The sequence below is a fragment of the Haematobia irritans genome, chromosome 4, assembly GCF_050003625.1.
Source record: "Haematobia irritans isolate KBUSLIRL chromosome 4, ASM5000362v1, whole genome shotgun sequence".
Classification (NCBI taxonomy): domain Eukaryota; kingdom Metazoa; phylum Arthropoda; class Insecta; order Diptera; family Muscidae; genus Haematobia; species Haematobia irritans.
In genome coordinates, this window is record NC_134400.1 from 180,494,660 (window position 1) to 180,632,252 (window position 137,593).

The 137,593-nt window shown below is 35.0% G+C and overlaps 8 protein-coding genes, 2 long non-coding RNA genes and 1 other non-coding gene across 13 annotated transcripts; 6 read left to right on the forward strand and 5 right to left on the reverse strand.

Moving 5' to 3' along the window:
* Positions 1-16,212: 16,212 nt before the first annotated feature.
* Positions 16,213-34,532, forward strand: LOC142234626 (uncharacterized). Its single transcript, XM_075305783.1, has 5 exons — positions 16,213-16,395; positions 30,207-30,610; positions 30,674-30,793; positions 33,251-33,575; positions 33,828-34,532. The coding sequence occupies exons 1-5, from the start codon at positions 16,237-16,239 to the stop codon at positions 34,464-34,466; spliced, it is 1,647 nt and encodes a 548-aa protein (XP_075161898.1). The 5' UTR covers positions 16,213-16,236; the 3' UTR covers positions 34,467-34,532.
* Positions 34,533-37,912: 3,380 nt separating this feature from the next.
* Positions 37,913-46,980, reverse strand: LOC142234523 (chitinase-like protein Idgf3). Its single transcript, XM_075305690.1, has 3 exons — positions 46,795-46,980; positions 39,666-40,235; positions 37,913-38,600 (listed from the first exon to the last, which is right to left on the reverse strand). The coding sequence occupies exons 1-3, from the start codon at positions 46,904-46,906 to the stop codon at positions 37,984-37,986; spliced, it is 1,299 nt and encodes a 432-aa protein (XP_075161805.1). The 5' UTR covers positions 46,907-46,980; the 3' UTR covers positions 37,913-37,983.
* Positions 45,633-46,714, reverse strand: LOC142234524 (uncharacterized). Its single transcript, XR_012721636.1, has 2 exons — positions 46,319-46,714; positions 45,633-46,245 (listed from the first exon to the last, which is right to left on the reverse strand). It is a non-coding gene; the product is annotated as an uncharacterized LOC142234524 (long non-coding RNA).
* A 15,912-nt stretch (positions 46,981-62,892) lies between the features above and the next one.
* LOC142233382 (chitinase-like protein Idgf3) lies at positions 62,893-71,313 on the forward strand. The gene is made up of 3 exons (XM_075304279.1): positions 62,893-63,044; positions 66,858-67,349; positions 69,987-71,313. The coding sequence occupies exons 1-3, from the start codon at positions 62,927-62,929 to the stop codon at positions 70,601-70,603; spliced, it is 1,227 nt and encodes a 408-aa protein (XP_075160394.1). The 5' UTR covers positions 62,893-62,926; the 3' UTR covers positions 70,604-71,313.
* A 6,003-nt stretch (positions 71,314-77,316) lies between these two features.
* On the reverse strand, positions 77,317-78,628 carry LOC142235201 (uncharacterized). Its single transcript, XR_012721827.1, has 4 exons — positions 78,477-78,628; positions 77,737-78,420; positions 77,571-77,672; positions 77,317-77,505 (listed from the first exon to the last, which is right to left on the reverse strand). It is a non-coding gene; the product is annotated as an uncharacterized LOC142235201 (long non-coding RNA).
* Positions 78,629-78,996: 368 nt separating this feature from the next.
* scny (ubiquitin specific peptidase 36) lies at positions 78,997-105,261 on the forward strand. Of its 2 annotated transcripts, none has more exons than XM_075307874.1 (4): positions 78,997-80,309; positions 95,670-96,406; positions 96,567-98,489; positions 104,338-105,261. In XM_075307874.1, exons 1-4 carry the CDS (start codon positions 79,895-79,897, stop codon positions 104,938-104,940), a joined length of 3,678 nt encoding a protein of 1,225 aa, XP_075163989.1. In that variant the 5' UTR covers positions 78,997-79,894; the 3' UTR covers positions 104,941-105,261. The 2 variants fall into 2 exon arrangements, with proteins under 2 accessions (XP_075163989.1, XP_075163990.1); XM_075307875.1 differs by having other exon boundaries at positions 78,997-80,303.
* Positions 105,262-105,584: 323 nt separating this feature from the next.
* On the forward strand, positions 105,585-110,860 carry LOC142236640 (ubiquitin carboxyl-terminal hydrolase 36-like). The gene is made up of 2 exons (XM_075307876.1): positions 105,585-105,724; positions 109,469-110,860. Exon 2 carries the CDS (start codon positions 109,529-109,531, stop codon positions 109,790-109,792), a length of 264 nt encoding a protein of 87 aa, XP_075163991.1. The 5' UTR covers positions 105,585-105,724; positions 109,469-109,528; the 3' UTR covers positions 109,793-110,860.
* Positions 110,861-112,013: 1,153 nt separating this feature from the next.
* On the reverse strand, positions 112,014-112,927 carry LOC142235882 (uncharacterized). Its single transcript, XM_075307134.1, has 2 exons — positions 112,378-112,927; positions 112,014-112,315 (listed from the first exon to the last, which is right to left on the reverse strand). Exons 1-2 carry the CDS (start codon positions 112,925-112,927, stop codon positions 112,014-112,016), a joined length of 852 nt encoding a protein of 283 aa, XP_075163249.1.
* Positions 112,928-118,225: 5,298 nt separating this feature from the next.
* vito (nucleolar protein viriato) lies at positions 118,226-119,270 on the reverse strand. Its single transcript, XM_075306199.1, has 2 exons — positions 119,037-119,270; positions 118,226-118,971 (listed from the first exon to the last, which is right to left on the reverse strand). Exons 1-2 carry the CDS (start codon positions 119,096-119,098, stop codon positions 118,260-118,262), a joined length of 774 nt encoding a protein of 257 aa, XP_075162314.1. The 5' UTR covers positions 119,099-119,270; the 3' UTR covers positions 118,226-118,259.
* Positions 119,271-128,046: 8,776 nt separating this feature from the next.
* On the forward strand, positions 128,047-137,516 carry Sf3b3 (splicing factor 3b subunit 3). Of its 2 annotated transcripts, XM_075308359.1 has the most exons (11): positions 128,047-128,205; positions 128,490-128,717; positions 129,082-129,447; positions 131,145-131,619; positions 131,683-132,017; positions 132,858-133,165; positions 133,359-135,359; positions 135,551-135,599; positions 136,684-136,743; positions 136,950-137,228; positions 137,413-137,516. In XM_075308359.1, the coding sequence occupies exons 2-7, from the start codon at positions 128,492-128,494 to the stop codon at positions 135,324-135,326; spliced, it is 3,678 nt and encodes a 1,225-aa protein (XP_075164474.1). In that variant the 5' UTR covers positions 128,047-128,205; positions 128,490-128,491; the 3' UTR covers positions 135,327-135,359; positions 135,551-135,599; positions 136,684-136,743; positions 136,950-137,228; positions 137,413-137,516. The 2 variants fall into 2 exon arrangements, with proteins under 2 accessions (XP_075164474.1, XP_075164475.1); XM_075308360.1 differs by lacking the exons at positions 132,858-133,165; positions 133,359-135,359; positions 135,551-135,599; ... (1 more) ...; positions 136,950-137,228; positions 137,413-137,516 and adding an exon at positions 132,328-132,426.
* Positions 135,390-135,475, forward strand: LOC142237327 (small nucleolar RNA Me28S-Gm3113). The gene has a single exon (XR_012722461.1). It is a non-coding gene; the product is annotated as a small nucleolar RNA Me28S-Gm3113 (small nucleolar RNA).
* Positions 137,517-137,593: the final 77 nt, after the last annotated feature.

Below are 137,593 nucleotides of genomic sequence, written 5' to 3' on the forward strand. Positions count from 1 at the left end.
TCAAAATTTTGTTTGTAAAAATTTCATTTCTATAGAAAATTTTGTCAAAATTTTATATTTACAGAAAATTTTATTTTTATAGAAAATTTGTCAAAATTTTATATCTCTAGAAAATTTTGTCAACATTTTATTCCTATAGAAAATTTTTGTCAAAATGTTATTCCTACAGAAATTTTGTCAAAATTTTATTTCTATGGAAAATGTTGTAAATTTTTTTTATAGAAAATTTTGTCAAAATTGTATTCCTATAGAAAATTTTGTCAAAAATTTTCCATAGATAATTTTGTCAAAATTTTATTTCTATTGAAAATTTTGTCAAATTTTATATCTGTAGAAAACTTTGTCAAAATGTTATATCTATTGAAAATTTTCTCAATATTTTATTTCTATAGAAATTTTTGCTCAAATTTTATTGTTATAGAAAACATTGTCAACACTTTATTTCTATAGAAAATTTTGTAATATTTTTATTTCTATAGAAAATTTGTCAAAATTTTATTTCTATAGAAAATTTTGTCAATATTTTATTTCTGTAGAAAATTTTCTCACAATTTTATTTCCATAGAAAATTTTGTCAAAATTCTATAGAGAATTTTGTCAAAATCTTATTTCTATAGAAGAATTTGTCAAAGTTGTATTTCTATAGAAAATGTTGTCAAAATTGTATTTCTTTACAAAATTTTGTCAAAATTCGATGTTTTGTTATTGTTGGTTTTGTTCTTTAATCATTTTTGTTGTTTTTTTGATTTCAGCTTAAAACCATGCATTGACTAAACTACAAGTCTAGCTTAACCAACAGAGGAAAAGAATGTTTGTCAAATTTGTCAAAATTTTAGATCTACAAAAAATTTTATTTTTATAGAAAATTTTCTCAAAATTGTATATCTCTAGAAAATTTTGTCAAAATTTTATATCTACTAAAATTTTTCTCAAAATTTTATTTGTATATAGAACATTTTGTCAAAATTTTATTCCTATAGAAAATTTTGTCAAAATTTTATTTCTATGGAAAATGTTGTAAATTTTTTTTATAGAAAATTTTGTCAAAATTGTATTCCTATAGAAAATTCTGTCAAAAATTTTCCAAATAATTTTGTCAAAATTTTATTTCTATGGAAAATTTTGTCAAATTTTATATCTGTAGAAAACTTTGTCAAAATATTATATCTATTGAAAATTTTCTCAATATTTTATTTCTATAGAAATTTTTGCTCAAATTTTATTGTTATAGAAAACATTGTCAAAACTTTATTTCTATAGAAAATTTTGTAATATTTTTATATCTATAGAAAATTTGTCAAAATTTTATTTCTATAAAAAATTTTGTCAATATTTTATTTCTGTAGAAAATTTTCTCACAATTTTATTTCCATAGAAAATTTTGTCAAAATTCTATAGAGAATTTTGTCAAAATCTTATTTCTATAGAAGAATTTGTCAAAGTTGTATTTCTATACAAAATATTGTTAAAATTTTATTTCATTACAAAATTTTGTCAAAATTCGTTTTGTTTTGTTATTGTTGGTTTTGTTCTTTAATCATTGTTGTTGTTTTTTTGATTTCAGCTTAAAACCATGCATTGACTAAACTACAAGTGTAGCTTAACCAACAGAGGAAAGGAATGTTTGTAAAAATTTTATATCTACAAACAATTTTATTTTTATAGAAAATTTTGTCAAAATTTTATATCTACTAAAATTTTTCTCAAAATTTTATTTGTATATAGAACATTTTGTCAAAATTTTATTCCTATAGAAAATTTTGTCAAAATTTTATTTCTATGGAAAATGTTGTAAATTTTTTTTATAGAAAATTTTGTCAAAATTGTATTCCCATAGAAAATTTTGTCAAAAATTTTCCATAGATAATTTTGTCAAAATTTTATTTCTATGGAAAATTTTGTCAAATTTTATATCTGTAGAAAACTTTGACAAAATGTTATATCTATTGAAAATTTTCTCAATATTTTATTTCTATAGAATTTTTTTCCCAAAATGTTATTGTTATAGAAAACATTGTCAAAACTTTATTTCTATAGAAAATTTTGTAATATTTTTATTTCTATAGAAAATTTGTCAAAATTTTATTTCTGTAGAAAATTTTGTCAATATTTTATTTCTGTCGAAAATTTTCTCACAATTTTATTTCCATAGAAAATTTTGTCAAAATTCTATAGAGAATTTTGTCAAAATCTTAATTCTATAGAAGAATTTGTCAAAGTTGTATTTCTATAGAAAATGTTGTCAAAATTGTATTTCTTTACAAAATTTTGTCAAAATTGTATTTCTTTAGAAAATTTTGTCAAAATTTTACATCTATTCAAAATTTTGTTAAAATTTTATTTCTATAGATTTTTTTTTTAATTTTATATATAAGAAAAATGTTGTTAAAATTTTTGGAAGGATATTTTCACTATTTGACTGGCATTTTATTACAACTTTTAAACACTGTGCTTATATCGTCCTTATCTCTGTTGTTCTATTGTATAAAACAATAGTCTTTCTTCTAAGGGGTTTGTGGTGGTGTACAGAACCTTACCTTCAAACTTGTTATAAATTACCACCTTGTAAGGAGGAAATGTTAAAAGTTTTCCAATGCGAATGTTTCTTTGTTACTTCAGAAACACTGGGTTAATATCATTAAAATATGTGTTGTGCTCCAAACACAAGTGCGAATACACGGTCAAAGTTCATTTGAGGGTGGTTGTCTTTGATTGATGGGAACGTATGATAATACTCGAAAGGCCGCATGCAACTTAATTATTGGATAGTAGATTACTTGATAACATAATGCATACACCACAGACGGACTGCTTCGATTAATATTAATAGTGTTGGTTGTATCAAACGAAGTTTTCCAATTAACATACGTTACCATGAAGTTTGCTGGGTTGACATAATCGATAGTAACTTTTTGAAGTTGATGATGGTCAAAATTATTAATTATAATTATTTCCATTAGATTTTCATCTTCTTCACCAATGTGGTACCACAATGGACTGAATAGTCTAAGTGAGCCTCATACATCGGGCTGCCACCTAACCTAACCTAGATTTTCATCTTTTTTATTTGATTTTGATTTTTCGACTTCTTCCAAATTGGGACAAGGCGATTTTGCATTTCAATAAGTTTGATTAGATTTTTCATTATTTATTTTCTTTTTTTTATACCCACCACCATAGATTGGTAACGGGGGTATAATAGGTTAGGTTACGTTAATAAGTTTATAATAAGTTTGTCGTTCCGTTTGTAACACATCGAAATATCGATTTCCGACTATATAAAGTATATATATTCTTGATCAGGGAGAAATTCTAAGACGATACAGCCATGTCCGTCTGTTGTAATCACGTGGCAAAAATGGGGCGTATCGGTCCATCTTTTGGTATAGCCCCCATATATACCGATCTCCCGATTTTATTTCTTGGGCTTCTAGAAATTGTATTTACTTTCCGATTTGCCTGAAATTTGAAATCTAGAGGTATTCTAGGACCATAAAAAGGTGTGCCGAAAATGGTGCCTATCGGTCCATGTTTTAAAGTATTCCGCCATATAGACCGATCTCCCGATTTTACTTCTTGGTCTTCTAGAAACTGTATTTACTATCCGATTTGCCTAAAATTTGAAATATAAAGTATTCTAAGACCACAAATAGGTGTGGCAAAAATGTGGAGTATCGGCAGATCTTTTGGTATAGCCCCCATAAAGACCGATCTCCCGATTTTATTTATTGGGCTTCTAGAAACAGTATTTTCTTTCCGATTTGCCTGAAATTTGAAATGTGGAGGTATTCTAGGACTATAAATTGGTGTAGCGCAAATGGGGTGTATAGGTCCATGTTTTGGTGTAGCCCCCATATAGACCGATCTCTCGATTTTACTTTTTGAGCGTCTAGAAACTGTAAAGGGTAATACGGTCAAAATTTGGTCAAGGGAAAACGCGTGTAAATCGGTTAAATCGTTTATTTAAAAAATCAAATTAAATTTCTTTTTCAAGTTCAATTAGTATAAAATTCAGGAGAATATTCAGTTAGGCTTTCGCTTTCCCAAATCCGAATTGCCGGGCCTCACGCTTGACACCTGCCATCAGATTTTGTACAGCCACCTTGTCCACCTTCTTCGCCGCAGAAAGCCAGTTTGCCTTGAACTGCTGCTCGTCCTTAGCAGTTTTTTTGGTCTTCTTTAGGTTCCGCTTGACAATAGCCCAGTATTTCTCAATTGGGCGGAGCTCTGGCGTGTTGGGAGGGTTCACCTGCACGTTGTTGGCGGCGTACCACTCCATGGCCTTTTTACCGTAATAGCAAGATGCCAAATCCGGCCAAAACAGTACGGAACAACCGTGTTTCTTCAGGAAAGGCAGCAGACGTTTATTCAAACACTCTTTCACGTAAATTTCTTGGTTGACAGTCCCGGAAGCTATGAAAATGCTGCTTTTCAAGCCACAGGTACAGGTGGCTTGCCAAACCAGATATTTCTTTGCGAACTTTGGCAGTTTTATGTGCTTGAAAATATCTGCTGCCTTTCCCCTTCCTTTTGCCGTATAAAACTCCTGTCCCGGAAGCTGCTTGTAGTCGGCTTTGACGTAGGTTTCGTCGTCCATTACCACGCAGTCAAACTTCGTCAGCATTGTCGTGTACAGACTCCGGGATCGCGCTTTGGCCGTCGTATTTTGTTTATCATCGCGATTTGGAGTCACTACCTTCTTGTAAGTCGATAGTCCGGTTCGTTTTTTGGCTCGATGCACGGTGTAGACGATACACCCAGCTTATTTGCGGCATCTCGGAGAGAGAGGTTAGGGTTTCGCTTGAAACTACCGGCAACTCTCTTTGTCGTCTCAGCGGCTTCCGGTTTTCGATTTCCCCCCGATCCAGACTTCCTGGCTGGCGACAAACGTTCCCCAAACACTTTAATTACATTTGTAACGGTTGATTTGGCAACTTTTAGCGATTTTGCCAGCTTTTCGTGCGAGTAGCTCGGATTTTCGCGATGCGCGAGCAAAATTTTGATACGCTGCTCTTCTTGCTTGGACGGCATTTTGACAACTGAAGAGTGAATTCCAAAATCAAAATAGGATCAACATTCTACACACACACACACCTTCAAAATGAGGGGTGTTCAGGTTTTTTAAATGCAAGATTGAAAGAAATACGTCAAGTTTATATTGACCAAATTTTGACCGTATCACCCTTTAAATACTGTCCCATTTGTCTGAAATTGAAAATCTAGAGCTATTATGGGACCACAAATAGGTGTGTCGCAAATGGGGTGGCCCCCATATAGACCGATATCCCGACTTTACGTCGTGGGCTTATACAAACCGTAGTTTTTATCCAATTTGCCTGAAATTCGAATTCTATAGGCATTTGAGAACCATTAAGATATGTGCCGAAAATGGTCGGTCCATGTTTGGGTATAGCCCCCATATAGACTGATCTCTCGACTATACTTCTTGGGCTTCTGGAATTCGTAGTTTTTACCCAATTTGTATGAAAATGGAATTCTAGAGGTATTTGAGGACCATTAAGAGGTGTATCGAAAATGATGAGTATTGGTCCATGTTTTGGTATAGCCCCTATATAAACCTACCTCCCGAATTTATTTCTAGGACTTCTAGAATCCGGCTGACCACAAATAGGTAAGCCGAATATGGTGTGTGTCGATCCATGTTTTGGCTCGACACACACCATAGACCGATCTCCCAATTGAACTCCTTGGGCTTCTAGAAACCATAGTTTTTATCCGATTTGCTCGAAAATGTAAATATACTGGTATTGTAGACACTCAAAAATCTGTATCGCGTTTATTTTTACCGGTTTATTTGGTAATATAGACCGATCTCTCCCGATTTTACTTCTTGGGCTTCTAGAATCTGTAATTTTTATCCAATTTGTCTGAAATTGGAAATCTAGAGGTATTTTAGAACCATAAAGAGGTGTGCCAAAAATGGTGAATATCGGTCCATGTTTTGGTATAGCCCCCATAAGACCGATCTCCCGATTTAACTCCTTGGGTTTCTAGAAACCGTAGTTTTTATTCGATTTGCCTGAAATTGTAAATACACTGATATTTTATACTCAAAAAAAGGTGTATCGGATTTAGTTTTTATCGGTCCATTTGGTAGGCCTCTATATAGACCGATTTCACTTCTTGAGGGTATAGAAGGTGCAGAGATTATGAAAATTGCTTGAAACTGAATGTAAAATTTTCAGATTTTACTTCCCAGCAAAAAAGCGTCGCCAAAAAAAGTAAAGAAAATGTTCTTTTTGGATCCGGAAGTGATGCAAAATTGATGCAGAAACGATGAATTTAACATGGGCTTGTCATAGGACGAAAGTCCTCCTTTTCAACAGCCGTTGCATTGAATTTGTATCACTTCTTTAGGTGTGATCCGAATTCAATGTTTTGGATGTAAATAAACAAATTCTGTTATATTTGTCAAATAATTAATTTTTATAATTTTTTTATAAGTTTAATGGATTCTAACGCTTGTCGGAAACGTTTGACTACAAATATTTTCAAAAATTCACAATTTTTTCAGATTGGAATTAGAATTTTTTTCGACAAAATTTAAATGATTTCTACTATTTTATGAATTCTTACTCTGTTTTTTACCTATTTGAAACAAAAAAATTAACCATTAAAAGTATGGAAGAACCAAATTATAAGAAATTGAATTAAAAGAACTTTCTGGGTAGTTAAAATAAAGAACATCATTGGGAGTGCATCTTCTGAAAATGCTTTTAAATTTGTGGCTTTGGAAGAACTTCCAAATTTTTTTGCTGGGTTCTCGTAATCATTTAATGAAATGGGGGTGAAAGCCCACTGTGTTTAGATTTCAAATCAAGGCGTTATTTCATCATTTTCTTGCACACTTACAAGAGATGTTTATGATTCCTCCAAAACTCAAACAAAAATGGTTCTTATAAATCCAGAATCTGATATAGTCTTCATAAAGGGTGATACGGTCAAAATTTGGTCAATATAAACTTGACGTATTTCTTTCAATTTTGCATTTAAAAAACCTGAACACCCCTCATTTTGAAGGTGTGTGTGTGTGTAGAATGTTGATCCTATTTTGATTTTGGAATTCACTCTTCAGTTGTCAAATTGACGTCCAAGCAAGAAGAGCAGCGTATCAAAATTTTGCTCGCGCATCGCGAAAATCCGAGCTACTCGCACGCAAAGCTGGCAAAATCGCTAAAAGTTGCCAAATCAACCGTTACAAATGTAATTAAAGTGTTTTGAGAACGTTTGTCGACAGCCAGGAAGTCTGGATCGGCAACTCTCTTTGCCGCTGAGACGACAAAGAGAGTTGCCGGTAGTTTCAAGCGAAACCCTAACCTCTCTCTCCGAGATGCCGCAAATAAGCTGGGTGTATCGTCTACAACCGTGCATCGAGCCAAAAAACGAGCCGGACTATCGACTTACAAGAAGGTAGTGACTCCAAATCGCGATGATAAACAAAATACGACGGCCAAAGCGCGATCCCGGAGGCTATACACGACGATGCTGACGAAGTTTAACTGCGTGGTAATGGACGACGAAACCTACGTCAAAGCCGACTACAAGCAGCTTCCGGGACAGGAGTTTTATACGGCAAAAGGAAGGGGAAAGGTAGCAGATATTTTCAAGCACATAAAACTGTCAAAGTTCGCAAAGAAATATCTGGTTTGGGATGCTGCTTGAAAAGAAGCATTTTCATAGCTTCCGGGACTGTCAACCAAGAAATTTACGTGAAAGAGTGTTTGAATAAACGTATGCTGCCTTTCCTGAAGAAACACGGTTGTTCCGTACTGTTTTGGCCGGATTTGGCATCTTGCCATTACGGTAAAAAGGCCATGGAGTTGTACGCCGCCAACAACGTGCAGATGGTTCCCAAGGACAAGAACCCTCCCAACACACCAGAGCTCCGCCCAATTGAGAAATACTGGGCTATTGTCAAGCGGAACCTAAAGAAGACCAAAAAAACTGCTAAGGACGAGCCGCAGTTCAAGGCAAACTGGCTTTCTGCGGCGAAGAAGGTGGACAAGGTGGCTGTACAAAATCTGATGGCAGGTGTCAAGCGTGAGGCCCGGCAATTCGGATTTGGAAAAGCGAAAGTCTAACTGAATATTTTTCCTGAATTTTATACTAATTGAACTTGAAAAAGAAATTTAATTTGATTTTTTAAATAAACGATTTCAACGATTTACACGCGTTTTCCCTTGACCAAATTTTGACCGTATCACCCTTTAAGTAAAATCTTTACATTTATCTTCGGGAAGTGTACTAGTTGAACTGCTCTGCTTGGGAGAATATCTGTCATCAAACCCCCCTGAAATTTCAAAGGAAACTATAATATTTGATTCATGGTGGTGGGTATTTAAGATTCGACCCGGCCGAACTTACTGCTGTTCGGCAGTTTTCACTGCTTTATTTTATTCACTATAAAAAGTTCAATCGATTTTGAAAAACACGGACTTCGAATTTCCTATTATTATTATTATTATTATTTTAGTTATTTATTTGTGACAGAAAGTCGATTTGAAACTTTTCTATTTCTTTCTCCTCTCCCACCATATTTTACATCACATCGCCAACAACAATATTGTTTACATTGCAAATGCTAATCTTTAGATAAACTAGTTCTGGTACAAAAATGTATGCTTCTAATGGTGTTCTACCATATACATCTCCATTTAGTCTACGAAAATGACAATGTGAAATGCAATGACTATGAACATTTTCTTTCATATCATTTAACGACACTTCTCTTATCTTAAAACAAGCACTTTTATTAGTCTTAAATAAAAATGATGTAAAGAGAAACAATGAGTGCTATATACACTGAAAAAAAAGCATACTCGGTTCCAAAGATTTTGTCTTTATTTTAAAAAATTTGGTATTGATTCCGAGCCAAAGAAGCGGAGAATACAAGTAAGGATACTTTTAAGACACAATTCTCTTTTAAATTTAGGTTTTGTGTACTTGCTTCTAGGAAGCAAATTTTAATTTTTCGCTTTCTTAGCTTTTGTCTGCATATGCTATCAAAGTCCTTTAAAAACGAGTTAACGGCAACTTTATTTTCCAAATTAGGACTCGACTTCCAGTAGAAATTATGCTATGTTTGAAGTAAAAAGCTTCTTTAAAATAAAGTTTTGAAAAACATGTCCTATATTTGAACGATTTTTTGCTTTGTAGTCAAGATGCAAAAAGACAACAAATTTAAAGACAATTTCATTAAATTTAAAGAATTTTTCTGAATTATTAAAGTCAAGTTGACCTTAGCCTATACATTTTTTCTTTCATGTTAAGATACCCATTTTTAAGTCAAATCACTTAATTATAAGGACAATATGACTTCATTGAAAAGTTTATCGACTTTTGGACAAGGAAAATAACTTTATTTTAGAGAAATGCGTCTTCTATGCTAAGCAAAATTTGTATTCGTATTTTAAAGACATGAAATCTTTGACCTCACGACAATATTTTTTTCAGTGTATGCAGAAATTAATGAAGATAGTGGATGTTAAGTCGACGTATTGAAGAACTACATTACAGGGATTATTCTGAACATTGTTTTTGGAATTGGTATTTTGGCCATTAAAGGGCTATGTGAGAATCCGAAACAGCTGTTTTCTTGCTAGTTTCAACTAAAATGTTCTTTTTATACCCTCCATCATAGGATGGGGGAATATTAACTTTGTCATTCCGTTTGTAACACATCGAAATATTGCTCTAAGACCCCATAAAGTATATATATTCTGGGTCGTTGTGAAATTCTGAGTCGATCTAAGCATGTCCGTCCGTCCGTCCGTCCGTCTGTTGAAATCACGCTAACTTCCGAACGAAACAAGCTATCGACTTGAAACTTGGCACAAGTAGTTGTTATCGATGTAGGTCGGATGGTATTGAAAATGGGCCATATCGGTCCACTTTTACGTATAGCCCCCATATAAAGGGACCTTCAGATTTGGCTTGTGGAGCCTCTAACTGAAGCATATTTCATCCGATCCGGCTGAAATTTGGTACATGATGCTGGTGTATGGTCTCTAACAACCATGCAAAAATTGGTCCACATCGGTCCATAATTATATATAGCCCCCATATAAACCGATCTCCAGATTTGGCTTACGGAGCCTCAAAAAGAAGCAAATTTCATCCGATCCAGCTGTAATTCGGTACATGATGTTGGTATATGGTCTCTAACAACCATGCAAAAATTGGTCCACATCGGTCCATAATTATATATAGCCCCCATATAAACCGATCTCCAGATTTGGCTTGCGCAGCCTCAAAGAGAAGCAAATTGCATCCGATCAGGCTGAAATTTGGTACATGGTGTAGGTATATGGTCTCTAACAACCGTGCAAAAATTGGTCCACATCGGTCCTTAATTATATAAAGCGCCCATATAAACCGATCCCCAGATTTGATCTCCGGAGCCTCAAATTTCATCCGATCCGGCTGAAATTCGGTACATGATATTGGTATATGGTCTCTAACAACCATGCAAAAATTGGTCCACATCCGTTCATAATTATATATAGCCCCCATATAAACCGATCCCCAGATTTGGCTTGCGAAGTCTCCAAGAGAAGCAAATTTCATCCAATCCGGTTGTAATTTGGAACATGGTGTTAGTATATGATCTTTAACAAGCGTGCCAGAATTGGTCCATATCGGTCCATAATTATATATAGCCACCATATAAAACGTTCTCCAGATTTGACCTCCGGAGCCTCTTGGAGGAGCAAAATTCATCCGATCCGGTTCAACTTAGGAACGTGGTGTTAGTATATGGTCGCTAACAACCATACCAAAATTGGTCCAACCACACAAAAATTGGTCCATATCGGTTCATAATCATGATTGCCACTAGAGCCAAAAATACTCTACCAAAATTTTATTTCTATAGAAAATTTTGTCAAAATTTTATTTCTATAGAAAATTTTGTTAAAATTTTATTCGGTTCATAATAAAATTTTCATCATTGTCAAAATTTTATTTCTATAGAAAATTTTGTTTATATTTTATTCGGTTCATAATCATGGTTGCCATTCTAGCCAAAAATAATCTACCAAGATTTTATTTCTATAGAAAATTTTGTGAAAAGTTTATTTCTATAGAAAATTTTGTGAAAATTTTATTTCTATAGAAAATTTTGTTAAAATTTTATTTCAGTAGAAAATTTTGTCAAAATTTTATGTCTACTTTGTCAAACTGAATTATATACGTATTGGATCGATCTTTTTTGATTTAATATATACCACGTATGGACTTACATAGAATTTAGAAGATGGTGTTAGGAGGTTTTAAGATACCTTGCCATCGGCAAGCGTTACCGCAACTTAAGTAATTCGATTGTGGATGGCAGTGTTTAGAAGAAGTTTCTACGCAATCCATGATGGAGGGTACATAAGCTTCGGCCTGGCCGAACTTACGGCCGTATATACTTGTTTTATTACTTACAAGCTTACAAAAGCATTTTGATCTATTGCATTCAGAAATAAAGTTATTCGTGATGGAATTCAAGCGTGATAGTGTGATTGATTAGGCTAGAAAACCAGAAATGGCCATCGTTAAAGTCCTCCTCCATTTAAATGAGAATAAACTTTTTGTGTCCGATGCGGCTAGTATTGCAAAACACACAAGACTCAGCACGCGTCAAAAAGTAGGTTCCTACCTTAATTTCTACCGCACTCAAAAAAAGATTTTTCTGATTCAATCACGAAATTAATTGATCCAATTAATTCTTTAATTGAAATGCCTTCAATCACGAAAATGATTGTATCAATCACAGTTTTAATTGGGCATACAAAATATTTGATTAAAAAATTAATTGATTTGAATTGAAAATTTCAATTAAATGTTTAATTAATTCAATTAAAACTTAATTGATGTTGATTGCAAAAATCGATTGGAAAACGCAATCAGTTTCTTTATAGATTTCATTGATTATATAGTTAAACGTTTAAATTAAATCAGTGAAACAATTAGTTGAGTCCACATCGATTAATTTTTATAACCTCCACCATAGGATGGGGGTATATTAACTTTGTCATTCCGTTTGTAACACATCGAAATATTGCTCTAAGACCGCATAAAGTATATATATTCTGGGTCGTGGTGAAATTCTGAGTCGATATGAGCATTTCCGTCCGTCCATCCTTCTGTTGAAATCACGCTAACTTCCGAACGAAGCAAGCTATCGACTTGAAACTTGGCACAAGTAGTTGTTATCGATGTAGGTCGGATGGTATTGCAAATGGGCCATATCGGTCCACTTTTACGTATAGCCCCCATATAAACGAACCCCCCAAATTTGGCTTGCGATTGCTCTAAGAGAAGCAAATTTCATCCGATCCAGCTGAAATTTGGTACATGGTGTTAGTATATGGTCTCTAACAACCATGCAAAAAATGGTCGATATCGGTCCACTTTTACGTATAGCCCCCATATAAACGGACCCCCAAATTTGGCTTGCGACTGCTCTAAGAGAAGCCAATTTCATCCGATCCAGCTGAAATTTTGTACATGGTGTTAGTATATGGTCTTTAACAACCATGCAAAAATTGGTCCACATCGGTCTATAATTATATATAGCCCCCATATAAACCGATCCCCCGATTTGGCTTGCGGAGCCTCTAAGAGCAGCAAATTTCATCCGATCCGGCTGAAATTTGGTACATGGTGTTGGTATATGTTGTCTAATGACCATGCAAAAATTGGTCCATATCGGTCCATAATTACATATAACCCCCATATAAACCTATCCCCCGATTTGGCTTGCGGAGTCTCTAATAGAACCAAATTTCATCCGATCCGGCTAAAATTTGATACATGGTGTTAGTATATGGTCTCTAACAACCATGCAAAAATTGGTCCACATCGGTCCATAATTATATATAGCCCCCATATAAACCGGTCCCCCGATTTGGTTTGCGGAGCCTCTAAGAGAAGCAAATATCATCCGATCCGGCTGAAATTTGGTACATGGTGTTGGTATATGTTCTCTAATGACCATGCAAAAATTGGTAAACATCGGCCCATAATTATATATAGCCCCCATATAAACCGATCCCCAGATTTGACCTCCGGAGCCTCTTAGATGAGCAAAACTCATCCGATCCGATTGAAATTTGGTCCGTGGTGTTAGTATATTGTCTCTAACAACCATGCCAAAATTGGTCCAAATCGGTCCATAATTATATATAGCCCCCATATGAGCCCATCCCCAGATTTGGCCTCCGGAGCATCTTAGAGGAGCAAAATTCATCCGATCCGATTGAAATTGGGTACGTGGTGTTAGTATATGGTCTCTAACAACCATACAAGAATTGGTCCATATCGGTCCATAATTATATATAGCCCCCATATAAATCGATCCCCAGATTTTCGGTCTATAGTTATATATAGGCGATCCCCAATCACACAAAAATTGGTCCTTATCGGTTAATAATCATGGTTGCCACTCGAGCCAAAAATAATCTACCAAAATTTTATTTTTATAGAAAACATTGTCCAAATGTTATTTCTATAGAAAATTTTGTCAAAATTTTGTGTCTATAGAAAATTTTGTCAAAATTTTATTTTTATAGAAAACTTTGTCAAAATTTTATTTCTATAGAAAATTTTGTCAGAATTTTATTTCTATAGAAAATGTTATCCAAATGTTATTTCTATAGAAATTTTTTTCCAAATTTTACTTCTATAGAAAATGTTGTCAAAATTTTATTTCTATAGAAACTTTAAACTTAATTATATACGTATTTAATCGGCCTTTTTCGTTTAATATATACTACGCATGGACTATGTGGTATATATTACGGTTTTAGGAAGTTTTAAAATACCTTGCTATCGGCAAGTGTTACCGCAACCCAAGTAATTCGATTGTGGATGACAGTCTTCAGTAGAAGTTTCTACGCAATCCATGGTGGAGGGTACATAAGTTTCGGCCTGGCCGGACTTACGGCCTTGAAGGGTGATACGGTCAAAATTTGGTCAATATAAACTTGACGTATTTCTTTCAATTTTGCATTTAAAAAACCTGAACACCCCTCATTTTGAAGGTGTGTGTGTGTAGAATGTTGTTCCTATTTTGATTTTAGAATTCACTCTTCAGTTGTCAAAATGCCGTCCAAGCAAGAAGAGCAGCGTATCAAAATTTTGCTCGCGCATCGCGAAAATCCGAGCTACTCGCACGCAAAGCTGGCAAAATCGCTAAAAGTTGCCAAATCAACCGTTACAAATGTAATCAAAGTGTTTGGGGAACGTTTGTCGACAGCCAGGAAGTCTGGATTGGGGGGAAATCGAAAACCGGAAGCCGCTGAGACGACAAAGAGAGTTGCCGGTAGTTTCAAGCGAAACCCTAACCTCTCTCTCCGAGATGCTGCAAATAAGCTGGGTGTATCGTCTACAACCGTGCATCGAGCCAAAAAACGAGCCGGACTATCGACTTACAAGAAGGTAGTGACTCCAAATCGCGATGATAAACAAAATACGACGGCCAAAGCGCGATCCCGGAGGCTGTACACGACGATGCTGACGAAGTTTGACTGCGTGGTAATGGACGACGAAAGCTACGTCAAAGCCGACTACAAGCAGCTTCCGGGACAGGAGTTTTATACGGCAAAAGGAAGGGGAAAGGTAGCAGATATTTTCAAGCACATAAAACTGTCAAAGTTCGCAAAGAAATATCTGGTTTGGCAAGCCATCTGTACCTGTGGCTTGAAAAGCAGCATTTTCATAGCTTCCGGGACTGTCAACCAAGAAATTTACGTGAAAGAGTGTTTGAATAAACGTCTGCTGCCTTTCCTGAAGAAACACAGTTGTTCCGTACTGTTTTGGCCGGATTTGGCATCTTGCCATTACGGTAAAAATGCCATGGAGTGGTACGCCGCCAACAACGTGCAGATGGTTCCCAAGGACAAGAACCTTCCCAACACGCCAGAGCTCCGCCCAATTGAGAAATACTGGGCTATTGTCAAGCGGAACCTAAATAAGACCAACAAAACTGCTAAGGACGAGCAGCAGTTCAAGGCAAACTGGCTTTCTGCGGCGAAGAAGGTGGGCAAGGTGGCTGTACAAAATCTGATGGCAGGTGTCAAGCGTGAGGCCCGGCAATTCAGATTTGGAAAAGCGAAAGCCTAACAAAATATTTTTCTTGAATTTTATTCTAATTGAACTTGAAAAAGAAATTTAATTTGATTTTTTAAATAAACGATTTCACCGATTTACACGCGTTTTCCCTTGACCAAAGTTTGACCGTATCACCCTTTATATACTTGTTTTTATTAAATTGTTAATTGGAACAATTAATTGTTTAATAAAACCGCGAAATTTTTCACTCATTTTTTTAACTGACTGACTCATTGTATCAATTAATTTTGATCAATCACCTTTTTAATTGATTTTGTGGTTTATTTATTATTAAAAAAATTGATTGTATTTTTTATATTTATACTTTTTTTCAGTTTTTTAACTGACTTACCACCATTTTCATGAAGCTCCGTTAGTGTTAAGTTAGCTAACCAACTTTTAAACCGAAATATAGACATATATGTCATCTGGTCTATATATTTTATATGCCAGTTAGGAGCTTAACTAATGGAAATTTTTCATTTAATGTTAACTGGATAAAAGATATTTGCAATTAACTTTCTGTTAACTGGCAGTTAAAACCTAACGGAGCTACATGAAAATGGCCGTTAGTCTTGTAGTCCGAGTTTGATTGTAAAGTTAATTTTTAATTAAAAATATATAATATTCAATAATTGACCTAATTGACTTAATGTTTCTAGTTTGATTAAAAAGTTAATTGTACCAATTATTTTCTTAATTTAAAAATTTTCAATCATTGACCTACTTGACTTAATTAATTAATAATTTTTTTAATTGAAAAAGTCTTCAGCTTCAATAAAATTTTTAATTAGAAATATTTTGGTGATATTTTTTTATGCACAATGGTCACCAAACTCAAACATATTTCTACTCTGTTTGTACATTCAGCTTTTCCACAATTAATTTCTATTTCTAATATTCTATGTAGTAAATTTACTACATAGAATACTCTATTCTATTAATTAAATTTTATTAATGTTACCAACGGAATATCAATATGAACATACCACTTAAGATTTGATACAGAAGACACAGATTACAAGTGATTACATGATGCCATCAAAAACTTATAAATACAAGTGCATTTAGGGTTGGAATCAGTTTTCGCGAAACTTTTTATTCGAATCAAGGGGAACAATGCCGTTCAGTTTTACAGACATTAAAAACTATATAGATTTCGATAAAAATACCAAGATATGGAAGGGGTTGGAAGTGGAACCCAAATATGGAGAGAAAGATTCAATTGCATCTGTAGCACTACAAGCTATGTTAAATGATCCAGACCATATAGGCCAGGTATTCATAATAAATCAATGAACAGCTGTTAAATTTATAAATGGATTGTCTATCGAAAACTACGATGTACTTCACATACATTTACGACTTAGTTTGCTATATATCAAAAACTCTGAAACCCCCCTAAAAAATAGTTAATTTTTAACAAGAATGGAACCAAATATGAAATATTATACATAAAATTTAATGTGTAATATAACATACACTTTCAATCACACGTTGAAGACGCTTATATTCTTCGACCTAAATAAAAGTCTTGGGCAAAATCGTTCACCGTAGTGATTCGGACTCTTCGTTCCTTTTGAACAAAGGAACTAGTTCCTTCGCTCCTTTTCGTTCCGCCTTTTTATATCACTGTCATCTACTAAAGACATACATGACATTGTTTGTTTATTTTGTGAAACGAAATTCGTGGACAATTGAAAGATACGAAAAATATGGAAAATTGAATAGAATTACTTCAAATAGTAATATAGTTGGAAAAAATAATGAATGAAATGGAAAATATAAGGAAGTAACTAAACTCCGAAAACCAAACTGTTTGAATGGGTCTTTGAATTTTATAATATTATACTCTGTGTAAAATTATTCACAGCAAGAAATTAAAAGATTTTTTTTTTGGTGTTTTGTGAAGGGACTGAGATGGAACTAATGATTCTATTAAATAGCAGCATATCGATCAATGATTTAATGAATTGGCAAATAGCTGCAGTCAAACAAAAGTCAAGAAATCAAACTGCGATACGCGGAACGATGGAGCCTAAATTGAAAATAAAACAAGTAAGGAAGTCTAAAGTCGAGCAAGCCGACTATATTATACCCTACACCACTTTGTAGATCTAAATTTTCGATACCATATCACATCCGTCAAATGTGTTGGGGGCTATATATAAAGGTTTGACCCAAATACACACATTTAAATATCACTCGATCTGGACAGAATTTGATAGACTTCTACAAACTCTAAAGACTCAAAATTTAAGTTGGCTAATGCACTAGGGTGGAACACAATGATAGTAAAAATATGGGAAACATTTAAATCTGAAGCAATTTTAAGGAAACTTCACAAAAGTTTATTTATGATTTACCGCTCGATACATATGTATTAGAAGTTTAGGAAAATTAGAGTAATTTTTACAACTTTTCGACTAAGCAGTGGCGATTTTACAAGGAAATTCTTGGTATTTTGACCATTTTTGTCGAAATCAGAAAAACATATATATGGGTGCTATATCTAAATCTGAACCGATTTCAACCAAATTGGGCACGCATAGCTACAATGCTAATTCTACTCCCTGTGCAAAATTTCAACTAAATCGGAGTAAAAAATTGGCCTCTGTGGTCATATGAGTGTAAATCGGGCGAAAGCTATACATGGGAGCTATATCTAAATCTGAACCGGTTTCAATCAAATTTTGCACACTTAACGGCACTACTAATTATACTCCTAGTGCAAAATTTCAAACAAATTCGGCCAAAACTCTGGCTTCTAGGACCATATTAGTCCATATCGGGCGAAAGATATATATGGGAGCTATATCTAAATCTGAATCGATTTCAATCAAATTTGACACGCATAGCTACAATGCTAAATCTACTCCCTGTGCAAAATTTCAACCAAATTGGGCCAAAACTCTGGACCGATTCGAACCGATCTGAACCGATTTCAATCAACTTTTACACACTTGACTATACGACTAACGGCCATTTTCATGTAGCTCCGTTAGGCTTTAACTGTCAGTTAACAGAAAGTAAATTGCAAATATCTTCTCTCCTGTTCAATTTAACTGAAAAATGTTCATCAGTTAAGTTCCTAACTAACATATGGAATATATATGCAAGATGACAGCTTCGTTCATAATACGGTTTAAAAGTTGCTTAGTTAACGGAACGCTAACGGAGCTTTATGAAAATGGGGGTAAGTGTTATGTTTGTACAAAATTTCAAGCAAATCGGTATAAAACTCTGTCTGCTGGGTCCATATTAGTGCATATCGGACGAAAGATATATATGGGAGCTATATCTAAATCTGAACCGATTTTTTCCAAAATCAATAGGGTTCTATCCTGACCCAAATTAGGAACATGTACCAAATTTGAAGGCGATTGGACTTAAATTGCGACCTAGACTTTGATCACAAAAATGTGTTCACAGACAGACGGACGGACGGACGGACAGACAGACGGACATGGTTATATCGACTCAGGGACCCACCCTGAGCATTATTGCCAAAGACACCATGTGTCTATCTCGTCTCCTTCTGGGTGTTACAAACATATGCACTAACTTATAATACCCTGTTCCACAGTGTGGCGCAGGGTATAAAAACAAGTAAGTAAAGTCTAAAGTCGGGCGGGGCCGACTATATTATACCCTTCACCATTATGTAGACCAAAATTTGTGTTACCGTATCAACTCCTTCAAATTTGTTGGGAGTTATTATCAAAATTTATATTCCCTATATACAAAATTTGTATTACAAATATTTATATCTGAAACGATTTGGAGACAATTTTTTGTACTTCTACAAAATCGCTAGCATTAAAAATTAAATCGACTAACACCCTGGGATGAAATATATGCATATACATATGTATTCGAGATATAGGGCAATTTGAGTAATATTTAAAATTTTTGCTACTCAGCAGTGGCGATTTTACAAGGATATTGGTCAAATCTCGCCAAGATATGTGGTCAATTGTGGGTTGTGATATATTATTTGGCCAATTCGGGTGATATTTCCCCAAGCCGGAGTTTTATTTAAAATTCGACCATTCTGTGAAAAGTTTGGCATTACAGTGTGTAGAATATGAATACGATATGGGGATATCATCACAGAATTTTGTGTAAAATGTGGTTATTTTGGCCATATTAGATTAAGATGACACACTTAAATAGCATATTAAATGTATTCACTGTGGAAACAATCGGATCAATTGGAGGAAACTCCCATTGAAAATGGGTCTAAAATATGAAACATTCTACCATATTTCCCCTACTCTGGCGTACATATATATGGGAGCTATATCTAAATATGAACCGATTTTGACCAAATTTGACATGCATACACCCTCAAAAAAAATCGCCTCTCTAACATATGTTCCAAACATATTTTGCAGGAAGCACATATATTATTGGATACTGCCGAAACATTAATATGTTTGTTTTATGTGAACATATTCTATTTTTGGAAGCATTTTGAGCCAAAAATATTATATGCTTGGAAGAATTTTCCACAAAGATTGTGCTCATTCCCTAACATAATTTTCACTTCCACGAAATTTTTTAGTTCTTGGCACCTTTTTCTGTAATACAAATAATGTTGAAGAAATTATTCAATTTTATAATTTTTTTAAATTTTACCTTTCGCCTGGACGGAGAATCGAACCGAGGACCATACAGTTTGTAAGCCAACACACTACCACTGAGCTACGTAGCTGTTATAGTCACCAGAAGACAATTATCGTTATAAGTTACATTTATATAGCATAGTTTGCAGCGCCCACGAGCCCATGCAAACATAACATTATTTAACAGAAACATACATGTGTTGGCAACGTGGAGCAGTGGTTAGCATGTCTGCCGTACATGCAAAGGGTCGTGGGTTCAATCCCTGCTCCGACCAAACACCAATTGTTTTTTTTTTTTTTTTTTTTTTGTTTTAATTTACGCATTTATATTTATACTATATTAAATTTTTATAATGAAACTTCGAAATGTGGGTTATTAGAGATTTACAGTCAGAAACAGTGCTTGATATAAACGAAATGGACTGAGCTTTTGGATAAAATATTATTTTTTTATTGCAAAAATAACATTTTTGTAATAAAAAACTGGTTTTGGTATAAAAGTTTGATATTTTGGAAGGAATTCAAAAACTCTAACAAAGGAAGAACGTGGGGTCGAGTATAAACATACATAAATAATTTTATAATATACACAAATTAAATAATATTTAGACTTAAATTAAATAATATTTAGACTTAAGCGTATAAAATTTTTGGCCTTATCATAAAGCAGTTTCCGAAACAACATATAAGCGGTTTCACAGAAATTGCTCTCTTTCGATTCTCTCGCTGTGTTAATTTGATATCTTTCGTCAACCCTCCCGGTTTTTATCTCTATTTCTTTCTCTATACTCTCTCTCTCTTTCGCTCTCTGAATAAAATATCACAACATATATATGTTTAATCGAAATTTGTAAATTTATATATGTTTACATTCACACATATAATTTTTATGAAACATGCATGCCCCAAACATAATATATTCTAACATATTAACATATGTGTTCCAAACATTTAGTGTTAGTTTGAGAACATTACATGTTTGCACTTAAATATATTGTGTTTAAAAATTGTGCCCGAAACACATTTTGTTTATATCGAAACATATGAAAAACATATTTTTCTAACAGTGTAGTTAGAATAATAATCCTGCTATCTCAGCAAAAAACGTAAATGGGAGAATAATTTTGGCCTCCGTGATCATATGGGTGTAAATCGGGTGAAAGATATATATGTGAGCTATATCTAAAGCTGAACCGATTTCAACCACACGCACAGAAAAACCATGTTTGTACATGGTTGCCGCATCCATTTAATGCTTATCTAGAGCATGTAATTGCCGCGAAAACCATGTATTTTGTCTTTGTAAAAATAGTTTTCGAGCGGAGAAAAATGTATGGTGGCAATAAGCATTTGAATGGTTCTCAAATACAGCAAACATGTTCTATCAATTAAATGATAGAATTTGAGACCATTAAATGGTCGGGAAAGTCATGTACCTGACCATTCAATTTTTTTACTTTTTTACAGGGAAAAAAGTATTTTTATAGGTTAAGTATAGACATGTCTAGAACCATTACATGGCCATAAAGACCATTTAAACTTTTTTTTCGTGACCATTTAATTTTTAACATGTTTGCAGCGAAAAGAATTTTATAAAAACATTGAGCAGGTACACACGATTTTCATTTGCGCGTCAGTCGTGTGTTGATTGTTTCTTGGAATGGACGGAGAATACGGATTTACTGTGTTTTGTGTTAATTTATTTATTCAGAAGTGGCACGTGGTTTTATGTGAACACAAAAAAGGAAAGTGTAATTGAAAAAATGTACCTGTTTTTGTTCTGCATTTTGCTATATGGTATAATTTATTTTTATTTGCAGTTACATGATGCCTGCGTTTGTACATTTGATGGGCACGATGTAAATATGGAATAATTACTTATTGTTGAAATTGAAATAAAATAGAGTGTGTAAAAATATATGATGTTTGCTTGAACGGCATTATAAATACAAATAAACAATGAATTGGTTTATAAATAAATAAAAACAAATAAATAAAGTTAATTTTGTGTTTTCTTTTCTCAAGTGGCGTCCTTTTTTCGACGATGAAAAAAGTTTTTTCATAAAGATCAAAACATTTTAGGTTGTGACCATGTTCTTTTAACTAGGAGAAAAATATTTTTAATGAATACCATAAAATTTTAAATCGTGACCATTGTCTTTTCATTCAAACAAAATTCTTTTTATCAATATAATAACATTTTAGATGAGGACAATTACATTTTTCTTAGAACCATGTTCACTGAGCCAACATGGTTGCAGGTTAAAATGTTACATGGTCGCCGCAAAAATAGCTGCTATCATATTATTTTGCTCTTCGAATATGATTGTGACAATCATGTTTCTTCTCTGCGTGCAAATTCAGCACAATTAACGATACTCCTTGTGCAAAATTTGAAGCAAATCAGGATAAAACTCTGGCTTTTGAAGCCATATAAGTGAAAATCGGACAAAAGATATATATGGGAGCTATATCTAAATCTGAACCGATTTCAACCAAATTTGTCACACATAACGATACTATTAAACGTACTCCTTGTGCAAAATTTGAAGCAAATCAGAATAAAACTCTGCCTTTTGAAGCCATATAAGTGCAAATCGGACAAAGGTATATATGGGAGCTATATCTAAATCTGAACCGATTTGGCTGATATTTTGCATATCTTACGAAAGCCCCAAAATATTTTGAGAAAATACGTTTATAAATACGTCAATTATGACCAGACGGTGAAATCAATAGTGATTGTCTTTGAGCCAATGTAAACCTCTGAGCCAAAACCATCATATTCTGACCGATGTCGACTTATCGGTATGAAGACACTAGAAAATAGAAGATTATTTTTATCTCAGATTTTTCTGTACAAGATAGTTAATGGTAACATAGATGCTCCAGATTTGCTTGAATTAATACAATTTAATATTCCATGCCATAATTTGCGTCGTCAAAACCTACTCTTCATTCCAATTCATCGTAGCAACTATTCATATAATGAACCAATTGTGCGTGCTTTAAAGGAATTTAATCGGATCTCAAATTTTAGGTTGGATTTTTCTTCTACATTATTTGATTTTTGTAAATCATTAGATATTATATATTTTTAGTAATAAGCTTAGTTTGTAAGGATTGTAATGCAAATCCAACTACTGAAATAAATAAATAAACTGCGAGCTGTACTTTGCACACACGGACGGACAGACAGACAGATGGACATCGCTAAATCGTCTCAGAATTTAATTCTAAGCCGATCGGTATACTAAAAGATGGGTCTATGACAATTATTTCTTGGCGTTACATACAAATGCACAAACTTATTATACCCTGTACCACAGTAGTGGTGAAGGGTATAATAAATGACAAAAGGAACGATGAGAGCGAAGAGATGGAAAGAGGATGGAACGGTTCACTAAAAGGAACTAGACAATCCTTCCTTTTAGTGAACCGTTCATTGGAACTAGTTCGCTCCAGAACGACACAAGACTACTAAATAATATCGTTGTTGCAAATACAAATGAAAGTGCGTGACGCGTGTACTGTGGTTGCTTTTCAATTTCTTCAACACAGCTGATTAATTTACCAAGAAGAAGCATATCAATTGTTTAGTGCCGCGACAAAAAAATTCGATAGTAAATATTTTTAATATAATAGCAAAATGCAAAAAAGCAAATGCGTTTTGTTTTTTTGCCAATACCATTGTAGATGAGCCGTTGGAGAGTAGTTCTTCTGACGACAATGAAGAAGTTACAACATTATTGCTTAGACGAAATGACCAACGGCGAGTTAAAAACTTTGTTGAGCATGTAATTAATTTGTACTCTGAAGTAGAAGTAAGATAAAAATATATAAAATCAAAAGTTTTAACAATTTCCCTTAGTTCGAGAAAAATTTGCATGTTAGTCGAGATTCTAATAATAGTTAATAATAATTGAAATATTTCCGCCAATTTTTATACCCTCCACCATAGGATGGGGGTATATTAACTTTGTCATTCCGTTTGTAACACATCGAAATATTGCTCTAAGACCCCATAAAGTATATATATTCTGGGTTGTGGTGAAATTCTGAGTCGATCTGAGCATGTCCGTCCGTCCGTCCGTCTGTTGAAATCACGCTAACTTCCGAACGAAACAAGCTATCGACTTGAAACTTGGCACAAGTAGTTGTTATTGATGTAGGTCGGATGATATTGCAAATGGGCCATATCGGTCCACTTTTACGTATAGCCCCCATATAAACGGACCCCAAAATTTGGCTTGCGGGGACTCTAAGAGAAGCAAATTTCATCCGATGCGGCTGAAATTTGGTACATGGTGTAAGTATATTGTCTCTAACAACCATGGAAAAATTGGTCCATATCGGTCTACTTGTACGTATAGCCCCCATATAAACGGACCCCCAAATTTGGCTTGCGATTGCTCTAAGAGAAGCAAATTTCATCCGATCCGGCTGAAATTTGGTACATGGTGTTAGTATATGGTCTGTAACAACCCTGCAAAAATTGGTCCATATCGGTCCATAATTACATATAGCCCCCATATAAACCGATCCCCCGATTGGGCTTGCTGAGTCTCTAAGAGAACCAAATTTCATCCGATCTGGCTGAAATTTGGTACATGGTGTTAGTATATGGTCTCTAAGAACCATGCAAAAATTGATCCACATCGGTCCATAATTATATATAGCCCCCATATAAACCGATCCCCCATTTTGTTTTGCGGAGCCTCTAAGAGAAGCAAATTTCATCCGATCCGGCTGAAATTTGGTACATGGTATTGGTATATGTTCTCTAACAACCATGCAAAAATTGGTCCACATCGGTCCATAATTATATATAGTCCCCATATAAACCGATCCCCCGATTTGGCTTGCGGAGCCTCTAAGAAAAGCAAATTTCATCCGATCCGACTGAAATTTGGTACATGGTGTTGGTATATGTTCTCTAATGACCATGCAAAAATTGGTCCATATCGGTCCATAATTATTTATAGCCCTCATATAAATCGATTCCCCGATTTGTCCTCCGGAGCCTCTTGGAGGAGCAAAATTCATCCGATCCGGTTGAAATTTGGAACATGGTGTTAGAATGTGGTCTCTAACAAACAGTCAAGAATTGGTCCACATCGGTCCATATTTATATATAGCCCACATATAAACCGTTCCTCAGATTTGATCTCCGGAGCCTCTTGGAGGAGCAAAATTCATCCGATCCGGGGTTAAAATTCGCAACGTGGTGTTAGTATAAGGCCGCTAATAACCATGCCAAAATTGGTCCATATCGTCTATAGTCTATAGTTATATAAGCCGATCCCCAATCCAAAAATAATCTACCAAAATTTTATTTGTATAGAAAACATTGTCAAAATGTTATTTCTATAGAAAATGTTGTCAAAATTTTATTTCTATAGAAAATGTTTTCCAAATTTTATTTCTATAGAAATTTTTTTCCAAATTTTATTTCTATAGAAAATTTTTTCCAAATTTTACTTCTATAGAAAATGTTGTCAAAATTTTATTTTGTCAAAATTTTATTTCTATAGAAACTTTAAACTTAATATACGTATTTAATCGGCCTTTTTTAGTTTAATATATACCACGTATGGACTATGTGGTATATATTATAGTGTTAGGAAGTTTTAAGATACCTTGCCATCGGCAAGTGTTACCGCAACCCAAGTATTCGATTGTGGATGACAGTTTTCAGTAGAAGTTTCTACACAATCCATGGTGGAGGGTACATAAGCTTCGGCCTGGCCGAACTTACGGCCGTATATATTTGTTTTTTTTTTGTTGTTTTTTTTTCGATTTTATATCAGTGTTGCACCTTTTTTGGTCGTTTTCACACGCAAACGGCGTTGTCATTGCAAGGGGTTTCGGCAACACTGTGGAAATACCATAAAATGTTGTACCATTTGTATGCAAAACTTTTTTCCCAAACGAAATCACCATTAAATACCCACCACCATGAATAAAATTTTTCCTTTGAAATTTCAGGGAGGTTTGATGACAGATATTCTCCTAAGCAGAGCAGTTCAACAAGTACACTTCCCGAAGATAAATTTAAAGATTTTACCTATGAAGACTATATCAGATTCTGGATTTATAAGAACCATGTTTGTTTGAGTTTTAGAGGAATCATTAACATCTGTTGTAAGTGTGCAAGAAAATGAAGAAATAACGCCTTGACTTGAAATCTTAAAAGCTGTAGATTTTCACCCCCATTATTTAAATGATTAGGAGAAGTAAAATCTGGAAACCCAAGGAGTTAAATCGGGAGATCGGTCTTATGGGGCTATACTAAAACATGGACCGATACTCACCATTTTCGGCACACCTCTGTATGGTCCTAAAATACTTCTAGATTTCCAATTTCAGACAAAATGGATAAAAACTACAGATTCTAGAATCCCAAGCAATAAAATCATATCTTGCACACCTATTTATAGTCCTAAAAAACCTTCAGATTTTGAATTTCACGCAAATTGGACAACAACTACGGTTTCTACAAGACCAAAAAGTAAAATCGAGGATCGGTCTATATGGGGGCTATACTAAAACATTGACCGATATGCATCTCTTTATGGTCGTAAAATAATTCTAGATTTCAAATTTCGTGCAAATTGGATAAAACTAAAATTGGGAGATCGGTCTATATGGGGGATATACCAAAACAAGGTCCAATATACGCCATTTTCGGCACACGTATTTGTGGTCCTACAATACTTCTAGATTTTCAATTTCAGGCAAATTGGATAAAAACTACGGTTTCTAGAAGCCCAAGAAGTAAAATCGGGAGATCGGTATAAAACTTACATGCTATCTTAAAAAATATTTCTTAACCTATCCTCGCAACAACTTATCTCCTAACTCATATATAAATAAAAACCCATTATAGATAACACTGATCGCTTCTCAAGTGATTTTGTCTTTGTGGGTGTCATAAAATTCATATGTTTATCTCTATTCTGGAAATCCCATGCATTAAACTCTAAATAAGTAATACACTAATAACTAGAGGTCTGCACAATTCCATTTGTAAATGCGGAGTACATGTGTACTTGCTACATGAGTACATCTATTTGAGAGAGTCGCAAAATAATTGGTACACATTTTGATGAACACCAAAAGCCACGAGTAACTTCTTGTTGCTACTCTGATGTCTTCACTACCAACAAGCACATAATCCTCTTTCTCTCTTCTTGGAGTGTACACAGAGTGATCACGTCGAGTATGTTGCGAGAACAAAACTTCATAGAGTACTCCATGTACCATGTGCAGTTTCAGAAATACAAAAAAAAGTTACTCTCCATAATATATGTTTTTGGTTTGTTTAAAGAACGACAAACGTTAAGGTAGGTGTGTGACATACATAAATATATGAAATATGTGAAATACATACATATCTATGATTAATAATAATGGAAAGTTTTGCTTCGCACATAACTGAGAAATACTTGTGGTACCACGTGAAGTGAAGAGAATCCATGTTGTACTTTTTCTCAAGTACTTACATTTGTATTGTTCCTTTTTTCGGAACACATATTGTTTCGGATAAGTACTTGGTGGTATTTGACAAGCAAGTGTTCTCTTCACTTCACTACTTGCGCTCTGAGAGAAAAACAGTGTATGTACTATATTCGACAGCGAATTGCTTACATGTAGTGAAAAGTTATTCGATGCAGACCTCTACTAATAACACAGTATGTCACACAAACAGAAACATCTAAACACAATTGATAGGTTATCAACAATATTCAACTAATATCCACGATCCTACACAGCTATGGACATATCTGATTTTCCTTCGAGAGCAACATGTGTTTGCTTACGATAAATGATGTTTGAGAAATTCAAACAGGGGACTATACCAAAACATGGACCGATACACACCATTTGTGGCACACCTCTTTGTGGTCCTAAAATACCTCTAGATTTCCAATTTCAGGCAAATTGGATTAAAAACTACGGATTCTATAAGCCCAAGAAGTAAAATCAAGAGATCGGTCTATAAGGGAGCTTTACCAAAACATGGACCGATACTCACCAGATTTCCAGTTTCAGGCAAATTGGATAGAAAAAAGTACGCATTCTAGAAGCCCAAGAAATGAAAACGGGAGATCGGTCTACATGGAGGCTATACCAAACTATGAACCGATACTCACCATTTGTGGCACACCTTTTTATGGTTCTAAATTACCTCTAGATTTCCAATTTCAGGCAAATTGGATAGAAAAAAGTACACATTCTAAAAGCCCAAGAAATAAAATCGGGAGATCGGTCTACATGGAAGCTATACCAAACTATGAACCAATACTCACCATATTTGGTACACCTTTTTATACCCTCCACCATAGGATGGGGGGTATATTAACTTTGTCATTCCGTTTGTAACACATCGAAATATTGATCTAAGACCCCATAAAGTATATATATTCTGGGTCGTGGTGAAATTCCGAGTCGATCAGAGCATGTTCGTCCGTCTGTTGAAATCACGCTAACTTCCGAACGAAACAAGCTATCGACTTGAAACTTGGTACAAGAAGTTGTTATTGATGTAGGTCGGATGGTATTGTAAATGGGCTATATCGGTCCACTTTTACGTATAGCCCCCATATAAACGGACCCCGAAATTTGGCTTGCGATTACTCTAAGAGAAGCAAATTTCATCCGATCCGGTTGAAATTGGGCACATGGTGTTAGTATATGGTCTCTAACAACCATGCAAAAATTGGTTCACATCGGTCCATAATTATATATAGCCCCCATATAAACCGATCCCCCGATTTGGCTTGAGGAGCCTCTAAGAGAAGCAAATTTCATCCGATCCGGCTGAAATTTGGTACATGGTATTAGTATATGGTCTCTAACAACCGTGCAAAAATTGGTCCATATCGGTCCATAATTATATATAGCCCCCATATAAACCGATCCCCCGATTTGGCTTGCAGAGCCTCTAAGAGAAACAAATTTAATCCGATCCGTCTGAAATTTGGTACATGTTGTTAGTATATGGTCTCTAATGACCATGCAAAAATTGGTCCATATTGGTCCATAATTATATATAGCCCCCATATAAACCGATCACCAGATTTGACCTCCGGAGCCTCTTGGAAGACCAAAATTCATCTGATTCAGTTGAAATTTGGTACGTGATGTTAATATATGGCCTCAAAGACCCATGCAAAAATTGGTCCACATCGGTCCATAATTATATATAGGCCCCATATAAACCGATCCCCAGATTTGATCTCCGGAGCACCTTGGAAGAGCAAAATTCTTCCCATTCGATTGAAATTTGGTACGTGATGTTAGTATATGGTATCCAACAACCATGCAGGAATTGGTTCCTATCAGTCCATAATTATATATAGCTCCCATATAAACCGATCGCCAGATTTGACCTCCGGTGCCTTTTGGAGATGCAAAATTCATCCGATCTGGTTGAAATTTGGTACGTGGTGGTAATATATGATATTTAACAACCATGTCAAAAGTGTTCCATATCAGTCCATCATCATTTATAGCCCCCATATAAACCGATCCCGAGATTTGGTTTTGTAGCCTCTTGGAGGAGCAAGTTTCATCCGAGTGAGTTGAAATTTGTGGATGACAGTCTCTCGTAGAAGTTTCTACGCAATCCATGGTGGAGGGTATATAAGATTCGGCCTGGCCGAACTTACGGCCGTATATACTTGTTATTGTCCTAATAAAATACCTCTAGATTTCCAATTTTAGGCAAATTGGATAAAAACTACGGTTTCTATAGGCCCAAGACCTCAAATCGGGAGATCGGTTTATATGGGGACTATATCAAAACCTGGACCGATATAGCCCATTTGCGAACTTGACCTGTCTTCAGACAAAAGACGAGTCTGTGCAAAATTTCAGCACGATTGCTTCATTACTGAAGACTGTAGCGTGATTACAACAGACAGAGGACATGGCTATATCGTCTTAGAATTTCTCCCTGATCAAAAATATATATATATATATATATATATATATATATATATATATATATATATATATATATATATATATATATATATATATATATATATATATATATATATATATATATATATATATATATATATATATATATATATATATATATATATATATATATATATATATATATATATATATATATTTTATACAGTCGGAAATCGATATTTCGATGTGTTACAAACGGAATGACAAACGTATTATACCCCCGTCACCATTCTATGGTGGTGGGTATAAAAACATAACGGCTTAATTTTCTTAATTTGTTTACATGTTTTTGACTGTCTAAAGTCAAAAAATTTTTAATTTTGACCATCTCTGTACATATATCCTTTTATAGTTAGGACTTATTACAAATCATATATATTTAATTCTTGTAGGACTATCTATCTGCCATGTCAATTGACCTATTACCAATACTTTTGTTATTTCTATTCTTTTCGCCTGCTTTCCATCCAGATATCCCATCAAAGTGGCAAATCATTGCGAAATATTGAAATCGCTTCCAAAGCCATTCAAATAGCTAAACATTTCGAAAAACTTCAACTGCAACAATGTGACATAATAGGCTTATGTGCTGCAAATACGGAATATACTGCCTCTTTATTTTTTGGAGCATTGGCTGCTGGTCTTTGCATCAGTACCCTGGATCCAAGCTATGACAAGAAGGGTATAAAAATTATATACTCCTGTACTAAACCTCGTCTAATGTTCTGTGATGGAAGCAATTATCATTGGGTACGAGAAGCCTTTGACGAATGTGGATTATCTGCAACAAAGGTGTTTACTCTAAGTGATCATATTGAAGGAGTACCAAGTATATTGGAATTTTTTGAAGAGCCAGCTGAAGAGAATCAATTTCGGTAAGTTCATGTGGCAGACATTTTAAGAATGATTTTAAACATATTTCTTTGCTTTTTTTGAAGGGTTCCACCATTGGAAAAAGGTGCAAATCAAGTGGCTGTTATTGTCTGTACATCAGGTACGACGGGTTTCCCCAAGGAAGTTTGCATATCACATGCAGCTCTATTACAGCTATTTGAAGCGTAAGTTCAATTATAACTTGTAAATTTACAATAACCGTAATTTTCCAAAAATTTACTCACGAACAGATTAATTTCGTGAGCTCACACGGTATTAGCATAAGATCGTAGTATCCTCATTTATTAACGAATTTTGCAAAAGGTCATCATCAAGAAATCACCTTAGAATAGGTTAGGTATAATGAGAGCTGCCCGATTCTATGTTTAGCTCAATGACAAAGGACCAGAGAATGAAGCCGACCCATTTTTGTCGGCGGCGGCTGACACTAAATATTTGCCTCCGGCGGCGGCGGCTTGACGGCTAAGCCGATAAAAAATTATCTATTCGGCGACGCAAAATTATCTATTATAAAATCAATTTGAAGTTTTCCGAATTGTAATGAGATTAGTTGTACAACCAATCCTACAATCAAATTTACATTTCATTCCATTTTTTGAAAACTATTATAGCAACTTGATGTAAAACTATTATAGCAACTTGATACTAATTCATTGAAGGTGGAAAGTTCAAAATTTTGGCAAAAACTATAACAAATATTATTAAATTTTTCTGATATAAATCAATATTTTAGATTAATTGGCGGCTAAATTTGAGTCGAGATGAGTCGACATATTCGGCGGCGGCGTCTACTGCTAAAAACTGGTCGGCGACGGCTAAAATCGGCGGCGCGACTCGGCGGATTCATTCTCTGCAAAGGACCTCCTTTTTATAGCCAGCTAGAGCGAATTTCCCCAACATTTGCCATAGATCAGGCTGAGACAAATAGATATAGGGTGGCTAATATGTAATGCAACAGCGTTTTTTTATAATGTTTTAATTTTATTGTTTAAGCAAAAAATTTCGATAATAACATCAAATTTTAGAATCAGTTTAGATTCGTTCGAATTGGGTACCTTCAGCATGAATTATGGCCTGCAAACGGCCAACAAAGCCTTAACTTCCTGCATGAAAGTGGGTCGCGACGGCGAAGCGACGTCTTGAGATGATCGACACTTTGGTAGTTTTTAGTGCCAACCTTACTCTCCAAAATGCTCCAGGCGCAACGGTCTAACGGATTGAGATCCGGAAAATTTGGTGGCCATTGTAGAAATGAAGCGGCGATCCTCCATTTTAAGCCATTGACGAGTCTGCGGCCGAAGTGTTTCCCTGCTCAGGGCTTCAATACTGTCTTTGGGACATTTTCCCGATAATATTCGGCATTGATTTTCACCCCACGGTCGGCGAATACGACTGGGAAGCTAACTTCTGTCGCTACGGAAGCTCGCACCGTTACCATCGGCGTAGCTTAAGTTCTGGCAAGTGAATCCTATCATTTTGTTTGTTCACAAACTTCTCAATTTGGAATGACTTATCATTGGAGAAAACCAAAATTGGTGACGGGCCACTTTCGCGTAAGCGAATCAACTCTTTGGCTCTTTCCAGTCTAATTTCTTTTGTGCATCGGTGAGCTCTTGCACTTTTTGGAACTTTAATGGCATTAGTCCAAGCTCATTTTTCACATGTTCTGGCGAAATGTTCATCACGTTTGAATTCCATCACGAATAACTTTATTCTTGAATCCTGTATATCAAAATGCTTTTGTTAGCTTGTAAACAATAAAATGAACTGTCACAAGAATAAAGATGTCAGCTGTCAGACGAGCATTGTAGAAATAATAGTTGGTAGCAATAAAATGAAATGAAAGAACGAAATTTGCTCCTCCAAGAGACTCGGAAGCGAGCCACCGTGGTGCAATGGTTAGCATGTCCGCCTTGCACGCACAGGGTCGTGGGTTCAAACCCAGTTTCGACCAAACACCAAAACGTTTTTCAGCGGTGGATCCCACCTCAGTAATACTGGTGACATTTCTGAGTGTTTTAAAGTTTCTCTAAGTAGTTTCACTGCAATTTGGAATGCTGTTCGGACTCGGTGATAAAAAGTAGGTCCATTGACATTGAGCGTAACATAGAATCGGGCAGCACTCAGTGATAAGAGATAAGTTCACCACGGTGGTATCACAGTGGACTGAATAGTCTAAGTAAGCCTGAAATATCGGGCTGCCACTATACCTAACCTAAGGTAAGCTAAGAGACTCCGAAATTCAAATCTGGCGATCGGTGGTGGTCCTTTATGGCCCATTTGCATTACCACCCCAGAGCTACTTGTGCCAAGTTTCAAGTCGATAGCTTGTTCCGTTCGGAAGTTAGCGTGATTACAACAGTCGGACGGACAGACATCGCCAGGTCAACTCCGAATTTCACCACAACCAAGAACACCTATACTTTATGGGTTCTAAGATCAATATGTATCTCAATGCGTTACAAACGGAATAACAAGGTAGAGGCTATAAATTTAGAGGAGTTAGAATTTATTTATTTGGACCAATGGTTTGGTCCAAATATCAAAAGATGTGTGAAATATCCAAAGTAAAAATTTACAATGAGGAAAAATTTACAATAATTTTATCACATTTTTTTCAGCGCCGAATTTCAAAAAAGACGATGGCTTTGCTTTAGTACTCTATTCTGGTTGACGGGTATATCAACACTCATCCATGGCACAATTGGTGGAGCAACACGTATTATATCGAAAAAAACATTCAATGCGGATGATTTCTTTGACATTGTCAAATGTCATAAAGTGGACATATTTATGGGTCCACCATCTCAGTTAGCATCGGCATTATCATCCAATGCGCTGGGTGCTAGTGATTTGTCCAGCCTTGAATATTTCCTCATAGGTGGTGGAGCTATATCATATGCTCTAACGGAAAAATTTCGAGAATATGCTCCAAATATCTTATTCTACACGCAGAGAAGGAATATGATCACCTCAACCATGTTTCAAGAGCAAAATGTTATTTTTGGATGGTGACCATGTAACATGTTTATGGCAAAAATGTTCTTTTCTCGCCAAAAATAATATGGTTGCCGAAATCAGACACATAATCTCCGAGAAAATAACATGGTTGCGACAAACATGTTACATGGTCACCATTCAAAAATAACATTTTGCTCTTGAAACATGGTTGAGGTGATCATATTCCTTCTCTGGGTGTATGGAGGCTATGCATCAAGTGAGACCTGTTGTTGTATAGCCTCGGGCGTATGTGAACCCAGCAATGCCGTTGGAATTATCGGTAAAAATATCGAAATAAAAATCATCGATAATGATGATGGCAAACATTTGGGACCCAATGAAACGGGTGAGATATGTGTTCGCTCGAAGTTACCCTGGGCCGGTTATTATAACAATCCCGAGCGCACCAATGCCATTTATGACACGGAAGGATGGATTCATACCGGCGACAATGGCTATTTCAATGATGAAGGAAAATTGTTTTTGGTCGATCGCAAGGCAGATATTCGAAAATTCGATAATTTTCATTTTTCCCCAAGTGATATTGAGAGGGTGATCAATGAATTGCCACAGGTGGCAGATGTTTGTGTCGTTGGTCTTGCAGATAGCGTTCATGGTCATTTGCCAGCAGCAGCTGTTATAAAACGTCCCGAAGGTCATATAAGCGAATCGGAAATCTACCAGTATGTTGTGAAACGAATGCAACATTTTGAATGGCTTCGTGGTGGTGTGTACTTTTTTGAGACTTTTCCACGTACTGCATCGGGTAAAACTATACGCCGAGAGGTAACCGAAATGTGTGAGGAGAGAAGGCATCGGAAACTTCTTGAATCATAGTAAAATGTATAAGTTTATCAACATTGTTTTAATTTTGTGAATAAAGGATTTCTTCAATTTGAAAAATAGTATCACTATTATAACCACTATTATAAGTTTGAGCATTCTGTGACACCCAGAAGAAGGTGAGATGGACACATAACAAAATTACTCTCAATTAAAGGTTTTCGCATGATGATGTATGAAACAAATAAAGTAAGAAAAGAAGACAAAACAATTGCAAGAATTAGACATTTAAGCTTCTACATCCGGTTCAAGGAAGCAAGCTGCCACATCTCTTTGCGCACGACGCGCAAAGAAATGTCTCGTGATATGACAATAATATCCAAAATTTGGGCAGATAGGAGAGGTAACTGTTCAAGTAGCACCAATCTGGTCTCTTTAGCCAGCCGGCTCTCGTCATCGCTGGTAGTATTCCACCCAGAACAACTCTGTAGGAAGATATTGCCTTCTAAACCGCTGCCGTGTTGGTAACCTCCTGGCATGGTTTGAATGGTTTACTCCTCTCCACTTTATCAGGTGCTAGTGGGTGAGCAGGTCGCAGTGTTACCTCACCGATAGCATTTTGAAGTCATGCTGCAGGTGCTGTTCTGGTGTTTTGGAATACAGACAGGAGCAATCCACAGCGCAGTATTTTATACGGTTTGAAGATTTCTAATAGATCTTTCGTTTTCTGCCAATGCCTTCAGGGTTTATACTCATGACGTTTTCCAAATGCTTTCCCAAAAGGAATACTTTTCAAACGTCTCACCATGAACCTTATTATTCTGCCCACGAATGCAGATATCAATCACCTGGTTCACCTTTTTGGTCCACTATGTGAAAATTGTTGCCGTCGATTTAGACAATGAAATCCCTAATTGCAGGAAGGCAATAATTAATCTTCACCTCAAGCACCTTGATGTCGCTACCCAATGAAACTATGGAAAATCGTCCGCATAGGTTATCCGATGAATATCTAGTGGTGGAAGATAAGCTTCTGCCATGTAAAAGTTAACAAGTTTATACGGCCGTAAGTTCGGCCAGGCCGAATCTTATGTACCCTTCACCATGGATTGCGTAGAAACTTCTACTAAAGACCGTCATCCACAATCGAATTACTTGGGTTGTGGTATCTTAAAACTTCTTAACATCGTTTTCTAAATTGTGACTTAGTCCATACGTAGTAGAGAGCCAGAATTGAAATATGGGGGTCGCTTATATGGGGGCTATATAAAATTATGAACTTGATATGGACCAATTTTTGTGTGATTGGGGGTCGATTTATCAGAGGGCTATATATAACTATAGACTGATATGGACCTAGTTGGGCATAGTTTTTAACAGCCATATAATAGCACAATGTACCAAATTTCAACTGACTCGGATGAAATTTGCTCCTCCAAGAGGCTCCAAAACCAAATCTCGGGATCGGTTTATATGGGGGCAATATATGATTATGGACTGATATGGACCACTTTTGGCAAGGCTGTAATATATCATACACTACCACCACGTACCAAATTTAAACCAAATCGGATGAATTTTGCTTCTCCAAAAGGCACCGGAGGTCAAATCTGAGGATAGGTTTATATGGGGGCTATATATAATTATGGACTGATATGAACCAATTCCTGCATGGTTGTTGGATATCATATACTAACATCACGTACCAAATTTCAACAGATTCGGATGAATTTTGCTCTTCCAAGGGGCTCCGGAGGTCAAATCTGGGGATCGGTTTATATGGGGGCTATATATAATTATGGACCGATGTGGACCATTTTTTGCATGGTCATTAGAGACCATATACTAACACCATGTACCAAATTTCAGCCGGATCGGATGAAATTTGCTTCTCTTAGAGGCTCCGCAAGCCAAATCGGGGGATTGGTTTATATGGGGGCTATATATAATTATTGACCGATGTGGACCAATTTTTGCATAGTTGTTAGAGACCATATACTTACACCATGTACCAAATTTCAGCCGGATCGAATGAAATTTGCTTCTCTTAGAGGCTCCGCAAACCAAATCGGGGGTATGGGGGCTATACATAATTATTGACCGATGTGGACCAATTTTTGCATAGTTGTTAGAGACCATATACTTACACCATGTACCAAATTTCAGCCGGATCGGATGAAATTTGCTTCTCTTAGAGGCTCCGCAAGCCAAATTTGGGGATCCGTTTATATGGGGGCTATACGTAAAAGAGAACCGATATGGGCCATTTGCAATACCATACGACCTACATCAATAACAACTACTTGTGCCAAGTTTCAAGTCGATAACTTGTTTCGTTCGGAAGTTAGCGTGATTTCAACAGACGGACGGACGGACGGACATGCTCAGATCGACTCAGAATTTCACCACGACCCAGAATATATATATACTTTATAGGGTCTTACAGCAATATTTCGATATGTTACAAACGGAATGACAAAGTTAATATACCCCCATCCTATGGTGGAGGGTATAAAAATGTGGGAAAGATGGTAAACGCCTTGAGGTACTGCTTGTTTATTTCTCCAGGGCGATGATAGGTTTCCTCTGAATTCTACATAGGACTGTCTGCCAGCCATATAGTTCGCCAACATTTGGTTCATGTCAGTAGGGACGAGTTTTCGATGCTCTCGAGCAGTCTGACATGGCTGACCCTAACGAATGACTTCTAGTACCACGATCCTGTTACACGACTTGGGATAGTTTAATCCTCTAATTATGTGTGCTGTAATGGCATGGGAAGCATTTCTTGTACTATGTACTTTACGGAATCCATGTTGATGGTTGCCAGTTGCAAAATTCTTTACAAGTCTGGGAATGAGTATCTTTGGTACCGGCGAGAGAAAGGATAGCGGTCTATACCTACCCATACTTCCAGACATCGGGTATAATGGGTAATTCCAAAGACAAATTGAGGAGCCTGCTCAAGTATTCATCGCCCAGTGTTCCCAGAGGCTTCAGCATTCGCACAGAAATTCCATAGGGGCCCATCACCTTGGATTGTTTTGCGCTATTGATGACATTGGTAACTTCGGCTGTGGTAAATTGTGGTGTAGTGCTTGCTCGGATACCACGAAGGTCAAGAATGGATCTCCTTTTCGCTCCATCACTCTCGGGATACTCATCAAACTATATTTGTAAAAACTCGCACATCTTTTCGGATCATTCACCGTCAAGTCTCCGAAGGTGACTGAGATCCCATCATCCCTTGTAGCCGGATTCAAGAGGGCTGTTAATGTTGACCACAACTTATATGAGTATGTTATGTGCCTATTATACATTGCTCCAGGTCTCTAAGTATGTTTTCCATTTGTGCTCTAATCTCTAGATTCAGTTCCCTGATTCTATGATCAACGAGGTTAGTACGACGGCACTCAGAGCGATTATACTAGCGGGTATTTTATATCGGTTTTGATAATTCATTTTTTTATTCTTTTACATATAAAAATAAAAAGTATGTGTTTTTTTAATAAAATATAAATTTTAATAAAATTTTAATAAAATTTAAAAAAAAATCCATGGAAGTCCACGTTTACAATAACTTATAACGGATGGTTTTCAATAGAGGAAATTTATCACCTGTACATTCACCACGGAAATCATCCAAGCTCAAATCGAATAATGCCATTCCACCCAAACCACGATTTTGTGCATGACTAGCCTTCTCTGTTACACTGGCCACATTTTCATATGTGACCATCAGGCCATTAGCTCCCTTAATCTCCATACCACGGTAAGCGTAGTTACCAAATGTTTTGTCCTCAACATTGGTCATAGTTTTCACATTTTTACACACTTCCGACCAACTCCACAAACCTCGCTTATGGGTTCCAGAATCGCCGGATGCGGGTCCATCCAACGATGAAACAATAGGAAATCGATCACTTTTTAGGACTTTCTTAATTTGCCATGTTCTTCCATATGCGGGAATGCCCAATATCAATTGTTTGGAATTAGCTCCTTGCGATAACCAATATTGTATTTGAGAATCTACATTGGCCTGGGGATTACGAACTTTGTTCTTAGGTGGAGCTTTTAGGGGAGCCAAATAGTCAGCCACCTTGGGAGTGCGGTGAGGAGTGCTAAAATCAAAAGCAGCCAAATTGACCAAGTCCACATTTCCAATAATCGAACGAACATCGTAGAATTCTGAAACAGAGATTTATTTTAGTAGGTGGAAAATTGATATTGTATTAGGTGGGTTAGATTACATTGAAATCTCTTTTACGAAGGTGCGCGATAATTACTAAGCCAACGAAATGGGAACAAACATTGGCGAAAATTTGAGATTTATTCTTTAATTGAGCCAGCTATGCTCCAAAGATGATGACTTTCATTTCACAGCCATGAATAGGTCTCACGGATGCCAATCGCCCAAAATTTTGTGCAGGGTATAACCCACGCGATTCTTCACCTATTGTCTCAGCTATCTCGGTGGCCATATTTGCCACAACTGGATATAGCTGAACAAGGCCCGACGTGCGACTAACTATTATGGGACTTTAAAAACCAGGAGAGGAATATCGTCGTACTCAGAAAAATATATTTACTTATTCAATTGTGAAATTAATTTATAGAAATTGATTCGATAATGTAACTGATAGTATCAATCACAAAAAGTATACTGGATAGATCCAATAAACCAAATGATCGGGTTTACTTGCCACTTGAATATAAATCCGTTGGACTTTTGCCTCTGAGGCATTTCGGAGAGTAAGATTGGCACTAAAAAATACCAAAGTGTCGATCATCTCAACACGGGAATGGCGCTTCGCCGCGTTTGAAGGCGAAAGGTAAACCATTCGAACAAATCTACACAAATTCTAAAATTTGATGTTATTTCCGATATTTTTTGCTTTTCAATAATAAAATTAAAAAAATAGTGTTTTACTTTGTTGCATTACAAATCAGCCAGCCTGTATTAGTAATACATGATGTTAAAATGCCCTTTCGAAAATTTCATTAAAATTGAGCCAACGAAAGTTTTCAATGACATAATGAAAAATTTTCTTTAAGACAATGAACAGGTTCATAAATAGGACGTCATAGTTCATTATTAAAAAGAAAATTCATTAGAATAACGAAACGTTTCAATGTATTTACGAAATTATTTCGAGATATTACAAAGATTTTTTCTTTCAGTGCAGGCTAAGTACTTATCGACCGGGAGAGCGGCAAATTAATATATAATCCTCTGTTAACTACCATACTTACTGCTTGCATTCACATTTGGCAAAACGGTCAACGTTAGCATCAGTTTATTTTCACTAAATGTCCTCCTCAATTCACGTATCAATTGGGACATTTGAGCTTTGACTTTCTCTTGGTGTGGTTTTTTGTTCTTTTTGTTTAAGCCAAGATTACTGGATACCTTTGATGTTACAGCATTCTGAATTTTATTCCATGTTCCCACAAATTTCGAACGTTGTTTCATAACCTTTTCTGACGGCAATTGATAGGCCAAGTCCAGACCATCGAATTGATAGTTACGAACCAAACTCTGAGCAGATTTGGCAAAGGCTTGTTGTTTTCCTATATCGGCATTTAAAAGTCCATAGTATTTTTCGACTTTTCTTAAGTCTCCATTGCCACCTAAACTCAAAAGGAATTTAACATTGGGAAATTTTTTCTTCAATTGTCGCACTTGTTCAAATATGGGTATTTGTCTGCTATCCATGGTTACCACATCATAAGATTCATCTCTGATGCCAACATAGCCGTATACAACATGAGTACAAAGTTGTAAGGAGGTTTGTAAGTCGTTGATGGTGAAATTTGCGGTACCTAAAAGAAGGAAAAGTCAATTCAATGAGATATTCTATGAAATCCCTTGTGTCACTTATAGACAAATGGAAAATTTGTCAAAATGTATGCAAAGTATGGTTATATCGAACAATGGTTAACGAGAAAGGTGATGAGAAGTGGGTCCATTACGTCAATCCTAAGCGAAAAAAAATCATATGTTTAGGTTAGGTGGCAGGCACACTTAGACTATGTTATTCAGTCCATTGTGATAACACAGTGGTGAATTTCTCTCTCATAGGTTTACCCCGGCCATGCCTCAATATTAAATATCTATGGAATAAAGCTTATGCTGTATATGGTATTTGGTGGGTTAGGTATAGTGGCAGACCGATTTTTCAAGCTCACTTAGACTATTCTGGCCATTGTGATACTACTGTGGCGAACTTCTCTCTTATCACTAAGTGCCAGTGTTATCAGTATTTTTCTGGTTCTGGTCCCCAAACAAAACTTTAAATTAAAATTCTTCACAAAAATCCCCAATACATTTTGGGCAAGTTTTTATGATAAAAAAAATAAAGAAATAGGCTCTGCTATACAAAGTAATTTAAAGATAAAGGTTTTGTGAAACAAGCTTGCGTGCTACAATAAGATTAAGATTTCGAAACACAACATCAGGAGATCGGTGATCGTCTTTCAAATCCTCTAGATATGAAAATGGATGTCACTATGTATTTTTGACCGAGAATTTTCATCTAAATACTCAAGTAGTAAAATTGGGTGGTTGATTAATATGAAGGTGAACCATCTTCATCATTTGTGTAGTTATGGGATATATTGTTCAAATCAGTGATAAACACTAATTACACTCAAAAAAATGTGACCCCACATTGCACTAAAACCAATTTGATTCATGATGAAATGGGATTTACTTTTTATATTTTTATACCCTAAACCGCATAGTGGTCAGGGTAACATATAATAAATTTGATCTGGCAAAAAATGTGCCTACCAGAAATATTGATTTTATATATATAATATATACCGATTAGGGTTTTTTTCGGGAACGGGAATTTGCTATTTTTTCGTTCCGGGAATTCCCGCACTTACTTCCCGGGAATTTTTATACCCTGCGCCACACTGTGGAGAAGGGTATTATAAGTTAGTGCATATGTTTGCAACACCCAGAAGGAGACGAGATAGACACATGGTGTCTTTGGGGAAAATGCTCAGGGTGGGCTCCTGAGTCGATATAGCCATGTCCGTCTGTCCGTGAACACATTTTTGTAATCAAAGTCTAGGTCGCAGTTTTAGTCCAATCGACTTCAAATTTGGCACAAGTATGTGTTTTGGCTCAGAATAGAAACCTATTGATTTTGGAAGAAATTGGTTCAGATTTAGATACAGCTCCCATATATATATTTCGCCCGATATGGACTTATATGGCCCCAGAAGCAAGAGTTTTACACTAATTTGTTTAAAACTTTGCACAAGAAGATCAATTAGTACTATAGTCAAGTGTGCCAAATTTTATTGAAATCGGTTCAGATTTAGATATAGCTCCCATATATATCTTTCGTCCGATATGGATTAATACGGTCCCAGAAGCCAGAGTTTTACCCCAATTTGGTTGAAATTTTGCACTAGGAGTACAATTAGTAGTGTAGTCAAGTGTGCCAAATTTTATTGAAATCGGTTCAGATTTAGATATAGCTCCCATATATATATTTCGCCCGATATGGACTTATATGGCCCCAGAAGCCAGAGTTTTACACTAATTTGTTTAAAATTTTGCACAAGAAGATCAATTAGTACTATAGTCAAGTGTGCCAAATTTTATTGAAATCGGTTCAGATTTAGATATAGCTCCCATATATATCGTTCGCCCAATTTACACTCATATGACCACAGTGGCCAATCTTTTAATCCGATTTAATTGAAATTTTGCACAGGGAGTAGAATTAGCATTGTAGCTATGCGTGCCAAATTTGGTTGAAATCGGTTCAGATTTAGATATAGCTCCCATATATAGCTTTCGCCCGATTTACACTCATATGACCACAGAGGCAAATTTTTAACTCCGATTTAGTTGAAATTTTGCACAGGGAGTAGAATTAGCATTGTAACTATGCGTGCCAAATTTGGTTGAAATCGGTTCAGATTTAGATATAGCTCCCATATATAGCTTTCGCCCGATTTACACTCATATGACCACAGAGGCAAATTTTTAACTCCGATTTAGTTGAAATTTTGCACAGGGAGTAGAATTAGCATTGTAGCTATGCATGCCAAATTTGGTTGAAATCGGTTCATATATATCTTTCGTCCGATTTGCACTTATATGGCTCCAAAAGACAGAATTTTGCCCTGATTTGATTTAAAATTTGCACAAAGTGTACGTTTTATAATATTGCTAACTGTGCCAAATTTGGTTGAAATCGGTTCAGATTTAGATATAGCTCCCATATATATCTTTCGTCCGATTTGCACTTATATGGCCTCAAAAGCCAGATTTTTGCCCTGATTTGATTTAAAATTTCCACAAAGTGTACGTTTTATAATATGGTTAGCTGTGCCAAATTTGATTGAAATCGGTTCAGATTTAGATATAGCTCCCATATATACCTTTCGTCCGATTTGGACTTATATGGCCTCAAAAGCCAGAATTTTGCCCTGATTTGATTTAAAATTTCCACAAAGTGTACGTTTTATAATATGGTTAACTGTGCCAAATTTGGTTGAAATCGGTTCAGATTTAGATATAGCTCCCATATATATCTTTCGTCCGATTTGCAAATATATGGCTTCAAAAGCCAGAATTTTGCTCTGATTTGATTAAAAATTTGCACAAAGTGTACGTTTAATAATATGGTGAACTGTACCAAATTTGGTTGAAATCGGTTCAGATTTAGATATGGCTCCCATATATACCTTTCGTCCGATTTGCACATATATGGCTTCAAAAGCCAGAATTTTGCTCTGATTTGATTAAAAATTTGCACAAAGTGTACGTTTAATAATATGGTGAACTGTGCCAAATTAGGAGTACAATTAGTAGTGTAGTCAAGTGTGCCAAATTTTATTGAAATCGGTTCAGATTTAGATATGGCTCCCATATATACCTTTCGTCCGTTTTGAACTTATATGGCCTCAAAAGCCGGAATTTTACCCTGATTTGCTTCAAATTTTGCAAACGTATGGTTAACTGTGCCAAATTTGTTTGAACTCGGTTCAGATTTAGATATAGCTCCCATATATATATTTCGTCCGATTTTCACAAAAGCCAGAGTTGAAACCTGATTTGCTTCAAATTTTGTATATATACGCCAGAGTTGGGTAGAATGTTTCATATTTTAGACCCATTTTCAATGGGAGTTTCCTTCAGTTGACTCGATAGTTTCCACAGAGAATATATTTAATATGCTTTTTGAACTAATTGCACGCAGAGAAGGAATATGATCACCTCAAACATGTTTGATGATTCTGAGGGGTGTTGAGCTGTTAACTCGTAATACACCCGAGTTTTTCCGTCGATATGTTACAATGGATGAACTACACTCCTGAGTCCAATCGACAGTCGGCTGAGTGGACAGCGACCGGTGAACCGTCTCCGAAGCGTGGAAAGACTCAAAAGTCCGCTGGCAAAGTAATGGCCTCTGTTTTTGGGATGCGCATGGAATAATTTTTATCGATTATCTTGAGAAGGGAAAAACCATCAAAAGTGACTATTATATGGCGTTATTGGAGCGACCCCATATGAAGAAGAAAAAAGTGTTGTTCCACCAAGACAACGCACCGTGCCACAAGTCATTGAGAACGATGGCAAAAATTCATGAATTGGGCTTCGAATTGCTTCCCCACCCACCGTATTCTCCAGATCTGGCCCCCAGCGATTTTTTTTGCTCTCAGACCTCAAAAGTATGCTCGCAGGGAAAAAAGTTGGCTGCAATGAAGAGGTGATCGCCGGACCTGAGGCCTATTTTGAGGCAAAACCGAAGGAGTACTACCAAAATGGTATCAAAAAATTGGAAGGTCTATATAATCGTTGCATCGCTCTTGAAGGGAACTATGTTGAATAATAAAAATGAATTTTGACAAAAAAAAATGCGTTTTTCTTTGTTAGACCGGGGACATATCAGCCAACCTGTTATATGTATCGCACGATTTTCACACATTTGGCTATAAAACCCTTATTTCTCAACCGATCTTACTCAAATTTGGCTTACTCTAATCTTCTATAGTACCGACTATATGTGCAAAATATAATCCAAATCGGTTCGGATTGGATTATATTCAGATAGTGGCCTCACACTGTTAGAAAAATATGTTTTTCATATGTTCCGATATAAACAAAATGTGTTTCGGGCACAATTTTAAAACACAATATATTTAAGTGCAAACATGTAATGTTCCTAAACTAACACTAAATGTTTGGGACATCTATGTTAATATGTTAGAATATATTATGTTTGGGGCATGAATGTTTCATAAAAATCATATGTGTGAATGCAAACATATATAAATTTACAAATTTCGACTAAACATACATATGTTGTGATATTTTATTCAAAGCGACAGAGAGAGTATAGATAAAGTGAATAGAGATGGAAACCGGGAGAGTTGACGAAAGATATCAACATAACACAGCGAAAGAATAAAAAGAGAACAATTTCTGTGAAACCGCTTGTATGTTGTTTCGGAAAACTGTTTTATGATAAGGCCAAAAATTTGATATGGTTAAGTCTAAATATTATTTAATTTGAATAAAGAGAATAGACATTCGGAACCAAGAGAATAGACATTTGAAAAACAAACAGCATATGTTTTCGCCTTGAGAGCAGCATTTTATGTATGTGTGGACATGTGTTTTGTTTATCATTTTGGCATTATGGGCATAATTTTTTTCTTGGTTCGTTAAAAGAAATCAGGGGTCTTCATAAAAATAACGAAAGGGCACTATACTCTTTTTAGAGTTGGGACAGTAAAATGAAATAAGGAGGAAATAGTGAAAAATTACACAGTAATATGTATAAAAACAAAGTTTAGTTCCTCTTTATTAATAAGTAGTCCACGAGGAGTTGACGGACACCTTCAAATATAAAAGCGGGCATTAAGTTCGAGTTTTGCAGCTAAAATAATTTAAAAAGTTTATTTTCTTTAAAATGAATTATTAAAGAAAAATAAAATACATTTTAGAGCAATGGTGTTAAATGCTAGTAAAAAACTGTTCACGCCTAAATAAATTTATGTTTATATTATAAAATTATTTATGTATGTTTATACTCGACTCCACGTTCTTCTTTTGTTAGAGTTTTTGAATTCCTTCCAAATTTTAAAGTTTTGTACCAAAAACAGTTTTTTGTTACAAAATTGTTATTTTTGCAATAAAAAAAAATATTTTATCCAAAAATCAGTCAATTTCGTTTATATCAAGCACTATTACTGACTATAAATCTTTAATAACCCACATTTCGAAGTTTCATTATAAAAGTTTAATATAGTATAAATATAAATGTGTAAATTAAAAAAAAGTGTTCGGTCGGAGCAGGGATTGAACCCACGACCTTTTGCATGCAAGGCAGACATGCTAGCCACTGCTCCACGTGGCAAACAAATGTATGTTTCTGTTAACTAATGTTATGTTTGCATGGGCTCGTGGGCGCTGCAAACTATGCTATATAAATGTTACTTATAACTATAATTATCTACTGGTGACTATAACAGCTACGTAGGCCAGTGGATAGTGTGTTGGCTTACAAACTGTATGGTCCTCGGTTCGATTCTCCGTGCAGGCGAAAGGTAAAATTTAAAAAATATATAAAAGTGAATAATTTCTTCAACATTATTTGTATTACAGAAACGGTGCCAAGAACTAAAATATTTCGTGGAAGTGAAAATTACGAGTATGTTAGGGAATGAGCACAATCGTCTTTGGGAAAAATTCTTCCAAGCATATAATATTTTTGGGCTCAAAATGCTTCCAAACATATAATATGTTCACATAAAACAAACATATTAATGTTTCGGCAGTATCCAATAATATATGTGCTTCCTGCAAAATATGTTTGGAACATATGTTAAAAAAACGATTTTTTTTTGAGGGTGCATTTATTAACTGATCTTACTCGAATTCAGCACAAGATAATCTCCTGTAATATCAACCAAACCTGCAAAATATTAACCAAAGCCGTTCAGATTTAGATATAGCTCCCAAGATATGTATCGCCGTTTTTCAAAAATTTACCAATTTCTGACCATAATAGCCTTCTTTAGTAACCGATCTTACTTAAATTTCACACAAGGTAACCTTCTGTGGTATCAACCAAACCTGGGAAAAATCATTCAAATCGGTTCAGATATAGATATAGCTCCCATATATGTACATCGCTCGATTTTCCCAAACATTCTTGGTCCAAAAAACCTCGAATAATAATTCAAACCAAAACCTCGATTTTGGACGTAAATTAGTTGTTTCGATATCAAACTAACATGAAAAACTAAATTCTTCCTTTGAATACCAAAATGGTGTTATTTTGGAATTCAAAGGAAATCATTGTATAAGATATATTGCACAAATTATTTTCATTCTTCAAATACTCACCTCCTCGCATAATACTAGATGTATCGTAGAAACAGACTACATTCATATTATCACCCTTAGCTATTTGACCAGCCGTTATGAAGACAGTCAGGATACTTAATAGAAATTTCATTTTCGTATTTTCTTAAAATTATTAAGCGAGACTTTCAATGTTACCGTCCTCCAACTTCCTTATGACTGTCATTCAGTATTGTTTGATTCAATTTATAGGTTAGTCATTAGAAACAAAACACTCAATACTTACTAACTCGAATTTCCAATACATGTATTATTCACCGCAGCTTATTTGTGTCTCGCTTTATTTTTATATGTAAGAATAATATCGTTAATTATTAAACCACATCATACATCGCTGGCTACTATTATAGATTGTGATTTATAAATCTTATGATATAAAATGGTCTATTTTAGTTAATATATGATATAGTGTTTACACGTGCACTGATAGAAAAAGTTTCGTTACATTAACCAACTAAAATAGGATTTGCTTTTTTATCCATGTCAAACAAAAAAAAGTAGACGCAAAGAAAAACACGTTTGGGAAACGTGTACCGAAAACGTTGTTCTTTTATTGCAGTTTTTTTTTTAATTTCTTCTAAAATTTCAATCCTTTATTACCAAGTAATTTTTGCAATACAAAGAAGTAAGGAAAGTCTAAAGACTAAGACTATATTATACCCTGCACCACTTTGTAGATCTTAATTTTCGATACCATATCACATCCGTCAAATGTGTTGGGTGCTATATATAAAGGTTTGTCCCAAATACATACATTTAAATATCACTCGATTTGGACAGAATTTGATAGACTTTTACAAAATCTATAGACTCAAAATTTAAGTTGGCTAATGCACTAGGGTGGAACATAATTTTAGTAAAAAAAGAAATATGGGAAACATTTAAATCTGAAGCAATTTTAAGGAAACTTGGCAAAAGTTTATTTATGATTTATCGCTCGATATATATGTATTAGAAGTTTAGGAAAATTAGAGTCATTTTTACAACTTTTCGACTAAGCAGTGGCGATTTAACAAGGAAAATGTTGGTATTTTGACCATTTTTGTCGAAATCAGAAAAACATATATATATGGGAGCTATATCTAAATCTGAAGCGATTGCAATCAAATTTGGCACACATGACTATATTACTAATTGTACTCCCAACCAAATTGGGCCAAAACTCTGGCTTCTGGGGCCATATAAGTCCATATCGGGCGAAAGATATATATGGGAGCTATATCTAAATCTGAACCGATTTCAATAAAATTTTGCACACTTGCCTATACTACTAATTGTACTCCTAATGCAAAATTTCAACCAAATTCGGCCAAAAATTTGGCTTCTGGGGCAATATATGTCCATATCGGGCGAAAGATATATATGGGAGCTATATCTTAATCTGAACCGATTTCATTCAAATTTTGGACACTTGACTATACGACTAAGTGTTATGTTTGTACAAAATTTCAAGCAAATCGGTATAAAACTCTGGCTGCTGGGACCATATTAGTGCATATCGGGCGAAAGATATATATGGGACCTATATCTAAATCTGAACCGATTTCTTCCAAAATCAATAGGGTTCTATTCTGACCCAAATTAGGAACATGTGGCAAATTTGAAGGCGATTGGACTTAAATTGCGACCTAGACTTTGATCACAAAAATGTGTTCACAGACAGACGGACGGACGGACAGACGGACATGGTTATATCGACTCAGGGACCCACCCTGAGCATTATTGCCAAAGACACCATGTGTCTATCTCGTCTCCTTCTGGGTGTTACAAACATATGCACTAACTTATAATACCCTGTTCCACAGTGTGGCGCAGGGTATAAAAATACATTTTATTCCAAAATAACAGCCCATTTCATTTATATCAAGCACTATTCTTTCTGGACTTTAAAACCTTAATAAGACACATTTTGGACTTTCAAAATTTAATATAGGCAGTATGTAGTGTCGAACATCTTTTCGAAATCGACCTTTCGAAAACCTCCTCGCATAATACTTGATGTATCAAGTATTATGCCAGAGCCACCGTGTTGCAATGGTTAGCATGCCAGCCTTGCATACACGAGATCGTGGGTTCGATTCCTACTTCGACCGAACACCAAAAAGTTTTCAGCGGTGGATTATCCCACCTCAGTAAAGTTGGTGATATTTCTGAGGGTTTCAAAGCATCTATAAGTGGTTTCACTGCAATGTGGAACGCCGTTCGGACTCGGCTATAAAAAGGAGGTCCCTTGTCATTGAGCTTAACATGGAATCGGGCAGCACTCAGTGATAAGAGAGAAGTTCACCAATGTGATATCACAATGGACTGAATAGTCTAAGTGAGCCTGATATATCGGGCTGCCACCTAATCTAACCTCTCTCTAAGTATTATGCGATCATGATCACTTTTGGACGTTTCTAAAAACTGTAATATTAAGAAATTGGTCAACTAAAGGCTATTTTATTGTTAAATAAAGTTTGTTTACATCGGCTCGTGGACACCCAAACTATGATTTATAAATAGAACTGCTTGACTGTATGCGAAGCTTGTGTGTTGATGGCTATAGCGATTATTATCTGTTGATGACAATAACAGCTATATAGCACAGTGTATAGTGTATTGGTTTTTAAACTGTACGGTCCGCGGTTCGATTCTACATCCGGGCGAAAGATAAAAATGTATAAAAGCGAATAAATTGTTTTTGTTACAGAAAAAGGTGCTAAGAACGAAATAAACCTCGGGGAAGTGAGACAGATGTGGGGAAAGATGCAATTAAAAAAAAAAAAAAAAAACAAGTAAGTAAAGTATAAAGTCGGGCGGGGCCGACTATATTATACCCTGCACCACTTTGTATTTAGATCTAAATTTTCGATACCATATCACATCCGTTAAATGTGTTGGGGGCTATATATAAAGGTTTGTCCCAAATACATACATTTAAATATCACTCGATCTGGACAGAGTTTGATAGACTTCTACAAAATCTATAGGCTCGAAATTTGATTCGGCTAATGCACTAGGGTGGAACACAATGTTAGTAAAAACAAGTAAGGAAAGTCTAAAGTCGGGCGGGGCCGGCTATATTATACCCTGCACCACTTTGTAGATCTAAATTTTCGATACCATATCACATCCGTCAAATGTGTTGGGGGCTATATATAAAGGTTTGTCCCAAATACATACATTTAAATATCACTCGATCTGGACAGAATTTGATAGACTTCTACAAAATCTATAGACTCAAAATTTAAGTCGGCTAATGCACAAGGGTGGAACACAATGTTAGTAAAAAATATGGGAAACATTTAAATCTGAAGCAATTTTAAGGAAACTTCGTAAAAGTTTATTTATGATTTATCGCTCGATATATATGTATTAGAAGTTTAGGAAAATTAGAGTCATTTTTAGAACTTTTCGATTAAGCAGTGGCGATTTTACAAGGAAATTGTTGGTATTTTGACCATTTTTGTCGAAATCAGAAAAACATATATATGGGAGCTATATCTAAATCTGAACCCATTTCAACCAAATTTGGCACGCATAGCAACAATGCTAATTCTACTCCCTGTGCAAAATTTCAACTAAATCGGAGCAAAAAATTGGCCTCTGTGGTCATATGAGTGCAAATCGGGCTAAAGCTATATATGGGAGCTATACCTAAACCTTAACCGATTTCTACCAAATTTGGCACGCACAGCTACAATGCTAATTCTACTCCCTGTGCAAGATTTCAATTAAATCGGAGTAAAAGATTGGCCACTGTGGTCATATGAGTGTAAATCGGGCGAACGATATATATGGGAGTTATATCTAAATCTGAACCGATTTCAATAAAATTTGGCACACTTGACTATAGTACTAATTTTTCTTCTTGTGCAAAATGTTAAGCAAATTAGGGTAAAACTCTGGCTTCTGGGGCCATATAAGCCAAATTTGAAGTCGATTGGACTAAAACTGCGACCTAGACTTTGATTACAAAAATGTGTTCACGGACAGACGGACGTGGCTATATCGACTCAGGAGCCCACCCTGAGCATTTTTGCCAAAGACACCATGTGTCTATCTCGTCTCCTTCTGGGTGTTGCAAACATATGCACTAACTTATAATACCCTGTTCCACAGTGTGGCGCAGGGTATAAATATAAAATGTCGAAATAATGTACTTGTAAAGTAATAATCGCGTATATTTTGGAGCGACCCATTTTGACACAATCTACTGAAGGGAAGTTTTGCGATTCGCATATCGTGTTCCAAATATTACAATTTTATTTAGAAACTGGCGAGAATGGATCTCAATGAAACACTGAGTAGCGTGGCGCCATAATTATTTGTTAATTTTCGCTAATTTTGCGTCGATGTATTTCGAAATAGGCAATTGCATTCAAAAAAGCCATTCCTTGTAACCAGCGTTGCCAATTTAGCTTTTTTTCCCGCTAGATTTGGCTTTTTTTGAAGACGTTTAGCGGGAAAAAAATGCATTTAGCTTTTAGCTTTTTTTCTGGCTTTTTTTCATGACCCTTTTAGCTATTTTTGGCTTTTTTTATTTTCGACATGTTCCTATTGAAATATGGATAAAACTTCGTTTTTATCTAAGTCTTGCTGCCAGAATAAGGTTTTCCGCATATTTCAAAGCTCAATTGAAGCCTTAATAATTATTCCAGCCATTATGCGGGCATTTTTGCAGCAAATACACCTTGATGTAAAGTTTTTTCCTCGTATTCATAAAAGTTATCGTAAACTTTAAATCTACTATTACCATACAAATTCCTTATATAAACTGTCAGTAAATTATTAGGAATAATAGCATTTGACTCGTTTATCCTTTTTATGTTATTTTAATACGTATTCTAAAGTTATTATGATATTACTAAATTAAAATAGTGGATGTGAATTGCTTTGTACACTGCAAAAATATTGTCATGAGGCCAAAGATTTCATGTCTTTAAAATACGAACGCGAATTTTGGTTATAATAGCATTTGTGAATTTCTCTTATATGTTATAAACTGTTTTCCTTGTCCAAAAGCCGATAAAATCGTTTTGTCCTTATAGTTAAGTGATTCAACTTAAAAATGGGTATCTTTTCATGAAAGAAGGCTAGGGTCAATTCTAAAAAATTCTTAAAATTAATTAAATAGTCTTTAAATTTGTGGAGTTTTTGTATCTTGACCACAAACCAAAATAGCGTTCAAAAATAGAAGAGGTTTTTCAACATTTTATTTTAAAAACGTATACACAGAATAATTTCTACTTAAAGTCGAGTCTGAATTTGGAAATTTAAGTTGTCGTTAGCACATTTTTAAAGCACTGTGATAGCTCATGAAGAAAAAGCTGAAAAAACGAATAAATTCAAATTTGACTCTGAATCAATACCAAAATCATTAGTGTACAAAATCTTTGGAACAGAACATAGAAATAATTAAGGAAATAAAGTTTTGAATGTGGTATTATTTTTTTTAACATCAAAAAAATGCAATAAAAAATTCGTAGTGATAGGATCAAAACAAATCTGCTATTTAATGTGACTTTTGATACAAAAAAATTTAGCTTTTTTTCTAGCTATTTTTTTAAATTTTTTAGCTTTTTTTGGCTAGTTTTTTGGACAAATCTAGCGGTTTTTGGTGAAACAATTCTGGCAACGCTGCTTGTAACTTACAGATTCATTTATTGTTTGCTGGACTAAAATGTTTTTTCTTCAACGGCTGATTTGAACTGCTATGACACATTTTGGAATTGAAATTTAGCGATTTTCAATTTCATACACTTTCGCGCGATTTCCGGAACAAGCAATTATAAATCGCACTATTTTATTTTCAATAAAAATCGCAACATTTTGTGAAATTGGGAACAGGCCTGATTAAGAGTGCAAATTTTGTCAGAGCTTTATGGAAATGCTCTTTGACTAAATGACATTTAAATATATATATATATTATGCATCATTTTCTCAAAGAATATTGCGGTTAAAACGTTGGTATAACAATTATATTAATTTTCCTACAATAGTCATGTTTTTATTTGCACAGGATGCGGGATAACTATACGATTATTTTTTGTGAGAGAGGGAATCTGATCAAAACATATTACAAGAGCAAAATATTATTTTTGGAGTGGAAACATAGGACATTTTTGTCGCGAAAATTTTGTTTTCTCGCCAAACATATACATGGTTGCCGAAATCAGATTCATAATTTCCGAGAAATGAATATCAATGTGTTAAAAATGATAAATGTCCCCTATCGAAAAATAACATTTTGCGCTTGAAGCATGTTTGAGGTGATGATATTCCGGTAAATTTATTTCTACAGAAAATGTCAAAATTTTATTACAATAGAAAATTTTGTCTAAATTTTATTATTTATTTATTTATATATTTACAACCATAATGAATTATGATAACAGGAAATATATATGCTAACAACATAGGTTTTCGAATTTCAAAAATTTATTTTTCTAGAAAATTTTGTCAAAATTGTATTTCTATACAAAATTTTGTTAAAATTTTATCTACAGAAGATATTGTCACAAATTTATTTCTATAGAAAATTTTGTTAAAATTTTATTTCTATAGAAAATTTTGTCAAAATTTTTTTCTACAGAAAATTTTGTCAAAATTTTATTTCTATAGACAGTTTTGTCAAAATTTTATTTCTATAGAAAATTTTGTCAAAATTTTATTTCTATAGACAATTTTGTCAAAATTTTATTTCTATATAAAATTTTGTTAAAATTTTATCTATGGTGTCAGCATTTTGTCACAAATTTATTTGTATGTTGTCACAAATTTATTTGTATAGAATATGATGTCAAAATTTTATCTCTATAGAAGAGGTTTTATTTCTATAGAACATGTTGTTAAAATTTTTATTTCTAGAGAAGATGTTGTCAAAATTTTATTTCTATAGAAGATGTTGTCAAAATTTTATTTCTATAGAAAATTTTGTCAAAATTTTATTTATGGAAGATTTTCTTAAAATTTTATCTACACGGATGAAAAAGACTGTTTTTCATATGTTTGGCTATAAACATTATATGTTTGGAACACAAATTTTTAAACACAATATTTTTGAGTGCAAGCATATAATGTTCATAAACTAGCATAACATGTTTGGGACATATATGTTAATATGTTAGAACATATTATGTTTGGGACATAAAATGTTTTTAAATATAATATGCTTGGATGCAAACATATATTAATTTAGAAATAGCCTATAAACATATATGTGTTTAGTAGCTTGGAGCGCTATTTAACAGGGAGCGATATTGAATTAAGTTGGTGGTTATTGCTTGTTATTACAAAATTAACATTTTATTTTTCCTTGGGCAATTGATCAGCTACTTCTTTGATCCTTACAAACTGTGTGGTCCGCTGTTCGAATCCCCGTCCGGCAAAAGGTAAAATTAAAATAAATAAAAAAATCATACAATTGAATAATTTCTTATACAATGTTTGTATTACAGAAAAAGGTGCTAAGAACTAAAAAATCCCGTGGAAGTGAGAAAGATGTGGGGGAATATACAATTGGGCAGAAACAAAATTTTGAGCATTCAGGTCGAAAACCTATGTTGTTAGCACCTTTATTACCTGTTTATTTTCATAATTCATTATGATTGTAAATATATAAATAAATAAATAAAATTTTGAGCACAATATTGTTTGGGAGAATTTTTTTTAAGCATATAATATTGTTACGTTTTTATATTTAGGCGTTTTTAATTACCCGACAATTAAAACACAGTTCTTTTAAATAACGACAATCTACAATTTATTTACTATGACTTCACACTTTACAATTCGTTCACACTGAAGTTATTCGTTTGACGCTTTAATTAAGACTGACTCGTTAGCAGCATGCGAGCGCTTTTATATATGACGGTGTGGCAATACGAGAACATTCTGGTAGCACTACAATATTCTGGCAACGCCAGAACATTCTTAGACAATGCTAGAAGGATCTACGACCATTAAGATGTTCATCTGGTGGCTGCCAAACACATACACACTCACATAGATATACGCTCGCATTACTACAAGAACAAAAACAATGACAATATACAATGAGATGAAATGAGAATGCAAAATAACAAAGCAAAGGGGTTGTTATCAAAGAGAGTGAGAACTTACATGAAAATAAGCAAACAAAAGAACATAAACGAAATTCAGGAAAATACTAGAAATGAATAGATGATTCCAACAAGTGATAGCGAAATTTTATCGTTACAATTTGAAATTTTAAATTAACGGAAACTAATTTAAATAAACTTATATCTATAATTATTAAATTCGTAACACTGCCTCCCGCTTAAGCCTGTTCGTCCCGAACAGGCACAGAACCTGTTCCGTAAGGAGCCAATCGTTCCAGATGTACAACTTTCATCTTTGATCTAGGGCTGTCGTCCTTCTGAATCCGGTATACAACATCATTGATCTTCTTGATGACTTTGTATGGGCCTTCCCACTGTGTTTGCAGTTTAGGACACAATCCTTTCTTTCGTTGCGGGTTAAATAGCAGAACCAATTCTTCTTCTTGGAAGCCCTCTGTATTTACAGCACGATCGTATCTCGCCTTCATTCTGTTGCTGACCATTTTTATTTTGTTGCGCACTGATTCGTGAACTTCACCGAAAGTGTTTGGGATGTCGTTTCTGTTTTCTTCCATGGCGAGCTCATTAGGTTTAGCGCCGAATATCAGATCGCCAGGCAACTTCAACTCAGTTCCGAATAGAACATTGGCCGGTGTTCGAGAGGTGGAATCATGAATGGCAGATCTATACGACAGCAAAAACTTTGGTATATGCTCGTCCCAGTCCCTCTGGCCGTTGTCCACTACTTTTCGAAGATGTTCCTCCAGAGTGCGATTAAACCTTTCTACCATGCCATCGGATTGTGGATGTAATGGCGTAGTCCTCGTTTTCTTGATACCAAGGGATTCACACATCTCTTTGAATATGGCCGATTCAAAATTTCTTCCCTGGTCTGAGTGAATCTCGGACGGCACACCGTAGCGACATATCCAGTTTTTGTTGACCACATCCACAATCGTTTTTGCCTCTTGGTTTGGAATTGCATACACCTCCGGCCATTTGCTGAAGTAATCCATGACCACAAGGACATAACGGTTTCCAGAATCACTTACTGGGAAAGGGCCTGCCACGTCCATTGCTATTCTTTCAAACGGGGCTCCTGGTCTATATTCTTGCATAGGACCTCGACTTTTCCTTGTTGGACCTTTCGCCTTCATGCACTTCTCGCAATTGGCTACCCATTCAGCAATTGATTTCTGGCATCCAACCCAGTAGAATCGTTGCTTCACTTTCTCGGCGGTTTTGGTTATTCCCAGATGACCTCCACTGGGACCATTATGGAACTCCGCCAAAACGTCTCTTATTTTGGAATCCGGTACGATGATCAAATTTCGGCTGCTCTTGCCATCTTCGCTTTCCCATTTACGTTGCAGGGATCCATTGACTAGAACTAAACTATCCCATTGAGCCCAGTATGATTTCATAAGTGGACTTTCGGCTGCGATGTCTTTCTTACTGGGCTTCTTGTTCTCTTCCTTTGCCGAAATAATTTTGTTCAAAATGGGATCTTTACGCTGTTCTGTTGGCCAGTCCACCCCAGATTCGATGTGTAACAGCCGAATATCAACAATCTCCTCCTTATGTTCAGCTTTCGAGCAGTGCTTGCATTCTATACTGCAAGGTCGACGTGACAAAGCGTCAGCGTTACCGTGTTTTCCACCTTTTCTATGCTCGATACTGAAATCATAGCTTTGGAGCCTCTCGATCCAACGTGCCAGTTGAGCTTCCGGATTCTTGAATTGGAGCAACCATCGTAGAGCTGAGTGATCAGTCCTGAGCAAGAAGTGTTGTCCATACAAATATTTATGATAATGTTTTACACCCTCTATGACGGCTAGCAGCTCTCGTCGCGTTACACAGTAGTTCTTTTCGGGCTTGGACAACGTTCGGCTGAAATATCCGATGACCTTCTCCTTGCCGTCTATCTGTTGGGATAGCACACCTCCAATACCATGCGCGCTAGCATCTGTATCCAAAACAAATTTTTCGCCCGGAATAGGATACGCTAGAACAGGAGCTGAACATAAAAGTTCTTTTAAATGTTGGAATGAATCCTCCTGTTCGTCGCTCCACTGGAACTTCTGACCTTTTTGCGTCAATTTATGGAGACTAGCGGCGATGCTGGCGAAGTTTGGGACGAATCGTCGGTAATATGTACATAACCCAAGGAAACTTCTTAATTCGTGGAGATTTCGGGGTCGTGGCCAATCTCTGACAGCTTGGATTTTGTCTTCATCGGTGGATATGCCCTCTGCAGTCACATGATGACCCAGGTATTTAACTTCCCGCTGGAAAAGGGAGCATTTCTTTGCGTTAAGGCGTAGACCAGCGGCTGACAATTGCTGGATAACGTCTTTCAAGTTCTTAAGGTGCTCGTCAAATGTTTTGCCCATCACTATGATGTCGTCCAAGTATATCAAGCACGACTTCCAGTGCAACCCCTTCAGTACCCGCTCCATCAATCTTTCGAAGGTAGCCGGAGCGTTGCAGAGCCCGAACGGCATTACATTGAATTGCCAGAGACCACCATTAACGCCAAAAGCCGTCTTTTCCTTGTCTTTCTCGGCGATCTCTACTTGCCAATATCCACTCTGCAAATCAAGCGTAGAAAACCATGTTGTTCCGGCTAGTGTGTCCAACGTGTCATCAATGCGTGGAAGCGGATAACTGTCCTTTTTGGTGACATCATTCAGTTTTCTGTAATCCACGCAGAATCGGGTACTTCCATCTTTCTTTTTGACCAGCACAACTGGGGAACACCAAGGACTTGATGATGGCTCGATCACTCCACTCTCCGCCATTTCCTTTATGAGCTTTTGAACTTCGTCTCTTTTTGCCAGGGGAACACTTCGTGGTGCCTGTTTTATGGGCCTTTCTTCTGCGGTTTTAATTTCATGTTTCACTACAGATGTTCTTCCTTGAATTCCCTTTTCAGAAGCAAAAGCAGAGGCGTTTTTCCACAACAATTGCTTGGCTTTATTTCTCTCTGACGGCGATAGATGACGTGTCCAAGCCTCGAAATACCCTTCTAGATGTTTTCTCACTGCTCCATGTGTCTTTGATGAGGTGCCTTCCAAATTGACTATTGCCTCGGCTGGTGTACATTTTCCAATATCAGAAAATTTTACGATTTGCTCATGATTGTCAGACAAGTTCAAGACACGAACTGGTATTAGTCTCTCTTCGTTCGTTGTTACCAGGGCACTTGCTATCAAGATGTTGTTGCTTTTGTTTTCTGCTGGTTCAACAACCCACAATTGGCCGACTTCACAATCTCCATTCATAGAAACCCATATAATTGCTTCGGCATTCGGTGGTATAGACTCCGACTGGCTCGTTGTCAAACGTCTGACAGGTGTATTCCCGTCGTATCCCACGTTTACCGTTATTTCGACATCGCACCATGTCATTACACGACGCTTCATATCCAAATTGAGACCAAAAGCAATCATGAAATCCGCTCCAATTATAACTTCGTCTACTATATCTGCCACAATGAAATCATAAGTAACGGATTTGTTAGCAATAGTTAATTTTACGGTGACCTTTCCATATACGGTTGCGGGTTCCCCTGTAGCCGTGCGTAGCTTGACTCCAATCAGTGGTGTAACTTTTCCTTTTACTAAATCAGATCTAATGATAGACTTTGATGCACCAGTATCCAACGTCAAAGTACGCTTGTCGCCATTAATAACACCCGCAATAGTTAAATTGTTATTTTTCTGTTGAACTATTGCTATGGAGATGGTGGGGCCATCGACTGTGGGAGCCAGCTCTTGCCCCGCTGAACTAGCTCGATTTAGTTTAAAGGTGACTCACTTGACTGTGGGGTCACCTTCTTATGGCTATTGTTTAATGGAGATGGTGATGTGGACCTTGACCGTTTGCGTCGTGCTTTGCATTCTCGAGCTAGATGTCCCGGCTTATCACAGTTATAGCATTTGATCCGGGATTTATTTGCCTCTTGCTTCATTTCTTGCATTGCCTGCTTAACGGCTTCTTTCACTGAATCAATCACGGAATTTGATTCGTCATTCTCGGTCTCCACCTTACGTACTTTGTGAATTTGAGGACGTGCTAGTACCCTCGCTGTCTCTTGTGTAAGGGCAAATGTTACAGTTTCCACAAATGTAGCTTTTTGTGACGCATATGTTGCACATTTTATGTCTGGGTCTCGAATGCCATTCACAAAGGTCTCAATTTTGATGCGGTCCACAAGTGGGTGACTCTCTCCTGGGTATGCCAACAGCACCAACCGCTCAACTTCTGTTGCAAAGTCTTGTAGAGTCTCGTTTGATTTCTGGACTCTACCTCTTAATTCCATTCTAAAGATGTCTTGCTTGTGCTCTCCACCATACTTGCGTTGAAGCGCCGCTATTACTTCATTATAGTTATTTCTAGAAACAGCGGGAATGCTTTGTATCACATCAGCAGCATTGCCCTTTAATGCCAATAGAAGTTCAATTGCTTTATCATCGTCATTCCACAAATTTCTAGAAGCAACCATTTCGAATTGGAATTTGAAGACATCAAATGACGTTGAGCCATCGAAAACAGGAGTTTTGATTTTTGAGCCCTCGATGACGCGCACTGGACCACCTTTAATTTCCAGCTCTGACATTTTTTTCTCGATGTGCAGAAACTTCTCATCATGAACCATAATTTTCTCATCCACGGAAAGAACTTTCTTATCCAATTCCACAATTTGATTTTCTATATGGTCCACACGTTTCTCCATGCCTTCAGAAATTTGTTGTAATTTTTCGTTGACCATTCTAGAATTTTCGTCGAATTTTTCTTCCAATTTTCTAGAATTTTCTTCCATTTTTCTAGAATTTGCTTCCATTTGTAGGGCATTTTCTTTCAGCAATTTTCTAGAATTTTCTTCCATTTTTCTAGAATTTTCTTCCATCATTTTGCTCAAAGCATTGAGCATTGATGTGTAATCCACAACATTCGAAGCCACAGATGGAGTTTCTACACTGCTTGTATTGACGAGTATTGATTCATCAATGTCTTCCTTATAATCAAACTCATGCGTCGCAATGTCCATATTACGCCGTTCAAACTCTTCCAGTAGACGCTTTTAAAGCTGGGCCTTATTGCCTGTTGTCGGCAGCTCCAGTTTGCTCAATTCCTTTTTTAAGTCTTCCACTCGAAGCTCATTAAACTTCATTGTAGATTTTTTTTTCGTTATTCCACTTCTGACACCAATTGTTACGTTTTTATATTTAGGCGTTTTTAATTACCCGACAATTAAAACACAGTTCTTTTAAATAACGACAATCTACAATTTATTTACTATGACTTCACACTTTACAATTCGTTCACACTGAAGTTATTCGTTTGACGCTTTAATTAAGACTGACTCGTTAGCAGCATGCGAGCGCTTTTATATATGACGGTGTGGCAATACGAGAACATTCTGGTAGCACTACAATATTCTGGCAACGCCAGAACATTCTTAGACAATGCTAGAAGGATCTACGACCATTAAGATGTTCATCTGGTGGCTGCCAAACACATACACACTCACATAGATATACGCTCGCATTACTACAAGAACAAAAACAATGACAATATAAAGGGTGATTTGTTAAGAGCTTGATAACTTTTTTTTTAAAAAAACGCATAAAATTTGCAAAATCTCATCGGTTCTTTATTTGAAACGTTAGATTGGTCCATGACATTTACTTTTTGAAGATAATTTCATTTAAATGTTGACCGCGGCTGCGTCTTAGGTGGTCCATTCGGAAAGTCCAATTTTGGGCAACTTTTTCGAGCATTTCGGCCGGAATAGCCCGAATTTCTTCGGAAATGTTGTCTTCCAAAGCTGGAATAGTTGCTGGCTTATTTCTGTAGACTTTAGACTTGACGTAGCCCCACAAAAAATAGTCTAAAGGCGTCAAATCGCATGATCTTGGTGGCCAACTTACCGGTCCATTTCTTGAGATGAATTGTTCTCCGAAGTTTTCCCTCAAAATGGCCATAGAATCGCGAGCTGTGTGGCATGTAGCGCCATCTTGTTGAAACCACATGTCAACCAAGTTCAGTTCTTCCATTTTTGGCAACAAAAAGTTTGTTAGCATCGAACGATAGCGATCGCCATTCACCGTAACGTTGCGTCCAACAGCATCTTTGAAAAAATACGGTCCAATGATTCCACCAGCGTACAAACCACACCAAACAGTGCATTTTTCGGGATGCATGGGCAGTTCTTGAACGGCTTCTGGTTGCTCTTCACTCCAAATGCGGCAATTTTGCTTATTTACGTAGCCATTCAACCAGAAATGAGCCTCATCGCTGAACAAAATTTGTCGATAAAAAAGCGGATTTTCTGCCAACTTTTCTAGGGCCCATTCACTGAAAATTCGACGTTGTGGCAGATCGTAAGTCTATTCATGATGAAATGTCAAAGCATACTGAGCATCTTTCTCTTTGACACCATGTCTGAAATCCCACGTGATCTGTCAAATACTAATGCATGAAAATCCTAACCTCAAAAGAATCACCCTTTACAATGAGATGAAATGAGAATGCAAAATAACAAAGCAAAGGGGTTGTTATCAAAGAGAGTGAGAACTTACATGAAAATAAGCAAACAAAAGAACATAAACGAAATTCAGGAAAATACTAGAAATGAATAGATGATTCCAACAAGTGATAGCGAAATTTTATCGTTACAATTTGAAATTTTAAATTAACGGAAACTAATTTAAATAAACTTATATCTATAATTATTAAATTCGTAACAATATTTTTGGGTGCAAAATGCTTCCAAACATATTATATGTTCACATAATAACATATTGTTTTTTGGAAGACAACATTATTGAATTTGGATGCAAAAATACAAAATGTTTGGAAATTGACTACCCAAACATATATTGTTTAGACCAATATGCTTTCAAACATATTATATATTGGAAGAGATCAAACATATAAATGTTTGGGCAATAGCCAAAAATGTATATGCTTGAAGCAAAATATGTTTGGGAGTATATGTTACAGAAGCGATTTTTTGTGAGCGTGTATAGAATATGTTGTTAAATATTTATCTATAGAACATGTTGTCAAAATTTTATTTCTATAGAAAATTTTGTCAAAATTTTATTTCTAAAGAAAATTTTTTCAAAATTTTATTTCTATTGAAAATTGTGTCAAAATTTCATTTCTATAGAAAATTTTGTCAAAATTTTATTTACATAGAAAATTTTGTCACAGTTTTATTTCTATAGGAGATGTTGTCAAAATTTTATTTCTATATAAAATTTTATCAAAATTTTATTTCTATAGAAAATTTTGTCAAAATTTTTTCTATAGAATATGTTGTTAAAATTTATCTATAGAACATGTTGTCAAAATTTTATTTCTATAGAACATGTTGTCAAAATTTTATTTCCATAGAAAATTTTGTCAAAGTTTTAATTCTATAGAAGATGTTGTCAAAATTTTATTTCTATAGAAAATTTTATCAATATTTTATTTGTATAGAAAATTTTGTCAAAATATTATTTCTATAGAAGATGTTGTCAAAATTTTATTTCTATAGAAAATTTTATCAAACTTTTATTTCTAGAAGCAATTGGTAAAGTACATCTTAGTTGCGGAGAAATATTCTGCAAAACATCCAGTTTTCTACCAATCTACCAAACAGTAAAAATATCAACAATTTTTGGTAGAATTCTACCAACTGGGGCAACCGATAGGGGTAGCCCATACCCAAAGAATACTGGCGCAATGTTACTTACATTGGCAAATTCCAAATGTATACCGTTTACAGGTAAAATTCTTTTGATATAGAAACAGTATACATGCAGTATACAAAACCTTGACTTAAAATCAAATTACTTCAAAAATCTTTGAACTCATGTCAACATTTATTAAAAGTAATTATACAAAACATGGTTATATTATAAGTACTCGTATAGAATAAAAATAGAAATATTGAAAGAAATTATTTATGTATACCAGCTATTAATTATTATTTAGTTCATTGGTGAACACTTCGTGTAAAAGACATTCGACACAATTATTCATTTTAATTATGAACTCTATTATAGATCTGACGATTTTTATTACCACTGCCATTATTGGATTGGTAATCGGTTCGGAAAAATTCATTATGACCTGTTATTACGATACGTTCAGTATAAATCGATTAGGTATGTATGCATATATTGTTTTTTTTTTAAGTGGTTTTGGATGTACACGACCAAGGAATATATATCGGATATTAGTGCAATTTTATACACTCCACCATAGGATAGGTGTGTAACAAGTTTGTCATTCCGTTTGTAACACACCGTCTGTACAAACAACGATACAAAATATATACAGGATGGCAGATATGAAATGCAACCAATTTCAAGTTGCTATCATTTCTGAACCACTAATCTTACAGCTGACATATTTATTTCAGCGGCCAAGGAGTTGCTTCACTGTACTCCAAGGCATATTTAGTAAGGTAGTTTTAGTATCACAAAAACAAAAATGTCAGTCGCCATACTGAAACTTTGCTTGTCAAATTGATTTAAATTTCCCACTTGTTCATTGTTCAACAAGTGGGAAATTTACATCAATTTGACAAGCATTAAATGTAAACAAAACAAATTGAAAATATTTAATATCTTTTGTTTACAAACATTAAAATTATAAACAAGTATATACGGCCGTAAGTTCGGCCAGGCCGAAGCTTATGTACACTCCATCATGGATTGCGTAGAAACTTCTTCTAAACACTGCCATCCACAATCGAATTACTTAAGTTGCGGTAACGCGTGCCGATGGCAAGGTATCTTAAAACCTCCTAACACCATCTTCTAAATTCTATGTAAGTCCATACGTGGTATATATTAAATCAAACAAGTGTATACGGCCGTAAGTTCGACCAGGCCGAATCTTATGTACCCTCCACCATGGATTGTATAGAAACTTGTACTAAAGACTGTCATCCACAATCGAATTACTTGGGTTGTGGCATCTTAAAACTTCTTAACATCGTTTTCTAAATTGTGAGTTAGTCCATACGTGGTATATATTAGAAAAAAAAGTTATGTATTGTTAAGTCTACAAATAATTACGAATCGAAATGGACTTTTTGCACGGTACGTAGAGAGCCAGAATTGAAATATGGGGGTCGCTTATATGGGGGCTATATCACACAAAAATTGATATGGACCAATTTTTGTGTGATTGGAAATCGCTTTATCTGAGGGATATATATAACTATAGACCGATATGGACCTTGTTAGGCATGGTTGTTAACGGCCATATACTAGCACAATGTACCAAATTTCAACTGACTCGGATGAAATTTGCACCTCTAAGAGGCTCCAAAACCAAATCTCGGGATCGGTTTATATGGGGCAATATATGATTATGGACTGATATGGACCACTTTTGGCATGGTTGTTAAATATCATATACGATCACCACGTACCAAATTTCAAGCAGATCGGATGAATTTTGCTTCTCCTAAAGGCACCGGAGGTCAAATCTGGGGATCGGTTTATATGGGAGCTATATATAATTATGGGCTGATAGGAACCAATTCCTGCATGGTTGTTGAATACCATATACTAACATCACGTACCAAATTTCAAACGAATGGGAAGAATTTTGCTCTTCCAAGGGGCTCTGGAGGTCAAATCTGGGGATCTGTTTATATGGGGGCTATATATAATTATGGACCGATGTGGACCAATTTTTGCATGGTTGTTAGAGACCATATACTAACACCATGTACCAAATTTCAGCCGGATCGGATGAAATTTGCTTCTCTTAGAGGCCCCGCAAGCCAAATTTGGGGGTCCGTTTATATGGGGGCTATACGATAAAGTGGACCGATATGGCCCATTTGCAATACCATCCGACATACATCAATAACAACTACTTGTGCCAAGTTTCAAGTCGATAGCTTGTTTCGTTCGGAAGTTAGCGTGATTTCAACAGACGGACGGACGGACGGACATGCTCAGATCGACTCAGAATTTCACCACGACCCAGAATATATATACTTTATGGGGTCTTAGAGCAATATTTCGTTGTGTTACAAACGGAATGACAAAGTTAATATACCCCCCATCCTATGGTGGAGGGTATAAAAAGATCGATCCAATACGTATATAATTCAGTTTGACAAAGTAGATATAAATTTTTGACAAAATTTTCTACAGAAATAAAATTTTAACAAAATTTTCTATAGAAATAACATTTTCACAAAATTTTCTATAGAAATAAAAATTTTGACAAAATATTCTATAGAAAGAAAATTTTGACAAAAATTTCTACAGAAATAAAATTTTAACAAAATTTTCTATAGAAATAAACTTTTGACAAAATTTTCTATAGAAATAAAATCTTGGTAGATTATTTGTGGCTCGAGTGGCAACCATGATTATGAACCGAATAAAATTTGAACAAAATTTTCTATAGAAATAAAATTTTGACAATATTTTCTATAGAAATAAAATTTTGAAAATGATGAAAATTTTATTATGAACCGAATAAAATTTTAACAAAATTTTCTCTAGAAATAAAATTTTGACAACATTTTCTATAGAAATAAAATTTTGACAAAATTTTCTATAGAAATAAAATTTTGGTAGATTATTTTTGGCTCTAGTGGCAACCATGATTATGAACCGATATGGACCAATTTTTGTGTGATTGGACCAATTTTGGTATGGTTGTTAGCGACCATATACTAACACCACGTTCCTAATTTGAACCGGATCGGATGAATTTTGCTCCTCCAAGAGGCTCCGGAGGTCAAATCTGGAGAACGTTTTATATGGGGGCTATATATAATTATGGACCGATATGGACCAATTCTGGCACGGTTGTTAGCGACCATATACTAACACCACGTTCCTAATTTGAACCGGATCCGATGAATTTTGCTCCTCCAAGAGGCTCCGGAGGTCAAATCTGGAGAACGTTTTATATGGGGGCTATATATAATAATGGACCGATATGGACCAATTCTGGCACGGTTGTTAAAGATCATATACTAACACCATGTACCAAATTTCAGCCGGATTGGATGAAATATGCTTCTCTTAGAGGCTCCACAAGCCAAATCTGGGGATCGGTTTATATGGGGGCTATATATAATTATGGACCGATGTGGACCAATTTTTGCATGGTTGTTAGAGACCATATACCAACACTATGTACCAAATTTCAGCCGGATCGGATGAAATTTGCTTCTCGTTTAGGCTCCGCAAGCCAAATCTGGGGATCGGTTCATGTGGGGGCTATATATAATTATGGACCGATGTGGACCAATTTTTGCATGGTTGTTAGAGACCATAAACCAACACGATGTACCAAATTTCAGCCGGATCGGATGAAAGTTGCTTCTGTTTTAGGCTCCGCAAGCCAAATCTGGGGATCGGTTTATATGGGGGCTATATATAATTATGGACCGATGTGGACCAATTTTTGCATAGTTGTTAGAGACCATATACCAACACCATGTACCAAATTTCAGCCGGATCGGATGAAATATGCTTCTGTTAGAGGCCCCACAAGCCAAATCTGAGGGTCCCTTTATATGGGGGCTATACGTAAAAGTGGACCGATATGGCCCATTTTCAATACCATCCGACCTACATCGATAACAACTACTTGTGCCAAGTTTCACGTCGATAGCTTGTTTCGTTCGGAAGTTAGCGTGATTTCAACAGACGGACGGACATGCTAAGATCGACTCAGAATTTCACCACGACCCAGAATATATATACTTTATGGGGTCTTAGAGCAATATTTCGATGTGTTACAAACGGAATGACAAAGTTAATATACCCCCATCCTATGATGGAGGGTATAACAAAACTGACATTTGGAGGTACTTGAATTCTGTTGTTTTTGTAATACTGCAACTACCTGGAAATTATTGTACCATGTTCATACAACTTGAAGTTACTTAACCACAAAATAAAACTTTTAATGTCTTCTTTATGTAATTACAGGTGTTGCAAATTTCACTATCAATGACCTAGAAAATGGACTACCACTATGTGATCGCATCATTTTTGGTTATGTGGGATTAAATGCCCAGACTTTCGATTTAACACTATTACATCCTCTGCAAATAAATCAATTAACGCTAGTCAAATCATTAAAGGCAAAACATAAGAAAACCAAATTTATTCTAAGTTTGGGAGGTGATAAAGATTTGGAAAATCGTGAAAAATATTTAAGACTGCTCGAAGCAAATATTGAAGAACAACTTTATTTTATTGCCTCGGTTAAAAATGTTCTTCTCAAATATAAATTCGATGGTTTCGATTTGGCCTATCAATTACCTAAGAAGTCCATCTGCAAAGCTAAAGCACAAAAGAGGAACAAAACAAAATACTATCGCCAAAAAATGACACAACTTATAATGGAACTAAAAAAGTCATTCCAAAAAGAAAATCTTATGCTATCATTAACTGTTCTACCAAATACACAAACCGAAGGTATGATCTTTTCTTTTAATTGTGATAAAAATAAAACATGTTTTTCCAGCTATATGTATATTTTATAGTCCTGTATGCAGCTCTTGCGAAAATACCTGTTATATTACAATAATACAGTTGTATCATTATATTTAATATGGACAATCGATAATAACGTCGGCAGGGAATTTTCAGTAATTGTCGCGACTCACGAAAATATTCGTGTCCCACACGTGAATCGTACGTCACGCTGATGGCAATGGCGTGAACGTAGTTAATCTAGCAAATGTCGTTTGTGAGTGTGAGTCACGACAAAAATCCGTTCGTAAGTATGCATTAATAATAAATTTCGGAAAAATTCGCCCACGGGAGCACTTACGCTCACAAAGATAATCACTCTTTCGACTTGAATTTCAAAAGTACGTATGTACGGCTCAATAGTGAGTCACAACAATTTTCTTTCTAATTTCGTTAGATTGCATAGTGGCCTTACGGATGCAAAATGTTAAAATCGATAACACGGGTTTTGCAATTTTCTCGTAGCAAAAATGCCAATTCATTTCTCTTTAGTAGCATTTTCCCAAAAGGTGAGTATTAAGTTCGAGTTTAGCCGCTAAAATCGTCATTTTCCCACGATTACTTTTCTTTAATAATCCATTTTAAGGAATACAAACTTTGTGAAAATTTGCTTTGGGCTATTCCCCATCAAGTTATAGTGAAATCTGCAATAAATGTGTATAATTTTATGACTTTTTTACTGATTTACTTTTCACTTTAGTGAAAATTAGCGGCTAAACTCGAACTTAATACTCACCCAAAGTTGCAAATCGGGCTTTAAAATTCTGCATTTTATATAACAGGTTGACTGATAAGTCCCCGGTCTAACAAAGAAAAACACATTTTTTGTCAAAATTCGTTTTTATTATTCAACATAGTTCCCTTCAAGAGCGATACAACGATTATAACGACCTTCCAATTTGATAGTACTCCTTCGGTTTTGCCTCAAAATAGGCCTCAGTATCGGCGATCACCTCTTCATTGCAGCCAAATTTTTTCCCTGCGAGCATCCTTTTGAGGTCTGAGAACAAGAAAATGTCGCTGGGGGCCAGATCTGGAGAATACGGTGGGTAGGGAAGCAATTCGATGATGAATTCAATGACTCGTGGCACAATGCGTTGTCTTGGTGGAACAACCCTTTTTTATACCCTCCACCATAGGAGGGTATATTAACTTTGTCATTCCGTTTGTAACACATCGAAATATTGCTTTAAGACCCCATAAAGTATATATATTATGGGTCGTGGTGAAATTCTGAGTCGATCTGAGCATGTCCGTCCGTCTGTTGAAATCACGCTAACTTCCGAACGAAACAAGCTATCGACTTGAAACTTGGCACAAGTAGTTGTTATTGATGTAGGTCGGATGGTATTGCAAATGGACCATATCGGTCCACTTTTACGTGTAGCCCCCATATAAACGGACCCCCAAATTTGGCTTACGATGCCTCTAAGAGAAGCAAATTTCACCCGATCCGGCTAAAATTTGGTACAGGGTGTTAGTATATGGTCTCTAACAACCATGCAAAAATTGGTTCACATCGGTCCATAATTATATATAGCCCCCATATAAACCGATCCCCCGGTTTGGCTTGCAGAGCCTCTAAGAGACACCAATTTCATCCGATCCGGCTAAAATTTGGTACATGATGTTAGTATATGGTCCCTAATGGCCATGCAAAAATTGGTACATATCGCTGCATAATTATATATAGCCCCCATATAAACCGATCACCAGATTTGACCTCCGCAGCACCTTGGAAGAGCAAAATTCTTCCCATTCGGTTGAAATTTGGTACGTGATGTTAGTATATGGTATCCAACAACCATGCAGGAATTGGTTCCTATAAGTTCATAATTATATATAGCCCCCATATAAACCGATCCCCAGATTTGACCTCCCGTGCCTTTTGAAGAAGCAAAATTCATCCGATCTGGTTGAAATTTGGTACGTGGTGGTAGTACATTTAACAACCAAGTGAGTTGAAATTTGTGGATGACAGTCTTTCGTAGAAGTTTCTACGCAATCCATGGTGGAGGGTACATAATATTCGGCCTGTCCAAACTTACTACAAATTCCTTCGATAAACTGTCAGGAAATTATTATGAATATGGGCATAAGTTTTTATTGAATTAATAAAAACCCCATAAAATCAATTTTTGTGCGGCACATTCATTTTGGACATTAATGGGTTAAACCTAGTACGCAGCACCTGCGAAAATTCCTGTTGAGTGTCAATAACACTCAATGTATTCCTTATGGGTATTGGAAATTTGGTTAGATGTGCATTACATCCTTTGTGGGAGGAAATATACACAGAACGATGTTATCGTCCTAACGAAAATCGGTGCACTATCCAATGGTATTCACAATTGACCAACCCATTGCGATAGTAAAATGATATCGTTCAGGAATAAGTTTTGACACCACAAAGTTATCGTTTTCAAAATTTTTAATGGAAAAAGCATTTATCAAAGGCAATTAATGGTATTTATAATACCAAAAATTTCACTTTTTCGCGATTTGCAAATCAGCTTTCCTTACAAAAGCGCGATTTCACTATAATTATTGTAATAATTTTATCTTTCATTTCAATTTCAGAATATTTAGATGTCACCTCTATTATTCATAACCTGGATTTTGTTACCTTGGCCGCATTTGACTTTTCCTTGCCCCAGCAAACTCCCAAAAAAGCGTACTATATGGCTCCACTTTATGCCACTACCTATGATACGAAACACTATCGTAATTCGAATGTCCTATACGTTTTGAATCAATGGAATTCTAAGGTAGTCCCAAGCAAGAAAATAAACCTAGGCATTGCGGTTTTCGGCCGTACTTGGAACACAACTGAAACTTTAAAAGATCCTCATATGCCTATAACAAATCTTCTTAATGGACCAGCAGCTGGTGGACCAAATACTCGAATTCCCGGTTTATTGGCTTGGCCAGAAATATGTAGAAAATTGAAGAAAATTTCGAAAATCAACAACAGAGTTTATGGTAACTATGCATATCGACCAGGAATACCTAAAAGAGATGAAGGTCTATTAATTACCTATGAAAGTCCAAAGAGCATACAAGAAAAAATTAAATTTACCAAATCGAAAGGATTGCAAGGAGTTGCCATATTCGATTTAACTTTAGATGACTTTCGCGGTAAATGTCGGGGAGAAAAATATATGATGCTGAAGACTATTAAAAGGAATCTAAACTAGAGTGAGATATAATTAAAGCTAATCCAATATATTCCGGCGATTGTGGAACTTTTTAATACATCAAACATAATTTTTGTTATTATGAAACTGTTTGCGGAGAACAATATCCAAATGTCAGAAGAAACATCAATATTATTAGGGCTGTTTTCTTTTAGCACTGGATATGATAAGCCGTTAAGGACTAAAATAAAACAGAGTACTCGTTTATCCAGGACATCTCCAAAAATATACAACACTGTCATCAGCTGTTTAAAAACAACCATAGAAAAGAAGTGAAATCTTGCATTTTTAATGTATGAAATGCTTCAATTAGTAATAAACATTTACTGCTGTGATTATTTATGACACTGTATCACTTTGAATTTCATGTTTTTCGATAAAATAGTCACAATAAATTGCTATTGTGAATAGAAGAAGCGTCACTTTATCCAAATACAATCTGGCAACATCGGCGCGACTTGCACTGATGAGATGTTCTGGATAGAACACCAGTGCAACGATGTTCTGGATAGCCCATACAAATGTTACATCCACTGCAAAAAGAAAACAGCCCTATTGTCGTCCTATATTAACAATTTTACATGAGATTAGTTAAGCTTAAGTATTTTTTCTTAATTATTCGTATGTTTTCTAATTTTCAGCAAACAAAATACCGAAATGATTCTGATGGTTTTAAATACACGGATGATATTTTTGTAATAATAACAGTATATATTTTTTATTTATTTATTCATTATTAACTTACAATTAAAATTGAAAAACTTAAAAGTTCGACAGTTATCCCAAATAAGGTCTTAAGCCGTATAATAGCAACAGTATATAAGATTCACATTCACTAATATGTTTTATTTATTTATCCACAAAGTAAAATAAAAGCCCTAAGGCTTTTACCAAAGACAATACAGCTAAGGAAGGTGGGAAATTGGCATGCGTCACACCAAATGTTGCATTGACGGTGTTAAGGTAGAATTACATACCATGAGTTCAATTCGTACTATGCGGGTTCGGTTGGCAACCCTGAGAACAAGCAGACGTATATCTTAATAGCAGAAAACAATTTTTTATTTAATTTTAAAATATTTGGTAATATTGTTGACCCAGGCAATTCTACTGCAAATTCTGCAAAGAATATGCCTGGCCGTATACCACGCGACATGGAGTGTGATGTAGTAGAGGTAGAAATACCCTCATCAAACCAAATTCAACAAGTTGCCACAGCCGGCAACAATAACAATGAGCAGCAAATCATAACCCAATCTAATGACCGCAAAAGGCAGCGGCTTGAAAAAACAACACCATCTGATATTGTAATTCCCGACCTGTCGGAGAAATTAAAAAATTATAAACCTACTGACGAGAACAGGTTTGGTATCTTAGGAGTATTGGCAGATGTCAATATTGAATGTCCAGCACCAAGCACCAGCTCGCAAGCGTCAATTAAAAATAACACCAACAACAAAAATACACAGAAACCAAAATGGTGTCCTCCAATCTTCATCTACAATGTGAATATAAAAACATTAGTTGACACTCTCCGCAATACAATTCCAGCGTTTTCATTCAAAATTAAAAACATCAACAGAAACAAAAGCAAAATTTACTTTGCAGACACAAATGTTCATACATCGATGATGGCAATTCTAAGAGAGAAAAATATTCATTCTTATTCTTTCACACCGAAAGATTTGAAACAAACTTCTCTAGTACTAAGAGGACTTACATCTGACACTGAGATTGAAGAAATAAAATCTGAAATAAATAACATTGTTCCTGATACTGTGGCAAGCATAGTCAAATTTACAACCCCTAATTCCATTAAAAACAACATTGATACCGGCCTTTTCCTTGTATCTTTATTTCCAGGGAAAACATTGAGTGACATTTCCAAAATAAACAGTTTACAGAGCCAAATTATTCAATGGGAAAAGCCAAAAAGAAAAGGAACAGACGTACAATGTCGCAGATGTCAAAGATGGGGTCACACTTCAAAAAATTGTAACTCGGCTTACAGATGTGTAAAATGCGACCAAACTCATAACCCAGGTGAGTGTCAGAGAAGACGAGAGGACAACAATGAACCCTTCTGCAATAACTGCAAAGAGCCTGGACACCCCGCAAACTGGCGAGGTTGTCCAACATACAAAAAATATGCAGCGGCTAGAAAACAAAGGCTGGTCAAAGCGGCTGAAGAACGTACCTTAGCAAGAAACAATGTCCACAAAGCGATTGGCATGTCTAACGTTATCCCAGACCAAAGTTTTGCCAGTCTTTTTCATTCACGTCCGGTTCAACAAAATTCAACAACATCAAAACCTTCCATCATTGAACAATTTATGAAGTTGAGTTCAATTTTTCTGGAGTCTGAAGAGCTGTCAATTGAACAGGAGGTAAATATTTTCCTGTCTGAATACCCGAAGATGCAAAAATCTGAAGCCAAAGCCGAATTTATTCGTATTCTGAACAAAATTAAGAATAAATATGGACCATAGATCCATAAATTTCTTAACGTTCAATATAAGATCACTGGTTGATCGCAGTCGTCAAATCGACCTTAAAAATACTCTACTTCACAATAAAATAGATATTGGGTTCATTCAGGAATGTCACCTGAAAAGTAAAAAAAGAGTGAAATTGGATGGTTACAACTTTATATATGACTACTCACCATTGGGTGTTGCTGTTGTTTTAAAAAACACTTTTTTTTATGACAAAGTCTTATTAGACAATGTTGGCATCAAAACTTCTCTCATAAAAGTTGAATCGTCTATTAATAATTCCACAAAAAGATACTTGTTTGGGTCTGTTTATATACCTTGTAATCACCCTGCTCAGCAACTTGAAAATGATTTGGAAAATTTACTTCGGCTTTGTCAGGATTACGATGCTTTTGTACTTGGTGGAGACCTCAATTCAAAAAACCCCGCTTGGGGGGATACCATCGAAAACTCAAATGGCAAAATACTTTTCAATTGGCTGGAGAATAATACTTTAGATATTACCAGATTATGTGATTCATCGCCCTCTTATCCGAACGGCTCCTCATATCTTGACCATTTCTTAGTCAGCTCTCAGCTGATCAGTGGAAACATGACGAATCTTCAAATATCAACATTATCATCCTTTTCAGATCATTTCCCACTTAAACTTAATTTAAAACTGCAACATACTGACTTTCTCCTCAGAACTCCACGTAAAATTACATCATATAAAAATACAAACTGGAATAATTTTCGCCGTGATATGGACTCTGCCTCAAGTAGATTGCTGCCTCAACACAACAATAATCTAGAAAATACCGAAATCGACAATTTAATAAATGAATTCAATGAGGCATATAAGGTAGTACATAACTCACACTCACAACAAATAGAAATCAATGACAATAAATTCCCGTTGTCAGAAAGGACAAAGAAACTATTCAAAATTAAACACAATTGGCAGAAACAATTGAAAAACATCTTCCATCGTACAGGGAACAGAGTGAGTAGCGAATATATCATTATCTCAAAGCAAATCCAGCTGTTAAAAATAATAATAAAAGACTCTGTTAATATTGAGCAAGCGGAAAAATTTAATAAGAAATTACAAAATATCAAACCTGGTCCGTCCGCCTTTAAGGAAATATACCAAATAACGGGTAAAACAAAATCTCCATTTTGTAGCCAAATTATTATCAACAATGATATTTCAAAGAATCCCAACGAAATAGCGTATCACTTTCAACAATACTACAACACAGTCTTTCAGAGAACAATACCCATACAACCAGTTTCAGATTTAAATACAAAAGTACCCGCTTATATTGGCGCCACAACCTCACATATATACTCATTTGATGACGAATTCAGTGCATCACAAAATCCAGATAACCTCCATTTCACTAATATTGAGCGGATTGGAAACATTATCCAGAATATAAATAATAAAAAGTCAAGTGGGATAGATGAAATCTCAAACTTTATTATAAAAAAATTCCCCAGCTCATCAATAAAATTACTTACATGTATATTCAACCATTGTATCAATAATGGATATTTTCCTTCTGTTTGGAAAATTGCAAAAATCTTGCCGATTAAGAAAAAAGCTGATAGTGTTGAACCGGCAGACTTCCGTCCAATCTCCCTCCTGTCTAACATTGGAAAATTGTATGAACATGTCCTAAAGGAGAAAATAGAAAACGGTTATATAATTGATCCTATTCCAAATTTCCAATTTGGTTTCAAAAAGGGCCATTCCACTCAACACGCACTTTTGAAATTCCACAATGACATAATTTCAAATCTCAACAACAAAAAATGTACTATTGCTATAGCACTAGACATCCAAAAAGCATTTGATTCCGTTTGCCATACCGGAATATTGTATAAACTTGTTGAATTGGAAACAGACCCATTCATTGTAAAAATACTTACCAGTTACTTTGCGAACAGAAAATTCTCCGTAAACATTCAAGGGATATCCTCCAACCTAGGAGAAGTCAATAGCGGGGTTCCTCAGGGCAGTGTTCTGGCCCCATTACTATTCAACATTTTCCTGAGTGATTTTCCACACACTCATGCGGACTCACAGGCAATTCTCTATGCGGATGATTGTCTAATCTACGCCCATAGCACTTCTCCAGCAGATGCACTACGCAAAGCCACATATCACCTGCAACTTATCAGTGACTTCTATATACAGTGGGGAATAAAAATCAATGCTTCAAAATCTGAAGCGATATGCATACGAAACGCTTCTGGCAAATGCCCGAGGTTTGTAGTCCCGGAGAGCAAAACACTCAAACTGACATTAAATGGTATTGAAATTCCCTTTGAGACAGAAATAAAATATCTTGGGATCACATTTGACAACTTGTTGAAATTCAACACACATGCACGATCAACGCTGAAAAAGACGAAACGGGTACTTGGATCCTTCTCCTACATATTGGGAAATAAATACTTGCCTCAAAAAACAAAACTTCTACTTTATAAAGTAGCTATAAGGCCAGTATTGATATATGGATTTCCAATCTGGTTCACTATCTCCCCGACAGTGGCTAATGAATTGGAGATCCTTGAACGAAAAATATTAAGAAAATGCGTCAACAAGCATTACCAAAGCCGTGATAAAAAATTTTCAAATACTTACATTTACGAATTATCTGGAATTCAACCACTTTGCAAGTACGCCCTCAACATTCAACGAAAATTCATTGAGCGGCTTGCCACACATGAAAATGACTTGCTGAGCACAATATATAGCACTGACGAAAACTCAAATTGGTCTGACTCAAAATATCTCTCATCGGTTGCCATCATCAACGAAATTCTTGACAATGAACCAGCTAATCATAACTTGCCACAGTTCTACCAGAAGACGACTCCTGGAACACATAGAGGATAAATAATATATATAAATTAGTTTACATTAACCTAGTCATAAAAAAAAAAAATAATGATATGTTCACTTATACACTTCACTAGACGAATTTAAAAGAAAACAAATCCTCTCAATACAATGTACCTGAATACATTCTCGATTCAACTGTGATATTAATGTAGAAATACTTACCTTTATTCCCTAATTGTTACTGTATTAGCATTCGTCGCTAACATATAAATTGTTATCTCGTTTTAAGTGTTTTTTAGTTATAGTTTATTAGTTAACTATTTATTATTAACACAGACACTAACGCTCTGTAAGAAATCGTAAAGGCCAATGAGCAAGCCTTATCTCCATTCATCTAATGTGCAATGTACGCACAATCGATAATTTATTATGAAAGCAAGTTGCTATCTTACTAAATAACCGTGTATTAGAACAAGACAGATATAGTTCTAAGTTTACCATAACTTATCGATAAGTCAACAACAACAAATGTAATCGAAATGAAAAAGTCTCAAATAAAACATACTTACTTACTTACTTACTTCGTACTATGCGTCCGATCATTAGAGTTGAAATTTCTCTTTGAAATCAAAAGCTCGAATAGTCTGTCGCAAACAGAAAAAAATCAACCCTTCCATCAACGCACGGATTGACGCATGGTGTGTAATTCAACCTTTACCCAATAAACACAAACGTTTGAAAAATGCTAAATTTCAAAAATTTTTCAAACATTTTTTCAAAGGATTAGGGTAATATTCATGTTGAGAAATTGTTGAGAAAATCGCGTTCTCAACAAAAAACAGACATTACCCTCAACAGTGAAATTCAACACATTAGCAATAATATCTCAAGTGTTATCCTCAAATTGAAATGCATCGCTACTCAATAATTTCTCAAACAATTTTCGATGCGAGTCAAATTCAAAATTAACATCGTTGCAAATACTTTTTAACCTAAATTTGTATGAATGATATCCCCACTTCAAATTGAAAGTCAAAGCCAAAATTCTATGAATTTTGTAAAATTTATTCATTTTTATCAACATAAAATATATAATAATACACTACAATACCAATTGATAAATAATAATCTTATTAAACATATCAACAAATAAGAACAAAAAACAAAACAAACAACAAAACTTTAAATATCTTAAACATTATTAGTAAACACTTTTGCACTGATAATTCGATTTCCTTCCTTTTGGTGTCATAAAACAGAATTAAAATTTATTAACATGCGGGCAATTTGAAATTAGGAACGTACTGGACCGCGTGTTAGAATTGATTTCCAGCAGAAGGAATTCACAAAATATCCATTTTAAACTGATAATAGCATATGAATTAAACTGACGATGTGATGCACATTTTCATCCAGAAGTTGTTGATTTCAACAATTTATTGTTTTTAACAATTTTAATTGGTTGCACTTGTAATGTTTCTGGAAACTTTTTCTTGTCGATAAGCCACTCATTTTTCATTGGTCAGGTTCTTAATGTTTGCAAGAATGTAGCATCCAAAGATTTTAGTTTTCTGCAAAGAGATTTAAATTTAGTGACTTCTCTAAAGTGTTGATTTAATTTTTCATATTGACGTACCAATTATTATAAACTATTTGAAGCAGTTCTAGTTAATTGTCCACCATTTTTTCATCAGCTTTTTAATGTTTTCAAAAACGTAGAATCCATAATTTTAGTTTTCTGCAAAGGGATATACATTTAGTGACTTTCTTAAAGTTTTATTTCATTTTTTATTTTCACTTACCTATTTTTATAAGCTATTTGGTTATTTGTCTAAAATTTTCCATTTTTTTATTTCTTGCAATTGACCACGAACTTCGTTGCACAAATAAGTATTGAAAACCACATGGTTTTTTCGTTGCATTTTAGGGTAGTGTTTTGTCAAAGTTTTCTCATATTATCTTCAACTCCTTTTCAAAGATTTCATCAACATTTTGGCAAATTGGAAGTAATCCGCAAACAATTTGAAGATGTATTGAAGATGAGCTATTTCAAGTCAAGTTGAATTTATGTTGAAAATTATATTTACCCTCAAACTGAAAAGTTGTTGCATTTGAAAAACGCTCATCCTGTGTTTATTGGGTAGTTGCATACATGTTTGTATTTTTTTTTATTTGTTTTTCGTTTTTATTTTTTTTTTTAAGAAAATCTTAATTTTCTTAATGAAACAATGTTAAATTTTAGGCAACAACAAAAAAATACATTTTCCTCTTTATGGAGATTTATTTCCTGCACTTAATTTCTTTTTATTGGTATTTTAATGCTATGTCAATACTTGTCGCGTATACGACAAGTATAATTTGGTTCGATAAACGAAAAGTATAGAAATAACACCGTAAATGGTTTGATGTGCTCAGTATCCAATTTCCCATCTTCCTTATGTGTATTGTCTTTGGCTTTTACATAGCAAAACAAAATACCTGAATGTCTGAAACGTAGAAATGAATTTCAATTTGAGAAGTTGTTAAATTCTAAACAAAATACCTGAATGTCTGAAACGTAGAAATGAATTTCAATTTGAGAAGTTGTTAAATTCTACCATTGTGAGGTGCGAATAAAGGCGATTTCATACGAAATGCATTGTTATATATTTGCTAACGAAAATTCCGTGAAGCGTTATAATCGATTGAGCAAAATGTAAGCAGTCGATAACAAAGCTAGTTTTCTTTAGCAAATATAACTCTGCATTTGTAATGTGTAGGGGAAATATCGGTAGAGCTGCATGCAGTGCTTAAATCTTGAAAAACAAGTTTGAAAGCGTGTTGAATATAAGCATTTTTCCAATGTTTGTGTTTATTGGCTTGTATGACAAAGCCGATTTCAAATCTCGATAAGCCAGATTTCAAAAATAGTGAAGACGTAGTAATAACGCTACGCTAGACTAATTCGAAAATTTAACGATGCCGTATGCTAACCAATCCCTCTCCCAGAGCCAGAAAATATTTAACGGCTTTCAAGTGTTGTACATAGCTGACGCCGGTCGAAGATATATTTATCCGGCTGCGTTCTCTACAGAAGATTCAAGCACATTTTTTTTCAAGCAAAGTAAAGTTACTCGGTCGTGGATTGGACAATTTTCATATTTTTTTTATTTTTTAACACAGCGAAAATATGTAAAATTTACGGAAAAGGCGAGCCATTACAAAGTTAATGTAGAATGAACGCAAAAAAGGCAATATCTAGTAGATAAACACAGCAAGAAAATTCTATGGTCGTGAATACTACAAAGAATACATTAAATCATTGAACGCGAAAATTCACACGAAAGAATATGGTGGAATAAAAGAAGAAAAACGTGTAAAAAGTGGTGTTGCAAGAAATAAAAAGCCCTGTGTGTGTTACAGACGAAAGCCGAAAGTGCGGTAAAGATTACGAATTATGAAAATTTAGCAATTTAAAAATTAGGGATTTCTAAGGATCAAACTACACCAGACAAACCCCGGTCCACAGCAACAACAAGAGTTTCCCCCCAACCTAAAGGACGTTCAAGGAGATTTTTTTCTGGATGTGTGTTTGTGTGGCGGTGGTGGAGTATATGTACAGCAGCAGCACCACGAACAGTATAGAGAAATCAGCAATTGAAAATAAAAAGGAATTATCACAAGGAATTGCTGCAGTTGTTTTCATTACGTTGCCATCGTATGCGTGCCCCGCGTACACCTCACAGTGACTATAAAGTCAGGGCAATTTGTACGAGACTGCCACACAAGAATTAAAGCGGATTTGGATCTAATTTAAACGCTTCCGTTTTTCAGGCCAACAAACCGCACCCGTCGTTGCTGTGATTGCAATAGGTTATTGGCCATCATACTAATATAACCTCAAAATACAGTTGATTCAAAAAATTTATCACATTAAATATTACCAAAATTCCACCACAAACTCCTACATCAACCAACTCCATGCCAGTCTCAGTGGTTTGTGAGACTACGGCAAATGTGAATGCCGCCTTAAGGGAGGACTTGTTTGGCTCATCAGGCGGCGGTGGTGGCAGTAGTTGCTCAGCAGCTGCCAATGCCAAAGTTGTTGCTACGGATGAACAAGCCAATGGCTCTTCAGGGCCCACTACCGACGATGCTGAATCGCTACATGGCAAGTTAGTGGCCTCTGCCAAGCGTGTACTGTTTTCCAAAATCGAATACGAGGAAGTAACCAATTATGGACAATCTGTATTGGAGACATTGAAATCGAAATATATTGTCCTGAAACCAACATCGGGAATAAATAGTAATTCCTTGGAAAATGGTAGAAGCTCACCAGCTACCTGTAACAACAACAATAATGGCGCAAACGGTGATAGCAGCACCGCCGGTAAGCGTACGTGTAATATTTTCTCCTAGTTTTATCTTTTATTTCTATTGTCGATTTTCATATCGCCTTTTCATCATCTTTTACAAATATTGTATGTTTTTCTTTCATTATACGCTCGTTTATTTATACATGCATGTGTATTCTGCCCATCATTTTCGCGCGTACGTTTGTATGAGTGCGTGTTTATAAAAATTACAACACCGCGCGTCATTGTTGTTTTGACTGTCGCAAGAGCGGGATGGCTTGATTGTTATGTTTACCTCTTCTACTATTGCTTCTTCTTTTTATTGAAAAAGTGTCGGCATTGCCAACATCAGTGTTTTTATATGATAAATAAAAAAATAGCCCAACCAATAAACATTTGTTGGAAAAAGTGGGGAGGGGACAACAAAAAATATCCAATGACCGAAAAATAAACACGTTTTTTTTTTTTTTTGGAAAATCACGTGCATTTAGGACAAGAAATTTTGAGATTTTAATGTACTAATATGATTATGGCAAGGATGGATGGATTTTTAAACAATCAAACAATCTCATCTGGAGTCTACTCATTTTGAGGAAGAGCAGCGTAATTAAATACAAACAAAAAACAAAAGATATATTAATTTTAGGTGGGAAATTATTGTATTTTTTCAATTTTTATTTTGTTCTCCATTTTTGTTTTTTATTTGATCTTTGGCATTTCTTCATTCGCAAACAAAGCCTATGATTCACATATAGTTACTACGTCTCCTCTTACCAATAATTTTCATTCTTTAAACAAAACGACAACAAGCAAATTTAACAAAACATTTTTGCTTGTGTTTTATCTTTGGGCAAATTAATGTGTATCAGAGAACACAAAAGCATGGGATTTAAAATAAAATTGTAAACGGTATGCACAACAATGGGTAGATTTTTGAAATTGTGCGAAAAGAAAAGCAACGAATACCGTACAAATACCACGTAGGCATTACTAATAGTAAGCAATCGTCTGAATTATAGGCGAATGTATTTATAAAAAAATAGAAATAATTTTTACTGCAAGGTCTTAAATTCTAAGTGATGACCTTTCTTCAATTTCAATATTTTCACTATGATACAAAGACCTGATTGGAAAAATATTCCTCGGTATTTGGATTGCAGTTGATTTTTTTTTTATCAAATCTGTAGTCTCGTGGTTATATGATTATATTAATATACAGTTATCGTCCATATTTTCGACCTAATTTAAGGTATGGAAAATTACATATGTCTATGTTACAATATTTTAGATGTTACAATATTTTAGGAGAGCGAAATTTAAATAATATGGTACAATGTTTTAGAAGGAAGAATGTTACAATGTTGTAGATGTTATTGTAGAAAGTAGGTTAGGAATAACTTTGCCTCCAAAAATTATTTTTTCTGCTTCAATAATAGAAGAGAAGTGTAAAATTATATGGTTGATATCAATATACTCGCTTTTACATAAATGACATATTTCCATCGTCAAACTAGTTTTTGTTTCCACAGATTATTTGTGGTATTTAAAAAAAAATAGTTTAGAAATCACTTTTAAATAAATAAAATAAATAAAAAGTGAACATATATTCAAAAATTTTGAACAATTTCCATACCATGTTTAGCATGTCCTTCTTGCAAAGTGTTATGGCTTCAATCCCAGTTGAACCAAAAGCAAAACGTTTTCTGCGATGGTTTAGGTTAACCTAACCTAACTTCTGCGATGGTTTATTCTTGGTCTCATTTCTGAGTAGTTCAAAGCTTCTCGAAGTGGTTTCACCTTAGTGTGAAATGTATAAATGTATGCTATAAAACCCAGATCTCTTGTTATTGAACTAAACATAGTATAGCACTCATTGATTAGAAAGAAACTCACCAACTATGGTTTCACTATGAACTGAATAATCTAAGTGAAATTAAAATAACAAGCTTCCTCTGTAGCTAACCTATATCAATTCCGTTTAATTTTTGATAAGATATGACGATATGTTTGTCACTATACACGACAACTTTAATTTATGTCCTTAGGACTACAAAAAAAAGTGTCTCTAGGAACACAACACCCTAGATTTAATGCAAATCATGTCAACTATGAGAATTCCTAGTGAAAATGGACTTTGTAAAAGGAAGTTCCTATTTCGACCGAAATGTCGAAAATCATCAGATAACACAAATATCCATTGTTGAAGGCCTTAACGATATAAAATTTGGATATCGATATATTTAAGTTCTATAAACCTTCAGCGAATTAAAGAGCACTGGAATCTCAAACATTTATGCTTAAGTTATATGATGTCTATATAAAGGATCGTCGCCATATAAATGCAGATAAATACATCAAAATTCGTTATCTTAAAAAAAATCGGAAAAATTGAATGGAATTCCATATAATAAAATATTTGAAACACTGTGTTGATGCCAAAACCAACGCTAATTGCAATGTCAAAGTAAATTCGTACAAGAATCGTGGCATGTCAATGTTTATGAATTATTTTATCGATATAGGAAACAACAATATAAAAATAGAAATAAATAAACACCCGATTTAAAACCTGAAACATACTAAGTAATCCTATTTGTAAGACAAAATGTTTGAAATCCTATTTGTAAAACGATAATAATCCAACAATTTAAGATATTAATAATAGTTTCTCAACAATAGCCTTAACCCTCTAGCTCTCATTATTCAAAATCTTCAATCTTTCATTACCCATATTCATATTTATATTTCGAAAACACTTTTTACAAATTTAAAGGGTGGTTAAAATTTCAAGGGCCGATGTTGATTTTGAATAAAACACAAACTATTTAGGAAATTATTGTAATTTTTTTTTATTTTATTATGATATATTGGTATTACTCAATTACGTATGGAACAAAATATCGGCGCAAAAGAACCATTGTTTCGTTAGCTGTGTGGCAAGTGGCACCGTCCTGCTGAAACCACATATCGTCCACATCCATATCTTCCAATTCGGGCCATAAAAAGTTCGTTATCATCTCACGATAGCGAACACCATTTTGCCTGACCGGCCTCATTTTGGAAAAAATACGGCCCGATGATGCCGCCAGCCCATAAACCGCACCAAACAGTCACTCTTTGTGGGTGCATTGGTTTTTCGACAATCACTCTTGGATTGTCATTCGCCCAAATACGGCAATTCTGTTTATTGACGAATCCACTGAGGTGAAAATGTGCCTCATCACTGAAGATGATTTTCTTCGAAAATTGATCATCCACTGTTGCCATTTCTTGGAACCATTTAACACGTTGTTTGATTGTGTATCTCTCCATGGTTCAAATTGAGTAAGTCTGAAATAGAGAAATGTCAAATAAAATTCGGAAAAAAAACTTGGCGTTTAGGTGTGGTTCACATTCAACATCGGCCCTTACAATTTAACCACCCTTTATTTATTAATTTATTGAGATTTTTTCTCAGTAATGCGAACTACATAAAGGTATATACAAATTTTACATCACACAAATCCTTCCAAAAACTATTCTATTTCGAATATTTCGAAAATGGAAAAAAGTTCGACACTCATTTTAATCAAATATTTACATAGAATCTAAGTCAATCAGTATTTTCATTATGTTAGACACATTTTAACTAGGGCTGTCACCCGGGATAAATCGCGGGACTTTTTTTTTTAATCCCGGGATTTTTCGGGATCCCGAAAAAATCCAATTTATTAAATTTGTGGCTTTTTATGATAGTTTATTAATAAATTGGAGTCTTCATTCAGTGCAAACGGTCCTTTAATTTCATAACATCAAAAATGGATACCATTAAATATTGTTGAATCAAATTTGAGACTTAAAATCAAAATGTTCCTAGCCAATTATGATTGATCACGTCATCCACAATATTTGTCATGATGAAAAGATATGCTTCCATTTTTTGTTATTATACATGAGGTATACTATAAAAAACAGAATTTCACCAAAAACCGAAATAAACTATATGAACAATGAGTTCATTTAAAATAGAATTCGTGCAACATAAAATAAAAAGCAATGATAATACTTTTATAGCTAGGTTTTTGGAGTTTTCTTTACTACGAATATAATCATTGTTAACGCATTATCAACGGGTGTTCCATAACTCTAAATACACATTTGCAAGTCCTTTGGCTGGGGAGCCATTTTTTCAACGCTTAGTATGAGATATCTACTATATCTTAATATATATTTAACATTTAGTATTTTACTATTTATAAATATTTTTTTATTATAATTTCTATTTACTACACCATTGTCTTAAAGATTTTATCTAGTTTTTTTTTTTTATATATACCATTCTTGAAGTTTATATTTTATTACAATTTTGTGTGATGCAGGATTTTAGGTCTATTTATTGACTTTTGTATCACTTTGTACGATAATAAATGAAATGATAAAAGGTCCGTCGATAATATGGCAAGATCGTGTTTATTTGATAAAAATTAGGATACCTTTATATTTTTAAGAAGTTACTTAAAACGATGAAGTACAAAACGATTAACACAAGTGTACGAAAATATACCTACTCTAATCAAAATCCTTAGAATGTTTTGTTGAGTAAGATAGCGATATGAAATTGCTTTTTAATTTTTTATAATTTTATTATATTTATTTTTTTCATATTTTTAGTTGGAGGAAGTTTTCTTTAAGTATCACAGCAATTTGAAATTGCTTTTTAAATTACTCTTATGTTCTTTTTTTTTTTTTAATTTAATTAAGCTAATTAAACAAAAACAACTATTTTTTGGCGATGTATTTAAAGAATCCCGAAAATTTCGACATCCCGAAAAAATCCCGGGTTTCTATATTTTGTTGAAATACCGAATCCCGGGATTTATAAAAATCGATCCCGAATGACAGCCCTAATTTTCACGCAGATCACAAAATGGGTACCATTAAATATTGTTGAATCAAATTTGAGACTTAAAATCAAAATGTTCCTTAGCCAATTATTATTGACCACGTCATCCACAATATTTGTCATGGTGAAAAGATGTGCTTCCATTTTTTTTTTGTCGAGTTACGCCCGTAGAAGAATTATTTGATCATGCTTCCATTAGGGTTAATTCTATAGTAAGTTTTATTTCGCTCACTTTGAATTCGAGAAAACAATTACTTCTGAACGGACCTAATACCTTCAAATTAAATTTTGCTACTATTTTGTACAACTCTGCCTCTTTGTGTTTATATTCGTTGTTATGTTTTGATCATTATTCTTTGTACCAAAGACAATTAAAGAAGAAGACATGAATTGGGCTTTGATAGTGTTAGTGCTAAGAACCAGAGATTAGCCCCATACTTGTAGGAAAAGCGCTTCGAACTTACTGGTTTGATACAGACAATTTTTATTTTGCTATTTTCTCAAAAGTTCCTGCCAATTTCTGTGTCGTTTGCATTAAATTATTAATTAAATGTTTCATGAAGTGTTTTCGTTCTTTTAAAAGTTAAAAAAATTGCTAAAATAAGAGAATTAGGTTTTGTTACGAATGCAAAATGAAAAGAGAAACCGAAAAAAAGTTGCAACTTCTCAACGAACATGTATGGGGCTAATCTCTGGTTCTTGAGAAAAAAGAATAACAACATGCCCAATTCATGTCTTCTTCTTTAATTGTCTTTGCTTTGTACCAAAGACAATTAAAGAAGAAGACATGAATTGGGCTTTGATAGTGTTAGTGCTAAGAACCAGAGATTAGCCCCATACTTGTAGGAAAAGCGCTTCGAACTTACTGGTTTGATACAGACAATTTTTATTTTGCTATTTTCTCAAAAGTTCCTGCCAATTTCTGTGTCGTTTGCATTAAATTATTAATTAAATGTTTCATGAAGTGTTTTCGTTCTTTTAAAAGTTAAAAAAATTGCTAAAATAAGAGAATTAGGTTTTGTTACGAATGCAAAATGAAAAGAGAAACCGAAAAAAAGTTGCAACTTCTCAACGAACATGTATGGGGCTAATCTCTGGTTCTTGAGAAAAAAGAATAACAACATGCCCAATTCATGTCTTCTTCTTTAATTGTCTTTGATGTGAATCATAGGCTTTGTTTGCGAATGAAGAAATGCCAAACAAAGACAATTAAAGAAGAAGACATGAATTGGGCATGTTGTTATTCTTTTTTCTCAAGAACCAGAGATTAGCCCCATACATGTTCGTTGAGAAGTTGCAACTTTTTTTCGGTTTCTCTTTTCATTTTGCATTCGTAACAAAACCTAATTCTCTTATTTTAGCAATTTTTTTAACTTTTAAAAGAACGAAAACACTTCATGAAACATTTAATTAATAATTTAATGCAAACGACACAGAAATTGGCAGGAACTTTTGAGAAAATAGCAAAATAAAAATTGTCTGTATCAAACCAGTAAGTTCGAAGCGCTTTTCCTACAAGTATGGGGCTAATCTCTGGTTCTTAGCACTAACACTATCAAAGCCCAATTCATGTCTTCTTCTTTAATTGTCTTTGATTCACATATAGTTACTACCAAAGACAATTAAAGAAGAAGACATGAATTGGGCTTTGATAGTGTTAGTGCTAAGAACCAGAGATTAGCCCCATACTTGTAGGAAAAGCGCTTCGAACTTACTGGTTTGATACAGACAATTTTTATTTTGCTATTTTCTCAAAAGTTCCTGCCAATTTCTGTGTCGTTTGCATTAAATTATTAATTAAATGTTTCATGAAGTGTTTTCGTTCTTTTAAAAGTTAAAAAAATTGCTAAAATAAGAGAATTAGGTTTTGTTACGAATGCAAAATGAAAAGAGAAACCGAAAAAAAGTTGCAACTTCTCAACGAACATGTATGGGGCTAATCTCTGGTTCTTGAGAAAAAAGAATAACAACATGCCCAATTCATGTCTTCTTCTTTAATTGTCTTTGCTTTGTACCAAAGACAATTAAAGAAGAAGACATGAATTGGGCTTTGATAGTGTTAGTGCTAAGAACCAGAGATTAGCCCCATACTTGTAGGAAAAGCGCTTCGAACTTACTGGTTTGATACAGACAATTTTTATTTTGCTATTTTCTCAAAAGTTCCTGCCAATTTCTGTGTCGTTTGCATTAAATTATTAATTAAATGTTTCATGAAGTGTTTTCGTTCTTTTAAAAGTTAAAAAAATTGCTAAAATAAGAGAATTAGGTTTTGTTACGAATGCAAAATGAAAAGAGAAACCGAAAAAAAGTTGCAACTTCTCAACGAACATGTATGGGGCTAATCTCTGGTTCTTGAGAAAAAAGAATAACAACATGCCCAATTCATGTCTTCTTCTTTAATTGTCTTTGATGTGAATCATAGGCTTTGTTTGCGAATGAAGAAATGCCAAACAAAGACAATTAAAGAAGAAGACATGAATTGGGCATGTTGTTATTCTTTTTTCTCAAGAACCAGAGATTAGCCCCATACATGTTCGTTGAGAAGTTGCAACTTTTTTTCGGTTTCTCTTTTCATTTTGCATTCGTAACAAAACCTAATTCTCTTATTTTAGCAATTTTTTTAACTTTTAAAAGAACGAAAACACTTCATGAAACATTTAATTAATAATTTAATGCAAACGACACAGAAATTGGCAGGAACTTTTGAGAAAATAGCAAAATAAAAATTGTCTGTATCAAACCAGTAAGTTCGAAGCGCTTTTCCTACAAGTATGGGGCTAATCTCTGGTTCTTAGCACTAACACTATCAAAGCCCAATTCATGTCTTCTTCTTTAATTGTCTTTGATTCACATATAGTTACTACGTCTCCTCTTACCAATAATTTTCATTCTTTAAACAAAACGACAACAAGCAAATTTAACAAAACATTTTTGCTTGTGTTTTATCTTTGGGCAAATTAATGTGTATCAGAGAACACAAAAGCATGGGATTTAAAATAAAATTGTAAACGGTATGCACAACAATGGGTAGATTTTTGAAATTGTGCGAAAAGAAAAGCAACGAATACCGTACAAATACCACGTAGGCATTACTAATAGTAAGCAATCGTCTGAATTATAGGCGAATGTATTTATAAAAAAATAGAAATAATTTTTACTGCAAGGTCTTAAATTCTAAGTGATGACCTTTCTTCAATTTCAATATTTTCACTATGATACAAAGACCTGATTGGAAAAATATTCCTCGGTATTTGGATTGCAGTTGATTTTTTTTTATCAAATCTGTAGTCTCGTGGTTATATGATTATATTAATATACAGTTATCGTCCATATTTTCGACCTAATTTAAGGTATGGAAAATTACATATGTCTATGTTACAATATTTTAGATGTTACAATATTTTAGGACAGCGAAATTTAAATAATATGGTACAATGTTTTAGAAGGAACAATGTTACAATATTGTAGATGTTATTGTAGAAAGTAGGTTAGGAATAACTTTGCCTCCAAAAATTATTTTTTCTGCTTCAATAATAGAAGAGAAGTGTAAAATTATATGGTTGATATCAATATACTCGCTTTTACATAAATAACATATTTCCATCGTCAAACTAGTTTTTGTTTCCACAGATTATTTGTGGTATTTAAAAAAAAATAGTTAAAAAATCACTTTTAAATAAATAAAATAAATAAAAAGTGAATATATATTCAAAAATTTGGAACAATTCCCATACCAGGTTTAGCATGTCCTTCTTGCAAAGTGTTATGGCTTCAATCCCAGTTGAACCAAAAGCAAAACGTTTTCTGCGATGGTTTAGGTTAACCTAACCTAACTTCTGCGATGGTTTATTCTTGGTCTCATTTCTGAGTAGTTCAAAGCTTCTCGAAGTGGTTTCACCTTAGTGTGAAATGTATAAATGTATGCTATAAAACCCAGATCTCTTGTTATTGAACTAAACATAGAATAGCACAGCACTCATTGATTAGAAAGAAACTCACCAACTATGGTTTCACTATGAACTGAATAATCTAAGTGAAATTAAAATAACAAGCTTCCTCTGTAGCTAACCTATATCAATTCCGTTTAATTTTTGATAAGATGTGACGATATGTTTGTCACTATACACGACAACTTTAATTTATGTCCTTAGGACTACAAAAAAAAAAGTGTCCCTAGGAACACAACACCCTAGATTTAATGCAAATCATGTCAACTATGAGAATTCCTAGTGAAAATGGACTTTGTAAAAGGAAGTTCCTATTTCGACCGAAATGTCGAAATTCATCAGATAACACAAATATCCATTGTTGAAGGCCTTAACGATATAAAATTTGGATATCGATCTATTTATGTTCTGTAAACCTTCAGCGAATTAAAGAGAACTGGAATCTCAAACATTTATGCTTAAGTTATATGATGTCTATATAAAGGATCGCCGCCATATAAATGCAGATAAATACATCAAAATTCGTTATCTTTAAAATCTAATCTTTAAAATCGGAAAAATTGAATGGAATTCCATATAATAAAATATTTGAAACACTGTGTTGATGCCAAAACCAACGCTAATTGCAATGTCAAAGTAAAATCGTACAAGAATCGTGGCATGTCAATGTTTATGAATTATTTTATCGATATAGGAAACAACAATATAAAAACAGAAATAAATAAACACCCGATTTAAAACCTGAAACATACTAAGTAATCCTATTTGTAAGACGAAATGTTTGAAATCCTATTTGTAAAACGATAATAATCCAACAATTTAAGATATTAATAATAGTTTCTCAACTATAGCCTTAACCCTCTAGCCCTCATTATTAAAAATATTCAATCTTTCATTACCCATATTCATATTTATATTTCGAAAACACTTTTTACAAATTTAAACGGTGGTTAAAATTTCAAGGGCCGATGTTGATTTTGAATAAAACACAAACTATTTAGGAAATTATTGTAATTTTTTTTTATTTTATTATGATATATTGGTATTACTCAATTACGTATGGAACAAAATATCGGCGCAAAAGAACCATTGTTTCGTTAGCTGTGTGGCAAGTGGCACCGTCCTGCTGAAACCACATATCGTCCACATCCATATCTTCCAATTCGGGCCATAAAAAGTTCGTTATCATCTCACGATAGCGAACACCATTTTGCCTGACCGGCCTCATTTTGGAAAAAATACGGCCCGATGATGCCGCCAGCCCATAAACCGCACCAAACAGTCACTCTTTGTGGGTGCATTGGTTTTTCGACAATCACTCTTGGATTGTCATTCGCCCAAATACGGCAATTCTGTTTATTGACGAATCCACTGAGGTGAAAATGTGCCTCATCACTGAAGATGATTTTCTTCGAAAATTGATCATCCACTGTTGCCATTTCTTGGAACCATTTAACACGTTGTTTGATTGTGTATCTCTCCATGGTTCAAATTGAGTAAGTCTGAAATAGAGAAATGTCAAATAAAATTCGGAAAAAAAACTTGGCGTTTTTAGGTGTGGTTCACATTCAACATCGGCCCTTACAATTTAACCACCCTTTATTTATTAATTTATTGAGATTTTTTTCTCAGTAATGCGAACTACATAAATGTATATACAAATTTTACATCACACAAATCCTTCCAAAAACTATTCTATTTCGAATATTTCGAAAGAGCTACTGGAAAAAGGTTCGACACTCATTTTGATTTAATATTTACTTAGTATCTAAGTCAATCAGTATTTTCATTATGTTAGACACATTTTAACTAGGGCTGTCAACCGGGATAAATCGCGGGACTTTTTTTTTTAATCCCGAGATTTTTCGGGATCGCGAAAAAATCCAATTTATTAAATTTGTGGCTTTTTATGATAGTTTATTAATAAATTTGAGTCTTCATTCAGTGCAAACGGTCCTTTAATTTCATAACATCAAAAATGGATACCATTAAATATTGTTGAATCAAATTTGAGACTTAAAATCAAAATGTTCCTAGCCAATTATGATTGATCACGTCATCCACAATATTTGTCATGATGAAAAGATATGCTTCCATTTTTTGTTATTATACATGAGGTATACTATAAAAAACAGAATTTCACCAAAAACCGAAATAAACTATATGAACAATGAGTTCATGTAAAATGGAATTCGTGCAACATAAAATAAAAAGCAATGATAATACTTTTATAGCTAGGTTTTTGGAGTTTTCTTTACTACGAATATAATCATTGTTAACGCATTATCAACGGGTGTTCCATAACTCTAAATACACATTTACAAGTCCTTTGGCTGGGGAGCCATTTATTCAACGCTTAGTATGAGATATCTACTATATCTTAATATATATTTAACATTTAGTATTTTTACTATTTATAAATATTTTTTTATTATTATTTCTATTTACTACACCATTGTCTAAAGATTTTATCTAGTTTTTTTTTATATATACCATTCTTGAAGTTTATATTTTATTACAATTTTGTGTGATGCAGGATTTTAGGTCTATTTATAGACTTTTGTATCACTTTGTACGATAATAAATGAAATGAAATGATAAAAGGTCCGTCGATAATATGGCAAGATCGTGTTTATTTGATAAAAATTAGGATGCCTTTATATTTTTAAGAAGTTACTTAAAACGATGAAGTACAAAACGATTAACACAAGTGTACGAAAATATACCTACTCTAATCAAAATCCTTAGAATGTTTTGTTGAGTAAGATAGCGATATGAAATTGTTTTTTAATTTTTTATAATTTTATTTTATTTATTTTTTTCATATTTTTAGTTGGAGGAAGTTTTCTTTAAGTATCACAGCAATTTGAAATTGCTTTTTAAATTACTCTTATGTTCTTTTTTTTTTTTAATTTAATTAAGCTAATTAAACAAAAACAACTATTTTTTGGCGATGTATTTAAAGAATCCCGAAAATTTCGACATCCCGAAAAAATCCCGGGTTTCTATATTTTGTTGAAATACCGAATCCCGGGATTTATAAAAATCGATCCCGAATGACAGCCCTAATTTTCACGCAGATCACAAAATGGGTACCATTAAATATTGTTGAATCAAATTTGAGACTTAAAATCAAAATGTTCCTTAGCCAATTATTATTGACCACGTCATCCACAATATTTGTCATGGTGAAAAGATGTGCTTCCATTTTTTTTTGTCGAGTTACGCCCGTAGAAGAATTATTTGAGCATGCTTCCATTAGGGTTAATTCTATAGTAAGTTTTATTTCGCTCACTTTGAATTCGAGAAAACAATTACTTCTGAACGGACCTAATACCTTCAAATTAAATTTTGCTACTATTTTGTACAACTCTGCCTCTTTGTGTTTATATTCGTTGTTATGTTCTGATCATTATTCTTTGTACACTTCTTTAAAGAATATTGGCTAGTGTTGGAAAAACAAAGTTCATTTTAAAGTACGATTAATTTGCTGAACACATCACTGTCGATAAGCGCTACGAACAAAATTATTTGGATAATCATGTTGTGAAGTCTTAAGGTGGAATTACATACCATGCGGTCATGCAAGCGTACGTTGTACTCGAATGCATTAACGAATACGATTCTTCATTTGAGTTACACAGCATGCTTCGGAACACCAATCAATTTGCTGATTACATTCCTTGCCTCTGCGCATTTTATTATGTTTTTATATGCCAAGCACTTTTTAAAGTATAGGACTTTACTTTTTTTTAACTTCCTCAATAATTCCTCGTCCAATATTTAGATTGTTTTTGATTTGTTGATTTGTTTAGATGTTGTTTAATGTTGTCAAAACACACGAAAAGTTAAAAGTTCATCAACTTTATGCGTCACACGCGTACGTTACTTATATCGTGTAACTCAAACAATAGTAGTTCCCACATTTTATCTTTTTTTGACAATAGCATATAGCGTACGCACGCATGACCGCATAGTATGTAATTCCACATTTAAAAAGGAAGAACCCATGAAACAAAACATGAAAAACTCAATAATGTAGAAAATATGTGTCTGAATATTGCGATTCCTAACAATGCTACAAGTACACCCAGAAAGAGATAATAAAAGATATCAAGGTTTTTCAAACAAATCGCCTGATTTTGTGATTTCTTAAATTGATTATTTAATGGGTGGGTAAAATTTGTTATGTGACCTTTATGTCCAGAATAAAAAATTTTGAGGTCAGATCTCTGACCAAAGTAAAAACAATACTGTGCACAATACGAAATTTTCATAAAATTGTATGTAATTTAGATATATTTAGCTTCTATATAATATAGGCGTATAATTTCTCACAACCTATGACCATATTATAGTCATTTGTTTGATAAAAAAACATCGCAACGTCTAGCATAAAGTTTTCAATAACACCACTGTTTTCTAATTTTGCGTGGACTGAATTGAAATATACGTTAAAGCTTTTTGTCCTCTTAGTACTTTTCATGTTGTATTGTTCCATCACTGTTGACAAGTCACGAATGCCGTGTTATTGCGAAATATTGTTACAAGAGAAACAAAAACATTTTCACAAGTGTGTCCATCAAAGACAATTAAAGAAGAAGACATGAATTGGGCATGTTGTTATTCTTTTTTCTCAAGAACCAGAGATTAGCCCCATACATGTTCGATGAGAAGTTGCAACTTTTTTTCGGTTTCTCTTTTCATTTTGCATTCGTAACAAAACCTAATTCTCTTATTTTAGCAATTTTTTTAACTTTTAAAAGAACGAAAACACTTCATGAAACATTTAATTAATAATTTAGTGCAAACGACACAGAAATTGGCAGGAACTTTTGAGAAAATAGCAAAATAAAAATTGTCTGTATCAAACCAGTAAGTTCGAAGCGCTTTTCCTACAAGTATGGGGCTAATCTCTGGTTCTTAGCACTAACACTATCAAAGCCCAATTCATGTCTTCTTCTTTAATTGTCTTTGGTGTCCATAAGAAAAAAAGAGCGAATAAGAACAATAACAAGAATGGTTGATAGAATGACACGAGGATTTTGAACAAAGACAATTAAAGAAGAAGACATGAATTGGGCATGTTGTTATTCTTTTTTCTCAAGAACCAGAGATTAGCCCCATACATGTTCGTTGAGAAGTTGCAACTTTTTTTCGGTTTCTCTTTTCATTTTGCATTCGTAACAAAACCTAATTCTCTTATTTTAGCAATTTTTTTAACTTTTAAAAGAACGAAAACACTTCATGAAACATTTAATTAATAATTTAATGCAAACGACACAGAAATTGGCAGGAACTTTTGAGAAAATAGCAAAATAAAAATTGTCTGTATCAAACCAGTAAGTTCGAAGCGCTTTTCCTACAAGTATGGGGCTAATCTCTGGTTCTTAGCAAAGACAATTAAAGAAGAAGACATGAATTGGGCATGTTGTTATTCTTTTTTCTCAAGAACCAGAGATTAGCCCCATACATGTTCGTTGAGAAGTTGCAACTTTTTTTCGGTTTCTCTTTTCATTTTGCATTCGTAACAAAACCTAATTCTCTTATTTTAGCAATTTTTTTAACTTTTAAAAGAACGAAAACACTTCATGAAACATTTAATTAATAATTTAATGCAAACGACACAGAAATTGGCAGGAACTTTTGAGAAAATAGCAAAATAAAAATTGTCTGTATCAAACCAGTAAGTTCGAAGCGCTTTTCCTACAAGTATGGGGCTAATCTCTGGTTCTTAGCACTAACACTATCAAAGCCCAATTCATGTCTTCTTCTTTAATTGTCTTTGGTTCTTAGCACTAACACTATCAAAGCCCAATTCATGTCTTCTTCTTTAATTGTCTTTGATTTTGAACCAATCGCATATATATTCATAAATACTTCATATTTATGTACACACAAAATGAAGAACCCGTGAATATATTTTCTATTGAACTAAAGCAACAAAAAGAGAAGAAAAAACTAAAAAAATACATACCTATAGACGAGTACAGATGGAAATAATTTTCCCTAGGAACTAGTGCTATTGTATGAATTGTGAGGAAAATAGCTACATGCGTGCGTTTGAAAGAGTGAAAACAGAAAATTCACGAACATCTATATGGGAACAGAAAAGATGTAGAATTTTCAAATGCTAGTCCATTTAAGTGACTCGTGGAAAAGGATCTAAATAGTTAATGATTTAATTACTTTTTTATGAACTGGCAATGAAGCAAAACTGAACGCAAATTTGCTTATGGTCCTTTGTGATTTCATCTAATTTTATGCTGTGAATTTAAACATTTATTTCCTTATATACATATTACTACGACAGCTCTGCACCATACGTCGTACATAACACCCAATGAAACTGTGGAGTGCTTTGCTTTTGGAAACATTGCGTTGTATCGCATTGGACTATTTGGTTCTATGGCTTTTCTATCGTTTCATATTTAAACCAACCTATTATCAATTGAGAAGACTTTACTATTTTTGTCATAACAATTACAACAATGAATCTGATAACAAATTCTTCTGTTCTTCTTGTTCCACTTCTTCCGTCTATGAATGTGTTTGTGATATGAACCTAACAGATGCCAATGGTAATGGGACGCAATCAGCAACAGTAAATGGTGGAACGCCAGGCAAAAACAGACCACAACAGAATCCCAATGAATTGCCGGCGCCGAAACGTATTCTCTATCCCAGAGAGAATGTTCGCATTGGTTGGAAGGCCACCGGACGAAAATGGGATGTTGGTGTGGGCATGATGAACGTTGGCAATACGTGTTACTTGAATTCTACACTGCAAGCCTTATTTCATGTGCCCTCTATGGCCAATTGGCTAATGTCTGATTCAGCCCATATGGAAAGATGTGAATCCACTGATTCCGGATGTATTATTTGTGCAATGGCGAAAACTCTGCAGGCTTCACAAAATAGCCAATCAGCCATACGACCTTACTTCGTATACTCAAAACTAAAATCGATTTGCAAGCACTTGGTAATGGGACGTCAAGAAGATGCCCATGAATTTTTACGTTATTTGGTGGAGGCTATGGAAAAATCGTATCTTTCACGTTTTCGCAACTACAAAGAATTGGATCAGTATAGCAAGGAGACAACACCGTTGAATCAAATTCTTGGCGGTTACCTCAAGACGTCAGTAAAGTGTCTATCCTGTCAACATGTTTCGGTGACATTTCAGCATTTCCAAGATCTTTTGTTGGATATACGCAAAGCAGATACCATTGATGAAGCCTTGGAAGGTTATTTTGCTCGTGAACGACTGGAAGATATGGGCTATAAATGTGAGGCATGTAAGAAGAAGGTATGTATACAACATTAGTTAAGATAAATAGTCGGTCAAATTTTAAAAATCTAATTTAGACAAAACTATTGTCAATGTAATCTGAAGTTTCATGATGATTGTTTTGATGGACGGTATAGCAATAACCCTCATTGATATGTGTAATCTCCCCTCTTTAAAGGTTTCTGCAACAAAACAATTTTCCCTGGATCGAGCCCCCATTACTTTGTGTATACAATTGAAACGCTTCTCAATGCTGGGCACAAAGATTAATAAACAAATTACCATAAAACCTAGATTAGATCTAACGAAATTTGCTTCACGCAAAATTCCAGGAGAACAGCTAACATATCGGCTGGTAGCAATGGTAACACATTTAGGTGCGTCACAACACTGTGGTCACTATACCGCTATAGGTCTAACCGAATCTGGAACATACTATAACTATGACGATAGCTACGTTCGGCCGATTTCGATTCAAAGCGTATGTAATACAAATGCCTATATCATTTTCTACGAAATGGATACCCAACCTCCACGACAAGTGACAAGTACTCAAGTCAGTGGAGCTCAAAGCACCATTACTTCAAACTCAAAGGAACAACAGCCCCAAAAAGTGAATGGTCATGTTATGGGTTCGAATACACCACAGCGCATTATAGGTCCACAGTTACCACCAGGCTATAGTAATGGTAATGTCCCATCATCTCCTCTGGCGAATGGGGGCAACAAGCTTATTTTGAATCGTAATGCCGTTAGCAGTTCGCCTGCTTCAAACAGTAGCAAAATTATGATACACTTTAAAAATAACAATTCAACAAACACTTCCGTGAAAACAAGCGCTGCAACAAATTCTGTTGCTACATCTGCGGCAACATCGTCGTCATCATCATCGACTTCAAATAATTCAATTTTTGACACACTTAAGAATAGTAACAATAACAACTCCAACGGTCTCCATATGGCGGGGACTGGTAAATTTCAAGAATCTGCGAGCACGAAGTATTCATTGGGTGGCCCAACAAATAAAAGACAAATTAACAATGCTAAAAACGGTAACGAGAGTTCCTCCGATGACGATGACGAAAATGAGATTGTAAGTTCGTCCACATCAACATATAGCTCTAATGGAAAAGCTACACTGCCAAGTATGCCTAGATTGGGTGGAATGGAAACTAATAACAGCACTAGTACATCAACTACCACCACCACAACAACAAAACCCCTAACAAATGGATTTATGAAAAAATCACCTGCCCCTATAAAAAGTCTCGTTCCATATGGTTCAGAAACAGACGATGAAACAGACATACCCACAACAACAAATACCGGCTCGTCCGCAGGATGTGATCAGCAGAAACGTCTGGCGTCGAATCCATTAAAACGTCGCCAAAGTTCCTCATCTTGGTCGTCCTCCGATAATGATGATCCCAACCAGAATAATACAGCGACTAAAATAAAGAAAGCTGTTTCATCAACAATTATCACTACCGCCACCACATCAACAGATACTATGCCACATTACAATGGTAACAGTTCAAAAAAATCATCCGATACCATTGATGAAATTTTCAATTGCAATAAACGTTCCAATAACCCAAATGCTGCGGCTACAGCCACAAATGGTGTGTCATCATCACCCAAGAAAAAATCACAAAATCATCAGTTCACAGTTACCTCAACTACACATACTACCGAATCGTCTTCATCATCTGCCTCGAATTCCGATTCTGAAGACACAAAATCTTCAAAGCCACAATTTAAGCGATCACATTCAACGCCACCTTCACCGCCAGTAGTAAAAACAAATTCCGGCATTTGGCAAGTAACCTCATTGAATCCAATTACCGCATGTGTAAGCCCTACATCGGAAAAAATGCCTAAGAACCCCAAAAATCCATTTGCCGCCAGTAGACCAACAGTGGCAATGGATAACACTAAGCGACCCAAGAAAGATTTGTCTAACAAACATTTCATTGGTAATGGTTATCAGCGGGATTCGGCCAGTGATTCGGCTGTATCAGAGCTATTAAAACAATCGCATCGTGGTTATGGAGCACCTGTCTTAACATGGAATGGTCAGCAAAGTGAAATCGAAAGAGAGGTGAGTGTAAAACTGTATATCCATTATATTTTTTTATTATTTCAATTAGTATACATTTGAAAAACAAAACCAATTGATTTTATTTATGTTATTTGGCAAGGTAGTATTTAGTTCTCTTTGTATTTTATTATTGATTTGGGTCTATTTGTAATAATGCAAAAAAAACTAAAGTAAGATTGTTTTCTCCCTAATTTCCCAATATCATAGGAAATCGAAGAGGGTAGAATTGTTTGGAAGGCTACTAACTAATAGGTACCCTGAAATGATTTGCACTTTTTTACTTTTTTAATATTGAATATATTTTAAAACTATTTCAAATCTAAAAATATAATTTTTTCTTTGTCCAAAAAATGAATTTATTTTTCAATTAAATATTTGATCCATTCACAAATTATATTGTCCACTAATCTGTGGTCGAGCTTGTGACTTAAGATAGCATTAGTTTATAAATGTTAATAAAACTTTGTTATGGATCGCAAGAGCTATTAAGCAGAAATTAATTTCAAACAAATAGCTTAACTGCGGTTTGGAAGGCTACTAACTAATAGGTACCCTGAAATGGTTTGCACTTGTTTACTTTTTTAATATTGAATATATTTTAAAACTACTTCAAATCTAAAAATATAATTTTTTCTTATTCCAAAAAATGAATTTATTTTTCAATTAAATATTTGATCCATTCACAAATTATATTGTCCACTAATCTGTGGTCGAGCTTGTGACTTAAGATAGCATTAGTTTATAAATGTTAATAAAACTTTGTTATGGATCGCAAGAGCTATTAAGCAGAAATTAATTTCAAACAAATAGCTTAACTGCGGTCTGTACAAAAGGGTCAACGTTTATATCTGTCGATAATTATACATCGTTCAATATTAGTATTTTCCCTTAGTGAAAAGTGTATACATTTACATAGCCCATATCATAGGATGAGGATTAAAATAATTATGTGTTTCCGATCGTACGAAATATATCAGGAGCAGAGCATTATATGTATATGTATATATGTTTCCAACACTCGGAATAAGACGAGATAGACATATGCAACCTTTAGCAATAATGCTCGTGCCGACCCTTAGTCGATTTCGCGATGTCCGTCTGAGAAACAGATTCATTGATCCCTCCACCATATTCCAGAATAAAAACAAGTAAGGAAAGTCTAAAGTCGGGCGGGGCCGACTATATTATACCCTGCACCACTTTGTAGATCTAAATTTTCGATACCATATCACATCTGTCAAATGTGTTGAGTGCTGAATATATAGAGGTTTGTCCCAAATTTCTATAAATTCTATATACTCAAAATTTAAGTCGGCTAATGCACTAGGGTGAAACACAATGATAGTGAAAAAATATGGGAAAGATTTAAATATGAAGCAATTTTAAGGAAACTTAACTAAATCGCATTAAAAAATTGGCCACTGTGGTCATATGAGTGTAAATCGGGCGAAAGCTATATACGGGAGCTATATCTAAATCTGAACCGATTTCAATCAAATTTGGCGCACTTGACTACACTACTAGTTGTACTCCTAGTGCCAAATTTCAATCAAATTGGGCCAAACCTCTGGCTTCTAGGACCATATTAGTCCATATCGGGCGAAAGATATATATGGGAGCTATATCTAAATCTGAACCGATTTCAATCAAATTTGGCACACTTGACTACACTACTAGTTGTACTCCTAGTGCCAAATTTCAATCAAATTGGGCCAAACCTCTGGCTTCTAGGACCATATTAGTCCATATCGGGCGAAAGATATATATGGGAACTATATCTAAATCTGAATCGATTTCAACCAAATTTGGCACACATGACTACACTACTAATTGTACTTCTAGTGCAAAATTTCAACCAAATTGGGCCAAAACTCTGGCTTCTAGGACCATATTAGTCAATATCGGGCGAAAGATATATATGGGAGCTATATCTAAATCTGAACCGATTTCAATCAAATTTAGCACACTTGACTACACTACTAATTGTAACCCATGTGCAAAATTTCAACCAAATTAGGCGTAAACGCTGGCTTCTGGAGCCATATAAGTCCATATCGGGCAAAAGATATATATGGGAGCTATATCTAAATCTGAACCGATTTCAATCAAATTTTGCACACTCGACTATACTACCAATTGTACTCCTCGCGCAAAATTTCAAGCAAATCGGGATAAAATTCTGGCTTCTGGATCCATATAAGTGCATATCGGGCGAAAGATATATATATGGGAACTATATCTAAATCTGAACCAATTTCTTCCAAAATCAATAGGGTTCTATTCTGACCCAAAACAGGAACATGTGGCAAATTTGAAGTCGATTGGACTTAAACTGCGACCTAGACTTTGATCACAAAAATGTGTTCACAGACCGACGGACGGACAGACGGACATGGTTATATCGACTCAGGGAACCACCCCGAGCATTATTGCCAAAGACACCATGTGTCTATCTCGTCTCCTTCTGGGTGTTACAAACATATGCACTAACTTATAATACCCTGTTCCACAGTGTGGCGCAGGGTATAAAAAATTAAAAAACCGAAAACTGATTTATACAAAATGCGAACAAAAAACTCGAAAATTTGAAAAGTCTACGAAAAGTCCGAGAACAATCCCTAACTGGGAGAAGATAAACCTCCGACCGCAATTCGCATATCCCATGAGCCTATGTATAGTGTGCATGCTAACGATTGTCCACGATTATTGCAAAGGCTACCCTAATACAAAGTAGAGAAACTAAGATGTACCTCTTTAGCTGATGTCCTGCTTTGTTTGTTAAACATATATACAGCCCTGGAAAAACTGGCACATGTTAATCTAAACCAGTGTATAAGGTTGATTCAACAAAAAGATACAATTGAATTATTTCCATGGTAAAAACTGTACATTTTATTATTAAAATAAACTGATTGTCTATGTACGTATGTTCCAAGTTACCAATAGAATATAATGTTACAATGATAACTATGCAATCTAATACCTATATACACAACGTACGTAAAGCTCCAATTGAAATTTATTGTTATATACAAGCAACACAGAGCAAATGTGTTTTCTTCGATTAGTTGGTATTAACATAATTCTACCCTCTGAAAACAATCTTAGCTTTTCTATTGAAAATTGATTATAAAACATGAGTTATATATCTATCAAATTTAAAATGAAATTAAAACACCTTCGCAAAACGAAACAGTGCTCCTCAAAATTAAAAAGTTGTATATAATAAAATTGTCGTCTTCTATCAAAACGAAAAACAAAAACAACTCACAAACAAAACAATCGAAATTGATAAAGTAGAAAAAATTGCACTCGTCAACAAATATTACTAATATTGTACATTTTGGTATTTGAATGCTTCATCATGTTTACAAAAAAAGAATACTAAATTGCAATGAATTAGAAATGTTTAACATTTAAGCTAAATATGGAATCAAGTAGTTATAAGAAAAATTGTATATACATCTTCTTTTGAACATTTTAATATTCTATTTAAATAAAAACAGCCCTCGAGGGAGTTGATGAAACCAAAAAAGTTTACATTTATTCCTGCTAAGAGAATACTGTATATGGAGTTATGTTGCATTCATAACTACTACATAAACCAAAATCTCTAGGAATGGCTAAATGTAATATCAAATGATGTATTAGATTAGATTCGATTTAAGTTAAGTGAAACAAACAGCAGTCACTCCACTTGGAAATCATTGGTACATTGTAATCACCCGGTTTGTAGAATATAATAAATGGTGATAGCAAGTTTTTTTTTGTTTAATTATGAAAGAGAGACATTAAAATCTTTTCAATGTTCTAATGACCCATTTCATATCTGCAAAATTTTGGTGCCTCTTTGTTCCTAACATAAGGCACCTTTAAGATAGAAGTTTGACTGGTTCTATTCCATCTTGGTTCTCATACTGTAATTCAATTTTGACAATGGATACCTATAGTGATGTTAATCTCTATCTTACTGAGGCATAATAGGAAGCATTTTATATGTCTCTAGAACACGGGGCAGATGGCATGGACGTACTGCAGTGTTGCCAGGTTAGGGGTTTTCCCCCCAAATTTAGGGGGTTTTTCAAGTTTAGGGGGATTTTTAGGGGTAAAATTTATTTGGGGTATTTTTGGGGGTAAACTATTATTTCAGACCTTATAAAGTGGAGCAATTCTCAAGCAAATTCGGAACAATTCTAGCAGGAAAGTCAACAAGAAGATCCTAAATACAAACAAGTATGCAATAGCATTATTTTCGTTATCTTTTTTAAACTCTTCTATTGAAAGGGCATTTTTAATATTTGACAAATTTAAAAACAATCGTATTTTAACTTAGCAGCTGAAAGCTTTTTAAGAGTAAGTCCGCTTTTTAAATTGATATACATATTGTATTATTACATCCAAAGAAAAAATAATTTTCTCAGGGATGAAATTTTAAACAAACGAAAATCTCTTTTGTTTTAAAGTATTTTCTGAAATAGCAAATTTTATTTTATTTACTTCAAACGAAAATAAAAATTAGCATCAAAAGAAAACTTAGTTTGTCTAAAATTTCGTTCCTCAGGAAAGAACTCTTCTATCAGGATATATATTTGTGTTAAATTTAATTTTTAAAGTGTATCAGTACAGGATTTTTTTCACGAAATTTTGCGACCACTTTTTGTACTTTTTATGTTCTGAATTTTTTTGGGGGTTTTTGAAAAAAAGCTTAGACCAATTTAGGGGTTTTTTTCTTAAGATTTGGGGAGAAGAATCAAAAATCACCTGGCAACACTGATGTGCTGAACCTATTCCTCGATTGGTATATGCTTCTTGCCCTCTCCGTGTAAACCTTATCAATTTTGGCAATGTAATAGCCCATCGATTGTCTAACAAATGCATTGATTGGCATATAAATCGATTAGGAACCCGTTCAAACAAACTCGTCACATATTTCAGTTCGTATATTAGATCGTTAATACTCCCCGAGTTTTTAATCCATGATTTAAGGACCGACATAAATTGTCGCAAGTCATGAAAAGCTATCAGCTCCTATGTATCTGTTTTTTATAAAAATTAATAATACTCAATACAATACTGGCTCTTTCGAAATTTGAATTTTTTTTCGTGGTTACACTAAACCTTTGTTGCAATCTAACCAACCAAATATTAAGTTTTAGGCACGTCGTGCGAAATGTACACACATCTCGCACGACAAGGGTAATTTCATTCTCATATCATGATAGGAGTCTTGCGTTTGATACCATGCAACAAAGGTGAACTTTTTTCCCTGTGGCAGCACTCAGTGGCACGATTTCATGTTTTAGCTAAATCACAAGGAACCTCTTTTTTATAGACGGTACTAATTGCGTTGCACATTACGTTGCAACTGGTTAGAGATGCTTTGAAACACTCAAATGTGTCACCAACATTTCTGAGGGAAGTGAATAAAGTAGCCGAGAGACTTTTTTTGAAATTGAATCCGGACATGCTAAACATTGCATATGCGTAACTTAAATTCGCTTTTAAATTAAATAGACAATACTAGTTGAGAATGGCATTTTTTGTTCATGCTGTACTTCTATATCATTGCAATTTCTTTTTCGTAAACATAATAAAACACTCTTTAATTGTTTTCTTTTTGGTATAATTTTTATTAATTGGTATATACAATTTTTTAGTTTTTTTTTTCATATTTCTATTTCTTTGCTCTATATCACACTATTTATTTTTCGTATGACTTATTAGTTTTTCACTTTTTTTGTTTTTAATTAAAAAAAAAAACATACAAAATACCAAGTAAAAATTTACTATCTGAAACAAGAAGAGAAATTAGCATCATTATCCTATTTTCCACTTCCCTTCAATTTAGAATTATGATTTGTTTGATGAGAAACGGATAGAAGACGACAACCATAACATAGACAACCACAACCACAAGAACAACAATAACAGTGGCAATGATGATATAATAAAAATCGACGATATTGGCTTTGATGACAATCTTCATCCTCCTCAACATGATGTAATGGAGATGGATGATATCGAGGAAGACAACTCGAACTACCCAATATCTTCACCGTCATCACCATTAAGTCAACGACAACGTCGCCATCACCTTTCTATAGACCTCAAAATTAACAATAACTGCCTACCTCTAATTGAAAATGGTACAAATACAAAGGAAGATGATTGTACAGGTGATGAGATTGCAGAAGAATCGACGATATCCAACACTAACCACATCAGTAGTATCATCGATAATAATCCAACCACTACAATACCTTCAGCTGCAACGGATGAACAAACTACCGTGGATTCATCATGTAGTTCAGCTACTACAGCTACTACGGTTATCAATACATATTGTCTGTCACCAAATTCTATAGACAATGAGCCCACCACACCCACTCTCTCCACCACAATCAATGACATAATATTCCATTTTTCAGAGGATTCATTAGATAATCTGTAACAAAAATATTATAAAATCTATATTCTATAACAAGAATACCATATAATCTCATGTGTGCAGTATCATATGGTTTTATGATGATGGCAGCAGTTATGTGTAGATTTCCAGAAGAAATACATACAGTTCATTTTGACCAGAGTGTCCATATAAGTGTATCTGTAAATTTACGTAATTCATAAGACGAAACATATTTTGCCTAAATAGTCAATTCGATGGAGAGAAAAAAGCTTTTTTTTTATTCTTTTAATTTACTCTGATTATAGAATCAAAAAGCACTTCAAGTGCTTTAAAATAAAGTAAAAATATAGAATATAAAAGAAATCTATTCATGAAGATTAATCTAAATATGTTGAAAGAACATCAATTTATTATATACAAAATTGCACAGAAACATTTGATATGAATCTATTGATGGCTAAAGATGAGCTCTCTTATTATTGAATCAAAAAGCACTTCAAGTGCTTCAAAATGAAGCTAAAATATAGAATATAAAAGAAATCAAATCATGAACAAAATTTAAATATGTTGTCATCCATTTATTATATATATAAAAAAAATAGCACAGAAACATTTGATATGAATCTATTGATGGCTAAAGGGTGACATAAACCGTAAAGGAAGGGCTGGTCCTATGATACAGATACCTCAATGGGAAAAATACCATAAATTCTGGATTTTTGAAAAAGTTTTCTTTATCCAATTCTTCGCATACATGGGACACTGAAAATATGTACACACACACACACATGGTATATAGAAATGGGCTGATAAGGAATATTTTTAGGTAATTTTAATTTAATTTATTATTTAATTTCTTAGTTTTAATTTAATCATAAAACTTTGTATATTGACTATAATTTAATGACACTGTAATTAAACAAAAAACACAATAAACTATGCAAATGTATAAGTAATTTATTCATTATTTAACTTTTAAATACTGTTATGATGTTTGCTTATATTTTTTCTGAAGTTTGATAATGATTTTCATTTACTGTGAAATAATGTACAACTATGTATATTGGTCTAAAGGGATTAATTCTTTATGTAACTACTATGCTACGATATTAAAAGTATATTCTGTTTATATGGGGTCAACATAAATTGGGAATACAAGTCACATTCTTTCCAATCATAAATAATAGTTAAAATCTAATAATGGAAATTGTCAATATAGAGCAATGGTCTTACCTATAGATCCATCTAGAAATATTTGCAGTGGTGACTTTTCTATTAATGCTTTCAAATGGAGGTATGCGCGTGACTGAAATTTCACTCACACTCACGCACATTAACGAAGCAAAATGTTTATTCACGCACGATACGTGTGCAAGCCAATTCCACTCACGCACATTCACGAAATGAAAATCAGTACTCACGCACGAACTACTTTTAAAGACTCACGGTCATGCACGATTCACGACAGTTTACGTTACTCACGACATTTTCCAAACGGAAATCAGCAGAGGTAACAAAATTCAAAAATAGAATATAGTTCGAGAGCTAAATTAATTTCAGTTATCATACGAGTATGAATTAAGTTTTGATTTTTTTCGTGAGCGTGATTATGCAGAAATTTTTTTGGCGCACACTCACGAACCGATTTTATTTCTCACGCACGACATATTTATTTTAGTTCCATTCACACACGAGTTGCTTTGGATTTTGTTCACGACTCACGTGATTCACGCGTGCCACGAGAATTTCGTGTCACTCGCACACCTCTAGTTTGAAACATATTTTGACTCGTTCAAACTTGCAGAGAGAAAAGGAGATATTGAGCTACCCATCTATCTAGAGCAGTTTACAGAAACTAGAAGCAGTTCGTTTTTCGTCAGCGCTAATGTTGTTGACTACTGACTATATAAAACATGACTTTTTAGTAGATATGGAGAAGCGTGATGTGAGATGATGTGGGCATTTACAATATTTGACAGTAGATCTGTTTCATTTTTGTAACCAAATCGGATGTAATTCCATATTAATTAGATACAACAATTTGTCAAATCACGTCGGAACCAAATTTAGTCGGTTTTTTCAGGCTCGCTTATCTCTTAACAAAGAGTGCTTTCCGATTCTATGTTTTGCTAAATGACAAGGGATTCCGCTTTATAGTCGTGTCCGAAAAGAATTTCACATTACGGTGAACCCGTTTCAAGAAACTATAATACCCTTAGAAATGTCAACGGCATAAACCACCACTGAAAAACTGTTCGGTCTGGTATGAACCCATATCCCTTGGTGAGCAAGGAGGGAATGCTAACTATCATCCTAATCAGGAATCGATTCGAATATACAGTATATTCGCTTTACAAGCCTAAGACAATTCCACTGTGCCGTCGTATATGTTCATAGTACAAGACAAATTTTTTACGATTAACAGACAGACATTTTTTACGATTAATTACAGTTTTTGGAGCCGAGCTAAATTGTCGACACCCAATATTATTTTAAGTCGTTTTCAACTTTTGACGATTTTAATTTAATTTCGACTTTATTAGTAACATAGCCTCAAAGAGACCCAATATCGTTACAAACGGTAGATTTTGTTAGAATAACCTGATGATATGCCTATATAGGGACTATAGCCAAACATGAATCAATACGGATCATATATAGCGCATAATAGAAGCCTGTGTGTTGGCTACTTACAGGCATATGGTCGGTCATACATAAATCTCCTAAACAATAATCTATATATGGTCCAAATCGATACTTCGACGCATTACAAATGGAAGGAAATAGGGCCATTAGAAAAATAAGAAAATTTAGAATTTGGATTTAAAACCATTCCTTTGGCAAAATCTAACATATGGACCTATTTGGAAATCTGTGTTTACACTATAAGGAATGCCTATATATATTCCCTACTGCAAAAACAGCAGTAGGGAAAAAATTTTAAAAAATGTTATATTTATATTCCCAACGATAAATTGTATCCTAACCGCTAACATTGAAACTAAAACTAAAAAAGAAAATTAAAATTATAATGGTAATGGTAATGAGAATGAGAATAAATGTTTTTTATTTTATTTTATTTTTTTTTTTTTCAAAAAAAAAATTTAAAAAAAAAAATTAACCTTGAAGAAAGTTACTGGTTGTTATGGAAAATTACTAACTATACCCATTTGTATATCTGTTGCTGTGTCTGGATTAACTCTCAAAAGGGCCTTCGCTCACCTAAATTCTTTTTTCAAAATTTTACACACCTAACAATTGTGTATGTATGGTCTTATTAAACAAAGAAGAAAATTCATTGCTGGGCCGATGTTATATATATGTTAGGATCTTAACTGCAGAGGTACTTCATGACCGTAAATCCCATTTGAATAATATTTTGAAATACATAGGAAGCATTTCAATAGAAATTGCGCATTGTTTAAGCCTAACATTAAAAACATAAAAAGCAACACATATATGAAGGTTAAACAAAATAATAAAGTATTTTATTTTTTTATTCAATTTTGTAATTTAAAGCCGTAAGGCCGATGCAAGATAAATTACAATATTCATTTATGGACTGATATTAATCACAATTTGACCATACAATAGTGGAAGCGAGATATGTATAAAATCACTGTTTAACCCTTCTGTGCATGATGAGGTCCCGCTGGACCTTTTTGATTTTCATTCATACATAACATTATCTTTTATATAATTTGCAGCGTGATGGTTTATGACTTTTTCATTCATTGTATTAAATCCACTATTGTGAAACTACAAGTGCAAACAAAGTTATTTGAACTTCATAGAAATCGTGGTCGATCTAGGTTTTTATATTTCTATACATGTTCCAGACCCATCGGCTCCTGGAATTTGGAAAGATGTGCCTCAATTTGGAGCAACCACTATACCAATAATACTGCGAACAGTTTTTCCTTCAAAAATCCAATGTGTTCAGAACATTCAACTACAAAAACAATATATTGTTGCACGGTACCTATAAGTATACTTATAGGTACAAAGCCTGCGACAAACATCAGGGCCTCTAGAATACTTATCAAAAATTTAAACATTATCTGTATCCAATTAAAAACTAAATAATACAAAAATATCTATATTTGTGCGTCATACAAGAGTCCACCTACAGTAATTAATCGAAAAGTATCGTAGGGATAACCTCTCTACCATCCTTTTTTATTGTGGGACCCACGGGACCTCATTACGCTGGTATCGGTTATCACATACAGGAGGGTTAAAGACACCTTGACCCCAAGGTTACATTTGCTATTACTGTTTTTCATTAGTAGATTTTAATTATAAACTATATATATATATATATATATATATATATATATATATATATATATATATATATATATATATATATATATATATATATATATATATATATATATATATTATTTTTTAATTTCTATTTTTTTCGATCAGAAGTACTATCCAAATAGCTAGATAAATATAAAAAATTGGTTCACCATCTATTCGATCTCCTAGCCGGGAGAGCAAATTACAATAATACCTACAAACCTTTCCACACAAACAACGCTCTTGTCTTTTATAATTGCAGATATTGAGCGATGCACGCGAACAGCGCCAGCGCGACTGGGAGGATGATGAAGAAAATGAAATGGATCGTGGACGTCAAAAGAAAGTAAAAGCACCCAAGGATCAATATAACAATACAACTACACCCGGTTACAATCCATTCCAGGAACAGGATAATCAAAAACGCTGGAAACGTTATAACTACATGGGTGGTGGTGGTGGCGGTTTCCGCCAAAACTTCCACCGCAACAAATTCAAATTTCAAAGATTCCCACATAAATTTGGCAAAAAGAATATGATTAGCAGTGGTGGCATGAACAATATACACAGACGTCATGATTCTTAACAAAATAATTTTAATTTTACACAACACAACTCATTAGTATGAGTGTAAACTAACATAATTAGAAATGTACATGCTTTTAAACAAAATAATTGTATTTTTATTTGGTTTGTTTTGAATTAGAATAATAGTAATATAAATGATGAATATATTGGGATTCTAAGAATAAAAGAATATTTTAAAATTGCTTGACACGCAAAAAATATGTTTATAGCAAACAAACAGGAGTCACGTTAATATTTTTCCTTTGATTTGTTTATTTGTTTGATATATATACCACATTGGGTTATACAACTAATTCTAATTTAAAACAATTCCCATATATTGTTTTTTTCTTATTTTTGTTCAATGCAACGCAAATTAATTATTAATTTAGATTTTAAATTCTAGCACACAATTTTTAGTTGAAACTTTTTTGTTATGTTTATTAACTAATTATTGTTTTATTTAGTAAGTTCCTCGATAAGCAACAATTTACAATTTATTTATGGTCAAATTTGAGCATCTGTGAAACATAATATTGTTTTTTTTTTTTCTTTTTTTTTTATGAAAATGAAATTTACATCTACAAAATCAACCAAAACCCCTATTGATTCAGAATAAATATTTACCCACAAAAAATAATAATGAAAAATCAAAATAAACTTAAAAAAGATGTTTTTTTTTTTTATTTTATAATTTTAAACATAATACTTATATATACATTTGAAATACCCAATATTATATTCTAATATAACAATCACAAAATCTTTTGTGAATTACCTAAAATATATAGAAAAAGAAATGTTTATATATTTCTTTGAAATTTTGAATGAATGAAAATGCGTTTGATTCGCTTTATTAAAGTTAGTTTTTATAATATAGTTTTAACAGATAAGTTTTGTACATAATCGATTATATAAACTGAGCTATGTATAAAAGTAATGCTATTCAAAAACAAAATAAAAAAAAAGAAAACAACAAAGAACATCTAAAGTAGGGGATACAACTTCAAGTTTATTCTGTATACTCCCTCCCAAAATATTAAGAAGACTAAATAATCATAATAAAATGTATGTACGATACATAAAATCAATTTGCTATTTTATTGGGGGGAAATAGGAAATATTAATTTAATATTAATTTCAAAATTAAGCAAATACTGCTTATACAAAAACTTATTCAAAAAGTTAAATTCTCTCGAAAAATATTCATGCCAATATTTATCATGTGGATCATTTGATGTTTTCCAACGCTTAAAAAATTTATTTCTTTTATTCTTGATGCGTTTTAATCCATTTGTGTACCATGGAAGCTTATAAGTTCTGGGCTTTAAAAGAGTTAAATTCTCCTCACACAACTTATTCATAACTTTTAAAAAATTTTTATAACAATCGGATAGGTTATAATTTGCAAACAAACTATTCCAATCAATATTTCCGATTAATTTATTAAATAAATTAAAATCACATTTCTTAAAATCCAAAAGGCTACTATCATAAGCAATTTTAGAAAAAACATAAAACTCAACATGTAATTCCAACGCCTTGTGGTGCATATCAACTTTGGACAAGGGATTTAAACACTCATTAATAGAATACTTCAAATCCTTATCAATAAACACAAGATCTAATATTTTATTAAGAAGATTGAAAAATTGATTAATTTGCACTAAATTCAAACTAAAGAACGAATCAACTAGATTCATCTCAGATAAACTATTAACGTTATAAGGAATCATAACATTCTCAATAGCATCAAATGACCCTACCAAGATTAAAATCCCCAAAGACCAACAATTTACTACCACTCTCAGCTAGATCTAATACATTTTGAACATGAGCATTATACAAATTATCTGGGCTATTAGGTGGAATATATGAGACCACCAGATTTATAGTACCACTAACCCCAGATATTGAGACACATAACTGATCGAGTAAGGAATCTGAATTATGCAACACACAAAGCGATGAAATTAACTTTTTTCTTACAGCAATTAAAACGCCACCACCTTTAACACAATTAGATTTAATGTAATCCCTATCTTTGCGGTAAATGGTATAAATATCAGCATTAAATATTTCCTCATTATAAAAATCTGAGTTCAACCATGTTTCCACCAATACAAATATATCGACATCCCAGTTAATAGACCCATTAAAGACCATAGACAATTTAGTCCTCATGCCACCAATATTTTGTTAATATATTCTAAGCTTACGAAATTTAATTTGTTCGTCCTTTAAGACGATGCTTCTAACTGTATTGGTTTCTGAAAAAACTGAAACGGCCGTATTTTAACATCAGCAGGCCATAAAGAAGACGTAAAAAGCTCATTATAAAAACCTGCAGAGATTCCCAATTTAAACGAAATTTTGCTTAAACTATTAACATCAACATCTTTCTTAACTAGTCGAAAACATTCCAAATGGCTACGACTAATATTTGAGTATTTACAAACATATTCAATAATTTGCTCTGCTGTCACAGTCGGCTTAAACGCTGATATATGAATCCATTTTTTATTAGTTACTACAGCTAATTCTGCATTAATATTATCACCAAAAATAATACGATTACGTTTATTACGTTTGATATGATTCCACCCAGTATTGTTCGTTGGGCAATTAATAACTGAGTACGAGCACTAACAGCACTCAAAGCAGGAACAACTTCATGCGCAATAGTATTAGAGCCAAGACTATTGTGAAGAGAATTACTCTTATTAAAATTATTACCCATTGGGGCAACAACACATTCAGTAACAAGCAAATCATAAGAAGCCGTATCAGCAACCAAAGCATCAGAAAGAGTGGGCGCCAAATCATTATTTATATTGGCTTGTAAAGGTGCATTACAGATTACTCTTGCACTTGTCTCAGAGCTGTTAATAAAAGACGTAAAACTCAACTTCAACTCTCTCACTTCATTTGACAACAGCCTGACAGCAGCCACCAAATCTTTCGATAAATTTAAGCAATCATTGCAATTGTAAACAATATTACTCGACTGCTTCAGAATTTTAAACTGAACTTCATTCTCAATTCCAGCACAAAGTCTATGAAATCTTGAATTACAAATTCTGCATTTAACTGATATGCTTGCACTTAGAGATTCAAAACATTTAGCACAAACTGATTTAGTAGGAGACGCCATAGCAAAACAACTTGTTCGCACGAATGCAGAATGCTGACTGAAATGCCATTGTTTATGCAGTATGTCAGCCTACGCAGAAAAAAATGTCACGTTAATTTTTCTAATTAAAATTGATTCAACAAATGTTTAATTGAATCAAAAATCAGACGGGTAGGCTTAGCTGGGCAAGCAAAAAGGTGACGAGTGTCATGTGGCCCTTGATTACATATGGGACACACGTCAGCTACGCTGCTATCAATCACTGATAAGTATGAATTGAGGCGGCTGCACTTGCCTGATCTTAGTTGGGCCAAAACTACCCTTGTCTGCAGTGGGAGGTCTCTCTCCTCCGGTGCAATGGGCGGCGGTCGGACTCCGAGAACAGGATTAACCTTGTAGCTTCTCACCGCTTCAGCTAAAGTATCCTCATGAATCCTGTTCAGACCTGTCTGGTATGCTGCCTGATCTAGAGGCTCTCTTTTGTAACGCTGGATCTCTGGCTCTAGAAGGTGAAGATCAACCCCTTACATTCCTGGGTGGAGGTTGTCTATCCACAAGATGGTGATTCGGATGACAACTTCGATGGCAACCCAAGAGGTACTGCTTTGACAACATGTAGTTGTGTCGACGCACTGGGATGATCTTGGTCTCCGCATAAAGGTGATCCAGGGGTGTACTGCGGAGACATCCTGTTGCGGTTCTAAGGGCAGCGTTCTGACAGGTCTGTATGTTATTCCACTGCGTATCGCTCGTTTGAGGTGTCCACACTGGCGCTGCATAGTTTACCACTGACCGGCCAATTGCCTTATATGTAGTTAACAAGGTTTCTTTGTCCGCACCCCAAGTGCTGCCGGCAAGCGACTTGAGGACATTGTTTCTACCGCGGAGCTTATCACAAATTGCAGTGGCATGGGCTGACGACTTATAAATGCTGTCGAATGTGACCCCGAGAATCTTGGGGTAATTTGTTGTCGGAATTGTTTCGCCATCGACTCTGACATTCAAATGCCTGCGTACTTCCGCCGTCCATGTAGTGAATAGTGTGGCTGAGGATTTGGTGGGAGATATCCTCAAATTTCTTGCAGTGAAATAACTGGTAAGATCAGCGAGGTAGACATTTAATCGATCGCAAATGTCATCAACAATGGGCCCGGATGCCATGATTGTGCAATCGTCCGCATAAGACACAATCAAGACGCCGTCAGGAGGGGGTGGAATCGAGGACAGGTAGAGGTTAAACAGTGCCGGAGATATCACCCCGCCCTGGGGAACTCCCTGTTTAACTCTACAGGGTTTTGACTTCTTGTCCCTGAATTCCACGTACGACTGTCGTCCACACATATAATTCAGAACCCAACGTTTCGTTCCTGCCGGTAGGGACGTGTTCTCGATGTCCTCGAATAATGTGGCATGGTTGAACGTATCGAACGCTTTCGATAGGTCAAGCGCCACGAGGACCGTCCTATGACACGGTTTGGGCTGATTAAGTCCCCTATTAATATGTGTCGAAATGGCATGTAAGACTGTCGTCGTACTGTGTACCTTACGGAATCCATGTTGATGGTGGGCAGCTGGAAAATTCTCCACAAGGCTGGGGAGGAGTAGTGCCTCAAGTGTCAGCTACTGGCGAGAGAAGGGATCTTCCATACATCGGGTATAATGAGTGATTCCAAGGACAAATTGAGGAGTCTGGTCAGGTACCCAACTCCCAGTATTCCCAGATGCTTCAGCATTAGCATTGAAAATCCGTCGGGGCCCAGCGCCTTAGATGGTTTCGTGCTGTTGATGACATTGGTAACTTCGGCTGCGGTAAATTGTGATGTGTCGTCAGCTCGGAGACCACGTATGCGACGAGTGGCTCTCCTTTTCGCTCTATCACTCTCGGGATGCTCGACAAACAGTCGGTTGAAGTATTTGGCGCATCTCTTCGGATCAGTCACAGTCACGTCGCCAAAGGTGACTGAAATCCCATCAATCAAAATCAATTCAATCCCACGGCGGCAGGTTCTGTGTACCGGATTGACCCGATGGACCCCATCCATTGGCCAGCGGCTGCCACATCAGTGTACGTGTTGTATTGACTTTAAATAATTTTTTTAATTGATATTACCATTTCTGTGATTGAAGACATTTCGATTGAAAAATTAATTGGAACAATTAACTTGGAGATTGAATCAGAAAAAAATTATTTTGTGTGTAGGCTATTTTTGTATACCTTTTAGCAAAGGATTGCTTGCGGATGTCCTGAATGTAGCGAGACTTCATAAAGATTTGTTATACCGTCAACCATAGGATGATCATTCCGTTTGTAACACATCGAAATATTGCTCTAAGACCCCATTCTTCTGGGTCGTGATGAAATTCTGAGTCGATCTAGCCACTTCCCTCTGTTGAAATCACGCTAACTTCCGAACGAAATCATCTATCGACTTAAAACTTGGCACAAATAGTTGTTATTGATGTAGGTCGGATGGTATTGCAAATGGGCCATATTGGATAACTTATACGTATAGCCGTCATATAAACCGATCACCAGATTTGACCTCCGAAGCCTTTTAGAGGAGCAAAATTCATCCGATCCGATTGATTGTTGTAAGTATAAAGACTCTAACAACCATACAAAAATTGGTCCATATCGATTGATAATTATATATAGCACCCATATAAACCGATCCCCAGATATGACGGAGTCTCTTGAAGGAGCAACATTCATCCGATCCGGTTGAAATTTGGTACGTGGTATGTGGTCTCCAACAACCAGTCAAAAAATTGGCCTACATCGGTACTTAATCATATATAGCCCCCATATAAACCGATCCCTAGATTTAGTTTTAGAGCCTCTTGGAGGAGCTAGTTTCCGATTCAGTTGAAATTTTCTGTTAGTATATGGATCCCCAGATTTGATCTCCGAAGCCTCTTTGAGGAACAAAATTCATCCGATTTGGTACATTGTGCTAGTATATGGCCGCTAACAACCATGTCAAACTTGGTCCATACGCCGTCATAATTGTATATAGCCCCCATATAAAGCGATCCCCATATTTCAATTCCTCCTCTCTAATTACCGCGCAAAAGTTCCTATCGGTTCTAATTATTTGTAGATTTCCCTATATATGCCGGTCATGAACTGAATTATATACGTATTTAATCTGTCTTTTTTTGTCTAATATATTCCACGTATGGACTAACTTTGAATTTAGAAGACAATGTCCAGAAGCTTTACGATATCTTGGTAAGTATTACCACAACCCAAGTAATTGGATTGTTGATGACAGACTTTAGTAGAAGTTTACGCAATCCATGGTGGAGGGTACATAAGATTCGGCCTTACCGAACTTACGGCCGTATATACTTGTTTTTAATCTGTTCTTCTTCAATTTGAAAGCCTGACATTAAAACGGACCCTAAACCAAAAAAAAAATTTTTGATTAGATATAGCCCTCATATAAACCTTTCCCAAATTTGTGTATTGATAGTCAGTCCTTAAATTCTATTGTTTACACGATTCGCTCTAAATTGATTACGCTAAGTGATCTAAGATCTCCAGTAACTATAAAATAATTGACCCACATCATGCATCTATCAATCCCTGTATTGGATTTTCTGGAATTTCTTGAAGGTATTATTTTATTCGATCCGCGGTACATTATAATAATCACACAAAGTTTTTCCATATCGACCAATAATTTGATATACAGTCGAACTTCTATACAATGAAACTCTCTCTATATAGAATAAATTTCAAAAACACAGCTTTTTCTTCCCAAGATTCATTATAGGGAAATTCGACAGTATATCCCATGTATGATATTCAGATTTCCAGTCTTCTTAAGCAAATTTTAAATGATTGGCGTTATCTATATGACTTAACGACACAAAATTGGCCCTCATTGATTCATAATTAGATGTGGAGTTTTATAAACAGCCGAGTCTTCTCGAATTATTGGATATCCTGAAACTTCTTTTATTCGAAAGGCATGCAATACGGTAGGAATTTTTGTAGTCATTATCAAATACATTTCAACAACGTACAATTCTCACTAGAAAAGATTTAGCAAAAATGCTTCTCCTAATACGGGGAACAAATAACTGTGGATTCCTTGACGAGCGCGAAAAGGAGAAGAAAGAACCTAAAGATAAAGGAATAGAGGAATATATATCTTTATGTAATCAAAAAAAGATTCCGATAGTCAACAAAATTACAAAAGGAGAGGCCAAGAAAACCCCTTACGTAACCGGAAATAGGATCCCTCCTTCGAACAAAGCGCACAATCACATTCACAGTCCGTCTGAGCATCGCAAAAAGTTGTGCAGAGAAGCCTGAGATAAGTTCAAGGCCATAAAGAACTTGAGACATTAAGAGCGAATGAACCAATTTGAGCCTGACATAGAGAGGCAAAAGTAAATTCGATGAATAAATCCTACGCAAAGTAGACACGATCCTTCCAGACAGAGCATCAAGTCGAGTCGAGTGCAACACCCAAACAACGATGCCTATCATTCCCAAGGAACAAATCAGGCAATTGAGAGTGCCCCCTGTTCGACCTAAACAACAAGGCTTTCGTCTTAGCCACATTAACCATCAAACCATTCACCAAGACCCTATGCCTAAAACGATCCAACCCGGCATTAAACTCGCCCTCAAAAGATAAAAGATACCTATATAAACCGAGTCCCAGATTTGACTCCATGAACAGCCTATATTCCTTATCCTCACATTATTGAAATTCACACAAGGTTCATATTGGTAGATAATTAGGTTAGATTAGGTATGGTGGCAGCCCGATGTATCAGGCTCACTTGGACTATTCAGTCCATTGTGATACTACAATGGTAAATTTCTTTCTTATCACTGAGTGTGTTTAGCTCAATGACAAGGGACCTCCTTTTTATAGCCGAGTCCGAACGACATCTCACATTGTGGTATCACCGTTTGTTAGATAAGTTATAGCCTTCATATAAAACGATAACCATTATTAATATCTGGAGCGTCAATTTTTTTCGATGCGCTTGAAACTTACTAGATGAATATGAATCTGTTGCAATTAGTCATATAGGCTTGTAATGAAACAAATTGCTTATATGACTTCTATGGCGACCAAGGATCTATATGAAATTAGTTTTCAAAACGGTATATCATTTTTAGTTCGCATATTAACTTGCCAAAATTATAAAACTTATCGGTCTTCCGTACTACTTTAAGGTCTCAGAGTTTAAGATATTTCCAACCTTTCGTATAGAAAATATTTTCAGTTACCCCCTCACATATTTCTTACCATGATGGATACCCTGGCATTTCCTAAAATATGCGAAACATAGTTGTTGTATTCAGTAAATTTATTCAATTCTTTCATTAGCTATTATTTTTTCGTCTTAACTGCTTTCTATTCATTAGTCGTCCCTTATTATATGGATTCTTTTGGAATTTCTTCTTTTTTCGCATATGGGCAGGTATACTTTTTAGTGAGTTGTTCTTGTCCTTTCTCGCTTTCTTTTGATTGGCTTTTTTGTCAAGTTGTTCCTTCATCTTAAAAACTTTACTTTTCTTTATTTTCTTCAACGTTTTAACTTTTTTAAAGTGGTCCAGTTCTTTTTTAGTTTTCAAATCTAAATTGGGCTTATCCATCTTTGGCTTCTTTTTTCCTGTATCTGTATTATTTTCTTCATTATCGGAATATTTTCGCTTCCTTTTAGCATTGATGTCAAAGTCCATGCCCGGTATGCGATTAGAATTATCCTCTTCATCATCCTCCTCTCCCTCATCAACACTTTCGTCTGTATCCTCCGCTTGATTTTGTCCAAGCATACATCTTTGTGCAGCTAAATCTCCAGTGGACAATTCAACAATCTTTACTTTGACATCATCATCTTCATATTCGTCTTCATTGACTTTATCCGCCTCTGTGATTTCCTTTAAGGGCTCATAAGATTTCTTCATATGTTTTATGCCATCCTTAATTTCCAGGCGTATACGTTTCCGTTCTTCTTTCAAATTTCTTTCCAATTCCTGTTGGGCTCTTTTACGTCTTTCATTTTTACGCTTACGAAATCCTGTTAGAAACTCCCTATTTTAAGGGCATGCAGATTTTTAATGATCAATATCAGTAATTTATCTCCATTGCGTACTTACTTTCTTTTTTGTGGATCAAAAACAATTTCTGTCTTCTTTTTAGGCGCTTTCTTTCTGGTCATTTTCCAAATAATAAACTCTCACATGGAGTAATGTCACGTTTGAATATAATTAAGGATGCACAAAATACAATGTTTGTCAAAAATATAGCAGTGCGACTGTTAAATGGGGCGCTTATACGATGTTCTAACCAAGCATGTTTTGGGGTTTGAAATGTTTTCCCTTTATAAGCACTTCAAAACGAGTCGTTTTCGCCATACTAAAACACAAGTTTTCCTCCAAAACACGTCAATTTTAGAATGTGAACCCACCTAATTTGGAATATACCCCGAATAACATACCCTATTCAAAATATCCCAATAAACACAGGATGAGCGTTTTTCAAATGCAACAACTTTTCAGTTTGAGGGTAAATATAATTTTCAATATAAATTCAACTTGACTTGAAATAGCTCATCTTCAATACATCTTCAAATTGTTTGCGAATTACTTCCAATTTCCCAAAATATTGACGAAATCTTTGAAAAGGCGTTGAAGATAATATGAGAAAACTTTGACAAAACACTACCCTAAAATGCAACGAAAAAACCATTTGGTTTTCAATACTTATTTGTGCAACGAAGTTCGTGGTCAATTGCAAGAAATAAAAAAATGGAAAATTTTAGACAAATAACCAAATAGTTTATAAAAATAGGTAAGTGAAAATAAAAAATGAAATAAAACTTTAAGGAAGTCACTAAATGTATATCTCTGTGCAGAAAACTAAAATTATGGATTCTACGTTCTTGAACCGTCGAACGGAACGGACGTGTTTTTTAATATCGGATAAAATCATCGTAATAAGTACCTACTACTAATTTCAAGTGTGGTGGGATATTAGGCCACCATGCGGAGAAATTCAAAGACATCCACTGGGTTGCTAACTTCAGGGCCCAGTGGACGAGTATCGACTGGAGTTATAGATTTGGGCAATGACCAAGAGTTAGGCCCAATTAGTCGACCTGTAGACGGGTCGACAGGTGGCGACAATTTGACAAGTCGGACCTTTTCCAAGGTAACGGCATCAAAAGGAGGTAATCCCTCACGAAAGAGATTCAAAGAACGCAGAAATGCTTTGTTTGTCCTAAAGAAATTAGGATCAGTCGACCCAAGCACGTTGTCGGCTAAACAAAGCGATTCCTTAAAATGGGCTCAAGGAATTCTTGAGGCTGGAAAAAGGGAACGATCACCGGATGAGCTGCCATCCTCCAAAAGGGATCAACGATCGTTTGCCTCAGTTGCTAAAGACAGCCTTGTGATGGATATCATTAATAAAGGAGCATTGGACGGTATGGTTCCAAAGCAAAAATGGGGGGAAATTGAGAATGCTTTGTCTGGCGTCTACTCACAGGTGCTGGAAAAGTTTCCCGGCCCAGATCCTCGACACCAAGAGGCTGGTTGGTAGCAAGGACGATTTAAGCTAGTCGCATTTGAGGACCAGAGGTCTATAGAATGTTTTAAAGCTGCTCTGATACTAATTGGTGAAGTTTGGGAAGGAGCTGCTCTAGAGTTAGTCGAGAAGAAAGACATACCGGCTAGACCAAGAGCACATGCGTGGATACCTGCAAACCCTCCTGACCCTGAATCTATTTTAAATAGACTGAAACAATGCAATCCAGATCTTCCAACAGCTGATTGGAAGGTTGGCCGTTTGGATGAAGTGGATGGGCCAAGACGGCATGCAGTGTTTATATTGAACACTCAGTCTTTGCCACATCTAGCAAAGTCCCAGGGCCGTGTATGTTATGGCTTTCATTATATCCAAATGAAGGTGTATAAAAACGATCAGCTAAAGGATTCAGAAATGGACAAGCCTCTGTCTGAATCAGAAGTAAGCGGATCCTCTTGCGAAGTCGAGGGGGATACCAAGACATTTGAAGACATGGATAGATACCGTATGCGTGAGGAGGCTTCTACTGCCTCAGAACTCACCAAAGTTGAACCTATGGTTATTGCGAGAGTCACCGATATCTCTGAAGAGGACATTCTTGATGACTCGATTGAAGCGGCTGATGTGACGGTTTTTGAAAATCTCGATGGTCCTACGGATCCTCCAGATAAATCTTCATCATTGTAAGGCTGCATGTGCTGCCTTAAAAGTTCTCCTGATGAAAGGGGACATAGATATAGTTCTTATTCAAGAACCATATGTTTATAAAAACAAAATATGTGAATTAAGTACTCCGGGGTTCAAACTATTGCAGTATAGTGGTAATGATGTAAATCGAGCCTGTATAATTGCTAAAAACGAGCTCAACTTGTTTCTGCTTCCTTCAATGTGCAATACAGACACTGTCGTTGCCAGTTTAGAAATAGCCAAATGCAAATATTGGGTATCTTCGGTCTACATGGGACATGACAGGGAGATGCCTCCATATGCCGTTAAGACCTTAGTGGAGGAGTCACGGAAAACAAAGACGAAACTCATTATGGGATGCGATGCGAATGCACATCATAGTATATGGGGAAGTAGTGATACTAATGCAAGGGGAGAGTCGCTAATAGAGTTTATTTTGCGTACTAATCTGGTAGTTTGCAACAATGGAGATGTCCCAACCTTTGTCACTAAAAACAGGCAAGAGGTTTTGGACATCACCTTGGCCTCGCAAGAACTGAATGAAATGATATCTGAGTGGCATGTTTTAAGTGAACACAGCTTCTCAGATCATCGCTACATCAGTTTCAAATTTGATGTTCATACCACCAAGACCATATTTCCGCCAAATGCAAGGAAAGCTGACTGGAATAGGTATAGGGAATCGTTCAATATGATGATACCGGAAATACCAGAGACAAATATGAGAAATGTGCAAGATATCGAATACGCAGTGGAGCGGATTACTAAGGCCTTCAACATCTCACTGAAAGCTGCATGCCCTAGAGGAAAGCCAAGGGGGAAACATCGACCACCATGGTGGTCTACGGAATTAAGTAATATGAGGAAATCCTGCAGGAAGCTCTTTAACAAGGCAAAGTCCACCAGAGCTTCTGAGGACTGGGACGCTTACAAGAAGATTCTGAGAGGATACAAGCGAGAACTGATAAAGGCTCAGCATAACTCTTGGAATGCTTACTGCAGCAGTATTGAGAATACGTCCGAGGCTTCCAGACTACGGAAGGTTCTAGCATCCACCAACTCCGCTCCAGGTTTCATTAAAACATCGGAGGGCAATTGGACAACGTCCAGTGAGGAGATGCTGGAGGTACTATTGGACACACATTTTCCTGGAAATCAGACGGTTGAACCATGTACTGGCGGTGCCACAGTTGCTCAGCGGTCGTTTCCTGTCGAGGAAATTGTATCGGAAACTAGAATAAGATGGGCGCTAAATAGCTTTGGACCATTCAAATCCCCTGGACCTGATGGAATTACTCCGGCGGAGTTACAAGCTGTAACTGACAAAATTATCCCCTGGTTGTCGGTGATATATAAAGGATGTATCAACTTATCATATATCCCAGGAAAGTGGAGGGAAACAAAAGTCGTCTTCATACCTAAAGCGGGAAAAGCCTCTCACTCAAGGGCGAAGGATTTCCGACCAATCAGCTTATCCTCATTCCTACTTAAGACTCTGGAGAGGATGATAGATATTTATCTTAGAACTAGCATCGATTCAAGTTTGTTCTCGAAACGACAGCATGCATACTCGAAGGGCAGGTCTACTGAGACCGCACTACATGAACTAGTCAGCTTTATTGAAAGCTCACTATCTGTCAAAGAATATACAATCGTGGCGTTTCTAGACATCGAAGGGGCGTTCAATAATGTCCATCCGAGCTCGATATTAAATGGACTGACAACTCTGAATGTTGATCCATGTATACTCAGGCTGTTAGACGAACTGCTAATGAAGAGACGTATTTCAGCCACACTAGGACAAGCAAACATACAAAAGTATGTGAACAGAGGCACTCCCCAAGGAGGAGTTCTATCACCTCTTCTTTGGAATGTTGCTATAAATAGCCTTCTGGTTACTCTAGAAAAAGAAAGGATAAAAGTGGTGGCATACGCAGATGATGTAGCTCTGGCAGTCAGGGGAAAATTCCCATCCACAATCAGAGATATTATTCAGAGGGCCCTCCGGATGACTGAAAAATGGGCGAAAGACAATGGTCTTGGGGTAAATCCCGCAAAGACAGAATTAGTCATGTACTGCAAAGATCGCAAAACTCCCACGGTTAGGCCTATTTCCTTAGGGGGTATTGAAATTCCCTTTGGTGATTGTGCAAAATACCTTGGCGTTATTTTGGACAGGAAGCTGAACTTTAAGCTTAATATTGAAGAAAGGGCGAGGAAGGCAACTGTAGCTTTGTACTCGTGCAAAAAGGCAATAGGAAAAAAGTGGGGACTAAAACCAAAAATTGTGCATTGGCTATACACGGCAGTGGTTAGACCTATAATGCTATATGGTGTTGTAGTCTGGTGGCCGGCACTTCAGAAACCGACTGGTTTAGATAAAGTTCAGCGCATGACGTGTTTGTGTATTTCAGGCGCATTCAGCAAGACAGGAACAAATTCCCTTAATGTCATGCTGCATATATTGCCTTTAGACATTTTGGCCAAACAGTCAGCTGCAACAACGGCTGTGCGGTTGCGCGAACTATCGCTGTGGTCGGAAAAAGGTTACGGTCACAGTTCTGTCCTCAAAACAATGTCAGATGTGCCTAACGTAGTGGATTACACTTTGGCGAGTCCACTTTTCGACAAAAAGTTTGAGACTCTAATCCCCAACAGTGAGGCGTGGTGTACACAGACCCCGGGGAATAAAGAATATATAGATTTCTACACTGATGGCTCCAAATTGGATGGACAAGTGGGTTTCGGAGTATATTCTAATGATTTGGAACTTCAAATAGCGAAAAGATTACCTAATCACTGTAGTGTTTTTCAGGCTGAAATATTAGCAATAAGAGAGGTGGCGAATTGGCTGAGAAGTAATGTTCCAAAAAATGTGGGCATTAATATATACTCAGACAGTCAACCTGCAATAAAATCCTTGGACTCTGTGTTCCTCAACTCGAAAACGGCCATCGATTGCCGCAAATCTCTCAATGAGATGGCTGAGCAGTACAATATTCACCTAATATGGGTGCCTGGCCATAGGAACATACCGGGGAACTGCGAAGCCGATGAGTTGGCAAGGCTAGGGACTACCTTACATATTCCAGGGGAACTAGAATTTGTTGGTATGCCCCTAGCTACCTGCAAGCTCATGCTGCGTGAGAAGGCTGTTATGGCAAATGTTCGATGGGAGAATTGCAAGGGTTGTAACGACACCAAGCAAATATGGCCCCATTTCAACTTAAACCGCACACTAGATATGCTAATGTTCTCGAGACGTCAGATATCACTCCTGATATCTGCTATAACGGGTCGCTGCCTGATAGGAGATTTTGCAAAAACTATTGGCGCGAAGTATAATGACTATTGTATGAGCTGTCATGATGCGGAGGAAAAAGAATCAATTAAACACCTCTTGTGTGAGTGTCCTGCATTTTGTGTAAAGCGCAAGCAACTTTTAGGAGCATATAGCTTCAGATTACTGGCGGATCTGGAAAACGTTAACTTAAGCAGTCTGCTAATGTTTTTGGAACAATCTGGTTGGTTCAACAAAGAAAAATAATCAAGAAGGTTCAGCGGTTAAAACTAGAAGTGCCCATATGTAATAGGTACTTTTAGTTAATGTGGTATCACAATGGACTGAATAGTCTAAGTGAGCCTGAATCTTAATCGGGCTGCCACTTTAACCTAACCTAACCTACGTTCTTGAAAACATTAAAAGCTGACCAATGAAAAATGGTGGACAATTAACTGGAACTGCTTCAAATAGATTATAATAATTGGTACGTCAATATGAAAAATTAAATCAATGCTTTAAAGAAGTCACTAAATTTAAATCTCTTTGCAGAAAACTAAAATCTTTGGATGCTACATTCTTGCAAACAATAAGAAGCTGGCTAATGAAAAATGAGTGGCTTATCGACAAGAAATAGTTTCCAGAAACATTACAAGTGCAACCAATTAAAATTGTTAAAAACAACAAATTGTTGAAATCAACAACTTCTGGATGAAAATGTGCATCACATCGTCAGTTTAATTCATATGCTATTATCAGTTTAAAATGGATATTTTGTGAATTCCTTCTGTTGGAAATCAATTCTAACACGCGGTCCAGTACGTTCCTAATTTCAAATTGCCCGCATGTTAATAAAAGGAAGGAACCAAAAGGAAGGAAATCGAATTATCAATGCAAAAGTGTTTACTAATAATGTTTAAGATATTTAAAGTTTTGTTGTGTTTTTTGTTCTTATTTGTTGATATGCAAGGCATATTAATTAAAGGTAAAGTCACGAGCAAACGTGTGTACACCCCATGATATTTAGAAAGTCAAACTAAAATGGCAGGTCACTTAAGTTGACATTTTGTGTATGTGTAGTGTTGTTGTATTGTAATATTTATGTACACAAAGAATGTAAACAAACCTACTAAACGTAAACAAAGCCTTTGACAAGATGAATGTCGATATTAGTCACCTGGTTGCATGACTTTACCTCTTTAATATGCCTTGGTTGATATGTTTAATAAGATTATTATTTATCAATTGGTATTGTAGTGTATTATGTAGTGTATTATTATATATTTTATTTTGATGAAAATGAATAAATTATACAAAATTCATAGAATTTTGACTTTCAATTTGAAGTGGGGATATCATTCATACAAATTTAGGTTGAAAAGCATTTGCAACGATGTTAATTTTGAATTTGACTCGCATCGAAAATTGTTTGACAAATTATTGAGTAGCGATGCATTTCAATTTGAGGATAACACTTGAGATATTATTGCTAATGTGTTGAATTTTACTGTTGAGGGTAATGTCTGTTTTTTGTTGAGAACGCGATTTTCTCAACAATTTCTCAACTTGAATATTACCCTAATCCTTTGAAAAAATGTTTGAACAATTGTTGAAATTTAGCATTTTTCAAACGTTTGTGTTTATTGGGTAGCAGGGTTTTAATAATTTGACATTTATTTGGAAAGGAGTGTTCAGTCAGAGTATATTCCAAATTAGGGGCATTTACATGTTTTGGAGGAAAACTTGTGTTTTGAACTTGATTTTTTTGTATAGGCCGGTATGCACCTCTAGCGAAATTTTCGGTAGCAAAAATTTATTTAAGTCTACAACAAAAAAACAGGGCTGTGTACACAAATTTTAAACCAGCTAATCGCTTTTAAAAATTGTTAATATATGTTCCAAATATTCCTCAAATAAATTTTTTATTATTTACAGACCCTTTAAAACTTGTACGCACACAATGATTGTAATAAATTAAATGTATGCTGCCAAAATATGCTTTTGACAACCCTGTTATTTTCATTAGAGGTGCGTACCAGCTTACGAAATTGAACGCTACCGAAAATTTCGTTAGCATAAATAGCAATGCATTTCTTATGGGAATGAAATTTTTCGCTGGAGGTGCATACCGGCCTTATGGGGAGAACGACTCGTTTTGGAATGCTTATAAAACAACATTTCAAACCCCAAAACATGCTTGGTGAGAACGCCATATAACTGGACAACGAAAAAAACAATTCATAATGGGGAAAATATTTTAAACCACAAAATATTCATACATAAAGGTGGGTATTTAGTCATCGCCGACAAGTCGTATCGATCCGACACACTGTAAGATTCTTTATGCGCTTTAGAGACTATCAGTTATTCCGGACGGAATGTCGGTGTTTGTAAAGAATCTTACAGTGTGTCTGATCGATACGACTTGTCGGCGATGACTAAATAATCGGTAAATGTGTTATCGATCCCATAAACATGCAGCAGTATCGATTATCCCTTCAGACTTAACTTATAATGTGCACAATCGATCCCATAAACATGCAGCAGTATCGATTATATCTTCGGACTTAACTTATAATGTGCACAATGTATGGGATATGTTCGACACGAGCACTGTCGTCCGGAATAACTGATAATCTGTAAAGCGCATTACAAACACCGACATCCCGTCCGGAATAACTGATAATCTGTAAAGCGCATAAACGACAAGTAATGCGCTTTACGGACTATCAGTTATTCCGGACGGAATGTCGGTGTTTGTAAAGAATCTTACAGTTTGTCGCATCGATACGACTTGTCGGCGATGACTAAATAATCGGTTAATGTGTTATCGATCCCATAGACATGCAGCAGTATCGATTATGCCTTCGGACTTAACTTATAATGTGCACAATATATGGGATATGTTCGACACGAGCACTGTCGTCCGGAATAACTGATAGTCTGTAAAGCGCATTACAGATTATCAGTTATTCCGGACGGAATGTCGGTGTTTGTAAAAAATCTTACAGTGTGTCGGATCGATACGACTTGTCGGCGATGACTAAATAATCGGTAAATGTGTTATCGATCCCATAAACATGCAGCAGTATCGATTATGCCTTCGGACTTAACTTATAATGTGCACAATATATGGGATATGTTCGACACGAGCACTGTCGTCCGGAATAACTGATAGTCTGTAAAGCGCATTACAGAGTATCAGTTATTCCGGACGACAGTGCTCGTGTCGAACATATCCCATACATTGTGCACATTATAAGTTAAGTCCGAAGGCATAATCGATACTGCTGCATGTTTATGGGATCGATAACACATTTACCGATTATTTAGTCATCGCCGACAAGTCGTATCGATCCGATACACTGTAAGATTCTTTACAAACACCGACATTCCGTCCGGAATAACTGATAGTCTGTAAAGCGCATAAAACGGCAAACTACTGCACCTTGAATGGAAAAGGCGAAAAATAAAATTGAGTGTGAACGTAGTCCAAGAGCCACAAAATGCAGAGTTGTATCATCGGTATAGCGGATATAATGAAGTTGGTTGCAGTGAACTATGTAAAATTAGGTAATGAAGTAGATGATTATCAATGTTCTCCCTCATTTCTTCCTGAACCGGTAACGCGTCAACATTGGGTTATAAAAGTGATAAACCATGGAAAGTCTGCGTTAATTTAGTACAGTCTTCTTAGAAAGATATTGAAATCTGTGTAATCCACACGCATCTTGTCATTATAATGATAAAAATTGTTTTAAAATAGAGAAAAGGTAATTGAGAAGAAAAGCTTAATTGTAATATTGAATATTTTTATGTTTTGGCACGACGTATCTCCAGAGTCGTAGAAATTGAAAACTACGTTTTGGTCGCATTTTTTTCGTGCAATAGTAAAGTTTCTGTCCATTTGCATCGTTAGGTGATACTGCATTTACCATACTATCACCTTGGAATTACAAGGGCCGCATAATAATCTCCAGACAGACTGATGTTCTTCATATAACCTCAAATAAAAACGATACCTAAGGCTTTTTCTATTTTTCATTTGTCATTGTAGATATGTATTTATATAACTTAACTCTTCAAAAGGCTACGGGTATTACCCACGCCGTCCATGGTAACTTTTCCGGCGGAAAACAGCAGGAGGTATTGGTCTCTCGTGGTAAAACATTGGAGTTGGTTCGCCCTGATTCAAATACCGGCAAAGTTCATACCATTCTTTCCACTGAGGTATTTGGATGCATTCGATCATTAATGGCATTTCGTTTAACGGGAGGAAATAAAGGTGTGTATGAAATTCCTATTTTGTTTCATTTTCTGTTTAGAGAAGCACAAATCCCTATTGAAATTTTGAGTTTCGGTTTCAGAATATCAATAAGTCTTTATTGAACGACTATGTGCTAGATAATATTGTAAATCTTGGCGTCGCATTTGATGTGGTTATTCAATGTCATATCGAACTGAAACTCTGAGATACAATAGCAATGTTTAGATGTTACAAATTTGTATATTAGTGGTGGCAGTAATCTTAAGAGACTGTTATAATTAATATTAATTGTCATAAAGATATAATAGGAAACACGGCTGAACTATAGTTTATAGATAATTTATTCGAATTTTTAAAAATGTGTATTTATTTCCCTTCATAGATTACATTGTTGTTGGCTCCGATTCTGGTCGCATTGTTATTTTGGAATACAATCCTACCAAAAATTGCCTAGATAAAGTTCATCAGGAAACTTTTGGAAAGTCTGGTTGCCGTCGCATTGTTCCCGGTCAATATTTGGCTATCGATCCTAAAGGACGTGCTGTTATGATTGGAGCGGTTGAGAAACAAAAATTAGCTTATATACTCAATCGGGATGCACAGGCACGTTTGACTATTTCTTCGCCTCTAGAAGCCCACAAATCGAATACATTCACATATCACATGGTTGGAGTTGATGTGGGATTTGATAATCCCATGTTTGCTTGTCTGGAAATTGACTATGAAGAAGCTGATAATGATCCAACGGGTATGTAATTGCTTGTAATTATTTTTTTATAGATTAAAGTGAAAGATCATAAACATAAAGCGTTGAGACTTCAGGAGATATGTGATTGTTCTTGTTACGATAAATCTGATACTACAAAGAATAAAGCACGGAAGAAGGCGGTTTTGTAATAGGTTAGGTATAGTAGTGGCCGGATATTTTAAGCTAACTTACGGTACGGTCATACTGGGTAAATATTTGATAGAAATCAAAAAAATAATTCCTAGCCGCAGTCTAACCAGTAAATCTTTTTAGCTCATATTGGGTATATAACGCCACAATGGGAGAATTTTCCAAAAACGGTATCCAGTTATTTCTGGGAAAATTTTGATCAAATATTTGCCTAATGTGGCCACAGCTTTATGATATTCAATCCATTGTCATACCACACGTAGTGAATTTTGAATCGTAATCAAATGACATTTTACCCAATTTAAAGATTATTGCAAAGTCTTGGATTATTGATAGGGAAACTAACTTTACAAAGCAAAAATATATGCTCTGTACAGACGCTTCTTATGTCGAGCTCTCCGCTTTTAAATTATAAATCCTCGAACGTACCCCTAGTAAGTAGTGTATGAAAATTCTGTTTGCCTGCCAATAAGGTTTCTTTTTTTTTGCTAGTTGATCCTGATGGGCTGAAGATGTAAAATATCGATACCATTGGCCGTATATATATGGGACAATTTTCCAAAAACGGTATCCAGTTATTTCTGGGAAAAAGTTTCACACTAATTTTGATCAATATTTGCCTAATGTGGCCACAGCTTTATGCTATTCAATCCATTGTGATACCACATGTAGTAAATTTTGAATCGTAATCAAATGACATTTTACCCAATTTAAAGATTATTGCAAGGTATTGGATTATTGATAAGGAAACTAACTTTACAAAGTAAAAATATTATATGCTCTGCACAGACGGTTCTTTTGTCGAGCTCTCTGTTTTTAAATTATAAATTCTCGAACAGACGTCTATTCTAGTTTTTTTTTTATTCAAATTCATTTTAATTACAATGTGTAAGGAATGTAAAAAATACACTAACCCCCATTTTCATAAAGCTCCGTTAGTGTTCCGTTAACTAACCAACTTTTAAACCGTATTATAGACGAAGCTGTCATCTTGGCTTTATATTCCATAGGCCAGTTAGGAACTTGACTGATGAAAATTTTTCAGTTAAAGTTAACCGGAGAGAAGATATTTGCAATTTACTTTCTGTTAACTGGCAGTTAAAGCCTAACGGAGCTACATGAAAATGTCCGTAAGGGTGATACATTATCGATCTTTCATACAGAGGTTCAGGTCATGTCTATGTCTATACTGAGTACTAGAAAGCTATAATCACTCATCATATTGTATATCAAAGATTACTGTAGTGATATACGCGTTGAAATGAGATTTCCTATATGTTTTAGTTTTCCTATTAATTTTCTGATGTACCTCTTAAATAAGCACTTAAAGACATGCCCGTTTTTCGGATATCCACCGATTAATTGGCTTTGGCTAAGATGCTAGAGCAAGTTTTTGCCTCTGAACCATTGGTATTTGTATTATTTTTATTTGCAAATACTTCACTGATATGTGGCTAACAGATCACCATATTCCTAAAACAAATGTTTAAAATATGTATCCGAAAAAAAATAATAATTTATCATCTTTAATTTTTTCCTCTTTACAGGTGATGCTGCAGAACGTACCCAGCAAACATTGACATTTTACGAATTAGACTTGGGACTAAATCATGTTGTCCGCAAATATTCGGAACCCTTGGAAGAACATGCAAATTTTCTCATCTCAGTTCCCGGTGGCAACGATGGGCCTTCTGGTGTATTGATTTGCTCTGAAAATTATTTGACTTATAAGAATTTGGGTGATCAACATGATATTCGTTGTCCCATTCCTCGCCGGCGAAATGACTTGGATGATCCTGAACGTGGCATGATATTTATTTGTTCGGCTACTCATCGTACCAAAAGCATGTACTTCTTTTTGGTGCAAACCGAACAAGGCGATATATTCAAAGTTACTTTGGAAACCGATGATGATGTGGTCTCAGAAATTAAATTGAAATATTTTGACACAGTACCACCAGCAGTATCAATGTGCGTTTTGAAAACGGGTTTCCTTTTTGTAGCCTGTGAATTCGGTAACCAGTAAGTATAGAAAGCAATGTCGAAAAAAGGACTTTGTTCAAACAGTCACAATTTTCTTTGCAGTTATTTGTACCAAATTGCACACTTGGGAGATGATGATGATGAACCAGAGTTCAGTTCGGCCATGCCTTTGGAGGAGGGTGAAACTTTCTTCTTTGCTCCACGTCATTTAAAAAATCTTATAATGGTCGATGAATTACCGTCGTTTGCGCCCATCATTTCTTCACACGTGGCCGATTTAGCCAACGAAGATACACCACAATTGTATGTTTTGTGCGGTAGAGGTCCTCGCTCGTCATTGCGTGTACTGCGCCATGGTCTTGAGGTTTCTGAAATGGCCGTTTCAGAACTTCCCGGTAATCCAAATGCCGTATGGACGGTTAAAAAACGTATTGACGGTAAGTCACTTATTTAGCACTCATTTTGTCGAGTTCAAAACGTGTTTTTATGAAATGTAAATAAATTGAAATGTATTTTTATTTCAATTTGTTTGCATTTAAGCCTATATTTGCTGTGATTGATGCTGTTACACTCTGTGTGTACATCGTCGTCATTATATCCTCTTTAAATTTTGTTGAGGCATCTTCGCTAATAAAAAACTGGTGAATTTGATTGGCGTATCATCATCCATTACCCTCAAAATTGAAATTTACAACAACCAATGTGCCAAAAAGTAGAATCAAACACCAGTTCTTTTTATTGTTTCAGGCGTTTGAACACCTGTTGTGTGCTGAAAAAGACGAGTGCTTTTGAGATTTGTTTGAAATTGTCAAATTGATGATGATGCTAAACACAACAAACTCTAAATTGAACAATGACACAAGCACAAAAAGTGTAGTGTTTCTATTGCACACAAAACTTCTACCCCTCCACTTGTCTCTATATTGAAATATTATAAAGTCCCAGTTACTCAAATATAGGTAAGGCAACATTTATGAAAATTAATTTAACATAAAATCAGATTTAAGCTTTGAATTGATACAAGAAAGATACAGATACTACTACAAAGGGTCATATTCAATTTCCTCAACAATGATTTTCTTCTTCAATATATGATGTGATTTTATCAACCGTGTTTCAGCTGAATTTATTTGATTATACTCTTTTGATAACTGATTACTATTGAGAAGGAAACATTGTAAAGGAAGAAAATGCTATGGAAATATTATGAATTGTTAAATAGTTTATTCAAAACGTTATTTTTCTTTTTGTTCTTCTTTTGAATTTTCTTGCTACAGACGAATTCGATGCTTATATCATTGTGTCATTCGTCAATGCCACATTGGTATTGAGCATTGGTGAAACAGTCGAAGAAGTTACGGACAGTGGATTTTTGGGTACAACGCCGACGTTGTGTTGTGCCTCTTTGGGAGAAGATGCATTGGTGCAAGTATACCCCGATGGTATACGTCACATACGTTCTGACAAACGTGTTAATGAATGGAGAGCACCCGGAAAGAAATCTATTACAAAATGTGCCGTCAACCAACGACAGGTGGTGATAACGCTGTCTGGACGTGAATTGGTTTACTTTGAAATGGATGCGGTAAGTTGAAAGAACAAGACATTTAAATATTGAAATTATAGTAACTATGATGACAAATCACGAAAAAGAACAATCGTGTTGAGACACTTTGTGTCCTGCAGTGCTGAGAATAAAATAAATTAATTTTCTTTTGTTTTACAAAACTGCTTCCAAAGCTAAATCGAATCATTTTTTCTTATTTTTTCTCACATAGACGGGTGAACTTAATGAATACACTGAACGCTCCGAAATGCCCGCTGAAATTATGTGTATGGCACTTGGTACAGTGCCGGAAGGTGAACAACGTTCATGGTTCTTGGCTGTAGGTTTATCAGATAACACCGTTCGTATTATTTCCTTGGATCCAAATGATTGCCTAACACCGTGTTCCATGCAAGCTTTACCCTCTCCAGCTGAATCTTTGTGTCTCGTCGAAATGGGTCATACCGAAAGTTCGACCAACCCAAATGATGAAAGCGAAAGACCAAATGCTGCATCCACAAAGGGAACCATTTATCTTAATATTGGTTTAAGCAACGGTGTACTACTGCGCACGGTATTAGATCCCGTTTCTGGAGATTTGGCCGATACACGAACGCGATATTTGGGTTCAAGACCAGTCAAACTATTTCGCATACGTATGCAAGGTTCTGAAGCTGTATTAGCTATGTCAAGTCGGTCGTGGCTGTCCTACTACTATCAAAATCGTTTCCATTTGACACCACTTTCCTACGAAACGTTAGAATATGCCTCAGGATTTTCCAGTGAGCAGTGCAGTGAAGGCATTGTTGCTATATCGACCAACACCCTCCGTATTTTGGCATTGGAAAAATTAGGAGCGGTTTTTAATCAAGTTTCGTTTGGTTTAGAATACACTCCACGAGCATTTGCGATACATCCAGATACCTCTCGAATGATTATTGCCGAGACTGATCACAATGCATATACAGAAGACACGAAAAATGCCCGTAAACAACAAATGGCTGATGAAATGCGCATGGCAGCAGGAGATGAAGAGAGAGAATTGGCAAATGAAATGGCAAATGCTTTCATAAACGAAGTATTGCCAGAAGATATATTCTCAGCTCCCAAAGCTGGGCTAGGATTCTGGGCTTCTCAGATTAGAGCAATTGATCCAATACATGGGCAAACGTTGTTCAAAATACCATTAACGCAGAATGAAGGTATTATGTCAATGGCTATTTTGAAGTTTGCAATAGCGCAGGATGGTCGCTATTATTTAGCTGTTGGTATTGCAAAAGAGCTCATGTTGAATCCTCGTATCACAAATGGTGGCTTTATTGATGTCTACAAAATAGATCCAACCTGCTCGTCGTTAGAGTTTATGCATCGCACCGAATTGGATGAAGTTCCAGGGGCTTTGTGTGCTTTTCAAGGCAGATTACTAGCTGGGTGTGGCCGCATACTACGTATTTACGACTTTGGCAAAAAGAAGCTGCTACGCAAATGTGAAAATAAGCATATTCCATATCAAATTGTAAATATACAGGCCATGGGGCATCGAGTCTATGTATCCGATGTCCAAGAGTCTGTGTTTTTCCTGCGTTATAAGCGTGCTGAAAATCAACTGATCATATTTGCCGATGATACTCATCCTAGGTGGGTGACAGCAACAACTTTGTTGGATTATGATACCATAGCAATAGGTGATAAATTTGGCAACATGTGCATACAACGCTTACCACATTCCGTTACCGATGACGTTGATGAAGATCCAACAGGTACAAAGTCATTGTGGGATAGAGGTTTACTATCGGGCGCATCTCAAAAGTCTGAGAATATATCAACATATAATGTTGGCGAGATTATTATGTCATTGCAAAAGGCCACCCTAATACCGGGAGGTTCGGAGGCTATGATCTATACAACTCTTAGTGGTACAGTTGGAGCTTTTGTCCCGTTCACCAGCCGTGAAGATTTTGACTTCTTTCAACATCTTGAAATGCATATGCGAAACGAAAATCCACCTCTTTGTGGACGTGATCATCTAAGCTATCGTAGTTCATACTATCCAGTTAAAAATGTCATTGATGGCGATCTTTGTGAACAATATCTATCCATTGATCCATCGAAGCAGAAAACAATAGCAGCAGATATGTTCCGTACACCCAATCAAGTGTGTAAGAAATTGGAAGACATTAGAACACGTTATGCATTCTAATGAGACAGAAAAAGGAAACCAAACTATATAAATGTAAGTAATATTTTTAATGTACATATATATTTTGTTTAAGTGATGACTTTATGATTTACCTTGGGACACCTATGAATATTCGTTGATTAGTGTAAATCGTTAAAAATCTGATGCCATCTATAACTATAATATTTAGTTGGACTTTATGGAATTCCAAAGGAAATTAACCTGTGTATTTCTTTTCTTTTCAGTTTGCGTCTAGCTTGGCTCAATTATTGCTTTTATTTTACGTTTTATTAGGTGAGTAAAATTTTCATATGATAACCATCATAATAATCAATAATAAGTTATCCATTATAAAAATTGGATCGAACAAAATTATTGTTACTCAATATCGCATGTTTCATGATGAGCAACATTTTTACCTTGGGACACCTATGAAAAGTTCTATGATTTGTGTAAAGTTATTTTAAACTGAAAAATACTTCAAAACACTCAAAGGCGAAGATATGATTGAAAAGTAAAACTTTTTGCTATGAAGCAAATGAAGAAATTCCTCTGCTAGCGCAATATTCGCTAGCCCGATATGGGTTGTCTTATCGAGCAGTAATTTTCGCAACATCTGCATCCGATTTAAAGCTCTAAAGCACCAAACTCTGTGCAGTTGGAATGCCAAAGTTCATATATTTTCTTAAACCCGTGAAACCATTATCGAAATTGAATTATTTAAGGACATTTCAATGTTTAATAAGATTTATAAAATATGGACGTACATCGAGAAAAGTGACTCCATTGTCTAATTGCATGATTTGACGTCATTAAATTGCTTATAACTTTGTCATTTTTCGGTCGATTTTCTTCTTGTTGGTCTTGTTACTTACGTTAGAGTATCGTCTATACGACCATGAAGAGAAAAAAAATTATTAAAATTGGTTTATACTTTTCTAGCGGAAAAGGTCCTTTGTAAAACACGAATTTTTCGAAAATTTTGAATTTTCGCATTGATATTTTTTGAACCACTTAACTTATATTGCACACGATTATTCGTAATCTTATAACCTTTCATTTAAGTATCAACAACGTTATAATCGGACGCTTCTAATTCGAGATATATTGTGTTTAGTGAAAAAAAAGAGCGAACATTTAAAAATAACGGGATATCTCAAAAACCGTTCCATAAAATTTTTATTTAAAATTATTTTCGAATTCAGCAGCTCAAAATACATAAGAAAAGTTGGTTTTTATCAATGGTGTATGATTTTTTTTTTTTTGTAAACTAGTGTAATCAATGATCAACCTTTGAGTGTCTTTGACTATTAAAAATTAAAGAAAAGAAATATATTCTAACTTAACTGTAATTAATGAATGTATTCTTTTGTTTCAGATGATAAATTTAATAGCAGTATACATATTTGGAGGATTTAAAGCTAGATTGACTGAAAAGGTAAACATTTTATTTTTTTAATTGGATTTTCTATCTATTTTTATGATGAATAAACCTATATATATTAACTTTCGTTCTACTGAAAAGAATAATGAAGAGAAAAATTTCTGAAACTACAAATTATAGCCAAATGTGCGCAAGATCTATCAAGGCTAAATCTAATCTTTATCTTTTCGTTTTTTTTCTTTTTCTTTTTTATTTTGAAGGTCACTTAGAAGTAGAAAAAGAAGAAAAGTTACTGTATCCAAATAATTAAGGTAAGTAAAAGAAAAATAATGCAATGTGAAACTTTAATCTACCATGATGTTTCTATAAAATATGTTAGACTAAAGAATTTACTTTGATTAAATCTTTATAGCTGATATTTTTATAACAATTAGTTTCAGTCAAGTATTGCTGCTGATTTCCTAATGTTTTGTTATTTCTCCATTTCAGATTTTGTTTTCTTCCACACTATTTCGTCACTCCATTATATTTAAATAAAGGTAATTTAATATTTATTTATTTTTTTTTTTTTCAAATAAATACAAATGATGTTTTCTACATAATATGTTAGACTATGATTATTGATTGATTATAAAAATTGTAGCTGATTTATATCTATTGTCAAATTATATTGAATCTTTAGATGTCATTGTTGACTGACAAATTTTTTGTTTTTGTTTTCAGATGGGTTCCCATGCATATTTTCAATGTACTGATTATTCACTTAAACAACCGCATTTATGACTGCCAACACTTAATATTAAACAAAAATAATAGATTTAATTTTAGTTATAATACGTACACACACTATTTAATACAAATAAATACAAAAAACAAAAAATCATTACGTCTTTAATTTAGCTAG

Excerpts from the sequence above, each read along its gene's own strand:
- LOC142234626 (XM_075305783.1), top strand. The coding sequence starts at position 16,237 with ATGCCGTTCAGTTTTACAGACATTAAAAACTATATAGATTTCGATAAA. Across the intron at positions 16,396-30,206 it reads ATCCAGACCATATAGGCCAG|ATATCCCATCAAAGTGGCAA; the intron begins GTATTCATAATA and ends CTTTCCATCCAG. Across the intron at positions 30,794-33,250 it reads CTATTACAGCTATTTGAAGC|CGCCGAATTTCAAAAAAGAC; the intron begins GTAAGTTCAATT and ends CATTTTTTTCAG.
- LOC142234523 (XM_075305690.1), bottom strand. The coding sequence starts at position 46,906 with ATGAAATTTCTATTAAGTATCCTGACTGTCTTCATAACGGCTGGTCAA. Across the intron at positions 40,236-46,794 it reads ATCTAGTATTATGCGAGGAG|GTACCGCAAATTTCACCATC; the intron begins GTGAGTATTTGA and ends TCCTTCTTTTAG. Across the intron at positions 38,601-39,665 it reads GCCAAATGTGAATGCAAGCA|AATTCTACGATGTTCGTTCG; the intron begins GTAAGTATGGTA and ends TCTCTGTTTCAG.
- Sf3b3 (XM_075308359.1), top strand. The coding sequence starts at position 128,492 with ATGTATTTATATAACTTAACTCTTCAAAAGGCTACGGGTATTACCCAC. Across the intron at positions 128,718-129,081 it reads TTTAACGGGAGGAAATAAAG|ATTACATTGTTGTTGGCTCC; the intron begins GTGTGTATGAAA and ends TTCCCTTCATAG. Across the intron at positions 132,018-132,857 it reads GGTTAAAAAACGTATTGACG|ACGAATTCGATGCTTATATC; the intron begins GTAAGTCACTTA and ends TTCTTGCTACAG.
- LOC142233382 (XM_075304279.1), top strand. The coding sequence starts at position 62,927 with ATGAACTCTATTATAGATCTGACGATTTTTATTACCACTGCCATTATT. Across the intron at positions 63,045-66,857 it reads GTTCAGTATAAATCGATTAG|GTGTTGCAAATTTCACTATC; the intron begins GTATGTATGCAT and ends ATGTAATTACAG. Across the intron at positions 67,350-69,986 it reads ACCAAATACACAAACCGAAG|AATATTTAGATGTCACCTCT; the intron begins GTATGATCTTTT and ends TTTCAATTTCAG.
- vito (XM_075306199.1), bottom strand. The coding sequence starts at position 119,098 with ATGACCAGAAAGAAAGCGCCTAAAAAGAAGACAGAAATTGTTTTTGAT. Across the intron at positions 118,972-119,036 it reads TTTGATCCACAAAAAAGAAA|GGAGTTTCTAACAGGATTTC; the intron begins GTAAGTACGCAA and ends CCCTTAAAATAG.
- scny (XM_075307874.1), top strand. The coding sequence starts at position 79,895 with ATGCCAGTCTCAGTGGTTTGTGAGACTACGGCAAATGTGAATGCCGCC. Across the intron at positions 80,310-95,669 it reads TAGCAGCACCGCCGGTAAGC|ATGCCAATGGTAATGGGACG; the intron begins GTACGTGTAATA and ends TGAACCTAACAG. Across the intron at positions 98,490-104,337 it reads AAAGTGAAATCGAAAGAGAG|AATTATGATTTGTTTGATGA; the intron begins GTGAGTGTAAAA and ends CCTTCAATTTAG.
- LOC142236640 (XM_075307876.1), top strand. The coding sequence starts at position 109,529 with ATGGATCGTGGACGTCAAAAGAAAGTAAAAGCACCCAAGGATCAATAT.
- LOC142235882 (XM_075307134.1), bottom strand. The coding sequence starts at position 112,927 with ATGGCGTCTCCTACTAAATCAGTTTGTGCTAAATGTTTTGAATCTCTA. Across the intron at positions 112,316-112,377 it reads TGCCCAACGAACAATACTGG|AATTAGCTGTAGTAACTAAT; the intron begins GTGGAATCATAT and ends ATATTAATGCAG.